The sequence below is a fragment of the Eschscholzia californica genome, unplaced genomic scaffold (genome assembly GCF_041429995.1).
Source record: "Eschscholzia californica isolate CP2 unplaced genomic scaffold, dmEscCali1.0.p SCAF_2, whole genome shotgun sequence".
Taxonomy (NCBI): domain Eukaryota; kingdom Viridiplantae; phylum Streptophyta; class Magnoliopsida; order Ranunculales; family Papaveraceae; genus Eschscholzia; species Eschscholzia californica.
The window spans coordinates 58,440,108-58,558,350 of record NW_028238309.1 but is presented as its reverse complement, the minus strand read 5'-3'; the positions used below and the strand labels follow the sequence as shown (position 1 = coordinate 58,558,350).

The 118,243-nt window shown below is 36.2% G+C and overlaps 15 protein-coding genes, 2 long non-coding RNA genes, 2 other non-coding genes and 1 pseudogene across 35 annotated transcripts; 7 read left to right on the top strand and 13 right to left on the bottom strand.

Annotated features, from left to right (window-relative positions):
* The first annotated feature begins 3,558 nt into the window (after positions 1-3,558).
* On the top strand, positions 3,559-8,372 carry LOC147559592 (uncharacterized). The gene is made up of 5 exons (XM_086659187.1): positions 3,559-4,698; positions 4,942-5,108; positions 5,682-6,939; positions 7,762-8,070; positions 8,310-8,372. The coding sequence occupies exons 1-5, from the start codon at positions 3,559-3,561 to the stop codon at positions 8,370-8,372; spliced, it is 2,937 nt and encodes a 978-aa protein (XP_086515313.1).
* Positions 8,373-12,612: 4,240 nt separating this feature from the next.
* LOC147559591 (cytochrome c oxidase subunit 5C) lies at positions 12,613-14,491 on the bottom strand. The gene is made up of 2 exons (XM_086661494.1): positions 14,374-14,491; positions 12,613-13,011 (listed from the first exon to the last, which is right to left on the bottom strand). Exon 2 carries the CDS (start codon positions 12,988-12,990, stop codon positions 12,796-12,798), a length of 195 nt encoding a protein of 64 aa, XP_086517620.1. The 5' UTR covers positions 12,991-13,011; positions 14,374-14,491; the 3' UTR covers positions 12,613-12,795.
* A 2,963-nt stretch (positions 14,492-17,454) lies between these two features.
* Positions 17,455-20,526, top strand: LOC147559590 (uncharacterized). The gene is made up of 2 exons (XM_086661493.1): positions 17,455-17,991; positions 19,824-20,526. The coding sequence occupies exons 1-2, from the start codon at positions 17,562-17,564 to the stop codon at positions 20,363-20,365; spliced, it is 972 nt and encodes a 323-aa protein (XP_086517619.1). The 5' UTR covers positions 17,455-17,561; the 3' UTR covers positions 20,366-20,526.
* Positions 20,527-21,378: 852 nt separating this feature from the next.
* Positions 21,379-27,858, bottom strand: LOC147559589 (histone-lysine N-methyltransferase EZA1-like). The gene is made up of 17 exons (XM_086661492.1): positions 27,552-27,858; positions 26,675-26,773; positions 26,298-26,572; positions 25,952-26,116; positions 25,627-25,711; positions 25,305-25,448; positions 25,150-25,197; positions 25,007-25,078; positions 23,727-24,253; positions 23,470-23,617; positions 23,072-23,283; positions 22,780-22,911; positions 22,600-22,690; positions 22,439-22,486; positions 22,195-22,323; positions 22,016-22,093; positions 21,379-21,910 (listed from the first exon to the last, which is right to left on the bottom strand). Exons 1-17 carry the CDS (start codon positions 27,576-27,578, stop codon positions 21,668-21,670), a joined length of 2,523 nt encoding a protein of 840 aa, XP_086517618.1. The 5' UTR covers positions 27,579-27,858; the 3' UTR covers positions 21,379-21,667.
* Positions 27,859-30,106: 2,248 nt separating this feature from the next.
* LOC147559588 (uncharacterized) lies at positions 30,107-31,473 on the bottom strand. Its single transcript, XM_086661491.1, has one exon. It carries the CDS (start codon positions 31,034-31,036, stop codon positions 30,203-30,205), a length of 834 nt encoding a protein of 277 aa, XP_086517617.1. The 5' UTR covers positions 31,037-31,473; the 3' UTR covers positions 30,107-30,202.
* Positions 31,474-32,491: 1,018 nt separating this feature from the next.
* Positions 32,492-39,591, bottom strand: LOC147559587 (protein SEMI-ROLLED LEAF 2). 6 transcript variants are annotated; one of them, XM_086661487.1, is made up of 20 exons: positions 39,248-39,591; positions 38,611-38,757; positions 38,242-38,316; positions 38,031-38,146; positions 37,727-37,841; positions 37,374-37,502; positions 37,208-37,255; positions 36,908-37,110; positions 36,595-36,791; positions 36,194-36,477; positions 35,957-36,106; positions 35,429-35,842; positions 35,169-35,318; positions 34,808-34,886; positions 34,604-34,728; positions 34,225-34,416; positions 33,971-34,111; positions 33,681-33,818; positions 33,134-33,334; positions 32,492-32,811 (listed from the first exon to the last, which is right to left on the bottom strand). In XM_086661487.1, exons 2-20 carry the CDS (start codon positions 38,743-38,745, stop codon positions 32,686-32,688), a joined length of 3,018 nt encoding a protein of 1,005 aa, XP_086517613.1. In that variant the 5' UTR covers positions 38,746-38,757; positions 39,248-39,591; the 3' UTR covers positions 32,492-32,685. The 6 variants fall into 6 exon arrangements, with proteins under 6 accessions (XP_086517613.1, XP_086517614.1, XP_086517615.1 ...); XM_086661488.1 differs by having other exon boundaries at positions 38,611-38,747; positions 39,248-39,501; XM_086661489.1 differs by having other exon boundaries at positions 39,186-39,481.
* A 2,083-nt stretch (positions 39,592-41,674) lies between these two features.
* Positions 41,675-46,924, bottom strand: LOC147559586 (uncharacterized). 4 transcript variants are annotated; one of them, XR_015234629.1, is made up of 8 exons: positions 46,083-46,551; positions 45,017-45,675; positions 43,757-44,363; positions 43,553-43,653; positions 43,376-43,465; positions 43,138-43,265; positions 42,826-43,021; positions 41,675-42,002 (listed from the first exon to the last, which is right to left on the bottom strand). XR_015234629.1 is itself a non-coding variant. In XM_086661484.1 (7 exons), the coding sequence occupies exons 2-7, from the start codon at positions 45,608-45,610 to the stop codon at positions 42,877-42,879; spliced, it is 1,665 nt and encodes a 554-aa protein (XP_086517610.1). In that variant the 5' UTR covers positions 45,611-45,675; positions 46,083-46,924; the 3' UTR covers positions 42,696-42,876. The 4 variants fall into 4 exon arrangements, 1 of the variants encoding a protein (XP_086517610.1); XR_015234628.1 differs by lacking the exon at positions 41,675-42,002 and adding an exon at positions 42,133-42,588; XR_015234627.1 differs by lacking the exon at positions 41,675-42,002 and adding an exon at positions 42,133-42,542.
* Positions 46,925-47,425: 501 nt separating this feature from the next.
* LOC147559585 (Adenine nucleotide alpha hydrolases-like superfamily protein) lies at positions 47,426-50,154 on the bottom strand. The gene is made up of 4 exons (XM_086661495.1): positions 49,770-50,154; positions 48,508-48,617; positions 48,304-48,422; positions 47,426-47,732 (listed from the first exon to the last, which is right to left on the bottom strand). The coding sequence occupies exons 1-4, from the start codon at positions 49,945-49,947 to the stop codon at positions 47,654-47,656; spliced, it is 486 nt and encodes a 161-aa protein (XP_086517621.1). The 5' UTR covers positions 49,948-50,154; the 3' UTR covers positions 47,426-47,653.
* A 967-nt stretch (positions 50,155-51,121) lies between these two features.
* Positions 51,122-52,560, bottom strand: LOC147559584 (UPF0481 protein At3g47200-like). The gene has a single exon (XM_086661483.1). It carries the CDS (start codon positions 52,424-52,426, stop codon positions 51,251-51,253), a length of 1,176 nt encoding a protein of 391 aa, XP_086517609.1. The 5' UTR covers positions 52,427-52,560; the 3' UTR covers positions 51,122-51,250.
* Positions 52,561-52,759: 199 nt separating this feature from the next.
* On the bottom strand, positions 52,760-57,710 carry LOC147559583 (receptor-like serine/threonine-protein kinase ALE2). 6 transcript variants are annotated; one of them, XM_086661481.1, is made up of 10 exons: positions 57,452-57,667; positions 57,156-57,358; positions 55,924-56,373; positions 55,445-55,816; positions 55,085-55,285; positions 54,455-54,673; positions 54,299-54,382; positions 53,970-54,213; positions 53,730-53,877; positions 52,760-53,628 (listed from the first exon to the last, which is right to left on the bottom strand). In XM_086661481.1, the coding sequence occupies exons 2-10, from the start codon at positions 57,202-57,204 to the stop codon at positions 53,251-53,253; spliced, it is 2,145 nt and encodes a 714-aa protein (XP_086517607.1). In that variant the 5' UTR covers positions 57,205-57,358; positions 57,452-57,667; the 3' UTR covers positions 52,760-53,250. The 6 variants fall into 6 exon arrangements, with proteins under 6 accessions (XP_086517607.1, XP_086517608.1, XP_086517604.1 ...); XM_086661482.1 differs by having other exon boundaries at positions 57,156-57,278; positions 57,382-57,616; XM_086661478.1 differs by having other exon boundaries at positions 54,299-54,673; positions 57,452-57,669.
* Positions 57,711-58,390: 680 nt separating this feature from the next.
* Positions 58,391-65,463, bottom strand: LOC147559582 (Nucleic acid-binding proteins superfamily). The gene is made up of 13 exons (XM_086661474.1): positions 64,799-65,463; positions 64,524-64,710; positions 64,353-64,425; positions 64,041-64,200; positions 63,422-63,531; positions 62,913-63,056; positions 62,665-62,806; positions 62,445-62,588; positions 61,655-61,815; positions 61,237-61,311; positions 60,926-61,064; positions 59,844-60,113; positions 58,391-58,952 (listed from the first exon to the last, which is right to left on the bottom strand). The coding sequence occupies exons 1-13, from the start codon at positions 65,057-65,059 to the stop codon at positions 58,806-58,808; spliced, it is 2,013 nt and encodes a 670-aa protein (XP_086517600.1). The 5' UTR covers positions 65,060-65,463; the 3' UTR covers positions 58,391-58,805.
* Positions 65,464-66,500: 1,037 nt separating this feature from the next.
* Positions 66,501-81,197, top strand: LOC147559581 (large ribosomal subunit protein mL101 (rPPR4)-like). 2 transcript variants are annotated; one of them, XM_086661476.1, is made up of 3 exons: positions 66,501-66,667; positions 78,293-78,666; positions 79,699-81,197. In XM_086661476.1, the coding sequence occupies exons 2-3, from the start codon at positions 78,412-78,414 to the stop codon at positions 80,929-80,931; spliced, it is 1,488 nt and encodes a 495-aa protein (XP_086517602.1). In that variant the 5' UTR covers positions 66,501-66,667; positions 78,293-78,411; the 3' UTR covers positions 80,932-81,197. The 2 variants fall into 2 exon arrangements, with proteins under 2 accessions (XP_086517602.1, XP_086517601.1); XM_086661475.1 differs by lacking the exon at positions 66,501-66,667 and having other exon boundaries at positions 78,171-78,666.
* Positions 81,198-81,600: 403 nt separating this feature from the next.
* On the top strand, positions 81,601-84,992 carry LOC147559580 (receptor-like protein kinase ANXUR2 pseudogene; annotated as a pseudogene). The gene has a single exon (XR_015234626.1). The product of XR_015234626.1 is annotated as a receptor-like protein kinase ANXUR2 pseudogene (transcript).
* A 402-nt stretch (positions 84,993-85,394) lies between these two features.
* Positions 85,395-85,468, bottom strand: TRNAV-UAC (transfer RNA valine (anticodon UAC)). The gene has a single exon. It is a non-coding gene; the product is annotated as a tRNA-Val (tRNA).
* Positions 85,469-94,786: 9,318 nt separating this feature from the next.
* Positions 94,787-98,841, bottom strand: LOC147559578 (uncharacterized). Its single transcript, XR_015234623.1, has 2 exons — positions 95,603-98,841; positions 94,787-95,462 (listed from the first exon to the last, which is right to left on the bottom strand). It is a non-coding gene; the product is annotated as an uncharacterized LOC147559578 (long non-coding RNA).
* LOC147559577 (putative N-acetyltransferase HLS1) lies at positions 96,818-99,127 on the top strand. Its single transcript, XM_086661472.1, has 3 exons — positions 96,818-97,153; positions 97,320-97,453; positions 97,859-99,127. Exons 1-3 carry the CDS (start codon positions 96,932-96,934, stop codon positions 98,748-98,750), a joined length of 1,248 nt encoding a protein of 415 aa, XP_086517598.1. The 5' UTR covers positions 96,818-96,931; the 3' UTR covers positions 98,751-99,127.
* Positions 99,128-99,159: 32 nt separating this feature from the next.
* Positions 99,160-103,094, bottom strand: LOC147559575 (uncharacterized). Of its 2 annotated transcripts, none has more exons than XR_015234625.1 (3): positions 102,753-103,094; positions 99,716-100,714; positions 99,160-99,616 (listed from the first exon to the last, which is right to left on the bottom strand). It is a non-coding gene; the product is annotated as an uncharacterized LOC147559575 (long non-coding RNA). The 2 variants fall into 2 exon arrangements; XR_015234624.1 differs by having other exon boundaries at positions 99,725-100,714.
* LOC147559576 (uncharacterized) lies at positions 100,895-102,495 on the bottom strand. Its single transcript, XM_086661473.1, has one exon. The coding sequence runs from the start codon at positions 102,493-102,495 to the stop codon at positions 101,275-101,277; it is 1,221 nt and encodes a 406-aa protein (XP_086517599.1). The 3' UTR covers positions 100,895-101,274.
* Positions 103,095-108,924: 5,830 nt separating the features above from the next.
* Positions 108,925-108,996, top strand: TRNAP-UGG (transfer RNA proline (anticodon UGG)). Its single transcript has one exon. It is a non-coding gene; the product is annotated as a tRNA-Pro (tRNA).
* Positions 108,997-110,700: 1,704 nt separating this feature from the next.
* LOC147559573 (ATP-citrate synthase beta chain protein 2-like) lies at positions 110,701-117,338 on the top strand. Its single transcript, XM_086661457.1, has 17 exons — positions 110,701-111,085; positions 112,408-112,532; positions 112,644-112,746; positions 112,906-112,971; positions 113,056-113,179; positions 113,385-113,519; positions 113,643-113,703; positions 113,791-113,867; positions 114,696-114,851; positions 115,373-115,501; positions 115,636-115,768; positions 115,852-115,979; positions 116,084-116,189; positions 116,290-116,366; positions 116,458-116,528; positions 116,655-116,939; positions 117,074-117,338. The coding sequence occupies exons 2-17, from the start codon at positions 112,433-112,435 to the stop codon at positions 117,147-117,149; spliced, it is 1,827 nt and encodes a 608-aa protein (XP_086517583.1). The 5' UTR covers positions 110,701-111,085; positions 112,408-112,432; the 3' UTR covers positions 117,150-117,338.
* Positions 117,339-118,243: the final 905 nt, after the last annotated feature.

The following is a 118,243-nucleotide window of genomic DNA, read 5'->3' as shown; positions in this document are numbered from 1 at the left end:
TTATCCCATCCACATGAAATCTTTATTGTTTTCTTCTTTAGTTTTGTGGCCCTTTCTTTGTCTTTTAAGTGTTGCATTATTGGGAGTCAGACCCACACTTCAGCTCAAATAGTTAAGGAAGAAAACATGAAACCAATTGAGATTAGTAGCTACTTTAGCTAGTATTGTCCATTGTTCTTTCCACAGCCTTAGATTTACTATTTTACTCTCATTTTTATTTCACTTAACAATAGTAATTTATTTCTTCTTTGTTTTAAGCAGTAATATTCAAATTTCGCTCTACATAGTGGGAATCTTATTCTGGGCGGGTGGTGATATTTTCTTTTTACGGGTAGACCTACATTAGTTTCTTACATTATCTAAAAAAACTTATTCTCTGTAGTCAACAAGTTAATACTTGTCTACTCATTCACATCTTAAGAATCATTCTGATTTCAAAGGTAAAAACATTCTAGAAAGAAAAATAGTAATAGAAAAGTGGAATATACCCAAGTCGTAAATAGGAATTAACAATCCGTCAAGAGAGAAAACAACTCATGGAGAGAGAAAGATAGAGAAAGAGAAAAACAAATTCTCTCATAAAATAGATCCATCTGTTTCTTGTAAACATCAACCCTCTGCATAAAATTTCGACAAAATATTTTTACAAATTTGCTCATAAAGTATAATACTTGGTAGATTTGTCTAGACATATTTGTTTTTAAGGACTCAAAGATAGCCTATCAAATAAAATTTAATACGATTGGAGCTTAGAAGTGAAAGAAAAAGCAAAACCACTAACCTCTATTTGATTTTTTTTTTTTGCAAATACTTCTATTTGGATGTGGAAAGTAGAAAGACTCCATCTAATTCATCTGATAAAGATTCACATTAAAAGATAGTTCATATGGGAATTAGTTCATGAAAGGTTATACTTGATGGATCATAACTTCGTGGATTTGTAAACGGAAGTTCTGGTCAAAAGATTTATAAATCAGTTTTGTTGGTGGAAAAAAATCACTCAATTTTTTTAGTTTTCAGCTCTTTAAGTATTTTCGTAATTACAATTAAGATTTTTAACCAAATTAAATACAAATATTTTAGTTTTTAACTAATAAAATATAATTTACTTTTTTTAATTTAAAAAAACTTAACATTAGACAGTCTGTCCCAGTTCTTGTTTTTAAACAGCAAAAAACCTGTGATTAAGAGTTTAGAATTTAATTATTTAGTAGAATCTTTAAAGCAATGGAGTTGATTAATCCAAATCTTTGACTCATGAAAATGACTATCTTTCTCCACTACCAGGTGAGATTTAGATTTACTTTGAAATGATTAAGACAATCTTTTTATCTTTATTTATTTTTATGTTTTCTTTTACCTTTTAGCTATCTTGAATTTAAAGAAAGATAAAAAAGAAAAGAAAAACTGAACTCATTATTTTGCTATTCTTATAATGTTCTCAAATCATATTAGGTTAATGTTGTGGTGATCTGTTTATATGTAAATTTCAAACTAAGAGGCTTCACTATATTTATTAATCCCCTTTGAGGAAAAAGAAATTTTGGATACAAAGATTTGGATGGAAAAAAAGTTGTGTTTTCAAGTCCCCACCACCACTTCTTCCTTTTGCGTCAACAACTTTGTCTCTCCCAAAATTTTAAGAACTCCTAAAAGGTTTATTTGTATCCCGAAAATGGTGGTCCTTGTAATATGCTTAAATCCATATTTGAAATTCATTTCTTTCAATAAAAAAAAAAGTGAAAGACTGTTGAATATAGGATCATAGATGCCAATGATTTTTTAGGCTCAATTCTTTTAAATCATAGTTTGTGACTAACTAACCGTTTTCATCCCCAAATGTGTGGTCTTCCGATTTGGCCCCAATCGTGTATGGGCTTCCGATATAGACGAAGTCAAGCTTTGTTTCTCATTTAGACTCAGACCACTCCTCTTTCTGGATGTGGAAACCCCATATCCAGACAAAATCCTGGTGTTGGGGAATCTTCTTCCTCAGAAAAGAGAGAGGGAGAGAGAGAGAAAGATTGAGGAGCAGTAGGCGTTTGGAAGAAGAAATAGAGATAAGAGTTTAAATCAATGTCACAAGTAGTGGTTGTTTAAATCAATGTCACAAGTAGTGGTTGGCCAATGAAACACCTATTGAAGTATATTGAAGAAAAGGAAGATTTCTAGAAGATATCTCCCCAAGATAGAAAGAAATACATAATATAGCAATTGTAATTTTAATTGTTTCCTCTTTGTAATATTTCCTTATTTATTATTTCTCTACAAACCCTATTGTAATCTCTATAAATATGTAACCAAGTCTATCAATGAAATCACCTTTGATAATCATATCTTCTTGTGTCTTCTTTAATTTATTATGGTATCAGAGCACAATTAATATTTCTGGGATTTTATTTGACAAAGATTATTGGTTTCTTCGGCTTTCTTGCTCAACGGATCCTTATTATTTTGCATCATCCCCACAATATCTTCAAAGGTCAGTTATCAATCAATTTTCCTGTTTTTTTTTCCAAAAATTTTCGAATTTTTTCGTATTTTTTTCGAATTTTTTTAGGTCAGTAACCAATACTGTTTTTGTTCTGGTTCTAATTCACGCACCAGAATAAACTTAATCCGGAACTAACTCTGTCCACAAATCGGAACAGAATAAGCCCGGAACAGATATAAAACCGGAACACTTTGACTAGAACCGAGACAAACATAAAACGGAATTGACATAACCTCAACCCGTCACAGACCCGGAACCAAAAATTTCTTTTTGGTTCCCGAATTTTCAGTCATCTTCTCCGACGAGTGAACCTCTAGGGTTCCAAAATTCTCGCCGGACGGATTAGTTTTTGTCGAACAGACCTATCCTGGTCAGTTCTGACCCATAATCCACTCTTATTGCATCATAGATTGTTGGTTTGATTATCTTTTTTAAGGTTCCATTGAATTTTAAAGAATCTGTTTCTCTCTCTAACAATCTGACGCCATTCGACCTCTGTCCTTGGCCACGATAGTCCGATTCCAATCCCGTGCCTCCGACTAGCTTTTTCCCTAGGTTAATTACGACATATCTATTGGTTTCAAAGAAACCCTAATTCTAGCTGATTACAAAACCTACCGGAACCCTACTTAGCCGGCGGCAATTACCCCGAGTCAAGTGACGGAGTCAACCCTAATTGACTCCCGTCTTGCCCCATTGACCGGACTTTTTCCACCGAACTTTGACCCAGACTTCTGACTTTGACCGACCAAGATATTTGACTTCTTTTTGTGACATCTCACGTTTGTGACGCTTTCTTCTTTTCCGACAGTACACAACTGTTGCGACTATTTGTGACAGTATACTGTTCTTGTAACTTCCCAACACTTCTGTTGGTGACACTCTGGACTGTCCCCTTTACTTTCCAACACTTTCGTTTGGACTATTTTTTTTGAGACAGCATACTGTCCCTTTTAATCTTAGCCAACACTTTTATTGTGTCGCTACATTCTGAACCGTCACTTCTACATAATATTGTGACGTTGTTTTTAAAATAGATTATTTCTTCTATTTTTTACAGAACAATGACTTCTGGACAATCTGCCAACATAAGTGATCTGAACTCGAATTCCGATGACACTCCACCAATGACAGACTCAACTCCTCTCCAACAAATATGTGAGGCTTATTATGTGCATCCTTCGGACAATGCAACTTCTGTTGGTGTTAACCCCGTGCTTACCGGGCCAGACTATGCTGAATGGGCTCACAGTATGCATGATGCTCTTATCATCAAAAATAAGCAAGGTTTTATCGATGGGTCACTCCCTAAACCGACGGATCCTGCGCAACTTCATGCATGGATCCGTTGTGACACCATGGTGGCAGCTTGGATATCCAATTCTGTCAGCGAGGAAATCCGACGTAGCACGAGACGTTCGGCTTCTGCTTTTGATCTTTGGAAGAATTTGAAGGAGCGTTTTGCTACGTCTAACGCTACCTACATTTATCAACTGAAGAAAAAGATTTCTGCCCTTACTCAGGAGCACCAGACTATTTCAGCTTATTACTCTCAGTTGAAGTCTTATTGGGACGAATTGGATGCTATCATTCCACCCACTTCATGTGCTTGCCCTATTGGCAAAACAACCATTGAGTATCATCTTACCTCGCGTACAATAGAGTTTCTCATGGGTCTTCATGCACGTTATTCTGCAACTTGCAACAACATCCTTCTAATGGAACCGTTACCTTCTCTGGCTAAGGTATATAATTTGGTCATTCAAGAAGAGCAGAAAAACAAGATCAATGCTCCCTTTGACTTTCACGCTTTCAACGCCAAGATCACGGCCGCTAACAAGCTGAAAGAAAGTGATTTACCTCCCCCGAGAAATAAGCGAATTCGCCCTTATTGTACTAAGTGCAACCTTCATGGACACACTGCTGACACTTGTAACAGAGATGTAATGTGCACTCATTGCAAACGTCTCGGTCACTCTGTTGATCGATGTTATCTTCTCCATGGTCGCCCCCCTCGTCAAGGTGGTGCCCGTAGCACTTCTCAGGGTTCCAGCTCTTCTCCAGCTCCAACTCTTACCAGAGAAGACTATGACCGCATTATGGCAGTTGTCAATGCACAGACTCCTTCCAGTTCTGCTATGATGTCAGGTAATTCCCTATCTCATCCTTCTGTTTGGATTGTTGATAGTGGTGCTTCAAACCATGTTTGTTTTTCATTAGATGCTTTTAGCTCTTATGCTTTAGCACCACCATCTTGTTATGTTCAAATTCCCGATGGAGCATCTTACTTAGTCAAATATATTGGCAGAGTCACTTTTTCTGACTCTCTCTCTATTGACCAAGTTTATTACATTCCTAATTTCAAATTTAATTTGATGTCTGTAAATCAGACTTGTAAATCTTTGAAATCTGGTGTTTATTTTGATTCAACTCATTGCCTTTTTCAGACGATCTCAAATCATCAGGAGATTGGTCGGGCTGATGCTATTGATGGACTCTACATTCTCCGTAGGAATTCTACTGCACTTGCTTTGAATAAGTCAATCGACGTCTGGCACCGTCGACTTGGACATCCTAATTTAGGCCGTTTACGTACTTTATCAGAACGTTTCCCGTTTATTTCGTTTAATAAGTCGCATGAATGCGTTGTATGCCCTATGGCAAAACAATCTAAGTTGGTTTTTAATAAAAGTAGTAGTTTTAGTACTTTTGCTTTTCAACTTATTCATGCTGATATTTGGGGACCCTTTCCGGTTCCATCTTTAACCAACAAGCGTTATTTCCTCACACTTGTTGATGACTTCTCCAGATTTACTTGGACATTCCTTATGCAAACCAAGTCTGAGACTAAAACACATTTAAACTTCTTTTTTCAGTTTGTTTCTAAACAATATCATAAGAAGATTAAATCTATATCCTCGAGTCCTGAAAATACATTTTCAAACCCGATTGAAACATTTCGTTCTGATAATGGAGCCGAGTTCTTATCCAATGATCTCCAAACTTGGTTCCATTCTCATGGAATTCTCCATCAACGCAGTTGCGTCTCCACACCTGAACAAAATGGTGTCGTCGAACGTAAACATCGTCATTTACTCGATGTCGCTCGCGCTTTGCGTTTTCAAGCACATCTCCCTTTAAAATTTTGGGGGGAATGTTTAAAAACTGCAACCTATTTAATCAATAGAATGCCGACTCCAATACTTTCATACAAATCTCCTTATGAAATGTTATATGATTCTCCACCGGACTACTTAGCTCTCCGAGTTTTCGGTTGTTTATGTTTTGCAACCAATACCAACATCCAAAATAAGTTCGATCATCGAGCTAAACCTGGAATATTTGTTGGTTATCCGCCTGGGAAGAAAGGATACACTATTTACGATTTAGAGACACACAATCTCTATGATTCCCGGAACGTGCGTTTTTTTGAGGATAAGTTCCCTTTCGCTGAACGTCAATCGACATTCTCTGAACCTACCTCCTTCACTCCGCTTTCATCGGACGCCTATTACTTCAGTCCCATCGACGATACCCGCTCGCCTCATTCGGACTTGTATACTCTCCCGTCTTTGGTCGACGACCATTCACACTCTTCCACTGATGCGACCCCCATCCCACCTATTGTGTTGGACTCCTCCTCTTCCGCTGACGCGACCCCCATCCCACCTATTGTGTTAGACTCCTCCTCTTCCGCTGCTTCTTCTTCCGAGGAATCTCCCGAGCTTCCTTCTGACTCTGTTATTCCCTCGCAAGGTATTTCCCCTCTGCAAGGTGCTTCTCCTTCGAAAGAACCTTCACCTTCGAATTCTGACACCACCCCGGTTTCAGCTACTTCTCCCGAAGAACTTTTACCTTCTTCTCGACCAGTCCGTACAACGAGACGTCCTGCCCATCTGGCTGACTATCTTTGTTCTTGTACTACTGCACCTACGACTTCCACCAAATATCCCTTAACTGACTATGTCAGTTTTGAAAAATTCACCCCTTCCCATCGAGCATTTCTTACTTCCGTTGTAAATACGGAAGAACCCACATCCTATTCCGCCGCCAAGGCTTTTCCAGAATGGCGTGCTGCAATGGATAAGGAAATTCAAGCTCTTGAACAAAATCAAACTTGGTCATTAACTCCCTTACCCCCGGGAAAGAAACCAATTGGTTGTAAATGGGTGTACAAAATCAAATACCGCTCTGACGGATCAATTGAACGTCATAAAGCGCGACTCGTTGCCAAGGGTTATACCCAAGTAGAAGGCATCGATTATCATGATACTTTCGCCCCAGTCGCCAAATTGGTCACTGTTCGTGCACTTCTTTCCGTTGCTGCCATTAAAGATTGGCCCCTCCATCAGTTGGATGTGAATAATGCTTTTCTCCATGGTGACTTGGATGAAGAAGTCTACATGACTATTCCGCCTGGATTTTCCAGGACTGGTGACCACAAAGTATGTCGCTTGCACAAATCCCTTTACGGATTAAAACAAGCTTCTCGACAATGGTTTGCCAAATTTTCTACCGGCTTACAAGCTGAAGGTTTTAAACAGTCATCTTCCGATCATTCACTGTTTTGTTTTTTTGATGGTCCGACTGCCATTTACGTCTTAGTTTACGTAGATGACATCATTATCACCGGCAATAATGCCTCGGAAATTTCATCTCTTCAATTACGTCTCGAGAAACGTTTTTCTCTTAAAAACCTTGGACGACTTCAATACTTTCTTGGAATCGAAGTATCTCGTTCCCCAAAAGGCATTTTTCTTTGTCAACGCAAATACACGTTGGACATTCTTCGCGACTCGGGTCTCCTAGGAGCTAAACCAAGTCTCTTTCCTATGGAACAACACTTAAAGTTATTACCTACTGATGGTACGCCATTAGACGATCCAACTTCGTTTCGGCGTCTTATTGGTCGACTTTTATATGTCACGGTGACTCGTCCTGACATTTCATTTTCTGTGAATTACCTTAGTCAATTCATGCAAAATCCCCACTCCAATCATATGGATGCGGCTACTCGAGTTGTTCGTTATTTGAAAGGCACCATGAATCATGGCCTCCTTCTCTCTTCGTCCAGCACTCTAACTATTTCTGGTTTTACCGACTCTGATTGGGCTAGTTGTCCCATCACCCGTCGCTCGACCACCGGCTACTTCACTATGCTTGGTTCAAGTCCGTTGTCTTGGAAGTCCAAGAAACAACCGACTGTTTCCCGATCCTCGGCTGAGGCAGAATATCGGGCTCTAGCTACACTCACTGCGGAACTGCAGTGGCTAAAATATTTGTTTCAAGACCTTCGTGTCTCAATTCCAGAACCCTTTCAGGTCTTCTGTGACAATATGGCGGCTATGCACATTGCCGCCAATCCTGTCTTTCACGAACGAACAAAGCATATCGAGATCGATTGCCATTTTGTTCGGGAGAAAATTGAATCTGGTCTTATTAAGACGACTCACCTTCGCTCTGCCGATCAGCTAGCTGACATATTTACGAAACCCCTTGGTTCAGATCCATTTCATCGGTTACTCTCCAAGTTGGGCTTGATTCAGATTCCTTCCCCTGCTCCAACTTGCGGGGGGGTATTGAAGTATATTGAAGAAAAGGAAGATTTCTAGAAGATATCTCCCCAAGATAGAAAGAAATACATAATATAGCAATTGTAATTTTAATTGTTTCCTCTTTGTAATATTTCCTTATTTATTATTTCTCTACAAACCCTATTGTAATCTCTATAAATATGTAACCAAGTCTATCAATGAAATCACCTTTGATAATCATATCTTCTTGTGTCTTCTTTAATTTATTAACACCTTCACAGATTGAAGAGGGAGAAGAAGGTAAGATGAGGAGGAAGAGGGGGAGAGATGAACGAGAAGAGTAAGAGAGTGGAATGGAGAAGGGAATGAAAGATGAAGTGGATAAATAAAAATCATAATTACAAAAATGTCATAAAGGTGGACTTGGAAACTTCGACAAAAATGTGGGACCAAATTAAAAGTTTGAGCACAATTAGAGACCAAATTGAAAGCTCGACACAATTGAGTGCGAAATCAAATAGATAGTCAAAACATGGGGGTTGAAACGAATAATTTCCGTTTTCTATAAAATAGTTGGATATAACTGAGATTTTGGAAACCTGATGCCACACTTTTGTTTGAGACCCTAACTGATAATGAACAACAGATGGAAATGTGGTTTAAGAAAACAATAATCGAAATAAATCAACTGTAAAAGAGCATTGAAGATAATCTCGTCACACAAACTTTTTGTATAATTTAAGATACTTTCACCTCTCTAGTGCTAATTGAGTGTTCTACGAGATCTGGTTATTCTCGACAAGCCATGTGAGTGAGTCTCTTATTTGGATGTGAAATACGAGGTTCAATCACCGTCGCAGTTATAGTTTTATTTTATCAATGGTAAATAAGTTTTTCCATGAACTTCGAAGAGCATCTCCAATGCAACACTCAAACTCTAAATCTTAGAGTGCCACATAAGATTTTTTTTAGAGTTTTTCTTTAAAATTCATTTGCAATGCAAAACTCTACATGAATCTCTAAAAAGATGTGTCAAGATTTTTATTTTAGAGATCCTCGAGAGCATCTCCAATGGGTCACTCTGAGAAAAACTCTAAAAGTCTAGTTGTCTAAGTGTAAGCTAAGATTCGCTTTTGGTAAAACGACTCTATTTAATACACATGTTACTCTTGAATTCAATAAGAAAAAAGTAGTTAAAAAGTAAAGTTTTCTATTGGTTAAAATTTTAGAGTGACACTTAGAGAGTTTCTATATTAAATGTTCCACATCATCATGGAGTGTCAAATAGAGTGTCCCATTGGAAAATGTATTTTTACAAAATCTCTTAAAGCCTTAGGTGACACTCTAAGTTTTAGAGTTTGAGTGTCCCATTGGAGATGCCTTAAGAGGAGACTCTAAATTTTGGAGTGTCCCTTTAACGATCTCTAAGTGCCACATAAGCAAATCAATACATTTTATACCAAATATAGATTTTTAGAGTTTCTTTTTAGTGTTGCATTGGAGAAGGCTTTCCAATAGAGTATCTCTAAAGGCCAAATAGGAAAGAGACCATTTAGAGATCCACTTTTCACACTTGACACATAGAATTTTAGAGTTTTTTTAAGTCTTGCGTTGGATATCCTCTAACATTTGGATATTACCCAACTAATCATAGATTGGAAACCAAAGAAAGGAATAGATAGAAAAAGTTCCTTGATGTTATGCATTCCTGCGGCAATCATATGGAATATATGGATTGAAAGAAACAAGAGGATGATGGATGATTTGTATGAGAAAGAAGCTACAGTCGAGGAAATTATTGTCCAAACAAAAGCTTCCATTTTCTATTGGAACATCAACCAACCATGGAGAAAGAAATTGAACTTCTCGAACCTAATTACAAACTGGGATGCGTTAATTAGGCTTTGAGCCATTTGTAATCTTCTTTAGTCACATTGTTGTTTTGTGTTTTTGTGAAGTTAGTCTTCTCATCTAACTTCTGTAAGCTTTTTTTTAATCAATGAAACTATTCTATTTCTTCCAAAAAAAAGATATCCTCTAACATCATGAACACATGAACAAAAAATAATTAATAAGGCTAGTGTTTTAGGAACCAATAAAATTACATAGCCTATAAAATTACATAGTAACCCTGTTTATTATCCTTAACCATTTGAGAATGTAGTAATTAGAGGAACCAGTCTTGGGAAATTGACAAAATATATGCTTTGGGAAGATTTGATCCTTCGACATCTACTTTGCATTCCAACTCTCAGAGGTCATCTTGTTAATGTACTGATTTTGTATTTCTTCTTTAGATCAATGAATCAGTTCATTTTTAAAAACTATTGAACCAATCAAATTACATACCAACTAATCTATTTAATCGGTTGTGTATCTGTCTAAACCACTAATATCTTTGCATAAATTTTTGTTCCTATGATTGATGCTAGCTCCTCGGAATAAGTGGCCACGAGCGACCTCACCTCTCCCTCTCTCTCTTTCACACCCCTGACTTTTTTATTTTATAATTGAGATAGTAATTGAATTCGAAAGGCTATCGTTTTGAATAGCCTTTAAAGTACACGAAGGATAACTACCTCCTAGCGATTGTTCATTACCGATAGATTGATAAAGTAAAAAAAAAAAAAAGAATGTTTGAACACTATTTGCTTAATCTTTATTCTTGAGAGGTTATTAAGAACGAATGATTCGACTCCCAACAACAAAAAAAAGGAATGGTTCGAAATATGTATTTTCTCCCTGCACACAAAAACAAACACAAGCTTCTTATCTGAAATGTAAAAATACCTAAAAGGAACCAGCCTCACCAAAACAAGTGAACCAATTCCATGTTAACAAAATTGAAGGGGACCCATACCCCATGTTTGATGGGTGTTCTGTGTCCAAATAACAACCACTGAAGCTTGAGAGAAAAATAAAGACAAAATAGTCAGATTTGAGGATGTACTAGTTAGTGTTTGGAGAAGAAGTCTCTTTTTTGACCAAGGAAGATGATTGATTAGATTTTTATCAAAGAAGCTTTTTTCCTTTTACTTATTTAGGTTAAGCATGTTTGTGGGGAAGACTCTATTACAAGAATCCATTTCTATGTTTAAAGACTATAAAGATTAGGTTATTGTAGGACCCAATTTGTGTCCTTTTTTTTATTTATTGAAGTTGGATGAATTTGATCAAATGCATTTTTGTAGGTTAATGTCCATGTGAAACCCACCACTTAGAAATATAACACATTGAAAGGTAGGCCCTAACTTCTTTTTACTTCTTAATTTGGGGAACAAACTTCAAACACCGACAAACTTCTAAAACGATAAGATTTATCTTTCAAAATAATATCCTCAGAAATCAAATACTTGTTCGTTTAATATTTTTCTAGTTTAGCTATATCATTCCTCTTTGATTTTCTTTTCTTTAGCAAAGTGTATTATACTAATGGGGCATTAACATGTATCCTTCTATTTTAAAGAACAAGATTTCAAATCTTGTTGTCTCCATTTTTTCGTAGATGAAAAAACGTAGAAGATCTCATGGACGGTCTCGTGATACAACAGCTACTCACCTCCTTAAGACAGTGATAGCTACAGGTTCGAATAGAGGTGGCTCTTTTCGATATGAAAACCAACCTCAATGATAACAAAAACTAAAAATTTATGCTGCCATGAGTGTTGAGTGAATAAGCTTTAAAGAAGTTGGGGGGGTCCCTGTGCTGGAGGACGAGCTTGTTGTTATCACACTGATTAGTTGAGTTCAAAAGTTGAGCTCCAAAGTTATGCTTTTATTTGATTCCAATAAAGAGGGCTGCCATTAATCACAACCAGAGCTAATCTGCCTTCAATCAAGACCAAGGATGGTTGTATGATTTTGGGTTCCTACTATACCATCTCAACCAATTCCCCAGTTTATCTTCTCAAAGCCCTTGCTACGAGCATCACCAGTTTGGAGTTGGCCTGCCTTGCTGCCTATGACATTCAAGAGTTCGGGTTTCTCTGGCAATTTCTGACAGCCCCAACCCCCGCACTCGCAGTAAAGATGTCTTTCAATCTCAATGGCCGATAACACAACAATGAACTTAACGTATCTTGTGATAGACTCGCTTTGGGGGAGGACTCTAGAGCCTAACCTACTGGTAAAATCTCAAATTTGACCTCCCACAACCCCCACAGTAAAGATGACGTTTAATCTCAATGACCGATCACAACAATAATGACATCAACGGAACTTGTGATAGACTCACATAGCCTAGGGAGGACTCCGGAGCACAACCTACAGGTGCAAGCTCAATTTTAATAAGCACCTAGCGTTTAGGATGGGCTCGTGCAGCCTTTGCCAAAAACAAATTCTTGTACTCGTGGAGCCTTTGCCACACACAAGTCCATGTGCTTGACCTAGGCGGGAAAATCAAGGACAAAATCAGAAACTGCTATCGCTTGGGTTTTCACGGGGTTGCCTTTTTCCGCAATCACATAAGAGCAACCCCAATTGTTGGCTTCAGAGATCAAATCGCATGTATACGAAGCTTTGGTCATCGATCACAAGTTCAAGGCAACCAAGTATTATGACAAAGCAAAAAAGAAATAACTCAACTAAACAAGGGATACAAAAGCTTGCATTAGAGAAACATTGATTGTCAGGTTTCAGTAATTATTTCTGTCATGGACTAAACCAAGTAACTAGCTCATTTCAGTTTGAGCTTTCAATAGGAAAACAATCGAGCAAAACTATACGTTTAACGTATCAATGAAGATAAAAAGGAGAGAGAAACAAGAACTACTCTTCTGCAACCACCACACTGATCTCACCCTTCTCGAGCAAATCGTAAAATGCCCTCACTTTCCTCTGTTCATTCCAGTGATGCATCTTCCATAATCCACCAGCAAACAAGCCAAGCACAGTTCCAATACAGATCTCCTTTACTACACTTGGTCCTTTCAAGGTAGCGTGAGCAATCCTACCGCCTGCCATTTCACCTCACAAGTTTTTAGCCTGCATGTTAAAGAAGAGAAAAAATTGTAAACAACTTTTTTTCAAGATCTTGAAAATGTGGCTTCTCAAATTGCTGAAAAGTTTTAACAAGTCTTTTGGTGAAAGGTTGTGGCCACAAAAGGCTAATAAATCTCAAGTATAGCAAACCGAAAACGTTTATTAACCCTTATCCTTACTCCTCTACCTCCATAACTAATTCCTCTAATAGCTAGCCATTAACCAGAGTTATCACATACACAACTTGAAAGCAAATGTCATGTCATACACCTGAAAATCTCCTACTTATAATGGGTAATACAAGTAATTGTTTGTTTACTAAATATCGTTTATCCCATCATAAAAATAAGAAGATCTCAGGGCATTGCCCATTGTTTGGTTACATAGAACATTTTACTAGACTCTTGTTCCAGTGACAGAGCAACTTACAAGCCGATATGGTGTTGGTCCACTGACCACCACCCATGACAGATAAACAAACAACAGTTCGTAGGGAATCATTTATCCGATCTCAAATAGAAATTAGCAACAAACAGAAATTTCTTTGAAAATAGTTTCAGGAGAGCAATTTAACACAACAAAGGGTTAGCTGCCGTCAACACAACAAAGGGTTAGCTGCCGTCAACACAATACTTTATTCAGGCAAACACTGCGGACCTTGATCAACAGTTTCAGTTGCTACAGATATTATATAATCATAAACAAAACAGGGAAGAGCTTAAGTTGTTCTTCTATGGTATTATACGAATAGCACAAAGAAAAATCAGTTCTTGCTCCTCTAAAATCAAATATATTTCAGATGTATAACCTTCCATGGATTTAAAACCTAATCCTCTATGGTATTGTTCATGGAGGAAATTTTCGACTACCAAAATTCAAAACCAATTCTACCTCCAATTGGTTTGATCTTAAGAACATCCTTCCATCCCAAACTAACTTATTCAGGATATTGACACACATATACTTGATTGGATCTCGGAAGAAAAGATATCAAGAATCGTTAACAACACATCTCTACAAGATATAAGAAGGGACTCAATTATCGAATATCAAATATACCCAGATCCCAAATTTCGCAAGTAAAAACTATTTAACGAATCAAAAAGAACGAAAACAAGAAGAAACAATCATCATCTTGACAAAATCTCACTGATATATCAGATTATAACAATTATTTCTAAATCGAATGAACACAAAACTAAATCTACGATTCACAAACCTAACATTTCTATTTAACTCAAAAACGTAATCTTAATCAAATTTTTCAACCAAATAAGAAGATGAAATAATCGATAAAACATACAGAATGACGGAAATTAAGAGAGGAGGTAAGTAGAATTGGAAATTTTTGGGGATTGAACTAACCTTTTCGACAGAATTTTTTGCCCTAATCGGAACGGAAGAGATGAGAGAGTAAACGATGATATGATATGAACTAGCTAATGTAAAACCTAAGGAGAATACTACGGTGTTTAGCACTTGCGGTTTGCTTGACTATGGAACCAATAATGAAGAGCCACGATGTCTATTTTGACCTATAAATAAAAAGTCAAGGAATTTGATTCGGATCGGAGATAATTAACCGTTGGATTTGACACGTTCTTAGAAGTAGTCATCATTGAATTTTCTGGGCTTCAGGTTATGTGTTTCGACACTCAAGTGGGCTTTCTCCCACCCGGGAGAGCAGGGAAGTTATATCACCACGCAGTTTTACATACTAAGCAATTGGCCGACAGGCCCAGTATATTTTGTTGGATCTCCACTACTTCCGTTCGGGAGTTGGAGTGATTTCTTCTCCAGGGGTCTTCAAGCTTTCGACCCGTTCCTGCATCTTTATTCTTCTCTCTGCCCGAGTAACCATCCTGTAGCTCCTAAGCCTGTGTTGCTGTCAAGGTGAGGTGCAGATGCATAAGCACGACTCGAGAATTAATTCCACGAAAGGGTTTTTTTATGGTTTTCGTCTGCTTTCTAGCTTCCTTAGCTCGTTTTTCAAGGATTGTCTCTTCTCGAGCTTTCGAGAACGTGCTCGTAGAGCTTCTAGATTTTTCGTATCTCGCATTTTTTCAGCTTTGATTCATTCGACCTCAGCAACTAGCTTTGAGGCGTTCGACCTCATTAGCTACATCTTCTTCCAAACATATTGCAACTTTTCAAAGTCAATTCGAAAGTAAAGTAGGATAAGGTTCCACCAGAAATTGAGTTAGGATTCAAGCTATTGAACCATAGTGATTTTGTTGGAATCACTCCTCCTTTTAGCGCCAGTTTGCTAATTCCAAAATTTATCCTTCTCACGATCTGAGGAACAAAATTCGCAAGGAATCCGGAAACCTCTTTGACGCTTAAGATAATCAGGTTTCCTTTGCAGTTAAATAATTGAATATTTTGTGAACTTTGGTTATGGAGTTGTGACTTGCTCGTAGATATAGACAGTTGGTTCGCTCGTTTGACTTGTGCTTTCTTCGAGGCGATTTGATTTTCCTTTATACTCTTGACACCCAAATCTATTAAATACTGAAGATCCTCACCGATTAGGATCTTCAATAGGATTTGGGATTGAGTCGGTAAATCGTTAGGCACACTTCTACCCTCCAAGTGTTTCGGGATTGCAGTGACGGCCCCACTTACGCAAACCCCTATTCTTCTATTAAATCCCAAGGCTGACCTTGCTGTATTTGAGCCAAGATAAGACTTAAAGCGCCTAAGACAATCGTACCAACCCCGGTTCTGCGCTTAAGTGGCAGACCTCTTTCAAATTCAACCTCTTTACTGACTTGATACAGGTTGATTCGTTGGACTTTTGGTCTTTGTTTGATTTATTGACCTCAATGCACTGATAACCATTTTTGGATCATTGGACATATTCGAAATGTTCTTAAATTTCTAATGTTAATATTCATAAATTAATTTGTGATAAATTACATAATACATGTAATATCTTATTTGCCTAATAAGTAATAACCACAAGTAATCTCAAGGAAACAGTATCAAATGCACGTTTTAAGACTCTGGTTTCTCCCTCGGATGAATCAATCATGTATTTAGAATTTTCTCTTAATATATGTAAAGCACTTCTCAAATATTGTTTTATCGTTGAAACTATGTTTGAATCTACATTCTCCTTGAATCTACCCTAACTTGTTGTTCTTTATTTTTTTTTAACTTTTTGATATAAACTCAAGATTCATTACATCATTACAGAGTATAGATACATCATGAATTAAAACGTTCAATTACTACCATCTCAAATATTTTAGGCCCTAAAGGTCATATAAAGACTCTTCAGGCTAGAGACATGAGAGTCAATTTATTTCTAAATTTATTTTATTTATACCAAAGTTCAATAAATCACAAATTTCCACTTATATGAAAATCGAATTAATTCTTATAATATTAGAAATCAAGAATTCAAACTACTGTCGACTCTATACCTTGTGAGATATATACCAAGACAAGGTTTTGTCTGTAAAGAGTTGGTGCACTATAGCCGGTCTCTATATAGGTCGAGAGATGAAGATAGTTCAGATGGTATATATTTCTCTCACCATACACTTATCTCTGTCTCATTAACGAAAAAAAAATCCCCAATTCCAATGTTGACCAATCAGGCAATCTTTAATCAACAACTTTGCATTATTTAGAGAAACAAATCATTATAAAGTGAAGTCGACTACATCAACATTTTTTATACGTAAAAAATGAAAAAAGTACTAAGAATGCTAGATGGGAGAAAATAATATGTAGGAGGAAAACAGGTTTTTATTGAGTTATATCTTAATGTAATGGGGTATTTCTCAAATGACCCCCTACTTTATGATCAGCTTTCCGCGTGGCCCCTTATTTTATCAAAAATATTTAGATGGGTCTTTTTTCGTTACCGTCAAATGTCCGTTAACTCTCTCTCCTCCATCTCATCACCTCCCTGTCACGTCATCTTTCTCGCCACCTCATCATCTTTTTCGATAAGGTCGTCGACCGGTCAAAATTTCCGGCCACCTTCATGCTTACAAAAAAATAAACATAAATTTTTTTTTTCTCTCTCTCTCTCTCTCCACTAGGGTCTTGATCTGTTGAAGCTTCAACAGATCCGGTTTGAGTTTTCCCCAAACTAGATCTAGGGTTTGAGGAAATCCAAACCAGATCTAGGGTTTGGGTTACTCAAACCCTAGTGGAGAGAAAAAAAAAATTTATTTTTTTTAAGTATGAAGGTCGTCGGAAATTTTGACCGGTCGGCGACCTTATCGGAGAAGATGATGAGGTGGCGAGAGAAATGACGTGGCTGAGAGAGGCGATGAGATGGAAGAGAGAGAGTTAACGGACATTTGATGATAACGGAAAAATGGAGTCATCTGAGTATTTTTGATAAAGTAGGAGGCAACGCGAGAAGCTGGTCATAAAGTAGGGGGCCGTTTGAGAAATAGCCCTAATGTAATTTACTATCCTACTTTCTGTGGTACAATATCATAATTAGTCAAAAAAGGCAATCGGCTCTTTTCACCTATAAAAGAGGAATCCTCTCTCTCTCTCTCTCTCTAACTCTCAACATTTAGACTCTAATGGCGTTTTGCTCTTGCTCACCAAAATGTCTATTAGTCCTCCTTTTAATCTCAGCCGTTCCTATAGGTATCATAATATCACTAGAGAAATCAAAGTCAGAAGTATTCGAGTATACTAGTCCTGGTTGGTTCAGAGAGTGCAGCAAATGGGACGATCTAAACCGTCGATTCTTGATTTCATACATGGAAGGTGGTGTCGCTCAGATCTCGGTGCAGGAAAATCATAAACCAGGAACGGTGTTTGAAGCAAAAACGGTAATTAAAGAATCTGAATTAGCCGGAAATGGATCTCTTGGAATGGTTATTGATCGGCCGAGGAATCGTCTTCTCGTTGTATCGGCGGATGTTATCGGTAATTTATTCAGTGCTGTTGCTGCTTACGATTTAACCACTTGGAATCGGTTGTTTCTTACTCAACTCAGTGGACCAGGTATTAATCAATCTGACTCACTTACCCACAAATTAACAATATTATTGGTACTCAAAATTACCTCTAAAGACTAATCCAATATTTTTTTTCTCTTACCCATTTGCATATACATAAACCAAGTTTTTTTTGGATGAGAGCTACATAAACCAAGTTTCTCTTTTTTACTATCTCGATATCCCTGAAAAATACAAGCTCTCTTGTAGTCTTTTTTTTTTCAGGCTAGAAACGATATCACATACTTTCTTTAACTATTTTCTAAAATTACTAGTCGCGAAAATATGTTATTAACATGTTAGACTATTAGTCAATAATTGAAGTTCTTTTGCGAACATAGATTTAATCATTTCAAGTATTAGAGTTGAATGAATATGTAGGTTCACCTAATCTTCTCAATGTTGCATATTATTCTAAATTATATAATTATTCTTTTTGAAACGTGTTTAGTTATGGGAATTGTCGAAATAATGAATATAATATGTGAAATCACAAAACCCTAAAATTATTAATTGACATTTTTAGTATTATTCTATCCCCAAATAGCCAAACATGATTATAAATTAGTCTAGTATCGAGATTTGTTTTGTTGGAATAGTCTAGTGTGGAGTTTTTTTTTTTTTATGAGAAGTCTAGTGTGGAGTTAGGTCATACATAAAGGCAAGAAGCACTGATTCCTGGTTGGCCAACTACCTTCATATTTAGAATCAATAGCATCAAAAGGAAATATAGGAGGAGTAGGTTGGAAATCTAAGTGGCTGACGCATTGAAAGTCAATTCCAAACCAAAGAAGATTTCTTTCTATATTAGTACTTTTCAACTAATTGTAATAAACTATTTATTTATTTATTCTTAAAGTGTTTTTACATAAATCATTAATTCTTTCTAATTTTAATAACTCAAAGTTCGTTTGTCTTCTATATTGTACCATCATTAAGATTTTTAATTTGAAAAAAATGAACCGTCATTCATATTGCAATGTGGAAAATACATTTAGGAAAATAGTACATCTCAGAAAGAATTCTTAGGTGTGACCATTCTTTAAGAGGGGAAGGGGAGACAGTTCAGAGTTTTCGTTTTTCAGTCTTTTTATTCATTTTTCTTTAATTAAAATGATAGGTCGGTCAAGGCTTTCCTTCTCTTTTGAGAATAGTTAAAGTTTGGCCATATGAAGAATTTTGTATTCCAGGGCATATCAAATTTATGAACAACCCTAATTTAGAAAAAGAATCATATTTGCCCAATTCTTGAGAACTAAATAATTACTAATCAACTAAAATTAGAAGGGATGTATTGTTAAAAATGACAATAAAAACTTAAAAATGGCAATAAAAATATAAATGATTGGGGCTGTTAAAGATAGCTAAACCAACTATCTTTTATAGCAAAAAGCATCCTTCTAAAAATATTACTTGAAAGTCATCACAAAAAGTAGAAAACTAAAAAATTAGTAGTATTTGTTTTGAATGAACGACCTCCCTTTTAGCTTTTCAACAACAAAAAAAATCTTTATCGTAACTTAAGTCCAATGGGTTCAGGACTCGGTTGGGGCATTATGGTTTTGGTTAAGGCCTCGTATGACCCATAGCCCAACCAGAGTCCCCAGTGGAACCGATTTATTGTAGCTTACTAAGTCCAATGGGCTCAGGATTCGGCTCGGCCATTATGGTTTTGGTTAAGGCCTGGTATGACCCATAGGCCATAGCGCAACCAGAGTCTGCAGTGAACCGATATACTGTAAGAGAAGAAATAAAATGATTCTTTAGTCCAAAAACATATTTTTCACCTGTCCATGATGTCAAGATTTACTTTCGTAACACAATATTCAAATTGTGCAGGTGATGGAAAAGCATTTGCAGATGATGTAGCAGTTGACGAAGAAGGTAATGCGTACGTTACTGATACGAAAGCTAGTAAGATATGGAAGCTTAATACGAATGGTGAAATTCTAAGCGTAATTACAAGTCCATTATTCACATTTAAAGAATGGTATAAAAATTTAATCGCATTAAATGGAATTGTTTACCATCCTAGTGGATTTTTACTAGTAATCCATACAATTACTGGTACATTATATAAGGTTAATATAAAAACAGAGGAAGTAAAGGTAGTTAAGTTAGTTGGTTCATTGTTCTTTGGCGACGGTATTGAGATACTGTCACAAACTAGACTAGTAGTTGCTGGAAATCCTTCTGGGAGGTTAGTTGAGAGTTTGGACGGATGGGAAACGGCGACGGTTATTGCAAAATTTTACGGTCCAATGCATCGAGGTGCGACGTCTGCTACAGTGAAGGATGGGAAGGTTTATTTGAATCATATGTTAGGGTTTCCTGACAGAAAGCATAACATTGTTGAAGCTGTGTTTAAACCTGCTAGTTGAGTTCTTTTTCAATAATGAAAGTTAGGGTTTTTGTCATTGGTGTGGTTGTATTTCATCTTTGTTTTGGGGTTAAGTGTTGTTATAATGTTAATTAAGAGTCTTATATATACTTTGGATGATTAAGATATAAGATTGAATGATTAAGGAGAAGTTTTTATTTCTTTTACTTTTCTAAAATTCTGTATTCGAAATCTGACGTGAAGGGTTTCATGGATCTGATGTTTTTTGTTTAAGTTATATCTGAGCATGTTCATCAAACAGGGTATTTTTTTTAGTAAAATTTTCAGTACAAAATTTTGAGTAAAATCGTTTTGTTTTTTTTTCCTTTTTGTTTCTCCTAACTCCTACCATCATTCTTTCTCCGCTTCGGCAATTGGTTGCCGGCAAAAGACCATTACCGACGACCTTCGACTACCATCACCATTTTTTTTCAATTTTTCTCTCTTCTCTTCCGCCACCACCTTCGGAGGTGGTGATGGCCGGAAGGTAGTGGACGAAGTTGGTGGTTAGACATAAAGGAAGAAGAATAAGAATTTTGTTGCCCCTGACAAAACTTATAATTTCCTTGTGTAGCCCAATTATTTTGACAAATTCCACAATTTCCTTTTATAAATTTGTACTTCCAAAATTTTTCTTGTTTCCAAAAAGCGCCAGCCAACTTAAAATGAATCTAATCAAAGTGGACCAAGAGTAGCTCTAGCATGTTCTTTTTCTTTTAGTTTAGATGTGAAGTTTAATTCGAGGTCTAAATCAACTCGAGTTAAATTTCAGAGTGTTTGTTTTCGTCTGAGAAGTGATGTCTGACTCGTCCAAGAGGCTAACTTGGGTTGACTATGGGTCTATTTAATTCAGACGACACAAACCGGATTCAGACAATAAGAAAAAAAAATATCATCCAAGTGTCACGATATTCAAAAATCAGATTTCCCACACAAATAAAATAACAATGTAAAGTCTGAATCGACTTGAGTCAGACTTCAGACATAAAATGAAAAACAAAAACAAAAATATAGGTCTGTTAAATCCTTATTGTATAATGATGAATCCACTGGCTTAAATTCCCATGTTTTCAACCAATAACAAAATTTCCATCAGAATTTTCAAATAAAAATGTATCAAACTTAACACAGCAAAATGTGCAAACAGGATGAAGCATAGGAGTGACTTAAAACCCTTATTAATCAAGGTAGTCTAATATAAATGTAATCAAGATCTTCTTTAATGAATTTTTCAGATAATTACCTTCACTTGCTAAGTTGCCATTAACTCAGCCTCACTTTGTATTGTATGGTATGGGGACTACTAAGTGCTTGAATCGGCGCCTGCGACTGGTTTAGATGGTTTGGAGGGACGACGACGTGGTCGTCGTTTCTTTGATCGAGCACGTTTAACTGGTTTATTATCTTTCTTTGAAGTACCATCAGGAGTTTGGGACCATCCAGCTGCATTGGGCCCGTAACAATAATCGTAAAAGAGTTCTTCGCCAGACTCAATTCGTTTTTGAGCGAAAATCCCGATTCTATGGTCTCCAGCGACCAAAAGTACCTGAGAAGCCAATAAGATTCAGGATTTAGGGTTAAGGGTTTAAGTATTAAGCAACTCACGAAGAAGAACGACGACAATTTCATTTTCATCTCAAAATGAACGTACCTTCGCTTCACAATTAGGAGTTGACGAATGGTTAGCGAACTTCAGTTTGTTTCCTTTGCGAAATGCATCTACCACGGACTGAGAACAATAAAAGTTGAATATGTTGTCGAATAGCTAAATCTTCTCGCTAAGGGTAGAATAAGAACTAATGAAATTATTAGTAAAGGCAATCGTATTACCTCGTCATTCAAATTGAAAAGGAAAGAAGAATCTACACGGTCATAAAATTGCCCACGTATATCAGCTTCATCTTGATCGATAACTTCACCAGTATATTCTCCGATGAAATCGCCTTTGTTAACAGGATCCTACAATCATATTAAACAATAGTCCTGGTAAGAAGTATTTCTAGGGCCAAGAACAGAAATCAATTGTACAGAAGACTCAATTCACGAATCTCTTCATTAGGAATTTGTAGCATACCTGAATGAAGACACCCCATCCAATAAGATCAGACTTAGCCAAAAGAATCTGCGAAAAAAACTAGGCTATGAGTGAAACTGTGTATAAATCTGCCTCGAAAGCAGAACAATTGGATTGACCCACGATAAAAAACATCGACTAATGGAGTTCCTAGTTCTTACTTTCTTGTTTTGCTTCAGAAGGATCTTCATGTTTTGGCATTGATTGGCATCTTTTTTTACCGGTGGTTCACCTAACGAGCCATCTCCGCAGCTGCAAAGGAAGCAAATCTTAAAGCTACTACGTACATATAATGACTTTGTATCGATCGATTCCTCAAATAATTTAAACGGCATCAGTACCTAAGAGAGCAGTTTCTGCACACATCTGGATCACATTCACGTTTAGCAGCAAAACATGCGCATTGCTCACTCTGGCATTGGCTTTTGGCACAGTGACATCCCCTAAACCGAAATCTACAACTCTTTGAACACCTGAAAATTCATAGGTGAAGTAGTCACATAAAAAAGATGGGACCTAGAGTTTTAAATGCTAAATAGAAGTGCCGATAAACAATCTGCATATTTGACTTCCTCCTATGCTCTTCCCCAAAATAATCCAAAACAAATGAAATGTCGAGTTTAGCGAGCATACCCACAGTACTTCTCACAGCACGTTCCTTTTTTATGACAAGAACATTCCGTTGTGCACATGGACTTGCACTCACATGGAGTATAGTGTTTTTCTAACTTCCCATTTCCCATTCTCTTGGATGTGTGATTGCCAGTAGATCTCCACGTAAATTTTAGTCTCCGGGTTCTACCCCTCCTACGAGTTATTTGTGATCTTGTTGCTTTCTCTTTTTCCTAATCAAATTAAAGAATAGGAATCACTTAATTATAGAGCAAAACACAAATAATAGTAGTTTATCACGGCAAACTTATAAGAAGACCTTTGACTTCCCCGAGAGAAGTAAATCGATTATGTCTCTATTGTCCTAGGTAAAGAATATTGAGAATGATCAAAGAAAGGAAAGATTGGTAATGCAAAACCTTATTTTCTGTGTCGGATTTTCCATCATTTTCCACATATGAATCAGGCAAAACAGAGGACTTTTTAGCCGCTTCATCTTCAAGCATGAACATGAAGACCTCCTTGCAAGTCTTGAAACCGGGAAGTAAATTTCTAGATATTAGGCAACTGCATAGCAAGAAAAATCCATCAAAAAGCGAGCATTTATCGGTTTACTTATGCTTTTATTTTTTGAGTTCGAGAAGTAATAATAAACGGAAATGCAAAATACTTTTACCTGTTTTTCCCAAATATCTCAATTCCTTTAAAGTACAAGTCTTTCTCGAGGCGATTCCATTCACTGCTACTTAAAGCTCCGTTTACTTGTCCGATGGAAATAGACTGCTTCGACAAGGCCACATGTTTGTTGTTGTTTGCTTCATAAACACTATCGTTATCATCTTCGCTAGACACAACAATCCTCCTGCGAATGGGTTCGGGACTTGGTTGATTTTCACTAGTCACATAAACTTCATCTCGGCCTGATGATTTCTTCAATTTCTTGCTAGTTTTACGATCTAATTTTTTAGAAGAGAGTTTCGATTTTCCTGAAGTCACATTCCCTCGTTCCCTTGAAACGCTACGCTCTCCCGCATCTTGTAACGATCGTTGCAGACTAGGTTGCTCAGTAGTTAAAGCTCCAGAACCAGAAGTTTTAGAAATATTAGCAGCAGTCCTTTTTCCAACGATGCCTCTTCTAACAGGTATACCTATTTCCGCTATTATCTTTTTACAGATGGCATTAGTATTGGCATCTTGGCTTGCCTGTAAGATAGCTCAAATGCAGTTAGGCTCACTTACGCAGCAAATGGAAACAAACTAACGAATATGTTATTCCGAAACAGTTCATACGTTTTAAAAATGACTTTCTTGGGGTTTTCTTTCAGGAGGGTTTCTTGTTAATTTGATTTACGGCAATGTCGAGATTCTAAACACCCACTGACACATCTGATTTGTGCAAGAGACTATGTATAAAGATGGGTAACACATCTGTTCATACAACACTCTATCACCCACGGTTTGCACAAGTGTTGAACCCATAGGGCTTCTCGTGGGTTGAACTGTGTCTTCTAGGAGGTCGACACGTGACTTTCTCGCAAGTTGAATCCGGGTTTTGCCCATTAGTACCCGTCAACAGCCTTCACATGTGAGAGGGCTGTACAGTTGGGATACCCATGTGTGCCAATAGCACCCCTCTAGAGTTATAGATCATTAATCTTTCGTCATGAATGCCGAGACGAAAATGAAAAAACGAGTAAGGAGAATAGTTCAACACTTCAACTAGAAAAAGTGAATTTGTGGTACCAAAATGAATAAAAATATTACGAAAGGAAGATCATGAATAAAGAGGAAATGAAACCGATGGAGTTCCCGGCTTACAAATATATCATGAAATATTATAACCTAGGAGTCATCTGGTGGAGCCATATAGGTTGGTTGGAGGTCCACAAAATAAGCCGGTGGGTCAGAATAAAATGGATAACAGAGTTTTCTCAAGTTTAGTAATAGAAGTTATACCTGAAGGTAGCATTGGTTGCCACAAGGTTCCATTTTCTCTTTCGGATCAGGCACATATGGCTTCTTTTCGACCTGTCAGGCAAAGTAGCTAATTAGAACTATAATCTGCACATTTAAGTTATGAACATATCAATGAGCCTTACAGGAGTGAGCACACTTTGCGAACATCCATGTAGTCCGCAATCAAAATCCTGTTGGGTAAGCAAAAACGATTAAATTCAATTTCGTATATGTATAAGTGGACAGGAAAAAACAAATAAAAACTTTGTGTTTGAAGAAATGGAGTGAGAAAATCTACCAAGCAACGGCGACAGAAGATATGATCGAAAGAATCTAAAGCCTCTTTAAGATTGGCATCCATATATGTTCCGATTTTAGATACTTTTTCGTTGGAACCTTGGACTTGTTTTTCATATTCAGTCAACAGAGTCTTGTATCGCTCCTGAAATTTCCACAAACAAATAAATCAAATAAAATGGAGAAGAAGGTAGTGCCAAAAAGACAAGATGATCTTTAACAATACATTGTCCGAAAAAGAGAAACAAACTAGGCTTTTTACGGTGGTATTGGATAAGTAATTCTCATTCCGACATCTAGCTGATTTTCGTTAGCTTCAGTACCTGAATTTCAGCAGATGTGGCCTTAATAACTTCGCTCAGGACAGTCAGCACTTCCTCATTTAATTCATACTCTTCGGAAATCTTCCTGCCAAAGCCAACACAAGAACAACATTATTTTTCTTTTAATATCGAAGATATTTATGAGTCATAAGGCAAAGAATAAACAATGTCTGGCGCAATAACGCGAGGCAAAGAATTTCAGAAAGGACTACAAAGATATAAAGGTGGGAAACTGCCCACAAAAGGAGGTGTTCGAGAAATAAACAACAAACATAACTAAACATATTTGAATAGAAAGAGTACCCAACCATGTGTTATAACTTACCACAAAATCCGATCTTCGCCTTTAGAAAACTTTGGTTTCTTCTCCTTTGGTTCTTCTGTCTCTTCTACATTCTCATCTATAGTCGGGCCGCCTTCTTTACCAAATTGTTCGCAGTAAATATCTTTCATCGCAAGCATAAGTTGTTCGTCAAGAATTTTTTGGTTTCTGTTTTGTGCAGATCGAAAAATGAAGAGCTTATAAAGATGATTAATGCAATTGCATATATACAATCTATAAAGAGGGGAAAACTAGAATAGATAAAAAAAAATGCGGCAAATTTAGTGAGCAAGGATTAGTAACACTATATCGGTTACTTAGTGACAAAAATTATAGAACTTTGTCATACTTAGCCACGAATGCCCATGATATATATGGCGGCAACTTCTCAATATAAGGAAGCTGGATATTTGTTGTGGTAAAATCTTCTAGATAGTGAAAATTGTATCTGCCTCCTGATCCTTGAGCATGCCCATACAACATACAACGAGGATTTCGCATTCTAGACAAAAGCTTGTTTTCCGTCTCGGACGGTTCGGTTATATCAAGATCACATGATTTTGCCAACGAAAGAAGTTCCAATTTGTTTGCTTGTATTTCCTCTGCGTTCTTTTCTAGTTTTTCCTGTGACATAAAAATCGACAATAAGTTAGTAACTTGATTTTATTCCCTCAATAATATAGTGCAAGAGTACAAGTATCACTAGTACTAAATTGAACAACTTACTCTAATGGAAGCCAATCTTTTCGCTTGAATCTTCTTCTTTATATGAAGAACCCTAGATGATAAGGTTTCAAAATCATCCATATCATGCTCACTCAAATTCTACAAAAAGATCAAGAAAGTTAGGGATTATACGAAGTCGAAAGCAAAAAAAAAAGGGCAATCCATAAATTGTTTAACTAAGTAATAAGAAAAACGTAAAAATGGACGTTTCCAAATAATTCAACCTCGCGAACATGCTCAAAGCGATCGCCTTCTAGTTCCTTCTCCCAATCTTGTTTTTCCTTTCTCATTTTTGTCTATCTAATTCTAAATCTATTAGATTTCTATACATATATATGAACTATAAACTAAATCTATTAGTATCTAACTTGGATCATAAATTTATAAACCCTATTAAAGTTTACGCGTTTCGCGACTTTGTCAATGATACCCTAAGATCTATCAAAAAGGGAACACAGAATCCCACCTTGATTTTCTTTGCAAAATCAAATAGGAAAATAAGGGTTTTGATTTGTTTTAATATCATAAGCTTAAAAAACAGAGGTTTTTCACAAAAGGTGGTCTCAATCCAAGCAATTCAAACAGGACAAGTAAAATATTTCACAAAAAACTCAAACTGAGGATTTGATCAATAAAACAATAAGAATTAAGAAGATTTATCAAGCGGGTAATGAATTATTTGAACACCAATCCAATTTAGATAATCAAAATTTTGTATTATTGATTTTAATCTAATCTTGGCATTAGAACAACAATGATGGATTATACCCCTAAAAATCAATGAATTGGATTATATAATAATCGTTGAAAATTATGAACAATAACTGTAGAATAAAATCAGATATAATTGAGAATTTGAAGAGGGAAAAAATATTACCTCTGAAGAATCTGATGCCATAGACATTTTTACTGGTATTTCTGTCTCTCTACGCACAGAGGCAGAAAACAGAGACCATAGAGTAGTGAGAGTGAGAGAAGGAGACAAGGGGGAGAGAGAGAGAGAGAGAGAGAGAGAGAGAGGGACTCTTAAGGACCAATCTCTTTTCTTTTTGTTAACATCTTATGGACCAATGCTATAGCATTTAGGAGGTTTGTGCGCGTGCGTTGCAAGTTCCGCCTGAACGTCCGTCAGAATTATGTCATTTGTCAAAGTTTTGCACACGGACGATGTGTTTTTTGTTTATGGAAAAATACGTGTTCTTTTTATTTTTTGTAATCATTACGGTTTTTTATTTTTGGTAAAAATCACGGTTTCTTTGTTTTTGGTAAAAAGGAAAATCCTAAGGATTGATATTTAGCATATTAGGAGGTTTGTCCGCGTGCGTTGCAAGTTTTGTCTGTCCATCTGTCAGAATTATGATGTTTTTCAAATTTTTATATTCGAACGTTGTGTTTTTTTGTTTTGTGGGACAAGAGTATGTTTTTTCCTATTTGGCAAGAGATACGTTATGTTCTTCGTTACCAAATTTGTTACATATGTAAATCTATGTCATGATGGAAAAGAAAGTATCAAAGAGAGAAAAATAAAATATGACTATACTTGTGCTAGTATTTTTTTTGTCGCAAATTATACTTATGCTAGTAAGTGTAACAAAGGGTACGAAGAGAAGAAGAAAATAAATTTGGGTTTACTTGAAATGTTCAAGAAAAAAGAGAAATGCGAAAAACAAGTTCACAACCCTTCAAAAGAAATAACAAGAAAAAAAACATCTTATACAATATGGATGTCAGTTAGGAAGTGTCACGGCTATAAGCTCGTTAGGTTGGCACATACAACTTGGTGAGTAGACTTGCGAGAAACACAAAAGACAAGAGAAGAACTAGAAGTATGGGTACATTCCAAAGGTGGGAGCCAAGGAGGCTTAGACTATCAAGGTATCAACTTCTGAGAGGATTGAGAAAGAGAGTATGGTGTCACAGCGGTTTGGAGCCACTTATAGAGTGAGTAGTAACTAGGGGTGGGAATTGGTCTGCACGGGCGGAAAACGGACACTAACTCAACCGGTCCAGACGGAATGGATACAAGTCCTAAGTGTCCACTCGGACATCCGGACAACACGGACGGATATTTCAGATTTTTCTCCAACAATGTACCCGCCCATAACCGTTTTGATAGTCGGACAAACCGAGTATATGATCGATCGGACACTGGTCAAAAGTCTTCTCTTCCTCTAGTCATTGTAGGGTTTTGAATCAACATCCGACAAATGCAAAACCACTTAAACTTCACCTTCATCATACGGTAGATATAATCGGGGTATGCTTACTAGAGTGAGACGAAAGGCAAAGATAACAAGAGGGTTGAGGACTCGTTGTCTTCAAAGAGATGGAATGGGACCCTTATGGTCATGGTCGAGTGGGAGCTAACAATGGTAATCTAAGTGGGATCCTGATATCTTAATTTGGGCACTAACGAGAGCTAAAGTTCAAATATCGTTAGAACCAAATTCCAATAGAGTGGTGGGCCAGAATGTTTAGGCGGGGAATGGATTTGAACTAATAGAACCAGAACTAAATTCTGCCAAATCTGGAATGGGATGGACTAATTTGAGAACCGTTATCTCACCCTTTCGTTGGCTCCGACCTCTATCTATAACTAACAGCTTAATCCTTTGATTCCTGCTTAAATGTTCTAAATTCTTCTCCCAGAATAATTTCTAGGGTTTGATATTGGTATTCATCTCTTCTTTAGAGTTAAAATCATGGCGGAAGCTGGAAGGGAAGTAAAAATATGAAGAATTCAGCTGTGATGAGGATTTCTTTAGGAAGTTAAAGAATGGGAGCCAAATCATCTGATGATTTCCTCTTGACGTAATTTCTCTTAAACCCTAATTTTCTATACCAACATTTTATTTCCTTTATCTGTTTTTAATTTCTAGGGTTTTAGTTAAACCCTTACTAGGAAATGACAAATGTAACTCAATAATCTCAAATTAAACTCTTATAGAAAATATGGGTTTAAGTTAAGTGTTTGGTGGTATGATCCAAATCTTCTCTATGGTCTTTGCTTAATGTTTAGTTATTGTCTTGAAAGCACTTAACTTAGTTCGTAAATATGTTAGTTTTACACAATATTTGGAAAACAATAATCTAACATTCTATAGTCGTTACTATTATAACTTAAAAAATAGTCGGGATATAAGTTGTTCCGCTCAATATTTCAAATGGTTACTTAGAAAAATAACGCCCTATGCTGTTACAACTTATCTTTTAAATGTTTTATCTTAACAATATGAAGGTTGTATTTAACATACAAAAAAAACGACGATAACAAATAGATTAAAAGGAGTTATTTACATAAGGAAAGAAAATTGTAATGGTGGGTATTGTCACCAAAATATGATTGTTTTTTCGTTACAGCCATTGTTTTCTAACACTGGCTTAGCGAAGGACGAGTAAGAAACATAATTCATGAGAAATAACATATTTGTGTAGATGAAAAAGAAACCAAAAGCTATTTCATTACAATTTCCATTGATACAATATTTCGAAAACAGAAAAACATAAATCAGAAAATTAGGTCAAAATTTAGACCTTCTCATCACTATTACCACCATCTTCACCTACAGAACAATTAAGGTTAGTTTCTGGCCTTCTTCTGCAAAGGAAAACCTTCCCCACCCACATACAACTCTTCAAAAGCCTCAAAATACCTATAGTAACTGTGAGATAATACAACCACCAACTAATGAAATCAGAAATTCCCAAACCAATTAACATCTCTTTTTTAATTTCCACAACAAGAACCAATGCTTCAACTTCATCTCTTAATCTCCATAACCATAACCCACCGAAGCCCGCACTAATCGCAACCTTTTCGGCCCAACTTTCGACCCGACAAGCCCCGAAAAGTGTGTCGTCGACAACGGGCCTTACGACAGTTCTTAACCAATGAAGCATTGTTTCATGTAAACCCACAAAGAAAACAAGTCTACTTATCAACATACTTCTTTTACCTGCACCATAATCTTCTGGCCAGACACCTGCAACTACAATAGCTTCAATCCCTAATCCAACAGATACTTGTAATATACATAAAAAGATCCATGAGATGTGTAGACGAGGATGGACATTCGACCCACTTAGGAGGGTTGATTGGCCCGTTAAGCCGAATATAAGTGCAGTTACAGAGATAAATGACAGAAGAAGTTGGAGAAAAGCAGGGTTAATGTAGAGAAAGAGAGAGAGAATGAGAGAAGAAGGTGGTGAAGGGAATTGAGCATAAGAGAGTCTAGATAGTAATAGAAATGAGAGAGGAAGAAGAAGACCTAAAAGGGTAATTGTGAAGATGTAAAATGGAACTCTTATCATTGGTACCATAAAGAAACTCTTCATCTTTTGTTCCCATTTTTCACAACCCATTACACAAATATAGTTTTCCTAGCTCCTTGTATGTTCTATAACTTTTCTAGAGAGAGAGAGAGAGGTCTTGAGAGAGAGAGAGAATACAACCATGACATATATCCATTAGGTAGTAATATATACAGAAGAAAAGGAAGATGGTGGGCACGGCCGTTTATGGTGGTTGTTTCATGTCTAACCCATCTGTATTAACAATTATTTATGTCATGGAATTTAGTAATGGAGAACTACCACCACTATATTTATATATGATTAGTAGGTAGAATGATAATAATGATGAAGATAATTAGGAATATATTAATGATAATAATATGAGTTTAATGGTGTACAAATGTTAACTAAATCAATATATCATATATGTATATATAAATGGTGATTTCAATAAACAATTTAACAACATTAGGTTGGGTTTCTTAATCTCTTGCCCAACTTTTTTTGTTGAGAGATTATATGTATCTTTTTGGACTTGAATTAAACGTCATTGACTTGTAAACAAATCACATGGGGGGTTGGTTCAATATCCAAATTAACAACCTACCTTTAATTTATTTTAATGTTTTATTCATCAATAATAAGCTAATTTATTAATATTCAAAAGAATGTCATTCACTTACGTGTAGCTTCTTATATAAATCCGTCGTGGGATCCACATCGGGATTCATATTTTTGCTATTATATCAGTTTTTAGTCATTCAGAAGTCTGTTCAATTCATCGATATATACATACAGATGTCTCATATCACAAACAAAAAAGTATACTCAATTCGCCTCTTGTGACTCCCACTTGAACCGCATGTGAGAGAAACCCTTGTTCCTCTTTCCACGTGATTGAACGTGTGTTTGTTTCTCTCTCCACGTGACTGAACATGTGAGAGGAGAGAGAAACCCTTGTTTCCCTCGCATGCGGTTCACGTGGAAGTCCCTAAAAGCGGCTTGTGTAGCCTTGTTGTATGAGAAATTTGTTTGGTTGGTTGCGACTTCTCACATACTTAGGTACGAAGTATATGTATGTACATATGGGACAGAATTTTGGATTTATGGTTTGGATTTTGGATAAGGACATAAGGGGTATCTTCTAAGGAACAAACTTACCATCTCTATCTGTCACCTCAAGTGTGTTGGAACATTTCCTTCACACCAAACTCTTGCTGGATTAGAGAAAAATAAAAACAACACAACAAATTCTAGTTTTTAAGCCATTAGAGAGGACTTCATTTTATTTCAAACCCCACCATGTGATTGGTGAGGAACTGAAAAACTCACTTAAGCTGGTGGGATATCATGAAGTTGACCTTCAAAATTTCCCACCAAATAAAATGGTTGCTTATTAGCTGGTCCATAGAATCAGTTGCAGCTTAACAAAATCGTTTCGCTTTTGTGAAGTTTTATTTAGTCCCACATTGACTATAAAGAGCTAGGAAGACAAAAATAGAGTATAAATACGAAGGGTCGAAATGGAAGTCAAAGTATATGTTTAAATGTCAGAGTCAGGAGTACAAATATGGGGAGTTGCAAATATACAAGTACAAAATATGCAACTTTGGTTTAATCCCATATTTCTAAGCAATACAAAAGACTATCCTGAAAAATCTGAAAATCACAACCCTAGAAATTTAGAAGTTAGTTATAAAACATTGAGACCTTCTTACTCAAAATCTGGCTGCTCTCAGGAAGTTGTCAAATGGACTTGCAGGAGGAAGCTTCATCGTTGACCATGGCTGCTCCGACGAAGCCAATATCATACCTTGCCATGACCCACCACCATTGCATGTTATCTGCACCAACGACAACACATCCAGCATTACAACCCAAACTCTAAAAGGTATTCTTTAATAGTTACTGTTACAAGGACAAAAAAACGAAAAATGGCCAGAAAACGTTATAAAGTATAGAAAGGGTGGATAATGTTTGTTATGTTGATCTGTCTTTTTTATTTAAACAAAACTCGATCGTAATACTGGTTTTAGCGATCAAGTGTCGAATGTTTCGGATTTTCTGTTATAACGGCCGTTTTCAGGTCACTGCAACTAACTTTATAATGAAGAGTTTAGAGTTTCCGTCTGTTTCTTTTTAAGCTAACAATGATTTACTTCTGACCTTTCTGATTGCTGCTCTATTATCAGTGGGGGAAGATTTTTCGTGTGAGTTTGAATCGTGGGTCTTCTCGTGGGCTAACCAGCTTGATAACTTCTTTCTTGTGTCTGTGCCAAGAGCTTCACATTGTCTGGCCATCATGCTGTAAGGGAGAGGAGAGGTTGATATAGATGAACTAGCCACCTGGCCTGCTATTTCCAGTGCCTGATTTCATAAACAAATGTTAAGATCGAAATATAGGCTCAAGTGCATAAAAGTCATGCAATAATACTTGAGTTGAGGATCGATGGTTGTGTGTGTCTGCATAGAGAGAGAGAGAGAGGGGGAAACTCTTTTACCAACCGGTCGAAGACCACACCCCCTTTGTTCCTCTAATGGTGTTGGGATGCACAAAGAAAAAAGTTTCAAATCTCTAGTTGGGACCCAGGAGACAGACTTGGTCGGCCGATTTGCATGGTATATATATAGTATGTCACTACGTGTGAACACGTGAACTTAAACATCGCCGTAAAATACATATATATATATATATATATAAGAATGTACTTACTGTTTCAATTAACTGCCCGGCACTGATGATCTGTGCCAAGGATGAGTTATTAGGCGTCTTGGGAGTATAGCGTGAAAAATCATGTATAGATGATTCAGTGACTGCATCATCCTCCAAGATACAGTTTCCAGGGAAGTCCTGTTACATCAACAATACCCATCAACTGATTTACCTTTATAGTATTATTATTATTATCTCCTAATCTAGCATTACCATTGTGTTATAAGGTCCTTCACCATTACGTCAAAGAAAAGAGGTCAAAAGGCAAAACCCATATTTAAATGACATACCTCATCAAAAGAAAGTGATTCATTGCCTAGGGTTGCCATCTGAAGGTGGTCGAGATCATGAACCGATTGAGGATCAAACAAAAATGCATCATCGGGGGTGAAAACTTCTGATAGTTGATTCACTAGATTATCTTTGTCTAGCTACACAAGCACAAAAACAAATGAATCATGCACGTATAAATATATTATACACGCACTCTGAAATGTTAAAATGGATACTAGAACTTTGTTCGTATGTCGATGGCATTTCATACCTCGGTCAAGCAAGACAGGTTTTCGGCTAAGATATTTAGTATATTCTTGTCAGATCCACTCAAAGCCTGTCTTAACTCAGATAGCGACCTCAAGGCTGCTTGATTGTCCGGAACAGATCCATATACTCTCAAATCTGCTTGAGGTTTTACATATGCTTGATAGTCATCACCAATGGTCATATATGGGTCAACCTGGTAGCATAGTAAGAGAAAACTTCGTCACATTCTTCTAAGCAGAAACTTTTATCTTTTAGGGATTTTACGGTAAAAGAAAAGTTAGAAAAAATCGTAATGGAAGCGAAAAGGATGATTTACATGGCTACCGAAAATTATTAGAGTCAACTTATAACTTAGAATGGTAATGCAGATAAAGACTTACATCTCTATAACCCAATGAAGTAAGAAAGTCGGTTATATTTGGAATCTGATATATCTTTGCAGCAAACATCAACATAGCTGACGCTACAGTAAAAAGTGATCTCTGGCACGGTGGAGGCAATTTTCCTGCAAATTTGGTCAAATTATAATTAGTATGCACTCGATGTTCTAAGAACTAAAGATAAAAGATTTTCTAACCACATACCATATTCAGTATCAAGAGACATATTTCTGAGAGACAGCGGAAGCTGAAAGAAGCGTACCAAGATATTGTCACTGGAGTTCTGCAGCATCATATGTTTAAGAAGGTGAGAAAGCGCGTTTCCAGTTTTGAAAAGAAGTGTTAAAATGGGTCCACTAAATTACTTTTGGTCTTGCGAAGTCTTTCACTTTCTGATAGTCCAAATCTCTCAGCTTGAAAGCGATATATATGAATCAAAGAAATAGACATACAAAGAATGGTCCAACGAAAATGGAATGTAAAAACATGTCGTTCTTACTGGTTGCTAGTTTAATGCTTGTTGTAGTTAGATTATTCTAAAGTTTCAAACCATGTACATCACTACCTTAAGGCGCGAAGAAATAAGCGTCAAACTGAAAGAGCAAGCTATAGCTTCGAAGTTGGAAGGTAAATTATCAGGAAGATTGGCTTGCACCCAGAACGAAGAAAGCAATTGAACTGTTTGATCCTTACTTAGCTTCATAATACTTGGTTCCTGGATGAATCATTAACAAAATAGTAACTCAATAAGGCAAGCCATAAATAGATCATAAAATAAACTGATCCAAACAATCCGTTTGCTGAAAAATAATACTAAGAACTCACTGTGTTGTTTGAGCTGGTTGACCCAGCTGTCTTGTCAATTATGGAATGATTTATTTTGTAAAAATTGGGGGACCTTTTATGAACCCACCCCTGTTTCAACTCATCTTCCGCATATTCCTTTTTCGTGGAATCACCGAGAATATCAGTCCCATGCTTTTGTACTTTCCCACCATCTTTTTCCCTGCGGAGCTTTTCGAGAAGAGCAGTAGCGGAGGCAAATGCAGATTCAGTTTTGCATTGCCACTTCCTAGCTTCATTTAGAAACCCAGAATGCAAAGAAGCAAGTTCATGTCTCATATGACTACTCGATGGAATCAGAAGGACGGAAAATATCTGGTGAGCTCCTAATCGTGCTTCAACATCTGGATGCATCATAGTTTTCAGAAGTTGGATAAGCAGTGCTTCAGGGAAAACCTATAGATAGAATTCAGAAAGCCAACTTAGTTATTTTCTCTCAACTTAGGAAAAAAATAGTAGAAATCTTAAGTTTGGGAAAAAAACAAAAATGCAGCGACAAAATTAAGTTACCTTTTGGGAGCAAAAGGGAACTGATGCTAAAGAAATTATTTGAGCAAGGATCATTACGGATCCAATAGTTGCGTTTGCAACAATTCCCATTGGTGAAATATTCTCCAATGACATCGCCATTATGTCGAAGAGTGGTCTTGCATCACCCATCTATGTGGAGTTAGCACAAACAAGTTAGTGGAAGACTCCGCACATGGAAAAGCAAGAACAAGACTTTTTAGAGAAGAAATAACTTACTCCTTTAGCAATTTCAAGTAAGCAATCTTCAATTGAATTTTGAAGCGAAGTGTTTGGGTTTGATCGATGGTGTCCACCAGATTCAGCTATGGCTTGAAGACTCTTTTTCAAATGCCTACATAAGTCACTAACAATTCCAATTTCTGGGACTGTGTTTTGTGATCTTAATTGTTGAGTTAAAGCAGCAGCAATCTGAATGATATTAGATTTTACTTCCGGATCAAGGGCCACATTTTTGTGGTCCAGATGTCGAATTATAGCAGCCAAAATTAGTTGTTCGTTGCCTGAAAGGAAAAATACAGGCAAAAAACACTAAGATAAGCTGTTTCCTGAGTGATATTTTCATATTGAGCACTAAGAAAAGTTTTTCTGATAAAATCGGTCCGAGTTGAGAGGGTTACCTGACTTTTCCAGAAGGTAAGTCATATCAGATAAAACGCACATAGCCAACCCATCACGTGGAACCCAGTGTTTTCCAGTATCGAAGTACTTAAACATCGGTTCCAATATGCGACGCATTGTTGAGCTTTCCTTGGCAAGTTCTACCATTTTCTGAACACAGATGTGAGCCCATACTTTTGGGTTTTCAATCTCTTCTCTGTAGTGTATGAAACTATGTTAGATATACCCAAAACACCAAGGTCACCAAAAACCAAGGAATTATAGACGTATAATCATGACAGAGATTCTAGCTCTTAGGGACAAAATGTTTACCTTGTCAAGAGAGAACTATCTTTCTTTTCTGGTCGCTGCCTAGTTATCACATAGCTAGGGCTAACACCAATACTAACCTCTGCACCACCTCTTACCTCACTTTTAACTACTTCATCTACCCAATTATGATGTACATCCCCTCTTTCATCATCATCTTCGGCATGTGTTGTAGTTTTATAGTTATCCAACGTGGATTGCACAATCTGCATAAAAACGGGCAGATAATCATTACTCAAATGATCTCTTCTCGGGTTAATGGGTAATAAGTCATTCAGTCATAATGATTAAGAGGACACTCACCTCATCAAAATCAACAAAAATATGTGAAAATTCTGTCATGAACCAAACCTGCAAAGTCAATAGGAAAGAATATGATCACTCTTGACTTAATTACACCTAAGATATTTGCCAGTATGACAGAATCGGAAAGCTATTGATTATAAGTAACGATTATGTTAAGAGTTACCATGGCGGAAAGACATTGCAAGCTGGATGCTCTCAAGCAGAGCTTTTCATGTTCTTCGCCAGTCTCGCGTGCCAGTATGCATACTTTACGAATCAAACTCTCAATGTTGTGCACATAAGTGTTATCTACCTGTTTACGCAGGGAGAAAGATTAGAACCCAGGATATGAATAAAACGTTTGAACTCAATATAAGCACAACTGAGGAAAGAATCAAGAGTCAGATATCGTGAACTCAACACTTGAAGAATACATATGATACATATATGTGTGTGTGTGGAAATTTGAACTTACATTTCTAATAGTTAGATCAAAATCAGTATCGAAGGGGAAAAAAGTAGAGGCCCTAAACTTGCCTGACTATAAATGAATCTTGTCAAGGTCTGACATCCAAGAATCCGAACAGAGTCCTTCTTTGAGTTATCCAAGAGTTCAGAAACAACATTCAATATACTGGCGGCAAAATATACCCTACACAAGAACATTGAAGAAAAGGATAATCTGAAATACTGCAGAAGATTACTTGAAGGTACGCGTAACTTAGATCAAGATTTTGTATTACATTGTGCCTAATCTTTTTATGAAAATATTGGTAAATCGGGCTTAATTATGTTCAAAATGATATTTGATAACGTACCAAACCGTATGTCAAATACTTACATCTGTTTCTTGCACACAGAAAGCAACTTATTATATGCCTCCATGATGACATTAAGGACTTTGATATGATCAGATCGTAGTTCCTTCTGGATCCTTTGCTCAAGGTATTCAACAATCTAAACCAGAGGTAAGAAAATCACTTAAATCTCAAACTAGTAGAAACTAGAAAGTGCTTGTAAACAAAGCATATATCACCGAAATACATGATTACCTTTGGTATGCGAAAAGGGTTCTTGGAAGCATATTCACATAATTTCGCAATTTTCCTCTCATTTGGAGGACCATCCTACAAAGTTAAAGTTCCATGTTAGACTCATACTTAAGCTTAAAATCATGACCCATTGAGGGTAACTAAATAATTTACACCTCATAAAACTCAAACATGAAATCATACAAATTCTGCTTGAATTCTCTTATTTCAATCAATGTAGGTACAATGTACTACTTGTACTTGAATTAAAAAACGAAACAAGAGAGAAGGCATAAGAAAAAAAAACAAATCATTCTTCTAAAAACTACAACTAAAATTTCAGCAAAAACACACTCATAAAGATATGAAGAAGTGGATAAATATGCTTACAATAGATTTAGGGAAGATCTCAGCAAGAAGTTTCTTGTAACGCTTAACGGGTTGTCGAGATCTCGACCTCAAAGCAGGACAGCAAACACACATACTCCCACATGCTGGAAGAACTTTCCTTGAAATAAAACCCATTTCTGCAAAACACTAACAAAAAAATGAAAACCCACTTCAAAAATCATCATCTATATCTCAAAGAGCTTCAATCAGAAGAAACTTAACAAATGTGGCTAACTAAACCCAGAGTTGCATGCAAACCAAATTATACCTGGAAACCAGATTGAACCATAAAAATAAATAAAAATAAAAACCAAAATCACCAAGAGAAAACCCCCAAACCAAAAGTAAAGATATACTGTTACAAAATTAAGAGAAGGGTGAAGAGCAAGAAAGGACTATCTAGTGAACTTCATCATCAGCATAGCTAGAGTACAGACTAAAACCCCTAAAACTAGAATGTATAGAAGAAATGTAAAATACCCAGAGCTCAGAATGAACTATTAAAGCAAAGAAAATCATAAACCCAGAAGAGAAAACCCAAGGAGCATTGCATTTTACACTTGGAGAAAACTAACCAAGAACAACCCACTGAAGCTACAAGAATGAAGAGTAAGAAATTGAAACTAGAGGAACTTACTACACCCTCACTAGAAAGATCTGGTGACTGAAACCCCAATAACAAGAACAGTTTCAGGGATTTGCAGAGAAGAAGAAGAGAGTAGAAGAAATAGAGAGAGAGAGAGAGGGTAGTTTGGAAAAGAAAAGAGATGAAAAGGAAAGGAGGAAGCCCGTCACGTGACCAATGTCAGTTTTGCGTCAAAAGAGACCCGCTTTTTGTCAGACCTAATTCAGACTCAAAAAAATAAAAACCAATTTTACACTCAAAAGCTTATTTCTTTCATGGCCTGATTATTATTTTTTTATTAAAATCAATGTTTCATAAAGATAAAACAGTGATTAATTATTGACAAAAAATTACTCAAATAACAGTGAAGATTAATACTACAAGTTATGAACTTTATAGCTGTTCTTTCTAATTTTTATTTAAAATTAACTTATTTATTTAATGTAAAACTTAAATTAGTAATAAAAAAAAATCGGTTTTTAGTTACTTGTATACTTAAAAATAATTCTTTTATTATCCCCCATTACCTAGAAATTGAAATGGATAAAGATAAGTCCTCCCATTTCTTTTCTTTTCCCTAAAAGTTCCTCAGATTCTCTTTCTTGCTCTCAATTCTCAAGAAGTTCAAAATTGTTAAAAGGTATAGCCATATAGGTTTGGTTAATATAAGGTAAAGTATGATTAGTGTTTGTATAAGTTGTGAAAATTTTGACTTAACTTCAAAAATTATATTAGTGATAAAAGTCTAGGTTGATTTAAAATATTTTTAGACAATATTTTATTCATTTCCTTTTGCTCTTTTGACTCCTGCATTATTAACAATATTTATTTGTGTGTTTCGTAATAGAAATTTGGATTTGGTCATGAATTTGTTTTGCATTTGGAATCACATTATCTTTTAAATGTATATCAATTTTTTGAAAATTTATATCTTGTCCCAAGGTGGTGAAGCATTTCGAGTAGTACATTTTGACTTGCATAGAAGTAATAAAGACTTGTTTATTGTGAAAAAAAATTTCAACATAAGTAACTAAGTTTTTTTTTTTTTTTTTTTTTCATCTTCAACAAAAAAAAAAGTTCTTTTTTTTCCTCTGCAAGTTGCATTAAGACATCTTTAATATATATATTTTTTTTTCTGGAATTTTCTTTGGCATCACAAATTATACTTGTCAAAGAGGAGATTTTTTTTTTTGTGTGGTTTATATATTATTTTAGACCATGTCATTTGATAAAAGAATAGTATTTCTTTAGATACATAGAAGTCAAATTCTTCCTTAAATGAGGGATCATTGTTAGTGTTCTTACTAATACAAATATGCTAAGCACATGCTTGTGGAAAAACACATACTCTTTGAGATGTTTGTTTCACACACAATCATATATTTATAAAAAAAATTTAATATAGTGATTAGTTCAAATGCAACATAATAGTGACTAATTTATATACTTTGAGCACTTACAAAAGTTATATATAGTGTATTTAAAACTAAGAGATTAACGAGCTTCAAACTTATTCAGAACACAACCATCATAACTGAAAAATGATTCTCAACAATAAAATGATGTTTTCAACAAAAAAAAGAACAACAAAATGACGTGGGCGACCTATTTTCACCCTCTTGTTTTGAAGAGAAAAATAGAAAGCGACCGGAAAACAAAGTTGTCTACATCTGAGTTTTGTCTCATCTCAATAAGTCTATCGTAGCTGCCATTGTGCATTTTGATTTTCTGATATAACATGACACATCATCATGCTGCATACTTTTCTTCTTTTTTTCGAAGAATTTTTTTTTTTTTTTGAAAGGTCATGCTGCATACCTGGGTAAAGAGAGAAAATGGAAAAGGAAGTGTGGGTATGACAGGTTTAAAAACAAGCTTTAGCAAATTGTGAGCATGAAAAAGCGTTGCCTTTAATAAATAATACACAAGTAGTTTGATACACTTTTTGTTTGTATTTGTATTTACTTCCCGCCAATGCTGGCAAGCAACCATATACTAGTTTGCTGGATCGCATGTGCAGAAAGTGTAAAATGCATCCCCTTCTCTTTTATCTCTTCTGACGGATAATATGATCATTCCTTCCCACAAAAATATACTATTTAAATATTAAAATCATTATGGTGTTTTATCTTTCCTAAAACAAAAAAATAGAATACATATATAGTACAACTTTGATCACACTAATAATACGCTCTCAAGTATCGAACAGTTTTACACATAATTGTGACAACCAACGTCTATAAAATCGTAAAAACTAGATCAATTTCAGACATCTTTGTGTTATGGAAGTGTAGTTTTAATATTGCTAATTGAGGATTTGAATCTAAACAAGTCTAAAATATTTTATGAAGAATATATTTGTCAAAATTCAGGCACGCAGTGACGCAGTTGGCACGCGAGCCAAATAATTGATATTTGACGAAAAAAAAAAAACGAAAATGAAACCGATTCTAAATATATTTTCATTTTGGAGGTGTAATTTTAATATCTCTAAACAACGTAGGGCATAACTCTATAAACGAATAACAACAACAACTTTGAACCTATTAATATACTCTTCCCAAGTGTTGGTACAGTTTTACATACCATCGTGACAACCAACATCTATAAAATTTCATCTTCATGTCAAATGAGTTAAAGAGCATTTCACAATTCAAATGGCGAATGCCTATGAGATTTGGGGCTGAGCAAACGTAGTAGACATGGGAGTCTAGAGTTCTAATTACTGCAGTGACTTTGCCTACCACCTTATATGGTTGCTTTCCATCTAGAAAAATAATGTATTTCAAATTAACAGCATGTAGACTATTATTATTCCTATATTTAGAGAGTGAGTTTAAAATACCGAACTTGAGATTTGAACCTTTCAACAAAAAAAAAACTTGAGATTTGAAGTCTGAAAGAAAGGACAGACCATGGATTAGTCAAAAGAAAAGACCCCCCCATTAATACACATAAAAACAAAGTTTGGTAGACATTAAAACTTAAGCTAGAGTGCACTTGACAACAACATTCAACCACTATATTGTCACACTCACTCTATTTACCTAGTTTCCTTGATACATAAGAAAGAGTGTCAAATTTGGTTGTCTTTATCAGGAGAACAAGGGAATAATACCTCACAAGTCACAATGATATCTCTATTCGTGTGCAGTTTCCTTTTATTATTATCCAGCATCGAGAACAAGTCTAACTTAAGCAACCCAAAATATCTCTCTGTTAGACTTTTCCATCGATTTCAAAATCTAACTTGCTTCCTTTCGGTGGGGCAAGACTACTCTCATACGAAGACGGACTCCATCTACACCTGTTAATCAGTTTCGCTTTCGATGAGATGATCAAACAGCACTGACCTATATAAGGTTCTACATTATCTTCATGGAAAGAACTACGATATTGAACAATTAAAATAAGCTCGTGAAGAATATTTAGAATGAGACAATGAGCAGGCCAAGAATCGTAATCAAAATCATACGTGGGTATCACATATAAACTAAGAATTATAAGGTTCTAGTAGCTAGAATAGAATATATTTGTACATGATCGTATCGTCGAAAACTGCAGAAAAATAGTATACTTGACAAGATTACCTGCATCATCAACCAAGACCCACAACAGAAAATTTGCTAAGAATCATTATATCAGCAGGTTGAAAGCGGTTGCATCTGTTCATGTATTGCTTTGTAACACTGCAGACTGCACAATGGCAGATTTGACTTTGAATCTCTGTACTTGTATGTGTTGTTACACGAAGGACCGGCACATTTTGCACGAGGTGGTGGGTAACTGATAAATGCAAATCAAGAATCAATGGAAACATAACCAGAACCGCATCGAAGATTCAAAATAAGTTGTATGTAACAAAAAGATTATATAGAAACTAAGAAGAAACAAGTTCTTACCTGCAAGGTTTGGGGTCAAATATATTAGGCAAACCCATTTCTTTTGGAAATGTAACTATCGTCCCAGTTGGACTGCTAACCCATCTTACAGTAGTTGATGAAAGCGCCGAGTTATAGTTAGCTCTCTCCTGCACAATATAATCGGTAATGTCCAAAGGAAATAAGGTTAGTTAGTATATGGGTGATCCTATTCAGAAAATGTACAACAAGTGAGAGAACTTAATGAAATTTTCAGTACCTGTGCTAATTCATCTCTACGCTTCTTTATCTTATCTTCCCGTTTTTTCCTAGTAGAATCTTGGCCAAGTATTTTCCTAATAGCCTCAGCCTGCAGAATTTAGATCAAATTTGTGAGGAGGCTTATATGGAAGAGCCAAATAGAAATGGAATCTGTGAGATAAACTTAAGAGGGAACCTCAGACTCCCTAGCTGCTTTCTCTGCTAGCATTCTACGTCTTTGAACAGCCTCGGCTTTCTTTAATTGCTGCTCCACTTCGGATAGCTTTTCTTTTTGTTCTGATTCATCAAATAACATAGATAAGAAGAAAACAACTAATTAAAAAAAACGTATATCTAAAAGTAATAGAAAGGGTGAAGTAGTTGAAAAAGATGTTCTCACTTCTCGGCGGTGCAGGGGGTAACCCATTTGGGAACTCGATTAAGCTTGTGCTGGACCCAGTCGAGATGCCTGACTTAAGGGCCTTCTGACGAGAAGTAAGCGAAACTTCCTTCTTACCATCCATCAGTAGATCAACCGATTCCTTCTTCTGGTTCTTCCTCTTACCTCCAACTTCACCATCTGACACTGTTTCTTTCTCTTCCATATAATCAGTATCCTCAGACGTTGACTCAGATTTTGAGTTCTTGTTAGTATCTTGTCCAATCTTTGACTTTAATACCTTCGAAATCTTTCTGTGTTTCCTGCTTCCTTCTTCACTATCATCTTCCCACTCCTTAGAATAATCTGGGGCAGTCTTAGAAAATTTTAGCCTCTCAAGATATCGTATCTCCTCGTCTTCACTTTCATCATCAAATTCCCCATCTAACAAACGCCGTTTAGGGGCACGTTTGCTCTTACGAACAGATTCATAATGGTCCTTTTGTTTCCTAGAAATATCATCCACAGGCATCTGAGCTCTTGAACCACCTGCGGAGAAATCCTTCAAGGAGACTTCATGTGAACCACTGATCTTATTGGACGGAGAATTATCCTCATCAGAGGAGTCCTGCACACATACATGTGTAGTAAAAAATCCAAACATAGAATTTAGTGATCATTTTTCACTGAAAAAATCTGCTTCCACAAATTATGATTTTTGTTTTCTAGTAATCTTTAACAAGCTCATGCCTTAAGCTAAAGTGAGATTTACGAATCATAGAGGTGTGACCTCTATTTGGGTATAATACACTAACTGATAATCATATGAATGACACGTGCTACAGACTTTTCACATACATGTAGTAGTACTATGACTTTAATCAATACCCATCACCAAATTTTTGTACACAACAAAGGGAACACCTAACGAGTGTTTATATTTTGGACATGTAATACATCTATGGTATTATTTCTAACTACAAATATAGAATCTGCTAGCTCCGAAACAATAATCTGCCTGCCCAAATGAGCATAAGAATTACGATGGCGTCTTTTTTCTGTTGGAAGTGGTATACATCTTCTCAACAACCATGGCACTGAAACTACCGATTCGAGAAAAGAAAACAATTCAACATTCGACTAACTCTACTGCTAGCATAGCTCCACTGAAAGGTTATTAAAGGGATCTTGCATTATTATTATGTGAGAGGGTCAAACTTATATTGGCCCATCTCTAGATAACTGAAGAATCAGCTTTGACGAAGAGAAATTCTGAATTACCTGAAGAATCAGCTTTTGCCGATGTTTAGGAGCATCCGTTGACCGAGAAGACAAACCTACAACAGAGGCACCACCTGATGTAGTAGCCTTAGCATGTATGGTATGAGTAACACCGCCCACCTTGAGCCTTACTTTTCTTAGCTTGTTCTCGTTTCCTGAACCATCTGAAATGACTCTTGACTGGCCCGAACTCCTAATCTCACGATTCTTTCCACTACCCATATGACTATCTTGCTTCCCCAAATCCATTTCGAAGGTATCCTTAACTTTGCCAGAGCTTCTCCAATTGGTTGGGGCAAGAACACCTTCACTGCTCCGACCAAAATCTGGCCCGTTTCCTGCCAACCTAGTTTTCCCATGATATTCTCCTCTTGCCGCTATACCATCTTTACTATTCTTATAGTCAGCTTCATCATCAACTCTACTACCAGGCGAAACATTTAAAGCACGTTGATTCATATCAAACTCTTTCTTCCAAGAACCAATTTCATAACCAGTGTTTTCCTCCGAACGAGGTCGGCGAGGCATGTTACTTCTCTTCTTCCTCACAGTACTGCCTACATTGTCCAATGTAGAACCTTCAAAACTTTCCATTAGGTCAATAGCTGAAGATAAACCACTTCACAGCTGATACTGCTCCAAATATGATAGAAGAAACCCTAAAAATAGAACATATTTAGCATCTAAAATTGAATTTAGTAACACCATTAAATCATCACATCTTTGACCTTAATCTAAATTAGTCATGGAGATTCATCCTTAAGTAATCATACTAAAATCATTGGAAAGACAAGTATTAAAAAATTAACACAGCTGAACATTAGAACAGAATAAATCAAATTCCAATTTTGTAAGTGAAGAAACAATTGAAAGTTCCTGATTTAAGGGAAGAACTAATGAACCTAGATGATTAATTTATAAGCAGGATATCGGAGCTTAAACACAACCAAATTAAACTTCAACAAACTGAGAACTCAAGAAGCAAAATCAATAAACCAAGAGATACCCATAAGAAAAAACTAAAAACCCAAGATAGAAAAAGCGAGAGATGAAGTTGATGTTTTACCTTTGAGGGAATTGAACGAGAGATGAATCAGGAGAACCCTAAATCCTCCGATTAAGAGAAAATTTCCATGAGAAGGAAAGAGTTGGGAGAAGGTAGAAGTAGTTAGTTGTTGGATTGAGGTATTAGGGATCTGGTGATGAGGAAGAGAAGAAGGGCAAGAGAGAGGAAACCCTAATACTAATTCTTAAAGTGGACTCCTTTTTCATTCTTCTCTCTCTCTCTCTCTCTGTCTGTCTGTCTGTCTATGATCTTGAATCTCCAACCACATCCACGCCTCTGGTGTTGTTTTTTGTTGCGTTACCATCACCCACTAGAAATTACGCGGGAATGGGGTTACTACATATATTATCATGTACACCAAATTTTGAAGGAACCCTATGGAGAATTTATGGACAAATTTGAAACCCTCTTTGATTCCTTATGGGGGAGACATATAATTTAGGGACACATTGTAATATGAAACTCCCTCACCTTGTTCATTTTTTTGAAAAATGTTAGGAAAAAAAACAGGTTGATACCTCCGGACGATTCTACATGGATAGTCGTGATTTATACTTCCGATCATTCGGATCCATTAAATACCTAATTACGACAGGTCACATAAGATTTATGTCGAGAATCTGCCTAATTTTCTTTTTGTTCTTTAACATTACTATCTTTTTTTTTTTTGTAAATTGTTACATGTGACTCTATATGTACTAAAACTTCTTCACTTTACCACACCACAACCACTTTCTTTCCTCCTCCTTTTCTCTACTATTTTTTCTCTCATTTCCGTCATTCGCCTTCTCCCCTCTCTTTGGTGTTGGCCTCTAGGGTTGTTTTCCTTTCAGGCCTCCCCCTTACATCCTTCCTGATGAAGGATGGATTTTTAGGCATGAAGCCCTTCGTCTGTTCCAAAAGATTTTAAGATGGTTGAAGGAGGTTTACCTTTTGTTGGGGTTCTCTCGGGTGATGGAGAAAAACTCCAATTTGATGACAGAGAGTTGTCGTCGGAAGTTGGTAAGAGAGAACAGGGAGGGAGAATAAGAGAGTGTATTGTAGCTACTGGTGGTGACCATTGGTAATGGTGAAAGAAGAAGATCATGAGAGAACAAAGAAAGTGAGGCGAAGACAAATAGATTTTAATGTTAAATCTTTGGAATATGATAATCCTTAACTTAGTAGTTAGTAAAGTCAAGCTTGATTGACTAGTTTTTCGCAAAAAATCTTTCGTCCCACAACAAGATTTGACATTCCCACATTTATAGCTTAAACTAACAAAAAATCTCTAAAGTAGTAGGGAGAACATCAGGAAAGAATATCAGAGTAAGATGGCTTAATCATCTTCAGATACAATCAAGTACAAAACTAAGCAGATATGTTATTTCAGTCAAAGGATACATCAAGTACAAGGGAGATCTCTACCCAAGCAAAATACAAACTTGAGATTGCATATAACACTTCCAAATATATTACTTTAACATCAACTACTATAACTTATAAACACATTCAACACAATTCTTTATTTAATGAAGTACACTTCAAACACCATACGTTATAAGTTGGCATAACTACTCCGAACAAGAGCATTAGTCGGCATGCTTCACCACGGTCACTGGACAATTACCGTTACTCACCACATAGTTGCTAACACTTCCCATGATAACCCTACAAAAACAAAATAACCGACGAATTCAGATAGAATATATGACGGCCTAGCTCTTAGGTGACCTGCCGATATGGTCTTTGATTAGGCGTCACCACTGGCTTGAGCTCTCATGAGCCCGCCCAGAATACATTGGCCTATAGTGTAGAGTTTGCGAACTTGCCCAAGCTATATGGAACTAAGTATTGTCTCCGACACGTGTAATTATCCTTTGGGTTCTCTTACAACCTTACCACTAGGTCTTATGAACAAGATTTTTTTCTCTAAGACCACAGCCCGCGTAATAATACGCATTAGGGGATACCATTTCCGCATAGAATTATAAACGATTGCAGAGGGTGCTTATGACACATTTATCAGGTGTTTCTGGTCCATTTTACAGAGGAGACTCTCTCTGACCTGTAAATTGTCAAGGTGTCCCCTAAGGTTTATCTTATAGCAAGGCGTCAAGTGGTTGTTGACATTTGCCATTCATTCTTAGAAACGACCATAACAAAATTTGGAACCAAAACTGAAAATTTGAAGGCAAACATGATAACATGAATTATCTTCTGATAAAGGCTAAAACCAAACCTTTTGAGCTTTCCAAGTCCTCTGTTTCCAATAACAATACAACTGAGAGGAATGTTATCAATTGCTTCACAAATCTTTTCACGAGCGTCTCCCCAATATATCTTCATAACCACCACAATCTGTTCCCATAACAATAATCTCATCACTCTCTTACTTTCTACACTATATAAACTTTAAGTTATTCAAGTGTGGAACTAAACTAACCTCTTTCTGCCTTGCAACACAGTTGAGCATGTCCAAGGTTTCAGCATCCGGCTTCACCCCATATTTCTTCATGACCAGGGCATCTGAGAACTCGCTTAATGGAATCAATGCTGCAAAATCCATAGCATACCAATTAAGGCGTTAACGAAGTACCATGTTTTTAGGCCCATTAGTATAATACTCCTTAAAACTGGCTTGCAAGTATAGGACCGTCCCAGACTCGTCTATTTAAAAAAAAAATCCTCTCAAAATACGGGATGAAGTTGATACGCAATTACATATCCTCCTGTTTCCTAGCGCTAGGGCTCGACTCAAAGAATATTACCCTTCGGCATAGGGTTATAAAGATCCTAATCATCCCAAAACCAGTAGCCCTAATGCCATGTTAATGCCCACTAGACCGACTCTTCTGAAAAACAGACTTTCATAAAATGGGTTACCGGTTGCTTATCAAAAAATGTGAGGGAACAAGAAATTTAAGGCAGATTATAGGCATAAATCCGATGTGGCTTCCATGATTGGAGCAAAAGTGGATACGAATCACTAGAAGCTCCACTCATCGGAACACGTCGGATTTCTGCCTGGAATTTCTTGTTCTCTAGCACTACTTTTGCTTGTCAACTTCATAGATGCCTAACTATAACACGACAACGTGACATAATGCGAAAAAAAAAACAATAAAACTCGTGAATCCACAGAGACTTACAAATGATGGCATTCCATTAAATTCTCCACACTCAAATGCTTTCTTAGGTTATTTAAATAGATTTCAAAGTTTATAAAATCCTAAAGGGAGCTAGAAAACTAGAAACCATCTTGAAAACAAGGGCATCTTATATAATTTATTCAATTACCAATTGAATGTTTGATAAGTTCAAAGCTTCAAGCCCTTGGTAATGGAATCATCAAAGGCAAGTTGATTTGTTTAAGTCTGTAGTCATCCAACTCAAAACCTATGCATGAGTAGACATGACCTAGACATTATATTGTTGGTTACTAGTTTACCCTTCTCCCATGTGGGACTATTGGCTGATTAAATATTCACTTTACCCTCAAGGTTAAACAAGGTGAGAATATCTAATTACCCAAAGTCAAAACATGAACATATCCTTAAAACCTAGAATCAAACATCATAATTCTATGACCACAGATGACAATCTCATGAGATCTATATAACATGGTAAGATCACAGAAAATGAAACCTACCGACATCAGAAATACTAACAAATAATGATTTTTAGAGAGAGAGAGAGAGGGCTTACGAGAACCAGTGGCTTCCCAGAGCTGCATCTCACCACCTTCATAATAAGCTTGAGATTGGATGTTAATAAGGATGAGATGATCACCATCACGAACAACGTTATCAATTGCCCATTTCAAAGCTATCTTACTACAATCTGAGAAATCAATAGCTACCCCAACTCTTCTATCTCCTTCCATCTTTCTCTTTCTCTCTCTAAAATCAAATCAAATCAAATCAAATTGGTGGGTTTTTTCTGAGGATCGAATTTTGGGTTTGTAGAAAATGATTGAGGAAGAGAGATGTTTTTAAACGCTACTAGAAAACAAAGAAAAGAATAAAACAAGCCAAGTAGGGGGAGTGGTTCGACACGACAGCGAATAATTGGTCTTTCATTTTGACCCACCGCTTAATCAAAACAACAAGACATGATATTTCCACCCAGTTAGTGCTCTTTGCCTTTAAAAGACTGAGCAAAAAGTGTTAAAATTGATGTGGTCTTCTCCCACTAGACCGACTATTTCTCTTCCCATATGACTCATCAAATGGGAGCCGATTACCTTAACATCCGGCATGTGGTCTTTTCATTTTTTCGGGCAAAATAACATCTTTCGCTCACATTAGGATATTTCTGCTTAACGTGTGATTCATATTTTCTTCCGGAGGAAAATTTATGTGTGTGCACAAGAGATCTACATATATACTTCTTCAACAGACGACATTTATGCTGGTTTGCTAAGGGTAAAATCATATCCGAACTCTTACAACTCTTTTTGTGAGAGAGTTGAATGTATAGATTAGTCACCTTATTTGTAGGTTTGTGGTCTTGTAGCTAATTACTTGTAAAAGAGAAACGCAAATGAAGTTCAGTGATTTTTATCTAAACTTGACTATCTCGATTGTTCTAAATATTGGTAAAGTTTTTTGTTCATCTTTCTCAAATTGATCAAGTTGCACTCATAACACATGAGATGATCATTTCACTTATTATACCTGAATATTAGGCGGAAAATAAAAATATTCATGTATTTACAGGACTCGCCTTTTGTCATTCAACATCCCTAGAATTTTGAGATATATACTGCACTTAGTATTAAACAGAACCTAAAATATAGGGGTTTAGTACTTGTATCTTAATCTATAATCATAATACACTAAATACGCCCTTAAAGTCTTCCCAAACATAAAATTATAGGGCTAGAATTAAAGTCCTTGTGGCAGTATGAAATCAATAATGTGATTATAATATTATTATGTTTTTTCGCCAGCGTATTTGCATAATCTTTTTGGAGAATAACCAATATAATGTATCATATGGTGAGGACAGATTTTCGCAAAAGTTGAATCCATGATGTGAATAAAAAAAAGAAGTCATTTTACATTTTAATATTTGATTATTGAAGAACAAAAAACACTATCCACCTCACAAAATTCCACTTTCTTAACATACATAGAAAATACTCCTTATATATATATATATATAGGGTATAGGGACAGTCCTAACTAGAAGTATTTGAACCAAATAGTTTTTCTATAATATGTGTTAGCTTTCTCACATATCCCAGCATAAAAGAAGTCCTTAAAGGTGATCTCATCACATAATTTCTTGAAGAATTCGGGTAATATATCGTCGTTTTCTAAACAACTAGTTATAATTTTCTTTTCACGAAGTAACTCCACATCTTTGAGAGACTGAACCAAACCACCCATGAAGTAAACATAAGACGTAATGGTCGATGAATAGTCATCGGAACATTGCTCTAATGCCATGAGATTTCTTAACAAAGAATTTGTGTAGTTATGAATCTTCAAATGTGGGATTTTTAGTGTTCCTCTATCAAACTGTATGTCTAATAAGCTGTCTACATTCTTCGCTTTCTTAATCTTAATTCCTGCTTGTTTAAGCTTCTCAGTTGAATTTATACATCTCCATGTTTCATTTTGTTTTGCTAATAATCTTGGAACAGACGGTAGGTAACAATTTCGGACTAAATCGAGTAAATGATTCCCTTCTCTTGTAAACATTTCTTGAAGAAAGTCTTCATCTCCTGGAATTATAATTTTGAAGAACCGAAAAGCGAGTTGATGAAGAGATTGATCGCATTGTCTTGGAACAGGAACAAGATCAAATAAACTTTGCAGAACGAAGAACGGAAGTTGATTTTCGAGTAAAATTGAGTCGGATCTTACACTAAATAACATCCAATTCTTGCTAAATATGGGATCACATTTATGTCTCAAACTTTTTATACTGTAACTCAAAAAGAGTTCAATAAGGAAACAACCATCAAGAATCATCATCTCAACAAATTCATTGCTACCCATACTAAAAGATTCTGAGTAGCATTTTCGAGCTCGTTCTTCTAATTGTCTAATGGCTTTAACACAATCATCAAGTGTTGTTTCAAGATTTGGTTTTCGAGTAAGAAGAGCACGAAAATACTTCCACTTATACTTTTCCATGGCTTCATATCTTCGTTTCCCACGGTGTAAAGGACCAATGGAGACTATTTCGGGCGTGAAGGCGTTATCATTATCTCTTCGAAGATTTCCAGGCGCTCTATAGATACAGAGCGAGGGAGAAATTGTTTCCATCTTTTTCTTCATTGATGATAACAATCTTTCATTTGTATTTTCCATTTCAACTGCATCTTGATCTTCATGAACTATTTCATCCATTTCGAAACCGAAATTCCCAAGAAGTGGGTTTAAGTTGGATTAAGTTCGATCCTGTTGTTTATCTTGAAACATTACCTGCAAAAGATGGGGTTTAGAACTTGTTAGGCGCACAAACCTCTCTAATGGTTGAAGAAATTTAAACAACTTGAACTTTAAGGGCATAAAGTATTGATCTAAAGAGATTAAGATAACAGTTTACTTGAGAAAGTAGTCACTGATTTAAAGAAAGTGGTTTGCTTGCAAGAGAGATAAGGAGTTGAAGTGAGAATATTGATTACTTTTTTTCGATGAGAAGAATATTGATTACTTGGGAATCTCTCTTCCAATAAAGCATGAAGGAGAATAGCCATTAAATATTATTATCACTCCAAAAATGTCTACTGTTTTTACAAATAATGAAGTACAAAGTTACCCAAAATTGACTGTTGATGCTCTACAATAATGAGGGTTTTCACCCCTCAGCTTAACAAACATATCTCGATACAAAAATGTTCTAACAACATAAAATTGATCGAACACCCTCGGCCAGCAATCAACATAGTATTAATGAGCTTCCGGAAAGACTTTGTTAAGATAAAAAAGATTAGACATGAACCCATCACTATAAGCCAGCAAAGCTATGTGAAATATACAAGTCTTTGCTGCAAAGAACTGACAATTCTCGGTATGAAGAGAAGAATCAAGATGCCACCACTTTCTGACAAACTGAAAACGCGTTCCAATTTGACGAGAATAATTCTAACACTTATAACTTTTTTTCGAGTTCTTGTACTTGAGGTTTTGCTTTCGTTAAAAGGTATTAGTGATAATGTATACTAGAAGGCTCATCTTCCTTCATGAAGATCTTCCGAAAACACTGTTGTACGAAAAAGGTGGTCATGGTCCAAAGTGGTGTGACCAGAGTACGGGCCAGAGGAAAACACCGACGAATTCCTATCTGACTCAAAGTTATTAGATGACTGCCCAAGGTTGGGACGGATATTAGAAGTGGTTAGCATGGGATCTTGATATTTGGTGATTCGCTGAACCATTTTAAGGGATTGAACCACCTCTCCCATCGCCGGTCTCTGGCTGACCTCAGGAGAAACACAAGCTGCTGCAATTGTACAAACACGAAAGAAGTCCTCCTTTGGGTATTTGAAGTCTAGCTTTGGATCAACAAGTTCTTCTAACCGATCTTTATCTCTAAGAATTGGTCTTGCCTAGCAAAACCCAGACATGATTTTCGCAAACAGTAAATATCACAATTCAGCAACCATAACAAAATTCAAGCATATGTTGATTTTTGGCAGAAACTACTTACCCAAGTTACAAGGTTTTCCTTGCCTGAAGATTGTGACATATCTACAGGTGTTTTTCCAGTCAAAAGCTCCAGAAGGACAACACCATAGCTATATACATCACTCTTTACTAGTAGATGTCCAGTCATGGCATATTCAGGAGCTACATACCTTGAAACAAATATTTCCATCTTATTAACACTTGAGAGTAGGGTAACTATACGAAAAAGAGGAAGAGAGAGAGAGAGAGAGAGGAAACTCACCCAAAAGTGCCCATCACGCGAGTAGACAGATAATTTCCCTGTTCTTCAGGTGCCTGTTTTGCCAGACCAAAATCCGCGACTTTAGCGTCAAAGTTATTTTCGAGTAATATATTTGATGCCTTGAAATCCCTGTGGATAACACAGGGTTGTGAATCCTCATGTAGGTAAGCAAGTCCTCTAGCAGCATCAAGGGCTATCTTCATTCTGGTATCCCAATCCAAAGGACAGTTTATACCCAAGGGACCTGAAGAATAATAAGGTTTATATCGACTTTTGACGTGAAACCTGACTGTATACGAATTTGTATATAACCAAAGAAAGAGGATTACCATGTAGCCAGTCCTCTAAACTGCCATTTGGGACAAGCTCGTAACAGAGAAGGTTCGGTGAAGATTCACGACAATTGGAATAACCTACAAGTTTGACAAGATTACGGTGATGAAGCCGGCTCAACATTTGGACTTCAACTGAAAACTCTTTGTCACCTTGTTGTCCTACATTTGTAAGCTTCTTAATGGCAACAGCTGTACCATCAGCCAGTACGCCCTTGAAAACCTTGCCCGATCCACCCTCACCAAGCACACTTGACGTTTCAAAGTTATTTGTTGCTTCTTTCAGCTCTCTATACGAGAAAAATCTGGTACTGGCAGGGTTGGCAAGAGACCCTCCCCCTACAGCAACTACATCTGTTATCCTTGCCTTTACTGCAAAATGAAGTCGAAAGTTGTAGTCTCAGTCAACAGAATAATCACAAGGATTCCCTAGATAACATTTTTAATCCCTACTTCATTAACTGATCTAAATATTTTTTGTAATATGATCGACTTTACTCGTGTCGAGTACTAATGGAACACATACATCCTCACTCCGTAAAGCCACACGGCCCACACTAACTGTTCGGTAACTAAATGCACAAAAAGTATATATTTTTCTATTTGTCACGAATCACAATACAACCGTCACTACACCAAAAACGTTAGTTGGTTGATTTTTGGTGAGATAAGCTGCAGCAGATCAGATTAGACCAACTAGCTGACTCGAATATGGATCTCATTCAGCTTTTACAAGCTTAAACTAACTACCAAAGAAGCTTCTTTACCAGTTTGAGCAGTTACCTGGTTCATCATTCTTCTTAACCAGATCCAATGTACATGAATAGATTACTAGTGCGATAATAACAATAATGATCAGGATACCAGCTCCCGTGGCAAGGATAGGTAATAAATTTGAATGTTTCCCTTTGTTTGCAACAATTGGTGTGGAAGAAGAGGATAGATCGGGAGGGGCGGCTACAGGCGATGTAGCTGGATTTTCCGCTGCAGACAGATGCAAAAATCGAGTCATAACTGATTAACCAATTTAAAATTTGAAATAATTAAGAAAAATCAAGTCTGAGTATTAGTGTTACTGTGAACACTATGGGCATGGACATGGATCCCATGTTTCATACATCCCAAAGGATTAGTAACAATTACCATGAGATGGAGAGTGCGGCTTAAACCATGTTAAGCTGAGAAGTTTATAGTCACCCACTAGTGAAGGATTGAGACGAATCCTATGAGTTGCAAGCGAAGAATTTATTGCATTCATCTCACCGGCGGAGAAACTGATTTCTTTTTCTGGAGTAACATCCATTGATATATTCAACATTGATAAGCTAACCATATAAAAGTTGACAATCTCAAACTGAGATACACGCAACCTAAGCTGAGAAGCTAATTCCTCCAAGAAAGGACTCCAATTTGAGCTAATAGAAACATTTAGAAGAAGAAGTTCAAGCTTTATAGGATATACACAGTGGCAAACAGTACTCCGTTGTTTTAGCACCATATCTGCTTCGCAACAATCTGATTGATCGGAAAATAAAAAACCGAGGTTAGGAGAAAAGCTAGTTTCATGTTTTTATCATGGAAGTCGGAAGTTTATATAAAAAGTTGTGGATAGAAGTATTTACCTGACATATCAGGAGACAATGGTGAACGGGCTAAACCAGTAGGAATTATGCCAGCAGAGGAAGGTGTTGGAGCAACATCTGCCAAACGGGTCACTAAAAGCCCATTAACCAGAGCAGGAAAGTGGCTTGTCTTCATTGATGGTTTTGACAAACGTGATTTTGAAGGGAGATGACCAAAAGTCATCAATGAATCATAGTTTGGAGACCGAGCTGGTGCTAGAGTATTTGATTCTGAATCGCGTGACAACAAATACTTATGGTGTGGTCTATGAAATGATGGACGGACAGGAGAGGGAATACCAGTAGAAGATATGGCAGTTTCAGCGCTAGGGGAAGACGTCAATGATGCTTCTGATAAATGGTTCAGAAATTTCGCTTCTAAAACAAATGCCATACAAGAAACAAGCATCAAATGTTTTAGCATCACCCACTGAACCTTTTTCAACACTCCTGCAAAATTTTGAGAAAAAAATATTTAGTCAATGATTAATATATACAGCAAGAAGTGATGCCCGTTTCAGACTTTCAGTTGGGTGGTAATATGTGTATCTCTCCGCTACAGACATCAGGGTTCAGCTCTTGGTCATAGAGAGTCATTGTCCTTTCGAGAGCCACTGTGTCTATCTATAGCACTATGGTTCCCTCATATGAGACTTGAGAGGATCAAATTGGCCATTGTGAGCAGCTTATGCAATATCCCTCTTCAACCCTCTGATCAAAATGCAGAAAGGGGAGCAAAATCCATTAAAAAATGGTGACAACACCTAAATTCCTCGATGTAGGAACTTCTTATATAGTTTCAAATTTCAAAAACAGCTTCTTTGAATTCCCTTGCCATGACTTTTATCCGTTACTAGTGTTGGAGTTTTCCTTTGACTAACCGGCCTTAATATTAGGGTAAAAATAAGCCCTAACTAGATTAGATACTTATAGAAATAACTTATTTCCATCAAGCCAAAACAAAAGAAAAAACTCAACTTTTGTCTTAAATCCAAATGCAGTAAAATCGTTTAGCTTTCTACCAAAGCACTAAAATATCCACCCAGAACTTAATTTCAGTTTCAACAAGAACACCACAAAAACCTAACACTAAATCTTTTTCACCAGATAACAAATCAAGCAACTCCATTTTTCAAAAAAAAAAGAAAACTTCAAACACATTACCAGTTTAATGAATCATACTTATATCAGTAATATCACAAGTAAGGAATTGAAATAAATAACAAAAGTACCTCCAGAAGAAGACGAAGCAGAGATCGAAGAACCAGAGAAATCAAACATCTTCAACCCAAAACCCCAGAATCAGTTCTTTTCTTCAGATCTATCTGAACTTAATAAACTTTAAAGAAAGTCATCTTCTTCATCAACGAGCAAAGAAAGCCCAATAAGTAGTTGAATCTGATTAGTATCTAATCATTAAACTACACGATTATTTCTGAAAAAAAAAGATTTGAATACCTCATCTTCATCGAGATTAGCTCGAAATGAAAGCTATAAATACTGTAGAAGAATCATAAATGGAACATACCGTAAAATATTTGGAACCCTAAAAATCTTCTAAGAGTTTATTATTAGAGATGAGTAGTAAGCAGTATAGAGTGAGAGAGAAGAAAACCTTGAGTTTCTCTCTCTATCTACTCTATACTTTTCAACTTTCTCTCTCTAAAATTTCTTGGGTTTCGGGGAGGGAAACAAAGAGAAAACGAAAACGCAGACTTTAACTACTTTTTTTTTCTTTTCTAACGTGCGCTTTTAACGGAATTAGATTTTTACTTAACTATAAAAACGAATTGACGTCAACGTTTATAGGATATTCATTTTTTTATGACCAAACTACCCCCAAGTTACAAGGGATACTATGGAAGTTTTTAGAAGAAAAATCAAAATTTGTTTTCTTTTCACTTGCTACAAACTTTTGAATGTTCTTCTGTCTTTGAATTTGACTGGACTATTATGGTTAAGCGATCGGTTGAGGGTAATATAGTTTCGCATTGTATACTATCTTGACTAAAAAAACAGTTAAAGTTATGATTTAAGTCTACTCAAAGATAGAATATATAACCAAATTTTAGAAGAGATAATCTAACATCCATGATTATTAAGAAAAATGGGCATTACGTTCATTTCCAAGGATGACAGACAGAAATATATATATATATATATATATATATATAACTTTTATCTTATATCTTCCTTCTCTTCCTTCATCTTTTCAATACAAATTTGTTCTTTACGAGCAAAACATTTTGGTGTCTAATTTTAGTTTTGAATAATTAAACGAAGATTATTTTGTTTAAGAAAAAATATAATAACGCGAGACATTTTTAATTACAAGCTTAAAGGTGGATTATACGTAATGAAAATAAAAAATCAAGTAACATTTAAATATAATATATTTTAACTTATCCATGTATCACTTTCATAATTTTAGTGACCTTACTAAGCTATCAGAGTTCATGTGTCCACGTTTGTTATGTGAAAAATAAAAGCAACTCTACCTAATTAGGTATAACTTAAATCAGAATCCACTATCTTTTTAGTTCTTGATTAGGTAAACACATACACATATGTATATATAAAGATCCTAAACCTAAAATCTAATATATATTCGGTATCAGGGCATTGTTCAATACAATTTATTCGTGACCATTGAGTATGCTGTCAGTTACCGTAAAATAAATTACAATATTGTGCTTGAAGCTCATGCCTGATTCAGAGGTAGTTGATTCTTTTATATAGTTTCTGTGCACATCTGAAAGAGATAGTAACTCCACAAGAGCCCTTAGGTCAATACTCTGGCCTAGGTCCGGCCGTCCGGGGTATGATTCGGGTAAAATATCAACTTTTTGGTAGATTGAGGATGGAAAAAATGGCGGAAAACTTCATTCACATTTCAGAGCATGAGCGATCTCCCATACGACATTTTCCTTATCTTGATTCATAATACTACTATCTTCAAATCGGCTATTCACAATTGCAACAGTGAATTTTTCATTCACAGATGTGCAAATATACATAGCTTGTTCATCCTGAAATACAACAAACATCTCACATTTTGTCAGACTTATGGATCTAACAAATAATAATAATTATTAGTTCTTAGTTTTAAGTTTTGATTGATCATTTAATAGTTAAATATGGAATTAAACAGGTAGTATGCAACTTTAAATGCCCCTATAGAAGTGGATCCTTTCATGTGAGAGCAAAGGCAAACAAACTGATCTAGATCCATAATATAAGAGTAAGTAGCCCGTATGTGGAGGGGCGAATTCCGGGAATGTTACTTTCTCAATTAGTGTGACAAGAATGTTGACAAGTAGTAATATGAAAAACAAGTTACTACAATTGAACAACTGAGCCATTTAACGAACAACCAAATTAAGTTGGTCATTTGACTTGCTTTCCACATCACTACTTGTCAACGATTCCTGTCACATTAGTTGGAGAAATAACATTTCTGATCAAATTTAGTAAGCAACCGGCAATGTGGGGCAACGAGCTTCATCCACTCCCAAATGGAAGATAAACAAATGAACGAGAAGAATTGACAATGGAGAATGCGAAAGTGGGAGAGAGAAGGGAGGAATCACCTATCGGAGTATAAGGGTAGTAAGCGCTAATGTGGGGCGGCAAGTTTCAGCCACCCCACGAATGAAGAGAAACAAATGAACGAAAGAAAAAATGAATAAATAGAATAAAACAACAGGTAAAGTGAAAGTAGGATAAAGAAAGGAAATAAATGACCTATCAGTAGTATAAGGGCCGATAATGGGGGTCGAGTCAAGAATGATTTGAGGGGTTTAGTTGTAAGTCCAATCCTCAGATAAGTGGATAAGAAAGTTGTTTCTAAGTCATTTAATGATGATCCACCCAAACAAGGAAAAAAATAATTGCATAGAAGATGGGTAGAATATATTTACCTCTGATAACTCATAAAATTCATCAGGGGATATTTGAAGCAACTCTGCAGCAGTAGGACCAGTACACCATGCTGAAACTTTGGTACTTTCATCAACAAGACTTACTTTCAAATGAAAGTTGCGTACAACTTCATTATCACAAGGACAATGACAGAAACTGCATTCTAGAAACCCATCAGGCATTTCATTCACAGAATGACCACAAAGTGTATGTGAAAATCTTGAGCTTGTATTTAAGTTCTCGACGTGATCAAGTCGAACACTGCATACCTGTTCAGATTTTCAAAAAGAAAGTAATAATAAGGTTAGGAATTGCACTTGCAACCAAAAGGAAAGGGGATTAGAGTTTATCACTGTCTAGAAGAAAAGTCAAATAATCAATATAGAATAAATCTCAAATGCAAACTTACACTTAAATTTTGACCCGATTAGCTTATCGATCAATGAGTCATGTCGAACAAGATCTTGGTAAAGAAACAGATTTTAAACTGGTCTGAGAATTGGTATCACTAGAAAACCACTAATTACTTATGTCGAGAAGAAAATAACCATATAGGCCTGATGTTATCCAGTTAGGGCAAACCAGCAATTCTACAGGGGAAGATATTGAAGAATGATTCATTTCAATATTAGTTGTTAACACCCGATCAATTCTCAATCTGAGAAATTTTGATGTTACGAACGAGATCTTTGTAAAGAAACAGAATTTAAAGTTTAAACTGACTGGGAGTTGGTATCACCAGAAAACAACTAATCCATGTCAAGAAGAACATGATCATACAGGTCCGCTGTTGTGCACAAGAAGGTATGCTTTAACAACTAATATGAAGTATACAGCTCCTTCTATGTCTTCCGACATAGAGTTGTACGTTTTTTACTTACTAAATGGCCAGTATTCTTTTGTAACTCTGTTTGAGACTGGGAGGTAGGGTGTTCAGCTAGGTTTTTCAGAAATCCAGGCGGCAACAAAAGTAAAAAATAAAATAAAATGGCATTTCTAGCAACTACTGCACGAAGAAGAAACGAAATGAGGTTAAAAAGGTTTTGTTCTAAACAAAAAGCGTGATGTAGGAAAGACATACATGAGTGATATTCGTCTGATGGGGTAGATCTGAAAGGTATGACAACTTGTGCAGACAAGATGAATTAAGCAAAGCTGGCAAGCAACTTAGGTCAACCAAGGAAGATCCGACGTCCTTTTCATACCATGAAACTTCAATCCTGTCGAGTGAATTAAACATATTATATACTAATGTTATTCAAGAGAAGAAAACATTGACCTTCACTCCTTCAGTAAGATTGACAATAATGTATCTAAGACAAAGCTTTGCTTTCTAATCCTGTGTACTGATCAAAGGGGTGAATGAAGCTCATAAATGTATGTGTTACTTACAATTTCCTTGAAGTCATAGAGCATGTCAATCCGGATATATAAATGGTGTGCCCAAGGTTCAATCTTCCAACTGACCTGAGAAAGAAAAAAGTCGTATTTAGATAACATTATTCTGTTTTCCTTGTAGGACTTTGCCATCTCGACACCCTTGTTATTATCCTTTTCAAAATAGCAATAATGTCATTATATAACTCGCTATTTTAGAAAGAAACTACCCCTTGCAAGGAATCAACTATCTCCTTGAAACATGAATACGTCAATTAGTAGTTATTCTCCTTCCTTCGCAAGGTATGTTTGTCATTTATTATTTTTAGAAAAGTTTGAAGCTTGAGCTTGTTAAATTTTGATCACGGCTGTTTTCTTAGAATAATGAAAGGGCAACCAAAGATACTTTATCACATCTATCATCTATGATTACCAAGATGTAGTAAAATGCAGCTTCGCCGTAACTACGCCCGTTGTATCTTCAATCCTCAAAACGAAAACAGCACCCTTTGTACTCCTTTCTCTGAACATGTCTTTGACAATACCATGAAGGCTGACGCCTGTCATCTTGTCACGAAGATCTATCACAAATGACTGCAGTGACACATAAGAAATTAACAACAGATTGCTGCCCTCCAATGCACCAGCAGGCAAATAATACAACTATGTCGAGGCAAACTTATAAAAAATAAGAAATTAAATGTTGATTAACCTTGCTAGCGACCACTACGAGGATTATATCTGAACGTCATTTCCTTTTGCTAAAGAAAAAAAGTAACAGATCAAGGCTGCAGAACTCGTGGGCCCGGGGCCTTACAGAATACCTAAAATACATACTAGGCATGAGCTTAAGAATAAAACATTCTAGTAAAGATACCTAAGAGACAAACACACGCACACACTTAAACGCATACCAAATATATAGATTTACAAGTTTGTAAGTAAGAGTCTAAGAATACCGTCAGTAATTTGAGCATTTCAGCGCTCGCTTACGATAGATTAAGGGATCAGTTGAATACTCAACCTTGTAACTGGAAAATATTGAAGTTCTTTTCTCTTTAAAAAGGAAACATTGAATATTTTGATCACAAACAACAAACAAACCAGTGGGTGATGCTTGCGGAGGAGAAAATAAAATAGAGGACAAGTAGCAATAGTGAATAGACTAAATAAACAGCAGATATTACTCCAACAAAACTAAGAGACTATGATGTTATACTTACCCGGAAAGGATAGTTACTGAAATCAATAGTGCCCTCAGAATTGCAAGGTAACATGACTTGAGAAACTTTAGGACCCTGGGTTTGACTTATTGCATTCAGTGGCCTTGATCCTTGATATCGGTTTTGAGTGGAAGCAATACATATCTAAGTAACATTTAACCAAATCAAAACCCAAAGAAGCCAACACGATTGTACAATTTGGCAAAAGCAACTCAGTTACCTGTTCCTCGCGTGGAATGAAGGGAACCAAATATAATTGTGTAGCAGTGCCATATTCAAGACAGATCTCGTCACATATTTCAAGATTGCTATCTGCAGTACTTGCAACAAAAGGTCTATCTAGTGCAAGCATACTTCCAACACTGAAATGCAATTTAATAATTAGTTAGAGTTACGGAAATGATATCTAAACTGTTTCTTTACACATTAGTAAGAAAAGGATATTACACACAGTATGCAAAGCTTAACCTGAAAAGATTGGTGAGGAGAATCTGCTGCTCTCCCCACAAGATGAACTTTAAGGCGGAACCATCGCTATCAACAAGAGTTATTTGTTTCCGCTGTAAGGTACCATACTTCCCCTGAACTTCCAGTGATCCAATTGATTCAATCCTAGCAAAGACATAAATTTTCGTCAAAGGATGCAAGATATTTGAGACAGATCAAGAGTAAAAAGAAATTATAAAACGATCCTCCAATAGTCACTAAAGGGAAGGTTTGTTGGAGTCTGAGTTTTACCAGCATTGTCTCAAAAACTAAACTTGACGGTTAATTAGTTCCATGAATCAGTAATCAACCTTCCCATTTTCTGTTAAGCTCGTCTTTCATCTCATTTTGTAGTATCACAAACTCTAATTTCATGTGTCTAAGGTTTTACACATCTTAAGGAAGTTTAAGGGGTTAAAAAAGGCCCCTTAGAACTATTTTGTATTTAAAAGGTGAAGCAAACTTCTTGCAGTAGTATACACTATACACACCTTGCATAAAAAGAATATGATGTCCCATTCTTAACTGCATCAAGTGAGATAGACGAGAAAGAATCTGAACAGAACTGGGCTCCTAGGAGCATTGCATCTTCATCTTCGTTCTGCATGAAAACAAAACAAAATGTGTATCCCCAGAGAAAAACTATAAATTTCCAAGTTTTAGATTAGGATATCCAGGGTGAAAGATGGTGCATATTTGTATGCCCTCTTCCTGGGATATCTAAAGTACGAAAGATAGTAAAATGATATGTTATCAAGTACGTCAATATCTCACTTGTTAAAAATAAAGGTTGAAACTGAATTGGTACGATATGGTTTGAGAACTACTTATGGGATTCAATGGGATATCAGTAATCATGTTTCAGCGTCACTTCTTATACGTCAAACCGTGGTAGTTAATCAAAATCATGATATATAAGAACAGAAACATTTAAAACATTAGCAAATTTATTTCAAAATATGAAGTTGACACATCACATATTATGATGCAAGGTGAAATCCTAAACGGATCTTGAAAGACCTGGTCATTTGAAGCAAAAAAGGAAAGCTTGCTTAGTGATGATTTGGAGAACTTAATTCACAAATGTAACAAGACAAGATTGTCACCTACCTCATCCAGCAGTATTACAAGATACTCTGTTGGCAAAAGCCGTCTTCTACAAGCAGACCCTTCAGTGGTAGTACGAAGAAAACATCCTGTTAGGAATATTTCCCTTCCTTTCTTCAAAATCCCATTATCCGGAGATTCAAGATCAACCAAGTCATAATATCTGCCATGACCAACATGTCATCCATCCATGAATAAACAAAGATTAGCAACAACAATGTGCTTTCGCTAAATAAAACTAAATAGTGTTCGGAACTTAAAAGAAAGAAAAAACGAAGCAAGCGAAAATGGGACGTGGATCTAATTTATGTTTACCTACGGTGAAGATAAAGATCGATTGTGTTAGAGCTCCAAAAATCTCCCAAACTTAGCATATAAATGTTTGTTCCTGGAAACATAAGAGAAAACAAGAGGCCAAATTTTCAATTTTTATGAACTTTGAATGCAATTAAATTGATTTAAGAACTTAGGTTAACGAAATACAACCTGGAAGTAAAAATACACCAAGAACAACAGCTTCTAGGATGCTATTAATGGAGAGAAAATTCTTTTCATATATTGAATCAATCGTGACTGAATTTGGGAGTCTAGTTCTTCGGTGTTTCTTTTTCAACTGAGTGATAAATTCGGGTTTTCTTTTAAAAGCCCCAAATTGATATTGTTCATTCCACGCCTAAAGAGGTAATCAATAAATTGCATCAGTTCAATCGACGATTTGTAGAGAGAGAAAGTTTGAGATAAGGAAATGGACTAAGGAGTACCTGAGAGAGATCGGAAAGAAGAATTGCAGCAGTAACGCCACTTGAATAAGCAGAACAAGTCTTCAAAATCCGAGAGACGATCCAGTTCCAAGAAGGCCTTGTACTATCTTCACCGACTTTATCTGGATCGCTAGGTGATAAAATCGAACTGGCGTAATCGATGAATCGAAGAAATGAATCTTCTTCTTCGGATTGAGTTGTACAATCGCCATTGTTGTCGTCTATGATGATGGGATCAGCATAAGAAGCCGCTTTTGACATTTAAAATGGCTTTTTGATGGGAAAAAAACTAACCCTAAATTTGTTGATGCTCCGGGTAAAACCCTAACTATGAGTAAAGTTCTGCTATCAGTGGTTCCATGGGCGCGAAATGGGAGAAAGATTTGGCGCCAGAAATGGTATTCAAACTCCAAAAGAAATGTTAGGGCCGGAAGAAAGACAAATTTCCGTTCGGCTTTCTATTTTGATACATTTGCACTTTGGCCCCTAATTGGTGTAATTTCAAATTTAGCGACACTTTTTAACGATTCTGTCCGTGAACCATTGGCTAACTTTTTCATCCCCAAATCGTCCTTATTATTTTAATTGTTTCTCTCTTCGTTATCATCTTTTTAAACTCTAATTACCTAGGGGGGTGGCTCGGATCCGAAACAATCAAATCCATCATTTTTAATAATATTTATATTTTACACAAACTTATAATATGATTTATGTTGTAGCTTAATGGTTAAGAGTGTAGATCAAGTGCAAGAGGTCAATGGTTCACATTTCCTCATAAGCACTATCAAAAAAAAAAATTCCTAACATCTGTCCTATAGAATACCAATTTTTAATTATGTTTGGGGCCTCTCAAATATTTAGGCCGACCAAGTCGCTACCAGCAGACTCTCGTCTTATTTATCCTCGAACATAGGTTGCCATCATCACTCAAGAACAACATCCCTTGTCAAGATGCAAACATAACAATAATAATAATTATTATTATTATCTGGACAAAAAGTTAACAGAGTATAAATTTAAATTGCAAAAAGAAAAACAGCGAAAGATAAAAAAAAAACTCGTGATATTCTTTGCCCTTATAGTGTTTTCAGTATTTGCTGATCATGTTTTAGACGAAAACATTGATTGAAGCATAAAAGTCGCGAGGAAAGTTTCAAACCTTGATTGAGGGTTTCCTGGTTAGGCCGAGTTTGTGGTTGATTTTGTAGACAACAATAAAACATTTGAGAAGACTTTCCCTGAAACCTTAACCTCCTTGTCTGAGAAGGGGGGATGGGATGTGTCCTCCTTTTCGATCGAATGGTGTTGTAGCAAAGAGGGAATTTCTGTTTGCTCAGATCAGTGAAAAGAGAGAAAAATAGTTTTTTCACAAGAGGTGTAATTTGAGCATAAAAGGAGAGAAAAAAATGGTGGCGGTTGTCGGAGGGAGTGGTGATAAAAGTGAAGAAAAAAATTATAGAATAAAATGTAAACATACCCCAGAACCAAAATCGAACGCCCAAAACAATGAGCAAAGGAAAATGATACAAACAGGCAGATCTATAGGCGACCCAAAATTTTGTTACAGTCTCGCCCTCTCTTAACATTTTTCGTGCCCCTCAAACTAAGCAGTCCAAGGGCCACGGACATGACAATCCAATGGCACTCCACCCGCTCTAGTATGGATTGTTCAAATCCAACTCGAATTAGGCCTAGACGGAGTGCCCTCGGACTTCCCCGTTCGAGGGAGGCTAATAGAAATGACGGGCATAGGGCAACTTTTGCTAAAAATGACCAAACCAAGCAAGGGATGACGGTGCGAGTAGTGTACCTCCGTTAAAATGGGTGACAAGAAGATTAGTTGCTAGGAACCAGTACAAAGTTAGGGGGGTATTGGATTGGGACTTTCGTGGACATTTGAGAGTCCGCGAAAGTCTGAGGCATTCAAATCCAAACATTTGAGAGTCCACGAAGTCTGAGGCATTCAAATCCAGACATTTGAGAGTCCACGAAAGTCCGAGGCATTCGATTGTCTTCCAAAATGTCCCAGACTTTGGTGGACTTCATAGTTTGACGGATTTTGGGAAAGATTTGGGACAAATTTGGAAGCCAAAATGTATTTCAAAAAACAAGAGACATTTGAAGTCCATCATGTGATCAAACAACAATAATAATATTAAAATAATAAATGTCTACCAAACGTCGAAATGTTAATATAAAAATATTATTTCATGTGATTAAACAATAATAATAATATTAAAATAATAAATGTCTACCAAATGTCCACAGATATTCACAGATGTCTACGAAAGTTTAAAAAAATAGGGTTAATTCCGTTTTGACCCCCAATTTGTGACCAACTCACCGTTTTGACCCCAATAAGTGTCCGGCAGTTCGTTTTGGCCCCAAAATCCACTTTTCGGGCAGTGCTGACATCATCAAGTCAAATTCAATACTTTTCTATACCTAAATTACCCCTCTGACCAAATCTTCTCTTTCACACCAAATCCCAAGTTGTCACATCCTATCTAGTTATTTAATACCCTTTTCTTTACCTTCCCAAGACATTTGCTTTCTCTCCATTTAACACCACCAGCAAAACAAAACTCAACTCCCTCCCTCAGCTTCATCTTTCTTTACCTTCTTCATCTTTCTTTACCTTCTTCTTCACCAACAGACAAGGGCATGTAATGGCTAGGTCGTGATTAACAACGAATTATGGGATTCTTTTTTAAAATTTCATTCAGGGTAGACAGGATTATATCAGGTTCCACTACATTGAAGAAAGCCTAGTTCCCAATCGCTGTAAGAAGATTAGATAAGTTGTATCGAAGATGCAAGAAGCAATGGACTTGTACTTTTACTATACTCAGACAAATTGTTGCTCTGATTTTTGGTTTTAGAGAGAAATCTGTAGGGTTTTATACCCTTCTACTAGTGTTTATAGCGGAAATATGACATCTAATGTCTACACTAGTATTCCCAGGATCACATGCAAAACTAGTAATTAATCTAATGGAGATAGTGGATTACCTTAATCGCTTTTCCCTCAAACTAGTTGAATTGATTGAAGAAGACCAAGAGCTTCAAGTGTAGCTCCTCTACTTGGGACACGAGCAATCAATTTGATCTCCCACCTTGTTGTATAGCTAGCACACCAATGGTGGTTGAATAATAAGAAGACCTTCTTCTTGCTTGACTAGATAGATAGTTAATGGGAATTAGCTCACTTTCTCCTCTCTACTTGATGTGGTAGAGTAAGAAAGCTTAGAGAGAAATTCCACACCTTATTCTCTGCCCTAAGAGTGTTTATATAGAACCCTAATAAGAATCCACCTCCTTTTAGGTTTCCCAAAACACCCTTTAGAATAAGATTTAGGGAAATAGTCGAAAATAGCAACTATTGGTATTTTCTCAATTCCCTAAGGAGATGACGTCCAAACCCAGCCAAAATTGGCAGATTTAATGTTCATAACATAAGGAAACGTCCCTCCAAAAATCAGCCCAATCCGAGCCCTAAAAGTGCCCGAATCGGCCTAGGCCCAAAAACCCTGCTTTTGGCCTTTTTGTACTATCTTTGCCTAATTCCTTTTTAGGCCTATGAGATATGTTTATGGGACACTCCCATGATTATATCTCACTCCCACTAGTCATATCCTAGATCAATTTGTCACTCTTATGTGTAACCCGTTGTAGGATCCGATCGAAGTTAGCCGCGAATTACTTCGTAATTCGACGATCGTAGTTGGTCTCTAGCTACAACTCTACGATCCCTAAATCAATCGGACTTGATGATCTTCCACATCAATTGTCCTATCCGACAAATTGTTCGCATTGTCACCTTGGTCGAAGGACATCTCCTTCAACTCCTTCAGACTCCCACTTGGACTTAGAACAAGTGCAATGCCTCGATTCCCGTGTCAATTTAGTATCCCATCTGATACGTCACGTCATTCAGACTTTCTTGATATCCGAGTACAACTGTAAAAGACAAACGATTAACTTTTAATCCGTTTGAGCGCGGCCACGCATTTTCAGTTGCTACTCATCAAGTGGCCTTGAGACACTTTGTACCTAATGTGATTAGGGTGACACAATCCATTCTTGCGCTCCCACTTAACTTCATGTCTATCCTGTCCTTCCCAGTGTCCGCCTTTATAACCTCCTTTTACGGCGCGGCGTTTAACGGAACCAAAGTCGGGCATTCCTTACATAAGATGAGTGGAGCACTCATGTTTTGAGGAATCTCTCCAATTGTCTTTATGAGAAGTATTGACGTTCATCACGAGTGATGTACTTCTCATTTGAGGGTTATCCAGTGTATAAACCTTTTACACACCCACGTAGTCGAATAGAATATACTATTCCTATAGCCCATGAAACTGCGCTATCCCATCGACTCCCGTGCTAGTCTTCGTGAGTCATCGTTGTCCATGCAATGACCTGGACCAGGGATTTGATAATAAATATTCCAAGTTCACTTAATAGGGTTTCATTCATCAGATCACGTATCTGACAAACCTATTCGGAATGTTTTATCATCAATGGACTGTCGTTTAAATACTAAACCAAATTTAGACGACTTGTGAAATAACTCTATTATTTCTGATAACGAGAGTTGTAAATCTGAGCCTCTTCCGTAAAACTCTTTTTACCCACTCAGTTTTACTCGTCGAGGTTTAAAATTATACCTCATGCCTTAGACTGTGTATGAATCTCATACTATGTCTTAGGTGACAGTTCAGTTTGACTACCGTGGTAGTCGGTTTTAAACTTTGCTAATTATCAATTAATTTGAAGACGGTTATCTTCAACCTTGATAATTTCTAATAACTTTTACTAGAGTTAAGGCTTTTAATTCTTTATGTAGTATTTGCAACAGTTCCCGGCTTAAACACTTTTAGCCTACTTTCCTTCCATGTCTGAAAGTTTGCTACGATGACATGTTCAATTTTGTACTACTTCATCCTTTAGCCTTCTAGGATGTACTAAGTAGTGTTTCGGTTTTCCAATCCGAATTCGGATGTTTAAATGCTAATCATGTCCAACATGATTGACTTCATGTTTTCGAACATAAATGTCTCTCTCATGCGTGCTAGCTCATCGGTGTCTTTTCAGACTCCGATTTTTGCAACGCCCTCTGTCATGAGTTTTTGGGTCGAAATTCTTTTAGACTTTCCGAGTCTTAGATTTTCTGTTTCGGATCTCAAGCATCTCAGCGTACTGAGTCTCTCTAATCCTATCATCCTTTTGATCTATGCTTATAGATCTTCAGATGCCCAAAATGGCATTTTATCCTTTTGTGTGTGGTCCTTTATTGAGTCAGTTCGTTACTGTTATACAACACCTTATGTCGTACTCAATCTTTTGTATGTACTCTGCATACGGACCCGGAAGGTTTGTTTACTCCCACTTACCTTCTTGAAATTTCGTGATTCAAGATTTTCTTCATTCCTCAGGAATCAAACTTCTTTGATTGCCTTTTGAATCGAAGATTCTAACTCTTGCGTGCTTTTAATCCGTCGATAGATTTCTTAAGCATGCTTGTGGACATAACTTGATTGGAAGAATCTTTATTCTTCTTGTCTCGTTTCGGGAAACATGAATGTTTCCATCCTTCTCAGTTTTCTATTTTGGAAAACCAATTTAGGTCTTCTGTTGACTTAAATTATCAAGCTTCATGTCTTGACGAGATATGGATTCCACGATGATTTTGGCTTCTAGCCAAAATCTAGAGTCAGTTTCCGTTTCTGCGCAGGTCTTTTATCTCTTCAGAAATAACCTTTATTTTCTGAGTCTTTAAGATTTTATTTTGACCTTTCAGGGCTTTTGAACAACAATTTGGAGTTATCTCAACTACTTTGAGATATTCCTTTAGAGACACTTTCACTCGCTTTGAGAGTTCTCCTGCGAATGACATTCGCTTTTGTGCGGTGGGTTTACAAGATCATATCTTTAACCTTTCCTTTTCCAAGGAGTCGCAGTTTGTTGCTCTTGGTCGAATTTAATCGTCTTGTACAAGTTTCATGATTGTTCTTCATGAAACTCCATGATTTTTCTCATGATCGAATTAAATCGACTTGTACTTTTCTCCCACTTATTCTTGTAATAATTAGTGCTAATTATTAGAAGAATACTATCATGAGCAACAAACACTTTGTTCTCTTGATTGGTTATGGAAGAAGCCCAAATTTCTTTCAAAGAAATTGCGTCAGATATTAGCTAGTTTTTGTAACGCTGTTACAAGTTTTAGCCTTTAAACGGACTTTGGTAAGTATGAAAACGATCGTTTCTAGAATATGTCCAAAAATATTTGGAAGACTGGCTTAAACCCATCTTTGATCGAATTATGCATAGCAATGTTCGATTTCTCCCACTGAATCCACCATCCCTCAGATGTGTTCCATGGAGCGAGTTGGGAAACGGTTTCTCAACTCCTTTGATGGTTATCAAGTATTTGACTCAAGTTTTTACCACTCCAATCTAATCGGATGACTTAAACTCTCTTGTCAAAATGATTCTTTTACTTCGGTTTGTACTTTGTTTGAACCTTTCAAACATTCTGACTTATACTTTATGATTTGTACGTTTCCATACTTCATGAAGTTGTCAGAGTACGTATTTGAAGTTTCTCTCGTTAGCTTCTGCAAGTAAACTTATAGGTCTGCATAACACTGTATGAGTCCTAATAGATTACCAGTCTCTATGCCTTTTGAAAAGGGTGACTTTGTCAATTCAGTCCTTAAGACCTAATTGACAATGCTGAAGTTTAATGAGTTTGAATCTCTTGATTTTATCCATTATCAATGTTAACCTTCAGTTAATTTTACCACTGGTTTAAAACGTCATATGTTTCTAGAAGAACAAAATAATCACTATTAAGTTCTAAGCTAGATCAGTGTCTAAAAGAAGACTTTGATCCCTTTCAGCATCCCCAGCATTACTGCTTCTGCTCCCTCTTGGATCTTTACTTCTTTTAGTCAAGTATGTAATTCCCTTAAGCTCCCACTGAGCCGCTTATCTAGTCTTAAATACCTGATGAAGGAATTTTACGATACTTGTTTTTAACTTTGTTAACAAGGATACGGAACCGGAATTCATAATTCTATTCCTTTTGTCCTCCAGGTGCTAAAGGTAGTTTCCTTTTAAATGGTCTAGCCATTGTTTTAGAAACATTCACAGTAATGAGGAATACTCTTGATCATGTACTCGGCAACTGCTTTTCTTTGATCAAATGTTTGTCTCACTTGACTGATCCTTTTGCCCTTTTGAATCTCAAGATCTCTTTCTTAGATTCTTTGTACCAAATCTCAAGAACCTTTCTTAGACTGGATATTCCCGTATGTTCTGCTCAGTTTGTCTGTAACAACCTGAGTGACTCATCTAAGGTCTTTATCAATCTTTGTTCAATCGATATTGAATTGGGTGATAGATGTATTATGTTATCTTCCCTTAGGATGATTTCAGATTGCCTTGGAGGTCTCGTACCTCTCCATTTATGACTTCTGTAGGAATTTCTTCCTTAGTTTGTCTTAATGGTTATGCTAGCATTCATTACTCTTCCAAAGAGAATTTTATACGATTGCTTGCAAATGGCTTTTGACCTTCTTTTGTATGAGTCAACATTGGGATTGGGTATTCTAGTGACCTTCCTTTTGAATCTGAGAACTATTCTCGGATTCATTCTTCCATTCTAGGAAGTGGATCAGCACCTCCCTTAGGTGTGATTCAATGTTAAAATCGTTTGTGTCATCTTAAAACTACATAAAGAAATGGCAAAGTTTTAAAACTCGTTATCATTTTTGAAAAACTTAGTTTTCCCACATTATTCAATAAAAATCGTCCCCGATTGAATAAGTGATTCCAAGAACCCAGTTCTTCGGAGTAAAGCGGACGAAGGCCCTACCCTTTGACTCCGTCGTTCCGGGTGAGTGAACTACTTCACTGATCATACCTTATGACTCTTGGTTGATAGATTTCATTAATGAATGACTAATCTATCCTTTTGCCTCGAGTATCCAAGACTCTCTTGCTGATCTCGTTGAGTAGAACCATTTAGACGTGTAGGCCTCTTCTATAGACCTACCCGCATTGTCCCAAGGTAGAGGAGGTACTCTGCGAAGGCCGACCCACCTTCCTCGAACAAGGGCGCAACGAGTGTCTTAATCTGGATAGGCGATTACTCAAGATTACTTTTGGGGACTTTTACGCTAGTCTGGCGTTTGTTATAGTGAACTATTTAGCCTAACTAACATCCACGACATAAAGCGTAAATAAGTAAGTAAATGCGCGCGAGAAAGTAAATCAAGCAGACATGGATCCTAGTATGGCCCCTAACCTAGAAGATCTAATCTCCTTTGGTTTTCTTCTTGTTTCGCCTTTTGGTTCGTCTAGATCTCCATCCTTGAACCTCCATTGATTTCTCCCACTCGCCTTTGGATTCCATCCTTGAGTTTTCTTCAATGGACTCATTGACCCTAAACTCTAATTACAAGACTCTAACGATTCGCAGATCGTATAAACTTGAAATTAAAATTAATTACAAAGCATGCACCCATCCGTGCTTAAAACAAGAATAAAGATATAAATCTATGGCCATACTAGTTTCCCGCATTCACATCACATGCAATCATATAATATATCAAGGCTAAGAATTATATATGCATGATTATCTTGGGAGATACTTTTGTTGACATCACATGTCACATTACGGACCTTAAGTCTAAATTCGAAGAATTCAACTAGTGGTGCGTTCCGGTTTTATCTTTTATGATTTCTAAAATCATCTTTAAGAAAAACTCCGTTTCGGGTTTTGAAAGCCCGGGTCAATTTCGGAAAAACATTGGTTCGATTCTTAATGATTTCATAAATCAATTTAAAGAGAAATCCGTTTTGGCCTTCTGGATGGCCCGGATTGATTTTGGAATTATTTGGTTGGAATCGGAAGAAATTTTGGCAAAAACTCCCACTCGAATGATGGTTCCTTTTTATGGTCCGAAAAGCCTCGAAAAAGCCCGGGACAAGTCCTAGACAAGTCCCGGCCCAAGCCCAGAAAAGGGCTCGGACAAGGTCCGGACATAGCACGGCCCATAGGCCGGCATGTCCTGGCCGAAGCCTATCAAGGCCTGGTCTCGTCCTGGCCGGAGCCAGGACGCTAGTCCATGTACCAGACGCGTCCTAGACGTGTCTGGTGCTGGACCGGACCAGCACTAGGTGTCTCGGACTAGTCCGAGACACCCAGAACCTCCCAGACGCGTCTCCAAGACGCGTCTGGTCGAGTGCTCTGGACGCGTCCTAAACGCGTCCAGGAAGCTCCCTCCGCAGCTGCTGGTCGCGTCTCCAAGACGCGTCCCAACAGCTGCTCTGGACGCGTCTTCAAGACGCGTCCAGAAGCTTCTGTCGCAGCTGCTGGTCGCGTCCTAGACGCGTCTCAGCAGCTGCTCTGGATGCGTCCAGAGGACGCATCCAGGAGCTCCCGGTCCGGCCAGGAAGCTTCCTGGCCGGACACTAGGGTTTTTCAAAACCCTAGTTTCCAAAAATTTTTTTTTTTTTCTTTTGCAACTCTAAGTTGCTATTTTCCAAATTTAAAACTTTTCTTAAAATTTTGAAATCTTTTAGAACACTTCTAAAATTTTTACAAAACTTGTAGAAACTTTTAAAATTTCCAAATTTTGTTTTGAGAGTTTCCCAAAACTCAAAACACTTCTTTTTAGAACACTTCTAAAATTCCAAAAATCTTTGTTTTTCAAAAGTTTCCAAAACTTGAAAACAACTCTTAATCAAACCAATTTTGGATCAAAGTCTAGGTTTTTGAAAACTTTTTCAAAGAACAATTTTGAAATCTATTTGAAAAATTCTTGAATCCCATTCAAAATCAATCAATTTCTTATGTTTAAAACTCTTTTAAACATAACTATCAACTTAATCAAGCATGGATTAGTCCGAAATTCAATCTAATTGAGTTTTAAAACACTTTTAATCATCAATTTGATTCTTAATTTGAAATTCATTGAATCCCATTCAATATTATCAAATTGTGAGTTTAAATAGTTTTAAAACACTTTTAAAATATTTTTATAAACTCAATTTATCAAACTATCAATTATATCTAATATGAACTAGTTCGATTCTTAGCAAAAACTAGTTAATAGCAAGAGGCTCTGACGCCACTGTAGGGTTTTATACCCTTCTACTAGTGTTTATAGCGGAAATATGACATCTAATGTCTACACTAGTATTCCCAGGATCACATGCAAAACTAGTAATTAATCTAATGGAGATAGTGGATTACCTTAATCGCTTTTCCCTCAAACTAGTTGAATTGATTGAAGAAGACCAAGAGCTTCAAGTGTAGCTCCTCTACTTGGGACACGAGCAATCAATTTGATCTCCCACCTTGTTGTATAGCTAGCACACCAATGGTGGTTGAATAATAAGAAGACCTTCTTCTTGCTTGACTAGATAGATAGTTAATGGGAATTAGCTCACTTTCTCCTCTCTACTTGATGTGGTAGAGTAAGAAAGCTTAGAGAGAAATTCCACACCTTATTCTCTGCCCTAAGAGTGTTTATATAGAACCCTAATAAGAATCCACCTCCTTTTAGGTTTCCCAAAACACCCTTTAGAATAAGATTTAGGGAAATAGTCGAAAATAGCAACTATTGGTATTTTCTCAATTCCCTAAGGAGATGACGTCCAAACCCAGCCAAAATTGGCAGATTTAATGTTCATAACATAAGGAAACGTCCCTCCAAAAATCAGCCCAATCCGAGCCCTAAAAGTGCCCGAATCGGCCTAGGCCCAAAAACCCTGCTTTTGGCCTTTTTGTACTATCTTTGCCTAATTCCTTTTTAGGCCTATGAGATATGTTTATGGGACACTCCCATGATTATATCTCACTCCCACTAGTCATATCCTAGATCAATTTGTCACTCTTATGTGTAACCCGTTGTAGGATCCGATCGAAGTTAGCCGCGAATTACTTCGTAATTCGACGATCGTAGTTGGTCTCTAGCTACAACTCTACGATCCCTAAATCAATCGGACTTGATGATCTTCCACATCAATTGTCCTATCCGACAAATTGTTCGCATTGTCACCTTGGTCGAAGGACATCTCCTTCAACTCCTTCAAAATCTACCTCCTCGGGTGTCCTGGATTGAGTTTGGACTCAAAAGAATTTTTTCTATGAGTTAGTCTTTGGATAGATAGCTCCCCAAAACCAACAATGCAAGCCAAAATTAGTGCTTTTTTCAAGCCTAAAACTCCTAACCCACCTCAACTTTCTAATTCGTGGGAAGTTAGTACAAATTCGGAAGTGGAAGAACCAGAGATTCGTATAACATACAAGTGTCTCCAAGGGAAGATGATCCTGTCAGGTATCCAAGTTTCACCATTTTTCTTAACGTTGAGGTATGTATAGCCTCTTGGCTGGAATTTTAAAACTATTACATGCTTAGGTATGTATTATTGATGATTTTTTCCTTTAACGTGTCATATTTTCTTTTCTCTTTTCTCTTTTTTCTTCACCGATTTTGCAAAGAAGCAAAGTTGATGGTACTGAGTCTATTGACATTAGAGACACTAGTGGATGCTCCTCCTATAAGATCATTGTCTTTTTGATGAAAGTATAAGATCATTATCTTGAAAAGGGATAATTGTGAACAAAAAAAGAAGTTATGCCCAAACTCATTTATCATTTGGGCAGTCAGATTTCATGCTTCATTACTGTTCTGTGTGTGGACTCAAGTATTTAACATCCAGATGCCATTAATTTATACTTTCTCTCCCTCTCTTGGTTACTTAATTCAGGTTTTTAGTACCCTATTCCGATTCGATTCGAGTCCCGTTTCAAGATCTTCAAGCGAACAAATTCATGGAAAATCAATGGAGTCATCTAAGGTTTCTTTCGATGAAGTGATTGAAGCTAGTATTTGGAAGTTTCAAGCTAAAAAAGAAGCAGGAAGAAGTAATTAGATTATCTTTTTAGATTTTCTGTGATATATTGCTCAAGTTCACATATGAAGAAGATTTAAATGAACTTTTTGAGTGATCTTTTTCATGTTTTATTATGTTAATATTTAGGAGATAAAAGTGTAGTAGTAGTAGAAGTAGTAGTGGTAGATTGAATTGATCCACTATTTTCTGTGTAAAAATCAATCTGTTTGTGAGAAAAATGAAAGAAAATTTAAGTTCATGTTTATCTGGGATTATTGTGTTTTTAATTCATTACAAAAATCAAAACAAGCTTTCTTGGTCAGTTCATAAAAAATAGTAAAAACTTTCTTGGTCATTTATCTGAGATTATTGTCTCTGGGATTATTATCTGGTACTCTGGGACTATTGGTGAAGAAGGTAAAGAAAGATGAAGCTAAGGGAGGGAGTTGATCAGTTTTGTTTTGTTGGTGGTGTTAATGGAGAGAAATCAATTGTCTTGGGAAAGAATAGGGCATTAAATAACTGGATGGGATGTGACAACTCGGGATTTGGTGTAGAAAGAGAAGATTTGATCAGAGGGGTAATTCAGGTATAGAAAAGTATTGAATTTGACTTGATGATGTCAGCCCTGCTCGAAAAGTGGATTTTGGGGCCAAAACGAACTGCCGGACACTTATGGGGGCCAAAACGGTGAGTTGGTCACAAATTGGGGGCTAAAACGGAATTAACCCGAAAAAATATATATTTGAAATGTTGGTATATATTTTTTTGTGATTAAACAATAATATTAAATACATTATTTCATGTGATTAGACGATAATAATAATATTAAAATAATAAATGTCTACTAAATGTCCACAAATATTCAAATATGTTTACGAAAGTCGAAAAATATATATTTGAAATGTTAGTATAAATATATTATTTCATGTGATTAAACAATAATAATAATATTAAAATAATAAATGTCTACCAAATGTCCACAAATGTCTACAAATTTTCGCAGATGTCTACGAAAGTCGAAAAAATGTATATTTGAAATGTTAGTATAAATATATTATTTCATGTGATTAAACATTAATAATAATATTAAAATAATAAATGTCTACCAAATGTCCACCAATGTCCACAAATATTCGCAGATGTCTACGAAAGTCGAGAAATATATATTTAAAATGTTAGTATAAGTATATTATTTCATGTGATTAAACATTATTAATAATATTAAAATAATAAATGTCTACCAAATGTCCGCTAATGTCCACAAATATTCACAGATGTCTACGAAAGTCGAAAATTATATATTTAAAATGTTAGAATAAATATATTATTTCATGTGATTAAATAATAATAATAATAATAATATTAAAATTATAAATGTCTATCCCCAAGACATTTTGTCTATGGATCAAATGTCTTGAAATGTCTATAAAGACATTTTGTCTACAAACTCAATGTCTTGAAAATGTCTATGAAGACATGTTGTCTATAAAAAGTCATCCGAAATGTCTTCAAATGTCTACGGAACATTTTGTCCATGAAAGTCTGTGAAAGTCCCGATCCACTGCCCGGCTACAGAAACCATTTTTCATTCATTCGTGTAAGTGTTGTAAACCCTAACTAAACCCTCAAAGTAACTGTATTAGAGAGAGAGAGAGAGAGAGAGAGAGAGAGAGAGAGAGAGGAAGAGGGCAAAAATGGCGAAGAACGTCAGCCGTCTGATAACGTACGCAGCAACAGCTTCTTCACGGAGGTTCTCAACAGCAACAGCGGCGATTAATGAAGGAGAGATCTCTCTTTATCGTCGAGTATCTGCCCTCGGCGGTACTCATCCCAACGTTACTGATACCCTCAATGAATGGGTTAAGGCAGGAAAATCCGCCGGAAAAGGTGAAATCATCGGCATCGTCACTCAGCTCCGCAAGTTCAAGAAATACAAACATGCCGTCCAGGTCTCTCTCTCTCTCTCTCTCTCTAGAATGAATGAATGCCTACTCATTGTAAAGTAGAAGACTTTAAGATTTGTTGGTGTTAGAATATTCTTTATTTGGTTTGGCTAAAATCAATTCCCAAACTGATGAAACCATGCATGATCTTAGTTCACATCTTTGCTGGGTTTCAGCTACATACTCATTCTAAGATCTACCCCAAATGTGCAAATTTTGTTCCTTTTAGGTATTTTTGATTTGTTGGTATTTGACATCTCTGTTAGATAAACGTAGAAGTAGCTCTTATGCTAAAAAAGACCAGGTTCAAATGGTCTGTATTAGACATCAAGTAAATTAATTATGTAAATTTGGTGTTCAATTGATAAGGTTGGGGAAGTCGATATAAATTTTGCTTCGGATTGTGGTCAATTAACGAGCAGTGGGTTTGGATTGGTTAAGTGGTAAAATTGAGAGTTCTGTGTTGGAATAAACCTTTTTTTAATGGTGAGACTGTATGATGTATAATTCAGTTTGAAGAGTACAATGATGCAAGCGTCCCTGTTTTGAGCTAGAAAGTTTGTAATAAACACTAAACAGATCTGTGTTGCCAAGCAAGCGACGACTGATAATGATTTCGATGTTTTACTCAATTCAGTTTTATATGTTGATTTGGATACAACCACCACCATTTAGAAAGAATGACAACATTTTAGATGTAGAAGTAACTCGACTAACTTCATATTAGGTCATTTCTGGTTCCATGATTGTGGCTCGCTCACGAGTGGGCCATAATTGCGGCTTGCCAACGAATGGGCATGATTGAGGTTCTTCCACGCATAGGTTATGATTGTGGGCTGGCCACAAACCTGTCATGATCACGGGCTGCTGGACTCGCTCACTAATGGTCCATGATGCATATGCCTCTCGAGTCGTTGAGTAGGACAATTATCAAAATATTATCAAAATAAAACTTCATGACTTGATGGTTGTAATGAATGTCACATTGCATAATATTAAGACCTCTTCTTAATTATCTTGTTAATGTTCTACATGCAGATAATGGATTGGTTGGAGAAGAGAGACCGAGATTTATCTCGGGCTGACCATGCAATACGGTTGGATCTTCTGTCAAAAGCTGAGGGGATAGATTCGGCAGAGCAGTACTTTGAAAATCTCCCAGAATCTGCAAAGAACAAGCTAACTTATGGAGCTCTTTTGAACTGTTATTGCAAGGAAAAAATGACAGATAAAGCACTCGCACTATTTGAGAACATGAAGACGCTGAACTTCGCTTCTACTTCTTTAGCATATAACAACCTAATGTCTTTGTACATGAAAGTTGGAGCACCTGAGAAGGTTCTTCCATTACTACAAGAAATGAAGGAGAAAAGTATCAAACCAGATGCTTATACCTATAATTACGTTATGAATAGCTATGCTTCCTTAAATGATATTGCAGAAGTGGATAAAATTATGGAAGTAATGAAAAAAGATAGGGTGAAACCCGATTGGAATACTTATGCTAACCTCGCTACCGTGTATGTTAAATCAGGTCTACTTGATAAGGCGAATACAATGCTTAAAGAGCTTGAGAAGATGGACGATCTTCGAGATCGAAAAGCTTATCATATTCTTATGGGTTTATATTCCCAAACCTCGAATAAATTAGGGGTATATCGGGTGTGGGAATCTCTAAAGTCCTCTTTCCCGAAAACAACCAATGTATGTTATCATTCACTTCTTCATGCTCTTAACAGATTGGGCGATATCGATGGCCTCGAGAAACACTTCAAGGAATGGGAATCAGTTTGCTCAAGTTATGACATAAGGTTAGCCAATGTTCTGTTAGAGTCTTATCTTAACCGAGATATGATAAAAGAGGCAGAGTTACTTCGTGAAGTTGCAGAGAAAAGAGGAGCTGACCCCAACTTTAGAACACTAGATGCATTCATTAATGTCTATCTCAAGAAGCACCAAATAGATGCAGCTCTAAAATGTGTTGACGATGCTGCTTCCAAAACCTATCAACATAAATGGAAACCAACAGAAGAGATTATATCTGCATTTAGAAAGTACTTCGAGGAAGAAAAGGATGTCGACAGTGCCGAGAAATTCTACAAAAGCTTGAAGAAGGTCAAGAATCTCGATTCAGAAGACTACGATTCTCTTCTCCGAACTTACGTTGCTGCTGGGAGAACGGAACCTCAAATCAGGAAGAGGATGGAAGCAGATGGGATTGAGCCGAACGCTGGATCTAAGAAGTTGCTTGCAAAGGTTTGTAAACAGTAGGTGCTAATGTTATAAAGAATTGATTTGATGAATGAGGACACTGTTGCTTCTATAATGAAGTTGCTGTTTCAGATCCTGAATCATGACCTAAATGGTACAGGTTTTCTTGAGGGCTACCAGAATCTTGAAAACTTTGTTTGAGATTTTAGACTAAATCCAATTTTGGGACATGTTTGGGTCATAGGTTTCCACAACAAGAACCATTCCATTTGATTTTGCTTCCAATGAATTACAAATGTTCTAATAAAATGCTTGTATTTGTTGAAGTGTTTCATTGTGTTGGCTAGTCCCCTTGGCTTTTGCTTTATTACTTTTTTTGTAGATCCATCTTTTTCAATACTAGGTCATAACATTTGCTCTAATTGTATCATATCACAAGTCTCCTTCCTATACTGATATTGTTGGCAATTCCACTTTCGCGACCTTATTTTAAAACTACGAAGCTTACAAGACCCATATCACATAGTGTCACTAGTAGTTTAGAAGGTTGATCTGTGCAATCCTATAACATGTTATCGTCGTGATAATATCTGCTAAGATATGGTCGAGAGGTGATGTACTGCAAGTGAGCAATATCACATCCATGCGAGGCTGAAGAACGATTCCCTTACAAGAAACTACTATTGACACATTTTTAATGTCGTGAGGTCCCCTAATCTTATTACAATTAATACATTTTCAGTTACTTCTAACTTATCACTTAAACCTTTATTTTAACAACCCTAAGAAGAACTAAATTATCAGTTTTTGGTGCCACTTTTAATGGACATTCTATCGTTTCAACAGCAATGAATGCTGACCAAACTAACCCTAATTTTCAGATTTTTCTCTCCTTCATTCATCTCTAACAAACTTCTTTCCTCAAAGAAATCCATGTCAGATCTAACTACCCAAACACAAAAATTATACACACAAACATTAACCAACAATCAAGAACCAAAAAAGAAAAAAAAAATTACAGAGCACAAAAAAAGTTCCTATTAGATCATTCTATCTTTCTCTCTCTCTTCATGATTTTCTCTCTCTAAACCTGGTTCTCTCTTCTGTAGATAGAATCTAGGTAAGTCTCCCTCTCTCTCTCTCTCCATGAATGACACAAAATGGGTTAGTTCAATTCAATCAAACTTGTTGAAAAATTGTTAGTAATTTTCTATCTTTTGTTGTTTAGGCGTACAGGGAAACTACCCAAACTCTGTTTTTTTTGTTACCCACTTCATTGTTTTCCTGTACGCCCTTCTCTTTCTATCTCTAGATTTCCTCAAAAGGGTTTTTAATTGTAGCCATGAACAACAAAACCCAGATTTTATTTTCTCTGTTTTCTTTCATTTTTCTTTTGAATTCGATTCATGTCTTCTGTGCTTCAAAAACAAATTCTATTTCTTATCTGATTTCATGTGGGGCAACAGATGGTGGGTCTGATTCAGATGGAAGAAAATGGGAATCAGATACAAAATATTTAGTTCAATCAGAAAATTCTTTTCCTGCTCAAGCTCAATATCAAGACCCATCTCTTCCTTCTACTGTTCCATATATGAACAGTAGAACTTTTAACACAGAAGCTACATATTCATTTAAAATCGATTCGAAGAAACGACATTGGCTTAGATTATATTTTTATCCTTCTACATATAGCAGTTTGAATCCTAGTGATTCTTATTTTGCTGTTCAAGCAGGAGGAATCACTCTTTTAAACAATTTCAGTGCTCCAATTACAGCTTTAGCTCTAACCCAATCTTATATTATTAAAGAATTTTCGATGACTCCGTCTTCTACCGATGTCTTGAACATTACTTTCATACCTTCTTCGGAACACAAAGGTTCTTATGCTTTCATTAATGGCATTGAAATAATGCCAATGCCTGATCTATTTGAACCTGCAACTTTGGTTGGATTTAGTGATCAAACAATGGATGTAACGAGCTCGTCTTTGGAAACTATGTTTCGGTTGAATGTTGGTGGACAATATGTCGCACCGACTAATGATTCGGGTCTTACGCGGACATGGTATGACGATTCTCCTTATCTTTTCGGTGCAGCATTCGGTGTTACAGGCGAAGCTGACAAGGGTGTTAATGTCCGTTTCCCGCCTGATATGCCAGACTACATTGCTCCGTTAGACGTATATAAAACGTCAAGATCAATGGGTCCTGATTCAAAACTCAACATGAATTTCAATCTAACTTGGGTTTTTCAAGTTGACGCGAATTTCACTTATGTTATTAGACTCCATTTCTGTGAGCTTCAATGGAGCAGAGTGAACGAGCGAGTTTTCGATATCTTTATCAATAATCAAACAGCACAAGCAGCTGCAGATGTGATTGGTTGGACTCAATCTAAAGGCATTCCAACTTACAAGGATTACGCAACTATTGTTAATGACGGGCCAGGAGACGAGACAATTTGGATTGCTCTTCATCCTACTACATCGATGAAACCCGAAGTTTACGATGCAATTTTAAATGGGTTGGAGATTTTTAAGATGAATGACACAAGGGGAAATCTTGCAGGCCCAAATCCTGTTCCATCTGATATGTTACTCCAAGCTCAACCAGAGGAGTCGAGGGGATTTGCTAAGCCGGAATCCTACGTTAAAAAAGCTGTCATTGGTGGTGTTCTTGGTATTGTAGGTGGTCTTGGTTTAGTAGCTTTCGTCTTCATTGTTCTTCATGAAAGAAAGAAGAGAAGTCTTGGAGAAACTGGGTTAGCTTCTGGTTGGTTACCTCTGTATGGAAACTCAACGACTTCGAGTAAGACGTCGAATAGTTGTACAAGTAGTAGTCATATTTCTTCACTAGCTGCAGGACTTTGCAGGCATTTTTCGTTACCGGAGATCAAACAAGGAACAAAACACTTCGACGAGTCTCAAGTTATTGGTGTCGGTGGATTTGGTAAGGTTTATAAAGGAGTTATTGATGGTGGGACTAAAGTTGCCATTAAAAGAGCAAACCCATCTTCAGAACAAGGTGTTCATGAATTTAGGACGGAAATTGAGATGCTTTCGAAGCTAAGACACCGACATTTAGTCTCTTTAATTGGGTTTTGTGAAGAAGATAATGAGATGATTTTGGTTTATGATTATATGGCTTTTGGTACACTTAGAGAGCACCTATATAAGAACAACAAAACTCATCTTTCATGGAAACAAAGGTTGGAAATTTGTATTGGAGCTGCAAGAGGACTTCATTACCTTCATACTGGAGCGAAATACACTATCATTCATAGAGATGTGAAAACCACAAACATTCTTGTAGATGAGAATTGGGTAGCTAAAGTTTCTGATTTCGGGCTCTCGAAAACAGGCCCAAATCTAAACCAGACCCATGTTAGTACTGTGGTGAAAGGTAGTTTCGGGTATTTGGATCCCGAATACTTTAGACGACAACAATTGACAGAGAAATCCGATGTTTACTCTTTCGGTGTTGTTTTATTCGAAGTCTTATGTGCTAGACCAGCATTGAATCCGAGTCTCCCGAAAGAACAAGTTAGTCTTGCAGATTGGGCATTACATTGTCAAAAGAAAGGAGTTCTAGAGGACATAATAGATCCTGAACTAAAAGGAAAGATCAATCCTGAAAGTCTAAAGAAATTTGCAGAAACAGCGGAGAAATGTTTATCGGATCATGGAGTCGAACGACCATCAATGGGTGATGTTCTATGGAATCTTGAATTTGCACTTCAATTAGAAGAAAACATAGCCGGAGATGGCGAATCAAAAAAGAGTACTCAAGTGGTTAGAAATGAACCAACTATTAGTCTCCATGAACTAGGCCTTGAAAGTGAAAATGGTGATTCAGATGGTATAAACACGAGTGCCGTTTTCTCACAACTTATCAACCCACAAGGAAGATAAAGTAAATATTCTTGATTGATCCATCGTTTTCTCCATTAATCGATCAAATAAATCCATTTATTTTTCGTTTTACTATTTGTTTGTTTGTTTGTTTCTCTTTGTTCATTGTCATTTTATTTGTTTCTATTTATATCTTTCTTTAGTATTGTAATACTAGGCAGACTATTGAACTGAAATATAATACACAATAGTATGAAGTTCTAAACCCAAATCTCTATGATATTAACTTGTTTACAATTTAGTAGATATAAAGTTCATCTAGTTGAGAGACTACCCAACTTCAATTATAACAAGTTCAATACTTGAAGAAATCAAAGAAGTGTCAAATGACCCACAAACTCATTAAACATATGGTCAAGAAAAGTAAAAATTTTCTTTGTTTGTTTGCTTAAAATTGCGTTTTGATGAGAAAAATCACCTTCAATACTCACAAATTCCGTACTTCAACTTTGAAGTATCGAAGCGCCAAACTATTCGTAAATGACTCAAGAACCGTTAAGAAAATGTCGAAAAACTAATCGTAAATCACTCAGATTTGATGTTAGAAAAGAAACGTAAATCACTCAGATTTGATGTTAGAAAAGAAACGAAAAAAATAATTTGGAAGGAAAAGTGGTGCTGCCCAGGCTCGAACTGGGGACCTTCAGTGTGTAAGACTGACGTGATAACCGACTACACCACAGCACCTTTGTGTCTTTAATTTCGAAATGACATTAATAATACTCTAGAAGGTTGGGGTTTTTTGTTTGGAATCCGAATAGGTCCAGTCCACGGGGAAAATCAATAGGAAATGCTACTTGCTGCGTAAGAATAACAATTCACTTCTATGAAATGAAAGAGTTTCACGGGACTTGTCTTTTATCTGTCGAATATCATTGAGGAATTGAAAAAAGTGTTATCGAACGATTTCCTCCAATTCTTTCTCGTAGATTTTGATGTTTACCTTTGCAAGTTACGGAAAATGATAGTATTAGCTCCCAACGGAATCCCCAGTAAACAGAAACAAATACTCTAAGTATTCTAGGGTAGCCAAATTACTTGTCACACAAGTAGCAAGGTGCGAGAATGGTGTAGTGATTGCCACATTGTCTCTATCATGGACCTAGCGAAATTGATTTTTCGTGTTCTAATTTTCTTTTTTGCCACATTGTATCTATCATGGACCTAGCGAAATTGATTTTTCGTGTTCTAATTTTCTTTTTTGCTGTGATTATGGCATCCGCGTAAACCCTATGTGTAGAAATCTTTTCTTAAAATACTTTCACACTTCACATAGCTATTGGTTATGGATTCTACTTATACTCAATAATAAAGTATATGACAATTTTGTTTGAAATGATCAAATGTAAAAAACAGTAACAAATGTGTCGGCAACAACATCAATCAACTCAGGCTCTCAAGAGTTTGCAAATAAATATACATTCATCATTCTTGGCCGGCCCCCTCAACTTCACCAATTTGTGACCAGAGGGGACATTAACCACATCAATTTGAAACAAGAGGGGACATTTTTCGGTTGATTAGATCTTACTGTTAAGTTTGATTTATATGAAATGACATCTTGTTATTGGCTGAGCAAAAGCTGTAGTTACTTCATGATGATTTGATGTATAGTTCAGAGCATCTCAATATTGACTGAGTTAGGGTAAACTTATTTGTTTACTAACTGGATTGTTACTTCATGTGTTGTTAGTAGCTTAGTAGGTATGAACTGTTCAATTCTAGTCGTAAGTTTTCTTGTTTACTATCCAAGTCATCTCTAAATGTTAATAGTTAGAAATGCTCGATCACAATCTTTTTTTTTTTTGAATTGGTAAGCGTGTGCCTCGAACCCTTGACCTTTAAGTTTGAAGACTTACCTCTTACCACTTGAGCCAAGGGTTATTGGCACTCGATCACAATCTTAACATTCTCTTGTTTGGCTGAACATGCCAAGTTTAGAGTATCTCCAACGCAAGACTCAAGAAAAGCTTTAAACAAGAAAAACTTTAAAAATCGTAAGTGTTAAGTGTGAAAATTAGATTTCTAAATAATCGCTTAGGATTTGCTCCATGTCTATGTAGAGATACTCTATTAAAAATGTATAAAGATAATCTCTAGATGGTCAGCAGTTTGAAATATTTAGACTTACTAGTACGGAATTCTAAATTTAACTTAATCAGTTAGAACAGTTTTACGAAGGCCGCCATTTTGGAATAACAAAAACAAAAATTTGCATGCAAATTCCAGGGTGGAAATATTTGTCGCCATTCCTTTTTTTCCTCCCAAACTCCTACCACCATTTGTTCTCCATGTCGATAAGGGTTGTCGACAAACAGACATTGTCCACGACCTTTAGTATTTTTTCTTCTAACCATTCTCTCTCGTGCTCTGACTGCCCCCCTCGTCCACCACTACTAGTTCTTTTCCTTTTCTCTCCTCCCACACTACCTCCATTTAGCTTTCCTCTCTCTCTCCATCTCGTTCTCTATCTGTTTCGGTAAAACGGGTACACTTCGCAGAAATCGATAAAGAGAGAGACAATAAAGAAGTGCCAATGTGGTGACTCAAAATGAGAAGAAAAAGATTTTGGCACAAAAAGTTTGTCAAAATGTACAATTTTTTTTATAACAATGGTTTTTCGTGCCATAATAATAGAATTTTTTTTACAGGAATCTAGTATTTTTTTGTTAAAAAGACAACCCATCTTTTTAACTAGCTAGGCCCCAAGTAAGTTATAAAAATAGGCTTGAAGGACATTTTTAAAGGCACCAACTTTTTAAGAGTCAAAAATACCCTTCATTCAATTAGAAATACCTAGTAATAATCTAACTAATAAATCAAAAATTTGAGTTTTTCTCATGACCGAACCGAGTTGGATTGTCGACGCCGATTAGAATTTCTGGGGTTTGAATCGATTTTGGCTATAAGATAGGTTGATGTTTTTAGGTTTTGGTGATTTAACCTATTTGCTTGTTGTTTGAAGAGACTTTTAAGGGGTTTGATTTAGTTTTTGGTTCTAAATTCTAGAGAGAGAAAGTTTTATATACTTTCAGTGGAAGGAGAAATTGATAGTGTTTCAAGGTATAATTCAACTTCTTCATTGCTTTATTTTCATTGAGTTATGAATGATGGATGACAATTTGTTAGTTTTGATGTTTATGTTCAAACTTATTTGTTAGATTTATATGGAAGTTGTGAAAGTATAGTTGATGCAAGCAATGTGTTTGATAAAATGCTTGAAAGAGATGTTGTTGCTTGGAATGCAACGTTAGTTGGTTATACAAGACTTAGATTGGTTGAAATAGCTATAAAGTTGTTAGATGAAATGCCTATGAGAAATATTTTTTCTTGGACAATCATAATTGGTATTTATGTTCAAATTGAGAATTTCATGAAAGCTTTGGAAGTTTTTCGAAGAAATGTAAAATGATGGTGCTAGAGCTTATAAAATGACTATTATGAATTTGTAGGGGTTTTAGCTAGTTTTTCGATACAACATTCTATTAGACAAAATATAATAATTTGTAACAAATTCATGTTAAATCAATTCAAAAACTAATTTGCAAACCATTTGCATGGCACTGCAAGGTGTTTGCAAGGCTCTGCAAGGTGTTTGCAAGGCTCTACAAGGTATTTGCAAAGCTTTGCAAGGCTCTGCAAGGTGTTTGCAAGGCTCTGCAAAGTATTTGCAAAGCTTTGCAAGGCTCTGCAAGGTATTTGCAAAGCTTTGCAAGGCTCTGCAAGGTGTTCGCAAGGTTGTGCAAGGTATTTGCAAAAGTCATGCAAGGTGTTCGCAAGGCTCTGCAAAGTTTTTGCAAGGCTCTGCAAGGTGTTCGCAAGGCTTTGCAATTTATTTGCAAGGCTATCCAAGGTGTTTGCAAAAACCATGTAAGGTGTTTGCAAGGCTCTGCAAGGTGTTTGCAAGGCTTTGCAAGGCAGTGCAAGGTGTTTGCAAGGCAGTGCAAAGTGTTTGCAAGGTATTTTCTTAGACTAGGGTTAGGTTGGTCATTTTACTGAAATTGAAAATTACATAATTGCCATCAGGGAGGTGAAGCCTAAAATACTTTGATGAATCCTTTTTAACCAAAGTCATAATTTCTTAGGGAGTTTTGGCCAAATTCCCTTTTTTTTTATCTGATACGGATAAAATGATTCTTAATAGTCCCACAACAATAAAAATTCCTAGTTCTTAATATTAACACAAAATTCACAAAGAGAGGACAACCTGTCTTTTTTTTTTTTTTTTAGCAAAACCATACTTTCATTCATTAGTGATAACAATCACAAAGTTACATGGTAGATAATTGTTATTCCTCTCATCTGAAAACTTCATGAGAGTTACATAAGATAAGTTCATAGGTCTTTCGAATGCAAAGTGCATCATGAAGGGAAATAAATTGACACGACACTGACTCAAAGAAAATACCCTAAAGGCCGACAAAAGGAGATCCGGAAGATCTGAGAAAAAAAAGACCCTAAACGTCTGACAAAATAGAATTCATAATACAAATAAAATTGAAAATTAAAAGTAGTACTATGATAATACTAGTATTAATAGCAATCCAATGAAGAGATAACTTAGTCAATTCCCGTCGTTTAATTTAATTCTTGTAATCTAGATTTTCGTTGTTTTTCATGTACGAACCATATTCGAAATCCATCTTCTCTTCTCCACGAATCACAACCATGTATAGATCGACTATGAAAACTTCAAAAACCGTCAGTGGATCCGTTTTTAGAGTGAGAAACTCTCATCAAATCCGTCTTTGAATCTTCTTCAAAACCGTCTTTATGCCGTGACGAAACCACCCGATGATGGAATTGTTGTTAATGGAGTCTTCATCTTCTTCTCTGTCTACTTCAGATTTTCTTATTATAGATATATAAACTAAAAAGAGGAAAATCCGGAAGAAGAATAATCCCTCGTCTGAAAAACAACAAGATCTAGTTCTCTTCTCTCGCTCAAAAAAACGGTTATTCTCTCTCTACTTTCTCATCTTACAACCTGTCTTCTATGTTGCTGTAAATGCATTGTCATCACGTGAGATAGAAAGTGGAGCACGTGGTTTCAAAATTTAATGTTATTGTTGGATTTATCGAAACATTCAAAATGAGAGAGAAAGAAGATTGGTTCTATTTGATGTGATATATCATTACCATCTCCTTTCTGATTCACAACATCCACTCACATCTACCCATTAATGGAAATAAAAGTTTCTGGATCATCTTGTTCTTCTAATCTTTACAACTTTTTCTTCATCAAATGTCCGACTTCTTTACCACTCACTCACTCCTAATTATTGTTGGATTGTAGCACTTGTTTTTTTGTATTTTCAAATTCTACGTGATCCAAGTTATTACAGGGACAGGTCACAGGTGTCGAGCCGTCGAGCCTATGTGTCTTGTTTACTACAGATTTTCCAAACAATCTTGAAATGGGATTATCAGGGTAAGAACATCTCTAATCCCTGTTCACCCTAAAAATCTCAACTTCAATCTCAATCTCTTTTTTAGTCTAAAATTTGTGCATGTGATAAACGTGTGTGAACTTTTTGTGAGTGTGCGAAATATGTGATTTTGTGTATGTACGAAACACGTGTTTGAACTATTTTCGAAATAATATTCTTTTTTCACGGTTGAGAAATAATTTTTGAGTCTATAGACCAAAAATAGGGTCCTAATAGGAGATTTAATCCTCTATAATCCTAAAAAGGATTTAAAAACCAAATTAATTATCATAAAAGAGATCTAGTCCATTTGTATTCATCTCGAGAGAAATATCAAATCTCTATAATATTTAATCCTTATTAATACCTATTATAACCTTTCCATATATTTTGTAACCGTTTTTGCCAAAATAATCATGTATATATCATTTCCTTAATTGTCTTCATCTTTCTCTCTCCAATCAGAATTATAATGAAAGAAATATTAACAAATCTAATATGTAACCGTAATATAGTATATCTCATTTTCAAGAACATTAACCTAGTTGTTTAACCACTATTAACATCAGAACTCTACATTCATCTCCATTAAACTTATCGAAGATCAATTCTTGAAGGTAATTATTTTTGCTAAAATCATAATGAGAACATTCATTTGTAAGATTTCGTTTTTGTTTTCATGTATTTGATATTACTGTTTTGTATTTATATTCATTTTTAAGATCTAATAATTAATTTTTTAAACTGTATCAAATTGTTATGTATTATTTCTGAAAAAACGATTCAATTGTAGATCTTTCTCATAATATATATTTCCATCTTTGATAGATCTGAAATGGAAGTCTAAACTTCTCTCTCTCTCTCTAAAATTTTAATATCAATAATGAAATCTTTGATCTTTATATCATATTTAATGTTTTATTGAATCTAGGTATGTTCTATATCTTTCAATTTTCGTGGTATGTATCTTAAGATTTTCGTTTAATCATTACTGAAGTTTTTTTCAGATCAGATTCATCTTCACTGACGGACTCAGATTTGCGGTATATTCAAATTCATTGTTTTCTCTGGATATAAAGTACATGTACTTTACGCGTACTTTTTTCACAAAACAGTTGCCGTTTATAGTACAATAAATGTTCCAAAAATTATATGTAATTTATTGCACATTATACATATTTTTTCACATAACAGTGACCTTGTGATTCGAACTAACGTTATGTTTGTCTTCTAACACATTATGAAGTTTAACAAATAGTATGCATAATTTATTCCATTATACATGTCGTTTCTAGTAAATTGTTTGTTTTGTTAACAAATGTATATGTTTTCTTTTTGCAGTTTTGTTGTTACTTATGGAATTTGCTACTGAAGTTGGTCATTTGTTTCCTGGTGGTGCAAAATCATTTGGATATGCTCTTCGACAATATAGTGTAAATGTTGTTTGTCCTGCTCAAGACTACATATGCTCTTCGACAATATAGTGTAAACGATTTTTTGGTAACAGAATGTAAACGATGTGTAATGTAAAAGAAATTATGTGTTATGTAATTAGAAAGTATGTGTAATTTACTGAACAAGACCCAAATACATTTGATAAATTACGTTGTATACTTGACTAATGATGGTTTATTCGTCATAAATAATACATAATTTACGTATTTGTTTCATAATTTGTATTCGATTTGTATTTATGTATGAGTAAAAACGAAAACAAATGCTGCTTTAATGTTCCCAGAAAAATATACTATTTCCAAAACTGAAAGTTAAGTGAGAGAAAGTGATATATATGTTTTGTATATTAACCCCCAAATCACGCTAAATTGATCCTAGATTGATTCAGATAATAGGAAAGAGAAAATTTGATTTCCAAATCTGTTTAGAGGAGAGAGAAATTATGATTTGTTTCTATCTTTTTTTTTTCTAATAAATCTCCATATTTTTGGCTAATAAATCTCCATATTAAATCTGTAAAGAAGAGAGAGAAAATTGATTTGGGAAAGTTTAGATTTTGTTTCTAAACAGATTATAGAAGAGAGAGAAATTTTCGTGAGAATCTAACCGTTTTTTCCTAAATTTATCCTAAAATCAAGGTACATTAAACCGATTGAAATCCCAAATGAAGTAGGTTTAGAGAGAGAAAGTGTCTTTATGAAGATTGGTATCCAATCTGTTTCGGCTGAATAAAGATCCCCCACAAATCACGCCCACGGTTTTGGGAAAGTTTCCTAAAACTCTCGTAAATTCAAAAAACCCGGGGTTTTTTGATTTGGGATACATTTGGTATTACCCAATAAATTAGCCATACTTTATACCCTTCTTGTAAAAGGACCAAAAATCCATAATCTAAGAAGAATGGTCTATAGACCTATTATCAAATTAATTTTGGTCTATATACCCATGGACTCGTTGAGAAATTATTCGTAGACCGACACGTTTGTGGGATGTATTTTGATTATTAATGTGTGGGTTTTTGTTAGGCCGCGACTTTGGGGAATAAAAAAAATTCTCAAGGGAATAAAGAATTTATTCAATAAATATTGACTTAGGGACGTATTTCTTTTTTAGTCCAGATATTTACTTGATCAAACATTGCCCCCTAATCTTCATTCTCTCTCTCATCATGATGTGTTTATGTTCTTAGTTGAAACTGAATCAAACCCACCATGGTCGTCTTCCTGTTCATAAACTTTGGCATCCTTGTCACCACATATAATCTTTGATATCTTATGCGACTTTACTTTGTGAGGTTTTAGATCCAACTCTTCACTCACAATATGGGTAAAAATAAACCACATCTCACTAAATTAATTAGCAGGAAGCATATGTATTGTGAGTGTTGTTACAATTTAAAGTAAACCACTTTATCAAAAGATCAAGCTTCCCCAGTCTGATAGACCAAGTGATTTCATGGTGCCCTTTGAGAGAGAAATCTTTCTCCATTCTAAAACACGAAAATCAGACAGAAATTTTAAGTCGGATTTCTCTAGATTAAGAAATTTCATGCTCATACTTGACTTCTGGTATTATTTTTTCATCTGTTCTTTCCCCATCTCTCTGAGTTCACTTCACCTACTTGAATATTAACACATGATGCACGGTCAATCTGATACTTGAATATTAATACATGAAATACTAGTATTCCATAGTTGTTCCTGCTAAAATTCAAACACCAAAATCATGATTTAGATAAGAGGTGGCAAAAGTGGTCGGAATGGCGGTGGTGAAGGTGAGTTAGAGAGAGAGAGAGGAAGATGCGAGAGAGAGAACGAAAGCAACAAGAGAGAGGGCAACAGTGAGTTAGAGAAGAGAAGAGAGGAAAGGGAAGAGGTGGCAATGGCGGTCGGAATGGTTGTGGTGGAAAGTTGTTGCGGTGAAGGTATAAAAAAGATGAAGATCGGAGCAATGTCTGATCAAGTGATTTTTTGGACTAAAATAAAATATTCCCCCGAGAATATACAAAAAAATATAAATTCTCTAGAGAATTTATTCCCCGGAGATTATTATGTATTCCCCAAAGTCGCGGCCTTTTGTTAAAGTTTAAAAAAAAGAAAAAAAAAACTAACTAAAGTTAAAAAGAATGACACTTAGCAAGAAGACACTTGAAGAGAGTTAAACACCTAAAGGGGAGCTTGAGAAGTGTGAAGGTGACGCATGTGTATCGGGAATTGAACCAAGCAACGGACTACCTAGCAAAGATTAAGGTGAGAGAAGGAGAAACTGTGCTGAGTATACAACAACTTCCTCTTTAGTTAATAAATACTATTGATATGGATAGAAGAGGGACAGTTCGATTGAGGAAAGGGTGGGGTTAAAGCTGATTGTAACTTTTATTAGTGAATTATGATTCTTTTAGTTTTTGTTTTCTTTCTGTCTTTTCTGTTTTGGGTTGTTCTCTTACTCAGCTTACCGAGTTAAAAAAAAAAAAAGAAGAAGAATAAAACTAATTACATTAAAAAAAAAAAACAAAAAAAAAGAAATTGAAGAAGATCCTAGAATCCAACGATTAGGATCAATCTTAAGATGACCGTTGGGAGTCTCCAACGATCATGTTGGGAGACTTCAGTCGGACACAGGTTGGAGATGCACTAAGTGTGTAGATGACTAGATGTACAGACTTAATATCTGTAACATAGTAGCACACCAATATTGTTATGCAACATCTTGGGTAATTTGACATATTTGGATCTAGTAGTTGAAGGTGGGTCAATGGGGGGGAGAGTGAAAGAAATAGGAAAGAAGATGAAGTATAAGAAAAATTAAAGAAAAAAAAAATATTAGGACACTACTAGAGAATTGAATATAATCTAGGGGTCAAAATGGAAGTCCAAAAATTTATGGAGTTATTATGTATTTATGTATGGTGGTTATGGTTAATGTCTCCACTTTGACACAATTCCAAGCTAAACGGATACAAGGTTTGTTTTTGGCCTGGTGAAAGCTCCATGAGCCTATGCAAAAGATTTCGTTACTTATTAAGCTTGAATTTAGTCTCGCACTCTCCCAAGTGATGCAGGACGGTCACAATGCACCACCTATGGAGACAAGTTATCTTCGACTCAGATGACATCTGTACTTTCTCAAGTTTGTACAATTATCAACGATGTCTTCACTTTTGACACCCAACCCCAACCCCAACCCTAACACCATCATCTTTGCTTTTTACAATATTTCTTACATAATAATAAGTCACCGGGAAAGAAAATGGGATGAACGGAGGCAGCCAATCCAGCCTGGATTCGGCCCGTTTCTCCGGAAACCTATCGTAATTATATTTCCGAAGAAAATTGTACTTGGAATTCTCTTCTCACAAGTGGTACTGTACTGAAGAGCAACTACTACTGTTCAAAGCAGCTTTTAAGTAAAAGTAATAACTAGAAAATCTATCAGGTTCTCATACCCACAAATTTTCTCCATTTCATATATCTCAGGACCATATAGATTACTCATAGATGTGGATGTTAAAGCTGATCATCAGAGGACAAAGATCATCACTATATTGAAGAAAAACTCTGGGGGATCATTTGATTGAAACAAGGCAACTAACCCAACTCAGTAGTACCACTGATTGACCCACTGACCCTCTTCACATGCTCTCTCATTCTCTCTCTCTAAATTGACAATCCCAAGCCAGGGTGAATGAGACCCAATGAATAAAACAAGTGGAGTGCAAATTGTGGCAGGATGGAGAAGTTTGCAGATGCTGCAGGTAGTGCTCTCCTAGTACTATCATTCTTCATGATCCTGCAAGGCTGCAACATAAAGGTTGATTAGCAATTTGGCTTGGATTGATGATATAAACTTATAGGAGGAAGCTTCTTCAGAGGTTTTATCAATCATCAAGACAAGAGAAACATCATTTTCATACTTACACTAATACATGTAAACCTACCTTGATGAGATTCTTCCAAGGCATTACTCTGTGGACATTGATCCTTTCTATATATAAAAGAAACAAACCCTCTTGATTTCTTTACTTGAATAAAATAACAATTCCTGCCAATGGTCGGTATACAAGAATGGAATGTGATTACCAGGAATCGCATTCCAAAATGTTTATGGTACACACCAGAATGCATCAGAAATCACATTTGCAGCGGAATTCTAAACCCAGGGAGTGGGTGGGTATGCTATTTCCATTCCCTTGGAATCATATATTAAATAGTCTACAAACAAAATCAATTTCTAATCCTATTTCTCACCAAACCAAACAGCAAAGTAAGGAATTTCGATTACAATGGGTCACATTACATAATTGCTATCGCTCGTAATCGCGTTCCAGTTGGGCGTACTGAAAATGGCCTTAAATCTGTAGTGAAAAATTTAAAAACAAGCAGTCCTGAATATAATTATTTTCTGATACGAGGACAGTGAAACTAGATATAGAAACTAAAATAAAATTGAAACGACATCAAGTAGGGCTCCCCACAAGTTGATGACGACGTGGCTTAGAAGGCGACTGTCCTTGGGTTTAGCTCACATCATGGAGGACAACCCAAATTTGAAAAAAATGAGTTCTGACATTTTAAATTTGAGCAAATGTAAGAAAATATTCATAATGTAGATAAATTCAAGTAGTTCGGTTAAAACATTCTTATAGTAAGAAAATACCTCAAAAACCAAAATACCAATGCCAAATGATTAAAAAGATTTTGCTCGACAAGGTAGAGATCATTTGTAGTGCATAATAAAACAAGGAAACAAAAACAGAGAGGGATCTGGTGATTATTTCTACCTACAACCCTTTTAATCAATTCCATTCAGATGAATCCACAAATAAATGTGGGAACTATTGCATTAGTAACTTTCAAGGCATAAACAACAAAATTGATTACTGAAAAAGGAAAGTATCTGCCATGGTAGAAATGATATAGTGATCGGATGGGTGTTGAATTCTGTGCAGTATTATTTACTTGAAGAATGAATAATCACTCACGTTCTTATCTTTATGGAGTACCGGATGTGGATATTGTTGCCTTCTTCATAGATATTATCATATTACTCTCTATTGTGTACTGACTCATTCTACATCACAAATTTACTGTCACAATGTTGTCGATTATATTATCTCTTGATGTATAAGTAGTGGTGGTATTAAAAGTTCATTCTTTTCAAATGGGGTGAGAAGTAAGGGTATAATAGTGTACTCGGAAGGCAAGGTTAACTCATTGTTGGATGTATCTCGAGTTTATTAATACAAAATTACAAATTAGCTCGAGAAATGGAGGGAAGTGCCCCAATAGACAACAATGATAATAACAACAAAATCATTATCAGAGAATACAATGAAGAAAGAGATAGTGAAATGGTGGAAAGGCTAGAGAGGGAATGTGAAATGATATCATCACCATCTACTAGCAAAGGGATGAACAATATCCATATCTTCACAAATTTTGTAGACCCATTATGTAGGATTAGGTTCTATGCTTTTCATGCTTTGTTGGTATGTATTGTTAATTTGTTATTCAAGAGAAACTACTGACACATATTTATTTAGCTTCTTTTTTTTGTGTTTTTATCTTTAACACAGTACAAAATCAAGGGGTTGATGATGTAGAAACATATATCGATCAATATGGGTCATTAACATGTTTGACACTGAGTTACAGGTAGCAGAGATGGTCGATAGTGGGGAACTTGTCGGCGTAGTTCGAGGATGCATTAAGTGTGTGGGGACTGCTTTTGAAGGAAGACATGTAAAGATGGGTTGCCTCCTGGGCCTTAGAGTATCTCCTAAGCACAGGTTTCTCTCTCTCTCTCTCAGTGAAAAGTTCTTAAAAATGAAAGTTCAAGAGTTTATTATTATATGTATAAGTTAAAACTAGTACACAAAAACTTAATTCTTACTAAAGGAAATTGACTAAGCTAGGAAATAACTATCATGGTGTTAGCAAGTAACATTTCTAGTTAAACATAGACTTCATTTTGAAATAAAAAAAATTACGGTGTAAAGTTCAGGCTGCAACTTGTGAGTTTTAATGAACGCAACTAAAGAGACAGTTTCAAGTACATAGTGAAAACATAACATATATTCGACAACTATATAAAACGAAAGATGAGCTTTTATAATTTCTATTCCTAGATATGACGTAAATAAATTTAAGAAAGCTCGTACCGTACTTATTTATCTATTTCTTTCTTTCTCCAGACGTAATGGAATCGGGTTGAGGCTAGTTACATGTATCGAACTTTGGGCAACCCAAAATGGTGCACAATATATCTGCATAGCTGCTGAGGAGAAAAATGTAGCATCAACAAACCTTTTTGTGCTTAAATGTAATTATGTTAAGTTGCTTACCCCACTAGTCATACTCACGCAGCCAATTCATTCTCGTAAGAAAGATCAATCGTCTAGCAAAATCAAAATACATAAGTTGAGCATAGTACAAGCAATTTCTTTATACAAGAATCGACTTGGAAAGAAAGAGTTTTTCCCTGTGGATATTGACGCAATCTTGAACCATAAACTGAGCCTAGGAACGTGGGTGTCATCTTTTAAGGATGAAAATTGGATGGGTCTTGGAAAGGACAACAAAGATGATGATAATCAGGAATTCATCAGCAAAACTCCAAGTTCTTGGGCCATGTTAAGTATTTGGAATAAGACTAGTGATGCTTATAAATTTCAACAGAGAAGTAATACTAATGAATATACTCTGAAGTGCTTCAATTGTTTTAGATTACCTATTTTTGATTTGTTAGTTGACTTAGTTCATGATCGACGACCATTTGGGTATGTTTTTCTGTATGGGTTTCATGGAGAAGGTCAGAGAGTTGGAGAGTTGATGAAATCTCTATGGTGGTTTGCTAATAATTTGGGTAGAAATGTTAAGGACTGCAAGTTGATGATTACAGAGTTTGGGTTTCACGATCCTCTAAGAGAACATGTACCACCTTCTGCCTCATCCATCAATGATATTTGGTACTTGAAGAAACTCAATGGATCATCAACTAGTGATTATACAAATGATGAGGAGGATGATTCTTGGACAAGGAGACAACCAATAACAAACTTGTTTGTTGATCCAAGAGATTTTTAGAGTTACAGATTTCATGAGTACTACTTAGTTAAATCTCATAAACAAGCCTTACAGTTTTAGTCAATTATCATCAAATTCCTCACTCTGGGTTGCTTTTTGAAGGAAAGTCACCTGCTTTTGTATGAGACTTCTTGGCAAGGAACATCGTCAATAAATTCCATCATGACTGGGAAAGATTCCGGAGTAGGCTCGACCATGGCAACAATATAATTACGTTATATTTCCACCCTATGAATTGCACGAAGAATATCTTTATAGAGTCTGTGGACCATCATATATTCTTCCATTTTCAATGTCTTCGAAAGCATGTAATCCTCATACTCCATAAAAGTTTTTAGAAGAAAATAACAGCATACAATTATGCTCTTATTCGTCAACTTGATTAATTTTGTACCAAAAGAAACAATTATAGAATCATGAGATATGATAAAGATTTATTCGGTGTGCATAATGAAGTACAGCAAAAAGAATAGAGCCCAAGTTCTAGAATCTTAAGTTAAATCTCAAAAGTAAAAGGAAAAAAAAAATCATACAAACAGCAAAAGAATATCATTGAGAAGTTGACACGAAGAAAAGGTAAAAGGGAAAGAGAATGCAAAGTCTACCTTACATATAAACTTTAATAAATAGCGGTTTTGAATGAGGAAAGCTTTTCATACCAAATGAGCGCTTTGCCACAGCCAACAGCCAACAGCCAAAAATGTCGGCCAGAAGTGGTTAGTGACTGTTCGATACACAACACAGATTTGCACACTATAAATTTTGTCTTCAATGTGGTGTAAAGGAGCCCTATGCTGAAGTGGTCTGAAGCATTTTTCGCCCATTTGTCTTGAACATGATTTTTATCCTTCGATGTCTCACTTTATCTATAGGAAGCAGTTATGCAGACAGATTAGTACGTAATAATAAGCGAAAACTCTGAAGTACTTAATCTAAGAGTATGACAAACTTGTTTAGGCGTTCACGTTCCTGACCTGAGTTCCACAACCAAAAACGCCTGATGTGCTGAGCAAAAGGAATATAAGAACTAGAGAAACTTGAAAGTCTAAAATTTTAGAACTCATTATACTATTATTCCTAAACACAAGAATGTGAAGAATCTTCTGAAATCAAGAAAGCTGGCAGTCTAATTCTGGTTCTTGACATCTACCATATAATTTTTATTCTTCTTCAGATTATCGAATGGATGGGACCAGAAACTCCATCATGCTGCTGTAAGTCACATTTGTGATGCCACTTTGTTTCACTCCTTGGGCACTTTCCATGAATTTTGTCAACAAACAACTTGCTAGATGCTAATGACGTATTTTTTGCAAAATTGCAGTTCTGCCATCTCCATCTTTTCGTGATTCAACCAAATGCTAGACAGTAATACCGAGAATCATTTAATTTTCATTTAACATTAGAGCTCCATCATAGTCATCTTTGGATCTTCGTGATCTTGCTTTTTACCATATAAACATTCCCTGTTCATGAAAAATTAAGGTGTGGTGGAGCTGCACTGGAGCATACATTACCAATGTGCATAACCTGATAGTTTTGGAGGCGTCATACCCTTGTATCATCTCAAGAGCCAAGACATGGTCATCTTTGGATCTTCGTGATCTTGTTTTTTACCATATAAACAATGACTCATGCCCTGTTCATGAAAAACTAAGGTGTGGCGGAGCATACATTACCAATGTGCATAACCTGATAGGTTTGGAGGCGTCATACCCTTGTATCATCTCAAGAGCCAAGACATGGTTTGATGCGCTCATCAAACTTCTCTATGACTACATTAATAATTGCTTGACTACAGGAAAAGCCCCTCCACTCTTGGTTCTTTGATCAATCTCTTCCCAAAAAACAATGCCAATTTTTCTTAAACTATCTACTCCATTGTTGTCTGAATAAGCATAGTCATGGGGTAAAAAGTGTGAAATTTTCATTAGGTTCGCGTTTGACTTGATGAAAAAGCTAACCTAAACAAATCAAAACCAGACCTGTCAGTTAATTTAATGCAGAAAGTCGAAAGTCACAGTCAGAGTGCATCAGCTCAAACCAATTCATACAATTTCTAGTTGTTCACTTCTCATTTATCAACACATGAAGAGATAAATCCAGCAGGTCCATCAGTCTATGTGATTATGAAATGCTAAACAAAAAAATATCAGCTTTTCACATATAGCAAAATCATCATTGACATTTGAAGTACAATAAAGAGTACACCATCATCATCATCTGAGATGTATTCTTTCTTTATTCATAATATTTCTTCTGTGGCTGTGTTGTTTATCTGGAAAGACGACAACTAACATGAATCGCTAAAAATAACTATCACAAAGTTGCGATTCAGCATAGCTGCATAAAGCTCTATAAAGTATAATGGACTACCACAAAGTTGTTTCTTAGGATAACTACACACGACTATATAAGACATAGCAATATTAATAGGCAAAGTCTTTTATTTATTTTGTACTCTTTAAGGAAAAGGATGCCCCAGAAGTGTTTCACCGTTTCAACTTCTTCGTCGCTGTAGGATTTAGGCATCTGCCTTGTCTTGTGGGTAAATGGGCTTCCTTGAGAACACAAAGTGAACCCCCGGATCACTATGAGTGCAGGAGGTGTTGAACAGAATAGAGTTGTTAACACTCTGTACGTTGCTGTTCACAAAAGCAGTCATTGGTAGTTTTGTCTTCATATTCTCCTTCCTCTTCGACTTACCATCACTGCCGCTGCTACTACTGCTGCTGCTACCAGACTCGTTACCATCATTTTTTGCTAGCGAAGTGTTTTTGCGGGTATTATGGGAAAGAGTATGAGGGTTCCCAATGTTGCTATGCTTCTTGATGGAAGAATCCAGTTCCATGTATGCCCCTTTGTTCTCACCTGCTATAGTAATTACCCTCATGCCACCATCATGATGCGACTCATCCGATTTCTTATGATTCTCCTTTTCCTTATGGCGAATGCTTTCCTTCTTCACATTCTGGCCAAAACTAGGTTTTTCGTCATCACGCTTCCTTTGAGGTTCTTCCATCCTTCCTATGCGCTCTTGGACGAGCACGTTCTTTTGTTCAGCCACCAAACTCTTACTTTCAGGCTCAGGTACAGGTTTTAGCTGGGAAGGAGGCAATGAAAGTGGAGAAGGAGGAGGAGCCGAAGACTTCATCTTGGGGGATGCAGGTGGAGTCCTTGAAGAAGCTTTAATGATTTTGGGAGATTCAGGTGGGCTTGGATCACGAGTGGCGGCTCTTTGAATCGGAGAAGTTGGTAACGAAGATGACACTATTTTGGGTGGAGACACTACCGTTCTTGCCAGAATAGGCGCAGTTAACGTCACTGGTTCCTCTGATACACGAGGTGGTGATACAGGCAATGATGAGGAAATCGGTGGTCTAGGTGTTGGAGTAGTTGGCACCGACAATGAATTTAGTTGTCTGGGTAATGGAGTTGTCGGAACTGAAGACACGGGTCCTAAAGTTTGCTGTTTCGGGGACTGTGGCACAGATGAAGAGGTTTCCCGGCGTTCGGTAATTGGTTCAGATGTTACCAACGACGGTGTTTGAGCCGGTGCTGGTGGAGCAGGACGAGGTTGAGGTTGTGAAGGTATAACGATTGAAGGCCTAAGTGCCGGAACAAATGTGGGTCGAACAGGAGGTGGAGGTCTAGTCTGGGGTGGGGGTTCCATTCGAACCTGAGAAGCTAAACGAAACCAAGGACGACTTGGCTGTTGTTGTTGTTGTTGCTGTTGATTCTCCATTATAGGGAGGATTCAAGAATTACACCTAAGTTCTCAAAACTACTTATAAAAAAGAAGAAGAACAAACAAACATAGAATGAATGAATGAATGAAAACCTAAACTTATAGTTCTTATTTATAATATCCATAAAGTAACAATCAACGGCAACGAATCAATAAACCCTAAAAAGATAATCAAAATTTTAACATGTATAGAGTAAGATTAAGAAAAGAAAAGGGAAAAAGCATCTGATTCTGAGAAGGGAGGCAACACGCACCTATTTTTTCATAAAGTTCAGATTCATTTGGCCCCAATTTTTTTTTCCCGGCTGATAAATTTCTGAGAGATATAAACAAAAACTGTTACCTTATTTGTTATGACTTTGCTTGTATTGTGAAGATGTTTGATTCTAATCTTCTTTTCCCCACATTCTAGCCTTCTGATTGCTTGAGGGTTTGAAGAATCAGAATAAATTATGAAGAAAACGATGAAATTTGAAAAGTAGATGAAGTGGTGGTTCACAACTTCACGTTCTTCAGAAAGATGTAGTATCCACACCAAGCCATCTCTTCACAGTTCATCATCGTTTAAACCCTAATTTCTCCTATGATTAAACCCTAGTTTTTTCACTGTTTAAATCCCTAATCTTCTTTCTAGAGAGGGAATGTTTCCCGCGCCCGTTATAAACGGCAACGTTTTGTTAGAAACGTTGTCTATTTCTCTGAAACTGGTCTACGGTTTTTGTAACAACAAATGCATGTCGCTGTTAAATCTTTGTAACAGTTTTAACCAACGCCTCTCTTTTACTCTTTTACGTAACATATTAAGTAGAGGGGTTGGGCCATTGGAGGGGTGGGAATTTTGCCCATGAGCCCGAACCCGCCCACGGGCACCCGAGCCCAACGAGAACCATGGACGCCCGCGCCCGTCTCGGACACAACCCGCCCAGCCCACCAAATTTTGGTGGGTGGGCATGGGTTAAAATCTCTACCCGCGTACCCGCCCATGCCCGCACCCGTTTAACCTTACCCAATGTCCAATGATAACCAACCAAATTACATCAACTTTATGGGTTGATGAATCGCAGTTGTCTATGTTCCTAGGTTTAGTTGAGATGGTAAACAATATGTTTAAGGGCAATCACACGAACCCAATACATTGCTTTGCAATGGCCCAAGCGAACTCTTTGTAGAATACTGAAGTAGTCTTTGACTTTGAGGGAACAAAGAGTGGGATAAGTTTATATTATATCTCATGAGAATTCTTCATTAGTTTTCAATGTGAGATTAAATTCCTAAAAGGAACAACACAAATAACGTCTAGTTTTAATCCCACGTTGTTTCTTTAGAATCAGGAAAGGTGTTTGCAGATTCTATAAAAAAAAGAGGAAAAAGTGATTTTTTTTTCAAGTCATGAGATTACCCGCTACCCGCCCGCCCATACCCGAATTACCCGAGCTTCTTAATGGGCTTGGGCGGGTAATGGGCAAGGCGAATTTCAAAATTGCCCGCCCAATTAACCCGCTTACCCTAATAGCCATTGAAATTTTGTGCCCGACCCGCCCAGCCCGATGCTTCAAGTGCCCATGGACGCCCATACCCGCCCAATTCCCACCCCTAGGCCATTGGTCCAAAAAGGGGGCCAAAATGAAAATCCCACCCAAAGTTGCCTAAAAATGAAAGGGAGGTCCAATGTGTCAGTTTGGGGGGTCAAAATTACGTAAAGGGCCCTTAGAAAATAAAGTATTTACGTTCATGCCATCGAAAATTCTCGGGAAACGATTTTTTTTCTGAAAAATAATCTGACAACCCGTCCATCAGAATCTGTACTGTTCAGAAAATTACAGAACAGCCACCGAAAAATTCCCGGGAAACGAAATTTTTTTCTGGAAATTATTTTATTTACTAGAAATTTTTTTCTATACTAGACATTTTTGCTGGGCGGGAATTTGAAATTTCGTTAAAAAATTTGAAAAATTTGGCGGGAATTTGAAATTTCGTAAAAAAAAATTCAAATTTGGGCGGGAATTTGAAATTTCGTTTGAAAATTTCAAAACTTCGAAAAAAAAAATTTGTGACCTGGAAATTTTTTTCTGTACTCGACACTTTTGCTGGGCGGGAATTTAAAATTTTCAAAAAAATTTGAAAATTTGCAATTTCGTTTGAAAATTTCGAAAAAAAAATTTCGTTTGAAAATTTCAAAAAATTTTTGAAAATTGGAATTTTTTGTGTACGAGAAATTATTTTATTTACCGGGAAGAGATGGTTTGCTGGGCGGGAATTTGAAATTTCGTTTCAAAATTTCAAAAAATTTTGAAACTTTGAATTTTTCGTGTACTGGTAAATTATTTTATTTACCAGACATTTTTTTTTTCCAGGAAAACGTCAGCATGTCCCGTCCAAGGGCAAGAGGGGAATAAAAAAAAAAACTGACATTTGGACCTGCAACTAATTTTTGGGCAAGAGTGGATTTTTTTTGGGTTTACCCCCCAGATTTTGGACTGTTGACTCAAAAATCCTATTAAGTAAGATGCGAATACGCAAAGATAACCACCAAATTTAAACTCTTACAGATCAGACCTAAAGTCCAATTATACTATTAGTCTAAAGTTCATATGCAGTAATGCACTTACACAAGATCGAATTTGAGACTTATGTATTACTGAGTAGATGCACTACCAACTGAACAAGAAGTTGTTGCCAATTCATGATAAATTTCATGTATCCGCATTACGGATAAGCATATAAAATGACCAAATAATATATAACTATCTTTTTGTTTATGTTATCTATAATCACTACAGTGTGAGCTCATCCGTCGACAGTTCGATAATGCTTATTATATACGTGACTCACGCTTGTAAAAAAAACATTTAAAACTTAATAGTGAAGAAAATATATCTAGGAACACATCTTTTTCCGCACACAAAAATCAATTAAAATCTTTACAAGCAAAGCGATTAAGATTATCGAAATGGTATTTGTTTGAGTCGTATGTATACGTCAAAGGGGCCTTCACGTCCGGATTCTCTTAAATGAGTATTTTTTATTCGGGAAATGATAAAGTTACAAAAGATTTTGACAAAAAAAGGTTCCCAGCTGATGTGGCGGGCGTGGTTTCAAACTTTGAACAAATCTAGGCCGTTGAGAGATGAAAATCACAACCGCCACATCAGCTGGGAATTTTTTTTGTCAAAATCTTTTGTGATTCTAGCATCTCTCTTTTTATTCAGTACTGTCAAATTAATGTTTAATTACTACAAGATGATACAAGAAAAGCTAGTACATATTTTTTGTTGCAAAGCTAGTATATTTTTGAACGGAAACAAATTAAAATAACTATTATAATAATGTTTTACCACGAAATACAACCAAAGAAAATGAGAAAGAAAGTCCAAATAACCCGTCTTTATTCATTGTCAAAATAGATACAATTATACAATTATATGGAAAAACCTAGAAGGGTGCCAAACACATGTGACAATAAAAATGATTATTCTAAGATTATATAAAGATAGTAAGTTTAGAATATTAATATTAAAAAACAACCATTACTTCTGCTATAAATGTAGCAGTCTGATTTAAAACAATCCAAGACAACATTTTTACTTTTTTTTTGATGAAATGACAACATTTTTACTTGAAAGATAAAATAGAAAAACAGAGACATTTTGAAGGGGGCACTAAACCCACTTGTAGCACTGGTGTGGACACTGTGGTACTGTGGTCCATCAATTTTGGAAGGGAAGGCTTTTGTAAAGCCATATAAGGCACTACAAAACTGGTGAAGCATATTTTCAAATCCCTAATATTAAGTTTTTTATTAGGTCCCTGCTCAATCAAAGAAACTCCACTTCACTCCACTCCTTTTCCTTTTTCCCCTTTTTGAAGGCATATTTTTTGTTATGATTCAGTGTTTTTTTTTTTTTGGAAATAAACCAGAATTTTCATTCACACGAAGGAATACAATCCAACACATTATATGGGTTTGAGAGTTTTGACTCCTTTGAATACATGAATACAACATTGATTCACTAAAGTATATAACAACGTGAAACTTACAAAAGTAAAGACAACATAAATGGAAAGAAGTACAATATAGCAAAATTAAAATAAAAAGACCCAATAGGTCACAAATTAAAGATCCTAAAGACCACGAAGGAGACTCTAAAAGTCGTGAACGTTATTATACTTAATGAAGAAGAATGAACCAAGTAGAGACGCATGACAGTTGCATCAATAACACCACACAACCATGGATCCACCATCTTTAAGCTGAGAAGAACTCTTTTAGTGTTATGGAGATTGATGATGAAGAAACTAGTAGGGGTAAGTGATGAAGGCCGACAAAAGCACGCGGATCACACCATAACCCAAAACTGATTTTGTAGGTCGATATTGAACGAGAAACCACCATTGTTATGTTTGTTGCATCTTTAGATTTGGTTCTTTTTCCAATCAAACCATTACAATTATAAAAAAAAAAAAAAATTATCCTATGTCCGGCCGAATCCCGACGAGGGTACTTGGATGGACAAGATCTAGTGAGAGAAACCCAACACTTTCTCTCACAAGATTTGAACCAGCCAAGTACCCAGCCGGGATTCGGCCGAGATATTGGTCGGGCATAACATCAACTCTATGAGATCACCCCAAGGACGCCTTCAACATCCAGGGGTCACAGACCCACCATGGAACCCTGTTCAAGAAGTGGAACGCATTAACTATCCACTCTCAGATTGGACAGTAAGGGTCGGAGAAGAGCAATCACTCATTCTTAAGACCAAAAAGTTGGACAGAAAAGGGGGGAAAGCTCTCCATTCCTGATTCTCCTGTAGCTGGATTCTCCGGAACCGCAAGAATTCTTAGAATGGGATTCCAACTCAACACCTTTTGAAATTTTGAGAAGAGTTGCTCTTTAGAGAGCACAATACAATGAAAGTTGTAAACTGTGTTGGGGGGGGGGGGGGGTCGGATAACTGAGTGATAAAAAAGATTCTTTAATGACTGAACTCGGAATCAGTAATGTGTCTTGATATTGAGCCTCAAGTATTTGGCTAGACGTAGCTGGTCACGTCGGCCTTTCGGTTGGAGTCAACTTTTTTACTTGGCCCACAAATGTGTAAACGAGCTTACCTTTTTCCTTTAATGGGTTACTCAGTTTTGCCCCCAATTTGCGAATAATTGATTATTTTGGCTCTCAACTATGTTCGACCCTTCTACTTTTTTTTTTGTTGAACTGTAAATAGCATCAACCAACCAAAGTACTTTTACATTGTCTATTACGATACTGATTAACTAGAAGTAAGGTACATTATTCCATGTCTTCGATCGATCTTTTATTCGCGCCCATTTTGCAAGCTTGTCCGCCAAAGAATTGAGGTTCCTTTTAATGAATCTGAATTTGACTCTATTGAGTCTGCCTTTGATTTCCTTAATTTTGTTGATGTGTATCATCGATTGTCATTGGATTTGATGTATGAGATTGTTCAGATGCTGAATAAGGTTGTTGTTATCGCTTTCTATGATTATAGAATACTGGGACTGTTCGACCCTTCTACTTGACCCACAAATGTGTACGGAATTTCGATTTGGCTCCCAAATTTTATTAAAGTTTTCAATTCCACTTTTATAGTATTTTTGTAATACTATTTTTTTTTAATTCATCCACCTCATTGTTTTTTTCTCTTCCACTTCACTGCCTCACTCCTCCACTTCACCTTCTCCTTTTCCAGTCAAGGTCGCAAACATAAAATTGTCAGCAGTCAAACAGCCGGTGACTTTGAAAAAATTAAAGAAAAGTTAAATTTTAGAATTCTATTTTCTATCTTCTTTCTTCTTCCACTTCTACCACTACCACCCTTCTTTTTTTCTCTATTAGCATCTCTCTCTCTAGGTTGGTGCCACTTCAATGGAAACTCGACCAAACGGAACCAACCTAGATAGAAAGTGTTGGTAATGGTGGAGGAAGAAACACTGAAAGAGGAGAGTTAGAAATTTGGAATTTTATTGATTTTATACATATTTATTTTTCTTTTGTTTACTAAAATTTTCATACATTTTATTTTCCTTTTGTTTACTAAATCTTAATTTGCTTTAGTGTTACTTCGTCGATCTTTCAGATGTATTTATATCAAGATCATTGATTAATTGAAGAGGAACTACGAGAAGTAGAGTAACCGTTTAGCATACAAAGACATACATTTATCCTGATACGATCAAGATGTCACACAAGCAAATGTGCTTTACGATTGGTACTTGAAATCCCAAGTGTTAAAAATTTCCATCGGTAGATGTTAAACCAAATGTTGGTAGTTAAATTATAAGATCCTATCACAGTAAATATCTATTCTGAAGCCATGATTCAGTATTTAGTTTGCTCTGGAATAATGTATGGACAATTTTATTGTATTCACCAAATAAGGGAAGTATGATCTTTACATCACGTCTGGGCATTTGGTCTAGTGGTATGATTCTCGCTTTGGGTGCGAGAGGTCCCGAGTTCGATTCTCGGAATGCCCCCATATTATATTTTTGTGTTGGTTTGTTTGTTTATCTATTGTATTGCGACATGTTATGAATCTCTGGTACAGTGGTACATGTAATATTTTAACTAAAAAAATGGTCGAATTCTCAAGGCCAACTTCTCTTTTGTGACAATAAGATGCAACAATTTCTTATATCTTAAATTGATGTACGTAATTTTTGTAACTTAAAGTAGAACATCACTGGTATACCATTACTCTTACACGATAACATGATATAACTAAATTCAGTTATAATGGTATAGTCTTTTTGAAGGTGTACAAATGACATGCCCTATTTGTAATTCATCTACGACATACTAATAAAGGAAGATAAAAAAGCAACATTAGACAAGAAGTTTGGTTTACAAATATTTTACAAAAATTTCTCTAATTACAAACTAAATCCACGAGCAAAATTTCGGAGCATTCAGACGAGCTAGAACATTAAAGAATCGGAATTTCCGAAGTCTCCAATTCAAAATTTTGGAACAGTTCTTTTTCATTTTCAACAAGAATAGTTTTTTTTTTTTTTTTTTGTTGAAATACAAGAATAATTCTTTTTCATCAAATAGAAAACAACCACAGGATGGGTGTGTGCCTATGTGGTTAGGTAGGTTTGAAATCTACCTAACCACCAACCATATGCAATTAGTTACGGAAGTCTCTTTGGTTCCTTGACATCCAATCAAAAGCAACATTTTATTACCTTATGTTCATCAAAAGTTGGATGGAAACCATACCTATTTTCTTGTAGTAGTCCATCAAATTTATGAGTATAGGTGTTTTGGTAGGATTTTTATGTAAAAAATAAGTCTACTTCGACTTTGATATTTTGGTTATTTGCTCTATACTGATATTTCATGTCATTGATCCAATGAAGTTTTTCATCTACATGCTGCATGATGTCTTGAACTCTTGACTAGTACATGTATACATATGATGTACACGAGATATATGTCTAATCTATTTTATTTTGCCCGTGATCGATGTGAAGTGTTTGTGATAATGACACACAAGTTTGCGTTATAACTTTTATCAGTGGGGTCGTGACTCCTAACCTATATGTTCGACGTGTTCTGATACGTTAGCAAACCCACCATGACACGATGATCCTGACCTTCAACTCTTCATCGCATGGGTCACATCTATATACAAATAGTAGAGGATGTGATACTTAACATGTTTAACTAAGGGTTTGATTTGGTCAATCAATGGGGTTTTCATGACCCAATATCTGCACCAATATGGGTTTCTCAAATTGTCAAATGGATTCGTCTGCTCTAACGTTACACTCCATACTTGTAGACGTTTCCTTGTAGTCACAAGTTGATGTTTTGATTCAAACGAAATCTCATCAGGGACATAGTATGTATTTTGTTACATATAGAGATTGTTCCAAGAACAAAAAAGGTAAATCTGATCAACTGATGTAAGTGTAATAACAAGATCAAAGTTCTTTAAAAAAAATAATATCAAATTAATTACAAAGATCAAATTAGAGGGTAAAAAGTCAGTACCGAAATTTACAAATGAAAAGTACTTTCATAATTTCTATCTTATAATGAGTTTTTTGTTAGAACATTAGTAGAGCTTACCATAACCAACATCCAAGTTATTTCAGATGGTAAACTTTTGAACCATAGTTGTTTTATGCACGAACAAAACATATTAAATATCAAAACGAGGCTGCCATTTACTCGAGTCAAATAAACTAACATCCTTAAATATGACTCAAATCATTTCACATCTCTAAACTGAAATTTATGGATGGAGATAGTTCGCTTGTATCAAATTTCTGATGGGACATTGATACACCAAAACTCATAAATCAAACAAACATGATCTAGCTAACATGCGCCACGTGACTAGTTTACAGACGTATCATCACTTCATCCTTCCCCCCTCCTCTCTCTCTCTCTCTCTAACTGGTAGCTCTCCAATCTTTCCCGTCTATTTAAGCACAAGGATATTCCGACAACCTTTCATCGCTCTGCTTTCTTTCCATTTCCTTTTCTTTACTCGTTCCGGTTCTCTCACTTATAATTCGCCGCCAACTCCAATCAATATCCAGACCTTCAATTCAGGTACATTTCTCTTCCTTTTTTCAAGATTTGATTTGATTTAATTCGTTCAAGTGTGAAATTAGATTCAGATTTGATGTCATTTTTTGTAAATTTCATGTCCAGATCGAGAATTTATAGTGTTTGGATCAAACTGATCTTGCAAGGTCTGATCTCTTCGTTACTGAAGAATGCGTGTGTTTGAATTGATTTTGTTTTGATATTTTCGTGTTAGGTTTGTAATTAAGTGCGAGATCTGGTGGTTTGAGTCTTTGATTAGTAGATAGAGGTTTAATGTGGTAGAATTTAGTGTTTTTCTTTCAAATCTGTATTAAAGTTTGAGTTGAAGTTCTAATTATTTAATTAGTTTTTTGTTATCTCAATTCGTTAATTGATTTGATCTACCTAATCTAATCTGATCTCGTAATCATTCACGCACTTAAATGTATGTTAAAGATCTAGCAGATACCGTATAATGTGTTTAATTTTGTGATTATGTGCAGCTTTTTGAACAGATTTGATAGATTGCGTTAAATTGTGTGATTAAGTGATTCATTTAGGCAGTGCTAGATCTATAGATCTGTATTCGATTATAGATTCAATTGATACTGGAAGATTTCTTGATCTATCACTTAATTGGCTTCATAAAATCTGCATTTTATTGTTGTAGATGAGATCAAAAGAAATGTCATTTACTTGCATGGCAATTGACAATGTAGTATGACATCGATACTTTTTTGCTTTTATACTAAAAAAAGAACATATTTGTACTGTTATAATAGTAATATTTGGTAACACTTCGCTTCGATTGATTTTCGAGGTTGTTGCCTTTTCTTTTCCGGACATTTTGTTAATATTAGAAGTTGTTGTGGTTGATCCAATTCTAGACACAGTAAATGGAAATAATTACTACTTCAGTAATGAGCATTTTAGGCTTATCTGCTTAGGCTTTGATCATTTTATTGAATGCTTAATCTGGTGGATAACTAGATAAGATCGTGTGATCAACTCGCATTTTGTGTTTTCTTCCATAAGTGTTAGTGGAAGTCTTTACCCTTCTCACCTAGTCCCGCTGTTGCCTAAAGCTACTTGCCTAATGCATGAAGTCCCCTGTTAGTCTAGTTTCACAAGTTGGTTCTATTTTTTTTAGTAGTTTTCTAGTATCTCATCAACAGTATTTACCTAGTCACATTTGTGCTCTGACCTACTTCAGATCTGAACAAATGATATAATAGAATATTCAAGTAACCATGTTTTTGTAAGGTCAAAAGGGATGGAGTACTTATGTTTCTTAGCTATTTTTTTGAATGATCTAAATTTAAGTTAAAAGTATAATCTGTTTGCAGATTTTCTTGAGTGCACCTGTACATCATGGCTACCGGGCAACTGTTTTCTCGGACCACGCAGGCGCTATTCTACAACTATAAGCAACTCCCAATCCAACGGATGCTTGATTTCGACTTCCTCTGTGGTGTGTAGCTTTTTCTCTCTGGTTCCCCTTAAAATGAATAAATTTTTCTAGTTTCAGCTTTTCTCTCTGGTATCATGTTAACTTTTAATATTGAATTCTGTGCCTATCCAGGAAGAGAAACACCTTCCGTTGCTGGTATTATAAACCCTGGCGCTGAGGGATTTCAAAAGCTCTTCTTTGGTCAAGAAGAGATTGCAATTCCTGTTCATTCAGCGTATGCTATAGTTTTTCTCATTTGTTTTCTCTCTTCTTTCCAAACAAACAGTTTACATGAAATGCACCTAATTGGCTGTGGCCAACTTCATAATAAAAACTGTTTTCCTCTAATGTATTTTCAATATTTTTTTTCACATCTTTTCCGTTTGTTTTGCAGTGTCGATGCAGCTTGTGCTGCACATCCAACTGCTGATGTTTTTATCAACTTTGCCTCGTTTAGAAGGTCAGTAGTGATATTATACGAACATACCAAAGAGCATACTATGTTCCATCATATTGAATAGCAATTCGTTTGGTGAACTTGCAGTGCAGCTGCATCTTCCATGGCTGCTTTGAAACAGCCAACCATTAGAGTTGTAGCTATAATTGCTGAAGGTGTTCCTGAGTCAGATACCAAGCAATTGATTGCATATGCAAAGGCAAATAATAAGGTGAGAGCAAATGTTGCAAAAACTACTTAGTACGGACCACTTGGAAATCTTTGTGGATGAAAATACGAAATCTTTTACATATCCCTTTATCTACAAGTTCACATATTGGTCTTTATAATTATTCAAAAATCATTTATATATGTTTGTTTTCGGTTGTTGTTGAAAAATTGCTTTGTATCTAACCTTCATAATTAATTGTCCGCAGGTTGTTATTGGACCTGCTACAGTTGGAGGCATTCAAGCCGGAGCCTTTAAGATTGGTGACACTGCTGGAACAATTGATAATATAATCCAGTGCAAGCTTTATAGGCCAGGATCCATTGGTTTTGTGTCCAAATCTGTACGTATTTATTTGAGTCTCTTTTAGGGTCTGCCTCCATCTATATGTATTTCCACTTTCCAGTTCCTTTTACATTCGATTATGTGTTTGTGAAATCTGAAAATTGTGTTTTTACTACCACAGGGTGGCATGTCTAATGAACTCTACAACACTATAGCACGAGTAACAGATGGAATATATGAAGGTACTAGTAGCTACATTTTCTTCCTGATTACCATTTCTTATGAACATTTAGCCTCTAAATGAAGATTTGTCGTCCAATATTTTGCAGGCATAGCAATTGGAGGAGATGTATTCCCTGGATCAACTCTTTCTGATCATATCCTGCGGTTTAACAACATTCCTCAGGTGCATTCCTGCTTACAAAGTCTCCTACATTATAGGAGTCTTTTGTCAACTTCACATTACATGTAGCTGGCTTTCATAAAATAAGTGGGGCTAATTATTTTATACTCTTTCTTACATTTCATAACAATGGCTAGTTTTAAACCTAGGACTTCACCTGTAAGTTCGTTCATTCTAAGCTCATGCATTTGATGATCCCTCCACTCAACCTCCATGGATTTCTTTTAAATTAGTGTTTGCCAACTCTTTTGTGAACAAGAAACCTTGACCTTTATACTTGTTAGCTGTCCACTTATAACAGCTTTTGATGCTTGCCTGACCAGAAACCAAAGAGTAGAACCTAGTTTACAATTTTACATAAACATGCAATTTTCCCTTACAACTTCGTATTCACCAGGTATGCCCTACTTACACTTAGATTCACCGATATCATTATTTGCTTCAAACCTTAAAGAGTAGTCTGGCAGTCTTTATCTCATAATTAGTCGTTGAACTAGCAATTTATCAAATACATAGGTGTACTAGCTACTTACCAACATCACGGTAGAAGATTGTCAAGTTCTGTCACTGATACCTTCTTATTTTAGTTTATTCAGTAATCCATCTTTTATCTAAATTTTAAATTTTCTTTTTCCGGTTTAGTGGGTTTCATTTATATGTGTGCCTGTACATTCAGATCATAAGATTCTAGAATCTGATGCTTGAATCCTTTTCCATTTGGTAGCACTATATATCAACGCAGAAGGCTCGATTTTCATGTCACGTTCCTTTGATAAATTATCCTAACATAGTATCTCGTCTTGCTTGACATATTTTTCTGATTTTACTCAGGTCAAAATGATGGTTGTGCTTGGGGAACTAGGTGGGAGAGATGAGTACTCTTTGGTTGAAGCCTTGAAGCAAGGAAAGGTCAATAAACCAGTTGTTGCTTGGGTTAGTGGAACCTGTGCTACACTTTTCAAGTCAGAAGTGCAATTCGGTCATGCTGTAAGTTGTTTGCCTCAATGCAACTTTATATTTTAAATAAAGGAAGTCTAGAAATTTTGTTGCACTGAAATCGAACTTTCTCTGGACTTAGTAAATAATAATAAAATTGATTTCCAACTGTTTTGTTACTACCCATTTGTTTCTTTCATCGTTGTATTTTGGAAAGCCAAAACTTGTGTTTCTGGGGAAAAGGGAGATACCGCTCTTTGTCGCAAAACTATTTCCAAGTTCGCAAGGTTTCCCAAGTCCAAACCTATCTGTTCTCTTTCACTGTTAGGACAGGAATGAAAAAATGATGGGACAAATTTGCTTTGTACAATCCAACAAAAGAAAGCTTACCTTAGCCCTTTCACTTTATTCTTCTCATTTGTTGTTTTTTTTTGCTTTTCTGTAATTTTAACCATTTTTAAATAACATTAGCCTCCATTATGTTTTTCAAAACACTCACATCAATATATTTTTAACTTCGTCTTTGTCCGTGGACTAGTTCTGTATTCTAACTATCCTGATGTCAAAACCAGGGTGCAAAAAGTGGTGGTGAGATGGAGTCTGCACAAGCAAAAAACCAAGCATTAAGGGAAGCAGGAGCTGTTGTTCCAACATCATTTGAAGCACTTGAATCTGCCATAAAAGAGACATTTGACAAACTAGTACGTATCCATAACTCCATGCCCTATTGTTTATTTTGTTTAGGGCGACTCAATCTCTATCATACTTGAACTAGAAAACATATTCCGCCAACTACCTAGCTTATTTACAAGTGGGATTTTTTTCTTGTCACTAGGTTGAAGAGGGAAAAACTACGCCAGTAAAAGAATTCAAGCCTCCTCAAATTCCCGAGGATCTTAACATTGCCATTAAAAGTGGGAAAGTTCGAGCTCCAACTCACATCATCTCCACCATTTCTGATGACAGAGGTTTGATTTAGATTTCGCTTCTGGCTTGAAATTGTTGATCAACAGTTTAATCATATTAAACATATTTTTCCCCGTCTATGAAGGTGAGGAGCCATGTTATGCTGGTGTCCCAATGTCCTCGATAGTTGAGAAGGGTTATGGCGTGGGAGACGTTATCTCCCTCTTGTGGTTCAAACGTAGTCTTCCCCGTTACTGTACACAGTTTATTGAGGTAAGCTTTTGATCAAAGATTTAGTTTGTTAAATTTACAGTTCTCCACTAAAAAACATTTTTTTGTTATATCTAACTGTTTAACTGAATTACATTATTGGTCAGATCTGTGTTATGTTATGTGCTGACCATGGTCCTTGCGTCTCTGGTGCTCACAATACCATAGTTACCGCAAGAGCTGGAAAAGATCTAGTTTCAAGTCTTGTCTCAGGTAAAACCTAATGCCTAATTGTTGATTGTTATCTAATAACATAGGACTATTTGAAGACTCTGAACTATGTAAACTAAAAGTTTTTCTCTATCAAAAACAGGGTTACTTACAATCGGTCCTAGATTCGGAGGTGCCATTGATGACGCTGCTCGATACTTCAAGGATGCTTATGACAGGGTAAGTCTTTCTACACGTTAGCTGTTTTCTGATGAAGTTGAAAATAGTTGCTAAAAATATTTCCCTTACGGTTCTGCGTTAATTTCCGCAGAGTCTTACACCTTACGAGTTCGTCGAAGATATGAAAAAGAAGGGTATTCGTGTTCCTGGAATCGGACACAGGTATGACCTTTTGTTCAGTCTTAATTGATAAATCAATACTTGCGATTTTTTGACAGCCTACACTTTTTAGATACTCTCTCACTAAATTTTGAGAATAGAAACCTAACTTTCTTGTTCTTTTATCAGGATCAAGAGAGGAGATAACAGAGACAAGAGAGTAGAGCTACTACAAAAATTTGCACGAACTCATTTCCCCTCCGTGAAATACATGGAATATGCCGTTGAAGTTGAAACCTACACATTATCAAAGGCAAACAACTTGGTTCTTAATGTTGATGGTGCCATTGGATCTCTCTTCTTGGATCTTCTTGCTGGTAGTGGAATGTTTAGCAAACCAGAGATTGACGAAATCGTCGAAATAGGATACCTTAATGGGCTCTTTGTACTAGCCCGTTCCATCGGTCTCATCGGGTAAGTTCAATTACACTCAGTTTCATCGTTATTTTCAATGATTGAGTTCAATTATACTACCTTCGAAATTAAGTTTGAAATTTATATATTCTGATAAAAAGTTGATCTCGTGTTCTTGTATGGGGGAATTGCAGGCACACTTTTGACCAGAAGAGATTGAAGCAGCCATTATACCGTCACCCATGGGAGGATGTTCTTTACACAAAATGATCTGATGATTCTAAATAGCCGTTGTAATTCCTTGATTTTTATTTCTATTGTTTATTTCAATTCTTGATTTTCATTCTTGCAATTTGCTCTTAGTTTATTTGTTAGCATGGTGTTTGTATGGTTACAATAGTAGGGTTTGTGTCTAAACCTCTTTAAATCAATCAATATTCATATTAACTTCAGTTCCAATTTTGGATTATGTGAAAGATTAATGGCTTTTTAAATTTCTGATTATCTAATTCAAAATAGTGAATGGGGAAATTAGCCAAAACTCCCCTGGCTAAATTTTGGTTGTTGAAAATGATTCATCTTTTCTGGGGCTGCAGCTCCCCCTTAAAGGGGTTTCAAAGTATAGTCTGGACAAATATCCCATTTGTATTGTTAGCAGGAGTCTAAACCTAGAAAATGTTGACATGTCACTTTAACCGAGACGGCCTCTCTGTCATATGTTTTCTTTATCTTTCATTCATTTATCGGCATAACTTTTCATTTTTTGGAAGTTGACTATGATAGTCGTGACATATATACATCAATAAGATGTGATAAACACGATAACGGTCAAATTTAAACTTTCACAAAAACAAGCCTAAAACCCAACCACGGTTTAGGCGCATATGCACTCCCAACTGAAGTATTAGTTGTTAGCTCGGCTTAACTCCCAACTGAAGTATTAGTTGTTATCTTGGGTTAACTCTTTAACCTAACTCATATGCTAGGCCTTTTCTTGTCTCCAAAATTAAAAAAGAAATTGTGGTTTTCATATAATTTTTCGAGTCGCAAAATTTTAAAGAGAATGTGTGGCTTTTGTCAAATTTTTCGGGGCAACAAAACTTTTTCTTCCTCGTCTCCGACCACCCACCTCCGACCCACCCCCACACCACCACAACCACTATTTCTCTCCTTTATCTCTCTCTATCTTTCTTCCCTTTCTTCTACTTTCTCTACTCTTACCACCATTTATCTTTTCTCTCTCCCTCCTCATCTCTCTCTCTCTCTCTTTCTTACCTTCTATCTAATTCAGCGAAGGGGAGAGAGGGAGAGAGAGAGAGGAAGGGGGTGAGAGAGGGAGGAGTATTATGAGAGTAGAGAAGGAA

What these genes read in the sequence shown, in the direction of transcription:
- LOC147559587 (XM_086661485.1), bottom strand. Translation starts at nt 39,129, where the DNA reads ATGATTTTCTTTGCTTTAATAGTTCATTCTGAGCTCTGG. An exon ending in CAACCAGCTCAAACAACACA is followed by an intron (nt 35,319 to 35,428) that starts GTGAGTTCTTAG and finishes TGATTCATCCAG; the next exon opens with GAACCAAGTATTATGAAGCT. An exon ending in AATCACTTTCTTTTGATGAG is followed by an intron (nt 33,819 to 33,970) that starts GTATGTCATTTA and finishes TTGATGTAACAG; the next exon opens with GACTTCCCTGGAAACTGTAT.
- LOC147559589 (XM_086661492.1), bottom strand. Translation starts at nt 27,578, where the DNA reads ATGTCTATGGCATCAGATTCTTCAGAG. An exon ending in CGCAAAGTGTGCTCACTCCT is followed by an intron (nt 25,079 to 25,149) that starts GTAAGGCTCATT and finishes TTTGCCTGACAG; the next exon opens with GTCGAAAAGAAGCCATATGT. An exon ending in TGCAGAAACTGCTCTCTTAG is followed by an intron (nt 22,691 to 22,779) that starts GTACTGATGCCG and finishes CTTCCTTTGCAG; the next exon opens with CTGCGGAGATGGCTCGTTAG.
- LOC147559583 (XM_086661477.1), bottom strand. Translation starts at nt 57,204, where the DNA reads ATGTTTGATTTCTCTGGTTCTTCGATCTCTGCTTCGTCTTCTTCTGGA. An exon ending in TGCTTCGTCTTCTTCTGGAG is followed by an intron (nt 56,374 to 57,155) that starts GTACTTTTGTTA and finishes AAAATTTTGCAG; the next exon opens with GAGTGTTGAAAAAGGTTCAG. An exon ending in TTTAGAGGACTGGCTACATG is followed by an intron (nt 54,214 to 54,298) that starts GTAATCCTCTTT and finishes ATTATTCTTCAG; the next exon opens with GTCCCTTGGGTATAAACTGT.
- LOC147559590 (XM_086661493.1), top strand. Translation starts at nt 17,562, where the DNA reads ATGGCGTTTTGCTCTTGCTCACCAAAATGTCTATTAGTCCTCCTTTTA. An exon ending in TACTCAACTCAGTGGACCAG is followed by an intron (nt 17,992 to 19,823) that starts GTATTAATCAAT and finishes CAAATTGTGCAG; the next exon opens with GTGATGGAAAAGCATTTGCA.
- LOC147559591 (XM_086661494.1), bottom strand. Translation starts at nt 12,990, where the DNA reads ATGGCAGGCGGTAGGATTGCTCACGCTACCTTGAAAGGACCAAGTGTA.
- LOC147559573 (XM_086661457.1), top strand. Translation starts at nt 112,433, where the DNA reads ATGGCTACCGGGCAACTGTTTTCTCGGACCACGCAGGCGCTATTCTAC. An exon ending in ATGCAAAGGCAAATAATAAG is followed by an intron (nt 113,180 to 113,384) that starts GTGAGAGCAAAT and finishes AATTGTCCGCAG; the next exon opens with GTTGTTATTGGACCTGCTAC. An exon ending in GGTTTAACAACATTCCTCAG is followed by an intron (nt 113,868 to 114,695) that starts GTGCATTCCTGC and finishes GATTTTACTCAG; the next exon opens with GTCAAAATGATGGTTGTGCT.
- LOC147559576 (XM_086661473.1), bottom strand. Translation starts at nt 102,495, where the DNA reads ATGGAGAATCAACAGCAACAACAACAACAACAGCCAAGTCGTCCTTGG.
- LOC147559592 (XM_086659187.1), top strand. Translation starts at nt 3,559, where the DNA reads ATGACTTCTGGACAATCTGCCAACATAAGTGATCTGAACTCGAATTCC. An exon ending in ATAGTGGTGCTTCAAACCAT is followed by an intron (nt 4,699 to 4,941) that starts GTTTGTTTTTCA and finishes TGCCTTTTTCAG; the next exon opens with ACGATCTCAAATCATCAGGA. An exon ending in CTGCTCCAACTTGCGGGGGG is followed by an intron (nt 8,071 to 8,309) that starts GTATTGAAGTAT and finishes ACACCTTCACAG; the next exon opens with ATTGAAGAGGGAGAAGAAGG.
- LOC147559584 (XM_086661483.1), bottom strand. Translation starts at nt 52,426, where the DNA reads ATGGATGAAATAGTTCATGAAGATCAAGATGCAGTTGAAATGGAAAAT.
- LOC147559586 (XM_086661484.1), bottom strand. Translation starts at nt 45,610, where the DNA reads ATGGAAAGTTTTGAAGGTTCTACATTGGACAATGTAGGCAGTACTGTG. An exon ending in GGCAAAAGCTGATTCTTCAG is followed by an intron (nt 44,364 to 45,016) that starts GTAATTCAGAAT and finishes GTATGTGTGCAG; the next exon opens with GACTCCTCTGATGAGGATAA. An exon ending in GTAGAGATGAATTAGCACAG is followed by an intron (nt 43,266 to 43,375) that starts GTACTGAAAATT and finishes TATATTGTGCAG; the next exon opens with GAGAGAGCTAACTATAACTC.
- LOC147559582 (XM_086661474.1), bottom strand. Translation starts at nt 65,059, where the DNA reads ATGTCAAAAGCGGCTTCTTATGCTGATCCCATCATCATAGACGACAAC. An exon ending in TGGTGTATTTTTACTTCCAG is followed by an intron (nt 64,426 to 64,523) that starts GTTGTATTTCGT and finishes TTATGTTTCCAG; the next exon opens with GAACAAACATTTATATGCTA. An exon ending in TCTATGACTTCAAGGAAATT is followed by an intron (nt 61,065 to 61,236) that starts GTAAGTAACACA and finishes TTCACTCGACAG; the next exon opens with GATTGAAGTTTCATGGTATG.
- LOC147559577 (XM_086661472.1), top strand. Translation starts at nt 96,932, where the DNA reads ATGGAGGGAAGTGCCCCAATAGACAACAATGATAATAACAACAAAATC. An exon ending in ATGCTTTTCATGCTTTGTTG is followed by an intron (nt 97,154 to 97,319) that starts GTATGTATTGTT and finishes ACTGAGTTACAG; the next exon opens with GTAGCAGAGATGGTCGATAG. An exon ending in AGAGTATCTCCTAAGCACAG is followed by an intron (nt 97,454 to 97,858) that starts GTTTCTCTCTCT and finishes TTCTTTCTCCAG; the next exon opens with ACGTAATGGAATCGGGTTGA.
- LOC147559588 (XM_086661491.1), bottom strand. Translation starts at nt 31,036, where the DNA reads ATGGGTTGTGAAAAATGGGAACAAAAGATGAAGAGTTTCTTTATGGTA.
- LOC147559585 (XM_086661495.1), bottom strand. Translation starts at nt 49,947, where the DNA reads ATGGAAGGAGATAGAAGAGTTGGGGTAGCTATTGATTTCTCAGATTGT. An exon ending in GTGTTGCAAGGCAGAAAGAG is followed by an intron (nt 48,423 to 48,507) that starts GTTAGTTTAGTT and finishes TTATGGGAACAG; the next exon opens with ATTGTGGTGGTTATGAAGAT. An exon ending in GGACTTGGAAAGCTCAAAAG is followed by an intron (nt 47,733 to 48,303) that starts GTTTGGTTTTAG and finishes TTGTTTTTGTAG; the next exon opens with GGTTATCATGGGAAGTGTTA.
- LOC147559581 (XM_086661476.1), top strand. Translation starts at nt 78,412, where the DNA reads ATGGCGAAGAACGTCAGCCGTCTGATAACGTACGCAGCAACAGCTTCT. An exon ending in AATACAAACATGCCGTCCAG is followed by an intron (nt 78,667 to 79,698) that starts GTCTCTCTCTCT and finishes TTCTACATGCAG; the next exon opens with ATAATGGATTGGTTGGAGAA.